The following is a 121,896-nucleotide window of genomic DNA, read 5'->3' on the forward strand; positions in this document are numbered from 1 at the left end:
AAATTGAAAATAAATAAAAAAACAAATAAGACAAAGAATGAAAATTAAGAAGTACTTAAATACTTTGTATGTCTGGGAACAGAAGAGACAAATGAGAACAAATGAAAGAAGATCATGGAGAACAAGACACAAACTTTTTAGATCAAATAAAGTCACACTGTAATTTCCCTCAGAATTCCACCGGAATGAGAGTTAAAAACGAAACCGTGAGTTTATAGTGAATGTGTTCGAAGATACCGCGAAAGATATATGACAGAATTAAGGAACCAAATTGTGGAAAAGGCGAACGACGGCACGGGTAAAGATGTGATAGATGCAACTAAGAAATGTAAGAGCTTCCGGATAACGACTTTATATGAAACATAGAAAATCCAAAGTGTCTATTTTGTCCCCAAAATGTTCTGAGAAAATGGAGTAGGCCGTCTTGATTTAATCAATAAAATACATTGACTTATTCATTAATTTTTTTGAACCACCTGTTTACGCAAATCATGAGTAAAAGTCATCATATTTTGCACATTTTGGATAGAATTTATTCGGCAAAATTTTGAGATGACGCAATCAATTTTTTGGGGTTGATAAACAGATATATTTTGAACTGAACGGAACTTTTCTATGTCGAAGTTTTCTTTCGCTTTTAAAGTTGCCTACGATATGGAATATTCTGGCCATAACGATGCCGGACACAATTTTTGGGACTGTAAAATACATTTTAAAAATGCTAAAAAATGTTAGATGATAAATGATAGATGAGCATAAAACCCAGCATAATACCTCTTTCTCACGTCCATTGTTTAAAAACCACGTACACCTTCTCATAAGGGTTTTTTGATTTTAGGGGCAATAATTTAATGCGCAGGCTTAAGAAACATTTTGCCTCACTAAAAATCTCCTGATAAAACATATTAATAACAGATGATTTCGGATAAAATAAGCTTCAGTGTTAGAAAAAATTTTGAAGATAACACGGTGTTTTATAGTTGGAAGGACTAGGCTCCATTAAAAACTTCGATCGCTCGGATTTGAACTGGGACTTCGTTTTTTAAAGTAGTTATAAAGCACTTAAAATAAAAATGAATCCCACTAATACTTCTAATTTCAAGTATTCTCCTTATTTAAGATCGTGTGTTGTTGGGAGATGCTTTTCTAGTTTTGCCCTAAGGCACAAAAGGAAACATTTTTCTGCCGAAAATTTAGAAAAATATTTCATTTGTCATGCAAATTTTAGCGAAGATTAGGATCACTGATTATATAAAATAATAAAATAAATGTAGATCTTAGAGAAAACCAGACGTTTCCTAAATTTTGTTTTCCCAAAACTTGCTTAAAGCGCCTATTTTGCCATATTCGTGTCTAAATCCCCCATCTTTATCGTTTATTTTAGGATCTATTTTGTAGTTTTTTTAGCCTAAAATCCGCTCTTTACACTTATGTGTTATTTCGCTGGGAAAGTATTAGCATGATAGATTGGACTCGCATATAGTTCAACTGGAAAATTTATAACATTGGTAGCAATAATAGAATCGATGTACATATCTTAATAGATGTATTTATTTTCTGCATGACATACGTGTCGTATTCACCTCGCGGGCAATTTTTCAGCAGTTCGTTAAATTTAAAATAATATAATATAAACTTAAATTTTGATTCCATTTAAGCAATGGCCACATTCGTTGCCATAATTACAGCTAGTGCATTCATGCATTGTAGTGTTAGTGGTGTGGTTGGTGTGTCAATTTAACAAAAATAAAAAATTGGTCTAAAGAGTTTAGACAGTACTTCCCTCGCTGTCGGAAACGTGACGACTGCATGCCTATTATGTTTTTTTTTCGCAATGGATTTCAAAGAATTCGGTTTTATAGTTCCTGAGTAAATCAATAAAATTAATTTACGCATTCATTAATTTTTTTGAGTCACCCTGTATATGCAAATCCTAAAAATATGAATGGAGTGATAAATTACAAGTACAGACTCATCATATTTTGTACAGTTTAGATAGGATTTATTCGGCAAACTTTTGAGCTGACGTCATCAATTTTTTGGAGGGGATAAGCAAATGTATTTTGACTAAACACTTATTATGCTCTTTATAACCTTAAAACATCTTCAAGATTTCAAAGCATTCGGTTTTGTAGTTCCTGAGTAAATCAGTAAAATAAATTTACGCTTTCATTAATTTTTTTGAATCACCCTGTATTTGCAAATCCAAACAATATGGATGGAGTGATAGATCACAAGTACAGACTGATCATATTTTGTACATTTTAGATTTGATTTATTCGGCAAACTTTCGAGCTGACGTCATCAAGTTTTAGGAGGGGATAAGCAAATTTATTTTGACTAAACATTTATTATGCTCTTTATGACCTTAAAACATCTGCAAGATTTCAGAGCATTCGGTTTTGTAGTTCCTGATTAAATCAATAAAATATATTTACGCATTCATTAATTTTTTTGAGTCACCCTGTATATGCAAATCCAAAAAATATGAATGGAGTGATAAATTACAAGTACAGACTCATCATATTTTTACAGTTTAGATAGGATTTATTCGGCAAACTTTCGAGCTGACGTCATCAATTTTTTGGAGGGGATAAGCAAATATATTTTGACTAAACATTTATTATGCTCTTTATAACCTTAAAACATCTGCAAGATTTCAAAGCATTCGGTTTTGTAGTTTCTGAGTAAATCAGTAAAATATATTTACGCATTCATTAATTTTTTTGAGTCACCCTGTATATGCAAATCCAAAAAATATTAATGGAGTGATAGATCACAAGTACAGACTCATCATATTTTGTACATTTTAGATATGATTTATTCCACAAACTTTTGAGCTGACGTCATCAAGTTTTTGGAGGGGATAAGCAAATATTTTTTGACTAAAGATTTATGATGCTCTTTATAGCCTTAAAACATCTGCAACATTTCAAAGCATTCTGGTTAGCAGATTAAAAATTAAATTTCAAAATGTTGTTTTATAATTTTGATTTTTTTTCCAAAAATCTGGACGTTTCGGGTGAAAAGTCGCTTCAGAGTTGTAAACTACATGTGTAGGACTATGTTATTTTATACAATTGAAAACCCATTTACTATGTACAATTTTGAAGTGACGTCATCGCATTAGTGGTGGGGATGATTAGACAAATTTTGGTTAGCGTTTTACCATCTACATGATATTCTTAATATAAGTACAAAATTTCACAACAATCGGTCGAGTACTTTCGGAGATTATCTGTCTAATAAAAATCCGGGACAACAGACGGACAGACGGACAGACGGACGGACAGACGGACAGACGGACGGACAGACGGACAGACGGACAGACGGACGGACAGACGGACAGACGGACAGACGGACAGACAGACGGAAATGGGAGACCTATTTCTTCGTCTTCTAGGGGTCATGAAAGATCGAGAAAACGTAAAAGTAGAGAGTCGGCCGACGGACTCGATTACAATACTTCCTTTGCTTACGCTCGGGAAGTAAAAATACATTTAGGGCCCCTGAGAAGGTTTTACATTTTTAAAAAAGACAATTAGGACCCCAGAAAAGGTTTCACATTCTTAAAAAATACATGTGGGGTCTCCGAGGTTTTATATTTTTAAAAATTGGTCTAAAGAGTTTAGACAGTACTTCCCTCGCTGTCGGAAACTTGACGACTGCATGCCTATTGTGTTTTTTTTCTCATTACATTTTTGTAGTGGGAATTTAAAAAAAAATTGCGATGACGTCATCAACAGTTTTGCAAGGACACGTATATCAGTTGGGATAGATGTAGTATAATACTAAGAATAAAATTATTATATTCTCAAATTTTCGGGAAAATGAATTGGGTGGTTTTGAATATTGATTTGTAATAATCAATAAAATAACGAAACAATTTACTCACGTATACGTATCAGAGGCAACTGAAAAACGTGTATGTATTAACATTCTTAATCTAAGATGACAGGCGTAACAGTATACGTGAGAGTCAAACAGAGAAACTATAAACAAAACGACCATCGGTTTTATTGCTTCGACTTCCGCTTATTACATAAAACATTGGGTTTTATTTTAATTCTTGACGGTGAAATTCACAATTGGTTGATTATAAACATGTCTATTTCACATTCGCGGACCCAAGTGAACGCATAAAACAAATGCAGGTCTGTAATGTTAAAGTCGATGTAAATAAGCGTGCTACCCTTATGTTTCAACCGTTTTTCCTTTAACAAATTTTGTGTCTATCAAATTGGGTTAGTTGGGGTGTAATACTAATAATAAGTGTTGCCTAATTTAATCAATAAAATAAATTGACTTCATTAATTTTTTTGAACCACCTCTTAAGAAAATCTAAAAAATATGAATGGAATGATAAATCACAAGTACAAACTCATCATATTTTTTGCATTTTAGATAGGATTTATTCAGCAAAATTTAAGGGTGAAGTCATCAATTTTTTTAGGAGGGATGAACAATACATTTTGAACAAAAGTTTACCATGCTTATAATAACTTTAAAATATTCCCAAGATTTCAAAGCATTCGGTTTTGTAATTCCTGATTAAATCGATAAAATAAATTCACGCCTTCATTAGTTTTTTTGAGTCACCCTGCATATGCAAATCCAAAAATATGAATGGAATGATAAATCACAAGTACAGACTCATCATATTTTGTACATTTTAGATACGATTTATTCGGCAAACTTTTGAGCTGACGTCATTAGTTTTTTGTAGAAGATAACCAAATATATTTTGACTAAAAATTTATTATGCTCTTTATAACCTTAAAACATCTGCAAGATTTCAAAGCATTCGGTTTTGTAGTTCCTGATTAAATCAATAAAATAAATTTACGCATTCATTAATTTTTTTGAGTCACCCTGTATATGCAAATCGAAAAAATTTGAATGGAATGATAAATCACAAGAAGAGACTCACCATATTTTGTACATTTTAGATAGGATTTATTCAGCAAAATTTTGTGGTGACGTCATAAATTTTTGAGGGGGGACGACCAAATCGTTTTGATCAAAAATTTACCATGCTTCTGATAATTTTAAAATATCTTCAAGATTTCGAAGCATTCGGTTTTGTAGTTCCTGAGTAAATCAGTAAAATAAATTTACGCTTTCATTTATTTTCTTGAATCACCCTGTATATGCAAATCCAAAAAATATGAATGGAGTGATAGATCACAAGTACAGACTGATCATATTTTGTACATTTTAGATGTGATTTATTCGGCTAATTTTCGAGCTGACGTCATCAAGTTTTTGGAGGGGATAAGCAAATATATTTTGACTAAACATTTATTATGCTCTTTATAACCTTAAAACATGTGCAAGATGTCAGAGCATTCCGTTTTGTAGTTCCTGATTAAATCAATAAAATATATTTACGCATTCATTAATTTTTTTGAGTCACTCTGTATATGCAAATCCAAAAAATATGAATGGAGTGATAAATGACAAGTACAGGCTCATCATATTTTGTACATTTTAGATATGATTTATTCGGCAAACTTTCGAGCTGACGTCATCACGTTTTTGGAGGGGATAAGCAAATATATTTTGACTAAACATTTATTATGCTCTTTATGACCTTAAAACATCTGCAAGATTTCAGAGCATTCGGTTTTGTAGTTCCTGGTTAAATCAATAAAATATATTTACGCATTCATTAATTTTTTTGAGTCACCCTGTATATGCAAATCCAAAAAATATGAATGGAGTAATAGATCACAAGTACAGACTCATCATATTTTGTACATTTTAGATATGATTTATTCCACAAACTTTTGAGCTGACGTCATCAAGTTTTTGGAGGGGATAAGCAAATATTTTTTGACTAAAGATTTATGATGCCCTTTATAGCCTTAAAACATCTGCAACATTTCAAAGCATTCTGGTTAGCAGATTAAAAATTAAATTTCAAAATGTTGTTTTATAATTTTGATTTTTTTTCCAAAAATCTGGACGTTTCGGGTGAAAAGTCGATTCAGAGTTGTAAACTACAACTGTAGGACTATGTTATTTTATACAATTGAAAACCCATTTACCATGTACAATTTTGAAGTGACGTCATCGCATTAGTGGTGGGGATGATTAGACAAATTTTGGTTAGCGTTTTACCATCTACATGATATTCTTAATATAAGTACAAAATTTCACAACAATCGGTCGAGTACTTTCGGAGATTATCTGTCTAATAAAAATCCGGGACAACAGACGGACAGACGGACAGACGGACAGACGGACGGACAGACGGACGGACAGACGGACAGACAGACGGAAATGGGAGACCTATTTCTTCGTCTTCTAGGGGTCATGAAAGATCGAGAAAACGTAAAAGTAGAGAGTCGGCCGACGGACTCGATTACAATACTTCCTTTGCTTACGCTCGGGAAGTAAAAATATTACAAAAATATTCCAGGACCACTACCGCTCCCGATTTTAGGTAATGCGTTAGAATTCGGTTCGACAACAAGTAAATGCGTATCTATCTGTCATGATACACAAGGTAAAACATTTTTATTTTAGAACTATTACACACCTTACACAAATATGAGAATAAGTATGGAGAAATATACAAAATACAAATTCGTCCAATACGTAATTTCATAATAGTAACTGAGTACAAATTTCTTGAATATATTTTGTGTAGCATGAAACTGTTAACTAAATCCCAGAGTTATGATTTCTTGAGGTCTTGGTTAGGAACCGGTTTGCTGACTAGTGATGGTATCATCCTCTAATTTTTTGATGTAAATACTTCAGTTATTGATATCATAGGGATAAAATGGAAAAAACATCGGAAAATTTTAACGTGGGCGTTTCATTTTCCAATTTTAAAGCAGTCTATCAAAGTATTTGAAATATGTAGTACAAAGTTAGTGGAAAAATTACAAACAGAAATTGGAAATACGGCTGTTGATGTTTATCCCTACGAAACGTTATGTACGTTGGACATAATTTGCAATAAATATTTTAGTGTAACTTAAGTATCAAAATAATTAAGATTTTTGAAATCACTTGTCAGAAAGTACAATGGTAGTGACCATAAACGCTCAAGATGATGACCAGTCTGAATATGTCCAAAGCGTTAAAGCTATGACACGCATTATTATCGAAAGAGCTCTCTCTCCATTGCAAATGTACGATTTCTTGTATCCTTTGATAAATCTTACAGTGTTATTAGGCAAAAATTACAAAAGTTGCAAAATATATATGAGTATGTCGCATTATTATTTTTTTAATCTTCACAGGAATGTCAGTCTATGAGGTAATAACTTTAATACTAAGAGTAATAAAAATGTATAACAAAAAACTGTTCAAAGCGTTCTTCGAAAGTTAAAATCATATCAACCTTAAATCTATAAAAAGAGATAAAATAAATATATATTTTATGCTGGACTGAAATTTGGTCAGGTTATTCTAATATACTTACTCTGCATAACCGATTTATCCTTTATTATCTTGAATGTTCTGTGAACATCAAAAGTACCTATAAAACATCACTTTTCTTTAAAGTACTGAAACGTTGATTAAAACGAACCTACGATTAGAAAGAAGACGACAACCGCCAACAGTTTACTCAGCAAAATTTTAAATAACGTCAAAAAAAATTTTTTTTTATTTAAGTATGATCAACCTCTTGATATCCACACTGCAGTTCTTTGTTGCGTAAATTTCACACAACCCGTTTGAATTATTATCGCGTAGAATTCACGCTTCGTCAACATTAACAATTTTAACAAAATAATTTATGGCACTTATGTTTACATTTGTTTTTTATCAAGTTTATTACTATAAACTACTTAGACTACCAAAACAGAACAGAACATTTAAGCCTAGTTGCTAAACAAGCCACAATGTTCTACTGGTACGACTATTTTTTGGTATTCTTTGTACTCGTTACAAGCGTGTTGATTGGTATTTATTTTGGTTGTTTTGGTACTAAACAGTCAACCGTTAAAGAGTACCTTTCCGGAGGAAAACAAATGAAAATTTTTCCAATAGCTCTATCGGTAACAGTCAGGTACGACACTTACTTTTTCAGCACACACCTACATTATATAATTTTAGTCACTTTTCTGGTATTACTCTAATTGCAGTCCCAGCAGATGTTTACAAGTATGGCGCATTCTATGTGTTCACATGCTTATCTGCTGTTCTTTTGGTTATTGCTGCAATGTATGTTTATTATCCTGTATTGTTTAAAGGCGACTACAGTAGTATTTATGAATACTTGGAAGTAAGGTTTAATCGTAAAATCAGATTGCTTAGTTCTTTTTTGTACATTTTGTACGAAAATCTTTTACTTCCTGTAGTCGTTTATACTCCAGCACTAGCACTGTCAGTTGGTAGGTGAAAAATTTCGTAATGAAGGTACAAAATTATAAGCAAAATATTTTAGTTACAGGAATTAATGTACATTTAATAGTCTTGTTATTATGTGGTACATGCGTGTTTTATACAGCTGTTGGAGGTTTACGAACAGTGATTTGGACAGACATTTTTCAATTTGTTGTAGTTATGGTCGCTTTTTTAACAGTTTGTGGCGAAGGAATTAACTCAGCAGGAGGTATATCATCAGTTTGGAATAAATCAGTATCCGGAAAACGATTTGATATTTTTGAGTACTATGCTCTCACAATGATTATTTTTTTTAACACAATTTATCTTGTAGTTTCGACCCAAACCCAACAAAAAAAGACTCATTCTGGATATGTACAGTGGGTCTCGCGGTTAGATTTTTGTTTTACATTTGTTTATCTCAATCGAGCGTCCAAAAATATATGAGTCTTTCAACACTCCGCCGTTGTAGATGGTATGACAATTTTTGTTTAGTTCATTTTGTATTTTGTGTAAATGTGTAGGTCCCTTTCACTGTCCGGCCTCTGTTGGTGTGTAGTTAACATATGTGCCGTTTCTGTTGGTTTAATAATATATGCTAATTACCACAACTGCGACCCTGTAATGGATAAAAAGATTACAAAGAATGACCAAATTGTAGCTTACTATGTACAGCAAGTTGCCAAAAAGATTCCAGGTATCTCTGGGTTATTTATGGCTGCACTATTAAGTTCTGCAATAAGGTTGTAGCAAGGGGTTAATTGACTTTAAAAATTACTTATGAGTTTTTAGCACTTTATCATCGAGTTTAAATTCGTTATCTGGTGTTATTTATCACGACTTCGTCAGAAAATTTTCAAAGAAATCATTTACTGAGAAGACCAGCGTGACAATTATGAAAGTTATTGTAGTTATTGAGGGAATTTGGTGCACTTCTATGATTTTCGTTATTCAATATTTGGGTGAAATTCTGCCGTTAGCCATTGCTATTACAGGATTAATAGATGGACCATCGTTGGGATTATATACCTTGGGAATATGCTTTCCACAAGTAGACTCCACGGTTACTGAATTCTGTACGTATTTATTATCGGGTTGAAAAACTTTTATTTTTAGAGCGCGTTCTACGGGACAATTGGAGGTGTGATTTTTGTATCAGCTATCTATTTTCCTTCTATATATTATAAACAAAAACAAGTGTTCGTATTTCCCGCCAAGGAACTCAGGGTCAGTGGCTGCAATGTTACCAATCACACATTTTACATGGCTTCAAAATACTCGAACTCTTTTCATGAAAATTTTACCAGCAACAGTTACAATGTCGAAGGGCTGGATGTTATTAAGTCAACAACCAAATTGTAAATAATATCACCGATGCTTATTTATTTGTGTTACCTCTTTATATTTTTAGGGATGACTTCAGTGCCAATCAAACATTTTTCTTTTTTCGAATTTCTTACGCCTACTACTGTTTGCTGGGAGCACTTGTAACTATAATTTTGGGATTAATTGTAACATACATTAGAAAGTGTAAAACAAAATCACGCGCTGATCACGCACGGCCAGCAAACCTACCATTGCTGGTAAAATAATTACCACACACAAAATTTTTCCTCATATGTTGATCTATAAACAAAGGATAAATGAAAACGTTTTAATAAAGTATCTCAAAACTTACTTAAATTTATATTACGGAACAATTATATAATTTTTATAAAAGTATACAGAGCGCACAAATGTTTTTACGAGGACTACATTTTACAGAATTCGAAGACAATAAATGGAACAAATAAATCCAGTCAACAAGACTCGTAAGTTGTTCAACCACCTATCGCGTCATAAGAACAATTATCATAAGCTCTACTTGATTGAATTTAGGAACATTAGCAGAACTACATTACAATTTATCACAGATATTGAAATTTTGTTCAAACATTGACCTTGATTTCGTCATCACAGTGTACTAACTAAAATTAATCATTCATCCTCCTGGAAAAGTTGAACACGTAATCTCAAATATCATTAAAAAAAATTACAGTCACATTATGTAGCTTGCCGTATTCCTCGACCGGCATTTTAATAATTTAACCTATTGTTAACTACACGGATACGTGTCCTAAAAAAGTTTCGATAAAAGAATTTTTATTTCGTAATCGATAGGCAACGAAGGTATTCCAATATACAAAAAAGGCGACTTTAAGGAAGGTTTAATTTTAAGTATTTTGTCGTTTGTCTTTTGAAAATCTCTGTGTATATGTTTGATATATAGGTGACCTTAAAAATAAACGATTTATTTTTGAAAAAGTTTTTAGTGTAGAAATCAACTTCGTATCTTTCCCTGCTTGTATGCCAGAAATTTTCATTCTTGTCTCTCATGGTCTCATGGATTATTTTTTTAAGATTTGCTTCGATTTATCCCGCTTTCAAAGCGACCAGATTATTTGAATTTTGCCTTTTTTACTTTAATCCTTGTCTTCTTCTACCTGGAGCAATGAAACAGGATTATGCTTCTCTCGACATTTCCTTCTATTCTTTCCTATTCTGTATTAGCCTCGAAGTGTCCATCTAACTGATTTTTCTTTGGCACTGTGTATACGTATTATATTTTAGGCAGAAGCCTACGTAGTATCTATAGTTTTGCTTTGTCATTAGTGTCCTTCATCCTTTCAGTCAGATGTCAGATTAAACGGAAATTATGTGTCAAATTTATTCTGTTCATAAAACTATATCATTTTTCATTTCTTAATTTGTTGTCCATTAGGCTTTTGATACAACAAAATCAATAGGAGTAGTTTATTTTATTGCTACGAGTTTTTGTTTAGTTTTGTTTTTCTAGAAGCCTGGTATATATTTCTCATGATATACCTGTTAAAGTCATGTTTCTATAGCTATTGCACTCTTTACTATCTCCTTTCTTAAAGATCGGCATAATTATTCGCCTTCTCCAATCTTTTGTAGCCTTTTTGTCTGTTTCTACTAGATTTTCCTCTAATAATTTCCATAGTCATATCCACTACTCCAAGTTTGTCTTGGTAGTTTCTTCTTTCTTTCATGTTATTTTTCTCCTTTTCTCTTTATTGACATTTTATTTACATTTTCTTTATTATCCCTACCATATTCTTGTAACTTTCTGAAATGATCTTGCCACCTTTTCGTAATGTCTTGTGCTCTTGTTAATATTGTTTTCTTTCTATCTTTCACATTTTTAGTTTTATTAGTTTTAGCCTTTCTCATTTGTTTAGTGCACCATAGAAGAATTTTTCATTTTAACGGAAGTGTCATTTGTTTATTAGTTTTAATTACAGTTTTTGACTTTATTCGTTCTTTTTTTTATCTGTCATAATCATTTTGTTTCTTCTTATATGTGTTTCTTTTCTCCCATTGCTACTTTTATTTCATATAACCACCATTCTGTTCATTTTATATTATGTTTTTCTATTTTCTGACCAAACTTTATTTATTCATCCTCTGTAAAGTATTAATGACGTATTCCAGAATGTTCACTAGTAAATCAATGCCACTTAAAATCGCCTACTACGAAATAAAAATTTTTAATTTTAGTGTGTGATTTATACATATGATGTTATACTTGTGTCATTTTTGCATAAAAATCACAGAAACTGTTTTATATTAAACTAATGTAGTGATAAAAATTTATTTATTCTGTTGTTTTACTGTCTTGACAGGTTACCGCGTTTATTGCCACGGAATATGTAACAATATGGAAATCTTGAATGCGCTTAAATGTATTTTAGTAGTTTTGTTACATAATTGTAAGATCTTTATAACAAGAAATGTATAACTATTGTATTTGATATTGTTATCGCGTATTACGGTAGTTCGGCGTCATAATCAAAATTATGAACCGGGCATAGCGTTCAAAGGTGATTGGTGAATGTGATTTGTTGTAAGAAACTTGCTAAAAAACGAATAAGCATTATACAATTTGCTACCTTTGTTTTGTACAACAAAATGACGAACACAAACAAATAAGACGAAGAATGAAATTTAAGCAGTACTTAAATACTTTGTATGTCGGGGCATAGAAAAGACAAGAGAGAACAAATGGCTAATAAAAGCCGAAAGAAGATCATGAAGAAAAAGACACAAACAAAGTCACACAGTAATTTCCCTCAGCATTCCACAGGAATGTGAGTTAAAAACGAAACCGTGAGTTTATAATGATAACGAATGTGTTGGAAGTTCTGATTTACTTAATCAATAAAATAAATAAATTAATTTTTTTGGGCCACTTGTTTACACAAATCAATAAAATATGAATGCAATGAGAAATTATAAGTAAAAACTCGTTATATTTTGCACATTTTGGGTATATTAGGCAAAAATTGAGATAACCTTATCAATTTTTTGGGGGGAATAAACAGAATTTTGATTAATAATTTACCATGGTTACAATGACTTTAAAACGTCTGCAAGATTTCAAAGCATTCAGTTTTGCAATTCTTTATTTATTCAATAAACTAAATTGACTGATTTATTAATTACAAGTACAGACTGATCATATTTTGCACATTTTAGATGGGATTTATTCGGCAAAACTTTGAGATGATGTAATAAATTTTTTCGGGTTGATAAACAGATATATTTTGATTAAAAAGTCACCAAGGAACTACTGAACGGAACTTTTCTATGTCGTTGTTTTCTTTCGCTTTTGAAGTTGCTTTCAACATGGAATATTCTGGCTATAACGATGCCGGACACAATTTTTGGGACTGTAAAATACATTTTAAAAATTGGTCTAAAGAGTTTAGACAGTACTTCCCTCGCTGTCGGAAACTTGACGACTGCATGCCTATTGTGTTTTTTTTTTCTCATTACATTTTTGTAGTGGGAATTTAAAAAAAAATTGCGATGACGTCATCAACATTTTTGCAAGGACACGTATATCAGTTGGGATAGATGTAGTGTAATACTAAGAATAAAATTATTATATTCTCAAATTTTCGGGAAAATGAATTGGGTCGTTTGAATATTGATTTGTAATAATCAATAAAATAACGAAACAATTTACTCACGTATACCTACGTATCAGAGGCAACTGAAAATCGTGTATGTATAAACATTCTTAATTTAAGATGACAGGCGTAACAGCATACGTGAGAGCCAAACACAGAAACTGTAAACAAAACGACCGTCGGTTTTATTGCTTCGACTTCCGCTTATTATATAAAACATTGGGTTTTATTTTAATTCTTGACGGTGAAATTCACAATTGGTTGATTATAAACATGTCTCTTTCACATTCGCGGAATCAAGTGAACGCATAAAACAAATGCAGGTCTGTAATGTTAAAGTCGATGTAAATAAGCGTGCTACCCTTATGTTTCAACCGAGTTTTTCCTTTAACAAATTTTGTGTCTACCAAATTGGGTTGGTTGGGGTGTAATACTAATAATAAGTGTTGCCTTTAATTTAATCAATAAAATAAATTGACTTCATTAATTTTTTTGAACCACCTCTTAAGAAAATCTAAAAAATATGAATGGAATGATAAATCACAAGTACAAACTCATCATATTTTTTGCATTTTAGATAGGATTTATTCAGCAAAATTTAAGGGTGACGTCATCAATTTTTTTAGGAGGGATGAACAAATACATTTTGAACAAAAGTTTACCATGCTTATAATAACTTTAAAATATTCCCAAGATTTCAAAGCATTCGGTTTTGTAATTCCTGATTAAATCGATAAAATAAATTCACGCCTTCATTAATTTTTTTGAGTCACCCTGCATATGCAAATCCAAAAATATGAATGGAATGATAAATCACAAGTACAGACTCATCATATTTTGTACATTTTAGATACGATTTATTCGGAAAACTTTTGAGCTGACGTCATCAGTTTTTTGTAGAAGATAACCAAATATATTTTGACTAAAAATTTATTATGCTCTTTATAACCTTAAAACATCTGCAAGATTTCAAAGCATTCGGTTTTGTAGTTCCTGATTAAATCAATAAAATAAATTTACGCATTCATTAATTTTTTTGAGTCACTCTGTATATGCAAATCCAAAAAATATGAATGGAGTGATAAATGACAAGTACAGGCTCATCATATTTTGTACATTTTAGATATGATTTATTCGGCAAACTTTCGAGCTGACGTCATCAAGTTTTTGGAGGGGATAAGCAAATATATTTTGACTAAACATTTATTATGCTCTTTATGACCTTAAAACATCTGCAAGATTTCAGAGCATTCGGTTTTGTAGTTCCTGATTAAATCAATAAAATATATTTACGCATTCATTAATTTTTTTGAGTCACCCTGTATATGCAAATCCAAAAAATATTAATGGAGTGATAGTTCACAAGTACAGACTCATCATATTTTGTACATTTTAGATATGATTTATTCCACAAACTTTTGAGCTGACGTCATCAAGTTTTTGGAGGGGATAAGCAAATATTTTTTGACTAAAGATTTATGATGCTCTTTATAGCCTTAAAACATCTGCAACATTTCAAAGCATTCTGGTTAGCAGATTAAAAATTAAATTTCAAAATGTTGTTTTATAATTTTGATTTTTTTTCCAAAAATCTGGACGTTTCGGGTGAAAAGTCGATTCAGAGTTGTAAACTACATGTGTAGGACTATGTTATTTTATACAATTGAAAACCCATTTACTATGTACAATTTTGAAGTGACGTCATCGCTTTAGTGGTGGGGATGATTCGACAAATTTTGGTTAGCGTTTTACCATCTACATGATATTCTTAATATAAGTACAAAATTTCACAACAATCGGTCGAGTACTTTCGGAGATTATCTGTCTAATAAAAATCCGTGACAACAGACGGACAGACGGACAGACGGACAGACGGACAGACGGACAGACGGACAGACGGACAGACGGACGGACAGACGGACAGACGGACGGACAGACGGACAGACGGACAGACAGACGGAAATGGGAGACCTATTTCTTCGTCTTCTAGGGGTCATGAAAGATCGAGAAAACGTAAAAGTAGAGAGTCGGCCGACGGACTCGATTACAATACTTCCTTTGCTTACGCTCGGGAAGTAAAAATATGAATGGAGTGATAAATGACAAGTACAGGCTCATCATATTTTGTACATTTTGGATATGATTTATTCGGCAAACTTTCGAGCTGACGTCATCAAGTTTTTGGAGGGGATAAGCAAATATATTTTGACTAAACATTTATTATGCTCTTTATGACCTTAAAACATCTGCAAGATTTCAGAGCATTCGGTTTTGTAGTTCCTGATTAAATCAATAAAATATATTTACGCATTCATTAATTTTTTTGAGTCACCCTGTATATGCAAATCCAAAAAATATTAATGGAGTGATAGTTCACAAGTACAGACTCATCATATTTTGTACATTTTAGATATGATTTATTCCACAAACTTTTGAGCTGACGTCATCAAGTTTTTGGAGGGGATAAGCAAATATTTTTTGACTAAAGATTTATGATGCTCTTTATAGCCTTAAAACATCTGCAACATTTCAAAGCATTCTGGTTAGCAGATTAAAAATTAAATTTCAAAATGTTGTTTTATAATTTTGATTTTTTTTCCAAAAATCTGGACGTTTCGGGTGAAAAGTCGATTCAGAGTTGTAAACTACATGTGTACGACTATGTTATTTTATACAATTGAAAACCCATTTACTATGTACAATTTTGAAGTGACGTCATCGCTTTAGTGGTGGGGATGATTCGACAAATTTTGGTTAGCGTTTTACCATCTACATGATATTCTTAATATAAGTACAAAATTTCACAACAATCGGTCGAGTACTTTCGGAGATTATCTGTCTAATAAAAATCCGTGACAACAGACGGACAGACGGACAGACGGACAGACGGACAGACGGACAGACGGACAGACGGACAGACGGACGGACAGACGGACAGACGGACGGACAGACGGACAGACGGACAGACAGACGGAAATGGGAGACCTATTTCTTCGTCTTCTAGGGGTCATGAAAGATCGAGAAAACGTAAAAGTAGAGAGTCGGCCGACGGACTCGATTACAATACTTCCTTTGCTTACGCTCGGGAAGTAAAAATGCTAAAAAATGTTAGATGATAAATGAGAGATGAGCATAAACCCAGCATAATACCTTTTTCTGACGTTTATTGTTACAAAGCAACGTACACCATCTCATAAAGGTTTTTGAAATGGGGGAAATAATTTAGTGCGCAGCCTTAAGAAACATTTTGCGTCACTAAAAATCTCCTGATAAAACATAGAAATAGACGATTTCGGATAAAATAAGCTTCAGTATTAGAAAAAATTTTTAAAATAACACGGTGTTTTATAGTTATTTATTATACAAGCGGTTAAAGTGAATGTTTAATGAGCGGTCAGTTTAAGGCGAGAGCGGCGTATGCCGCGAGCGCCTTAAGACCGCGAGTTACACATTCATTTTAACCGCGAGTGTAATACAAAATTTTATTCAATTTTGACAACCCCAAGTCCCAAATTGTGAAAAAATTGGTGACTCAAAGTTCAGACTCGAAAAACGTCAGAATTGACAGCGACCAAATAAAAGTTTTATATGCGTAGAATTTAGTGTACAATATCAGGTGTGTGTGTGTAGTATGTGACTCTGGCGACGGTTGTTTGTTTATTTTAAACAAACTAAAATTATCGAAAAATTGCAAAATCATGCAAGATTCTAACGACAAAACCCACTGATATTTCTAATTTCAAGTATTCTCTTTATTTAAGATCGTGTGGTGTTGGGAGATGCTTTTCTAGTTATAAAAATGTCCTAACAAAGAAAAGGAAACATTTTTCTGCTGAAAATTAAAAAAAATATTTCATTTGTCATGCAAATTTTAACGAAGATTAGCATCACTGATTATATAAAATAATAAAATAAATGTATATCTTGAAGAAAACCAGACGTTGTGTAAAATTATTTTTCCCAAAACTTCCCTAAAGCGTTTATTTTGCCATTTCTCGGGCCTAAATTCCCCGATTTTATCGTTTATTTTAGGACCAATTTTGGCGTCTTTTTAGCCTAAAATCCGCTCTTTACACTTATGTGTTATTTCGCAGGGAAAGTATTAGCATGGTAGATTGGACTCGCATATAGTTCAACTGGAAAATTTATAACATTTATAACAATACTAATGGTCTAGAGTCGAAGTACATATCTTCATAGATGTATTTATTTTCCGCATGTCATACGTGTCGTATTAACCTCGCGGGCAATTTTTCAGCAGTTCGTTGTATTTTTCTTAAATTTTGATTCCATTTAAGTAATGACCACATTCGTTGCCATAATTACAGCTATGTGCATTGTAGTGTTAGTGCTGTGGTTGGCTCGTCAACTTAACAAAAATAAAAAATATTACAAAAATATTCCAGGACCACTGCCGCTCCCGATTTTATTCTACATTAATGTAGTACTTATACTAACAACTAACGTTTGATATTTATGAGCTTATGTTTCACTCATATATACGAGATGTTCTATAAATAACTCCTATGAAAATTATTTAGATAATAAATGATAATTTGGATTAAATTTCCTAAATATAAAATACTTATCCCTGAGTTGGTGCTGAAGCAACCATTATTTTTCTTCATTTTTGAAGTAGTCTGTATTTTTTTTTTAATTTTCGCAGGAATGTTAATGTGGTAATATTTCATCTGTTGAAGCGTTTTCCAAAAATTAAGATCATAGCAACCACTTCATCGTTAGTGCTCACAATTGAGAATAAAATTACATATTGTAAAGGTTAAAATTAACCACTACGTAAATATAATAATATATTGTACATTTTATAAAAATAAATTTACAAAGTGTTGCATATGAGCTATATATGCAACACTTTGTAAATTTAAAATAAAATAATTGTAAACAAGTACTTTGCTGCTGGGACCAAAGTAATTGTTTTGCTTATAAACGTGCAATTAAAAAATTAAAATCTGATGTTTTTGGGTTATTGTAGCAATCAGTGTTTCTACCTACAAGTATGATTAAATCTTCTCTTATGATTTATTATCAAAATGTTAGAGGTCTAAATACTAAAACAAACATCTTGTATAATGCATCTCTTATAGATCATTTCAAGGTGATTGCATTTACGGAAACGTGGTTAAATTCTACTATTAATAGTTGTGAACTTTTTAATCTTTCCCTGTACAATGTTTTTCGAGGTGATCGCAAGTATCACTTGTTGAATAAACAAAGAGGTGGTGGTGTTATGTTGGCGGTTGATAAATCCTATAGAGCAGTCCAATTGGAGGTTCCCAATGTTCCAGACATAATTGATTTACTTTGTGTTAAAGTATTTTTATCATCTAGATTCATATACGTCATTGTGCTATATATTCCACCAGGTATAAATGTTGAAGAGTATGATGCTATTGTTGACTCTATTATGTCTCTTGAGTGTTTATACAATAACAGAATTGTAATTCTAGGTGATTTTAATATCCCTGAAATAGGAATATCAAAGGCATCACATGCGGTACGAATTCTAGAAAAACTCTTTACCTTAGAACAATCTAATCATATTGTTAATATAAATGGCAGGATTCTAGATCTTATTTTTCATAATTTTACGCGTTGTATTGTCACTCGTGCTAATGATCCTGTATTACAGGAAGATAATCATCACCCACCTCTGTTAATTGACTTAAGTATAAAACATAACACTCATACTCTAACCTATAGATCGAAAGGTGGCTTTAATTTTAAGAAGGCGAATTTTAGTCAACTCTATGATGAAATATTTAGGTATGATTGGTCAATGATTCATAATTCTAGTGATCCTTCTGATGCTTTGAATTTATTTTATGAACATCTTAATATGTTATTTGAGAAATCAGTGCCCAAGAAAAAATCCATAAAAACATCTTATCCTATCTGGTTTACATTGGAGATAATAAAAAATATAAAATTAAAACACAGAGAATTGAAAAAATATAAGCGTACTAAAAATATTGTCCATTATAATAATATGAGTTCTCTTAGAAAAACTATTAAACGAGATGCTGCTAAAGCATATAACGAATATGTTGAGTCTATGGAAGCAAGCATAAAAACAAATCCAAATAAATTCTGGGCTTTTGTTAACTCCAAAAGGAAATTCTCTGATCTACCGCATTGTTTCACCTATAATAATGAAGAACACACCGATCCGCAAAACATTGCAGATTTATTTGCATCATTCTTTGCATCAACGTATAAAGATCATAATGATATAACCGAGGATACAACTAACTGCAATAATCTCCAACATAAAGTTCTACATAACTCTTGTCTAAATATTAATAAAATAGAAGAAAATGATGTACTCAAGGCAATTAAGCGATTAAAAACATCCATGACAGCTGGACCAGACTTTATACCTGCATTTATGATTAAGGATTGTGCATATATTTTTGCCAAACCATTGTGTAAGATTTTCAATTTAATAATAAACACATGTAGCTATCCAGATATATTTAAATTGACACGTACATGCCCCGTTTTCAAAAAAGGTGACAAATGTTTGGTTGAGAACTATAGACCAATCTCTATAATGTGTAATTTTGCCAAAATATTTGAATTTATCATATCAGACTTAATAGCGTTCCATATTAACAAAATTATATCCGAACATCAGCATGGATTCATTTATAAAAGATCTAGAGTCACAAACCTTTTATCTAAAACTCAATATATATCCGAATGCCTTGATAGAGGTAATCAGGTGGACGTTATATATCTGGATTTCTCCAGGGCGTTTGATAGTATTAATCACACATTGCTCCTTGATAAACTTGAATGTTTTGGATTCTCAGACTCTTTTATTCTTTTACTAAATTCCTATTTATCTAATAGGTCTACATATGTGAATTATAGGGGTTTTACCTCTTACACATTTACCCAATCATCTGGTGTACCACAAGGGTCAGTTCTTGGACCTCTCCTCTTTGTTTTATATATAAATGACATCACGGAAACACTTTATACTAAACATCTGTTGTATGCTGATGACCTTAAGATTTACCATGAAATAAAAAATACATCTGATTGTTCAATGTTACAGCAGAACTTACAAAATATATTAAATTGGAGTACCCTAAACCATTTGAATATTAATAAAACTAAGTGTTATGTTATGTCATTTACTAGAAATGAATACAAAGTAAATTATCACTATAGCATAGATGATGTTATCTTGAATAGACCTAATGTCGTCAATGATCTTGGGGTAACATTTGACGCTAAATTATCGTTTTCATGTCATATAAGAAAAATTTCAGATGATGCGTATAAATATCTAGGTTTCGTTATTCGTAACTCCAAATCATTTAATGACACCTCCACAATCATGACACTCTATATCGCCTTTGTTCGCAGTAAAATTGAATATGCATCTACAATCTGGTCTCCATGCTATAAAATATATTGTTCAGATCTTGAAAAGATTCAAAGACGCTTTTTGAAGTTTTGTGCATTCTTCGTAGATGGTTTTTATCCTATTCGTAACTTTCCACAGGACCTGCTACTATCTCGTTTCGCTTTACAAAGTCTTTCTATCAGAAGATCCATGCAAGCATCGGTAATTTTATTTAAAATAATACAAAATATAGTTGAATGTAAATATATTTTGAATCAAATTTCTCTACATACACCTAGAATCAACTGCCGGTATCATCATATTTTTCAGCCACTTCGTGCTAGAACTAATATGCTTATGTTTTCGCCTCTAAATCAGATGATACTAAGCTACTGCAGCGTTGAGAAAGATGTTGATATTTTTAACTGCAAGCTGAATCAATTAAAAAGATGTTTTCATAAATGACAACACAAAGAGGTTAAACACCAACACTGGTACCTAATAGAAAATTATTCATGGTTTCATTACATTTTAAGAGTGTACATAATGGTACTTATTGTATTTTATAATTATTATCTGAGCTCACCTAACTGGGACTTGCAGTAGTATAGCTGCAATTGTGCTTAAACTGATGAAATCAATATACATGTTTTAACTTGGCTTGTAATTGGGTTTTAAAAAACCTGTTAGCCAATGTACAATAATAATAATATATTTTATCCTGTACTGAAATTTGCTTAGGGTTCCATTATTCCAATACTTACCGTGTATAACCTAGGTATATATCCGTCATTATATTGATTCATGTGTGAACAAAAAAAATATTACTTGTAAAACATCATTTTTCTCTAACTACTGAATAATTCTCTGAAATTTCGAATTAAACGAAACTACGATTACAAAGAAAACAAAAACCGACGACAGTTTTCTCAGCGAAATTGTAAATATATACGTACCATCATCAAATTTTGGAGTAGAGAAACAGAAAAATATGGTTTTTTAATCTAACTATGATTAACGTCTTGGTGTCCACACTCCAGTTCGTTGAGGCATAAACTTCACAGAACGCATTTGAATTATTGTCGCGTTGAGTTCATACTTTGTCAACGATAACATTTTTATTGTAATTTTTTATGACACTTGTACTTACACTTGTTGTTTATCAAATTTATTAAAATACACTATTCAAACTAGTAAAACAGAACAGAAAGTTTAAGTCTATTTGCCAAACAAGACACGATGTTCTACTGGTACGACTATTTTCTGGTATTCTTTGTACTTGTTACAAGCGTGTTGATTGGTATTTATTTTGGTTGTTTTGGAACTAAACAGTCAACTGTTAAAGAGTACCTTTCCGCAGGAAAACAAATGAAAGTTTTTCCCATAGCTCTGTCGGTAACAGTCAGGTACGACATTCACTTTTTCTGCTCACACTTACATTACATTGTTTTAGTCACTTTTCTGGAATTACTCTAATTGCAGTTCCAGCAGATGTTTACAAGTATGGAGCATTCTATGTGTTCACATGCTTATCTGCTGTTCTTTTGGTTATTGCTGCTATGTATGTTTATTACCCTGTATTGTTTAAAGGCGACTATAATAGTATTTATGAATACTTGGAAGTAAGGTTTAATCGTAAAATCAGATTGCTTAGTTCTTTTTTGTACATTTTGTACGAAAATCTTCTGCTTCCTGTAATCGTTTATACTCCAGCACTAGCACTGTCAGTTGGTAGGTGAAAAATTTCGTAATGAAGGTACAGAATTATAACCAAAATATTAGTTACAGGAATTAGTGTACAGTTGATAGTCTTGTTAATATGTGGTACATGCGTGTTTTATACAGCTGTTGGAGGTTTACGAACAGTAATTTGGACAGACATTTTTCAATTTGTCGTAGTTATGGTCGCTTTTTTAACAGTTTGTGGCGAAGGAATTATCTCAGCGGGAGGTATTTTATCAGTTTGGAATAAATCAGTATCCGGAAAACGACTTGATATTTTTGAGTACTGTTCTCCTACCATGATTGCTTTTTTTTAACAAATAATTTTGTAGTTTCGACCCAGACCCCACAAAAAAAGACTCGTTCTGGATATGTACAGTGGGTCTTGCAGTTCGATCTTTGTTTTACATATGTTTATCTCAATCGAGTGTCCAAAAATTTAAGAGTCTTTCAACCCTTCGTCGCTGTAGATGGTATGGCAATTTTTGTTTTGTCCATGTTGTATTTTTTGTAAATGTGTAGGTCCCTTTCACTGTCTGGCCTGTGTTGGTGTGTAGTTAACATATGTGCAATTTCTGTTGGTTTAATAATATATGCTAACTACTACAACTGCGATCCTGTAATGGACAAAAAGATTACAAAGAATGACCAAATTGTAGCTTACTATGTAGAACAAGTTGCAAACAAAATTTCAGGTATCTCTGGGTTATTTATGGCTGCACTACTGAGTTCCGCAATAAGGTTATAACAAGATGTTTATTGACTTAAAAAATTATTCCTGTATTTTTAGTACCTTATCGTCAAGTTTAAATTCGTTATCGGGTGTTATTTATAACGACTTTGTCAGAAACTTTTCAAAAAAATCATTTACTGAGAGAACAAATGTAACAATTATGAAAGTTATTATAATTATCGAGGGAATTTGGTGCACTTCTATGGTTTTTGTTATTCAGTACTTGGGTGAAATTCTGCCTTTAGCCGTTGCTATTACAGGATTAATAGATGGACCATCGTTGGGATTATATATTTTGGGAATATGCTTTCCACAAGTAGACTCCACGGTTACTGAATTCTGTACGTATTTATTATCGGGTTGAAAAACTTTTATTTTTAGAGCGCCTTCTACGGGACAATTGGAGGTGTGATTTTTGTATCTGCAATCTATTTTCCCTCTATATATTATAAACAAAAACAAGTGTTCGTATATCCCGCTAAGGAACTCAGAGTCAGTGGCTGCAATGTTACCGATGACACATTTTCCATGCCTTCCAAATATTCGAGTTCTTTTCATAAAAATTTTTCCAGCAACAGTTACAATGTCGATGGGCTGGATGTTGTTAATTCGACAACGAAATTGTAAATATAACATCACCATTACTTATTTATTTGTATTACCTGTTTATATTTTTAGGGATGAATTCAGTGCGAATCAACCATTTTTCTTTTTTCGAATTTCTTATGCCTACTACTGTTTGGTGGGAGCTCTCGTAACTATAATTTTGGGATTAATTATAACATATATTAGAAAGTGTAAAACAAAATCACGCGATGATCACGCACGACCAGCAAACCTACCGTTGCTGGTAAAATAATTAGTACACACAAAATTTTTCGTTATATTTTGATCAATAAACAAACGATAAATCAAAGCGTTTTAATAATATATCAAAACTTTATCCATCTCTCTAAAAATCTATTTTTGTGAAGTTGTCAATTTATAATATGGAACAATTATGTTTATATATTTCAAGTCACCCTGTATAAGCAAATTTAAAATTATGAATGCAATTTTAAGCTACAAGTATAGACTGATCTTATTGTGTACATTTTAGGTGGGATTTATTCGGCAAAATTTTGAGATGACGTAATCAATTTTTTTGGGGTTGATAAACAGATATATTTTGATTAAAAAGTTACCAAGAAACTACTAAACGGAACTTTTCTATGTCGATGCTAAATTTCGTTTTTAAAGTTGCCTTCAACATGGAATATTCTGGCCATAACGATGCTGGACACAATTTTTGGGACTGTAAAATACATTTTAAAAATGCTAAAAAATCTTAGATGATAAATGATAGATGAGCATAAACCCAGAATAATACCCTTTTCTCACGTCCATCGTTTAAAAGCCACGTACACCTTCTCATAAGGGTTTTTTGATTTGGGGGCCAAAAATTTTGTGCGCAGCCTTAAGAAACATTTTGCCTCACTAAATATCTCCTGATAAAATATGTTAATAATAGACGATTTCGGATAAAATAAGCTTCAGTGTTAGAAAACATTTTGAAGATAACACGGTGTTTTATAGTTGAAAGAACTAGGCCCCATCAAAACCTTCGGTCGCTCGGATTTAAACTAGGATCTACCCCTTTAAAGTACCTATAAAATACCTAGTTGTCTTAACAGCTGTACCTAAAAATTAAACCCACTGATATTTCTAATTTCAAGTATTCTCCTTATTTAAGATCGTGTGGTATTGGGAGATGTTTTTTTAGTTATAAAAAAGAAAACATTTTTCTGTCGAAAATTTAGAAAAACATCTCATTTGTCATATAAATTTTAACGAAGATTAGGATCACTGATTATATGTAACACTCGTCACTTACTATTAAGAATAAGATAGTTAATGTGCGCCGATTAATAAACCCAGCGCGTCGTATTATTATCTCCAATGTCTGCCCGTTCATTCCTCACCAAGTTCTTGAAAACTTCATCAAGTAGTTTGGACTTAAACAGTTTCACAAATTCGTTGATCAGGGCCAGTGTACAAAATGCGAAATATGCTCATGTTCTCAGTTTTCGTCGTGAGGTGTACATACAAACAGATGATGCTATTGAGCTTACCCTCGTCCAAAGTTTTAAAGTTTGATAACACCAATTATCGTATTTTTTTTACGTATGGTGACGTTTGTTTCAAATGTAAGACCGTCGGCCACTATGCGAGTGGTTGTCCAAAGGCTGTTCAGACTCCTGCGGTTGTACACCCATCTCTTACAGGGTAACGAGCCTCTGTTGAGGTTGAAGATGACTATTCTGAGTCCAACGAAATGGATCTCTCAACTTGTAGTAGTCTTTCTAACACTAACTTAAAGAAACGTAAGCAAGGTGAGTCTACTGACAGTTTAACTCCCACAAAATTTAATTAGTAACACTGACGGGTACCCTTTAGGCTTTGAACAGATTGTTGAATTTTTGGGGAAACCCAAGGGTACACCTGATATTCTAGACCTAATACGAACATATACTAACGATACGGAGGGTGTAATTAATTTATTATATGACATATACGGAGTTGTCGAACACAAAAGCATCAAAAATAAATGTCGAAAAATGCAGAGAAGGATCACGAAGACTCTTGTTAACACCCGGGATAATTTTCAAGATGATCGGCTCCCTGACCATTAATTGAACCATAAAATAAACCAATAGATCTCAGCTCAATTTAAACAATACATATAATGAATTTTGTGCCTTTCTCAAGGAAGGGTTAGTGGCTCTAAGAGGTTATACACTGTTTCGGAAAGATCGTGTACGAAAAAAAGGTGTTGGGGTACGTATTTATTTTTTCAATATGCCTAACATATCATGCCCTGTAGACCCTTCGCGACCTAATAATCCTTCCTCACAACTTTTAGTGGATTTACTTATTAACAGTCATTTCCACCAATATGTATCACAGCCTACTAGATATCGTGTCAACCAAACTCCTTCCACTCTTGATCTTGTCATTTCTTCCGATGATAATTCTCTCACTAACTTAGAATATGCTAGTCTAATTGGTATTTCAGATCATATAATGCTGAAGGTTAACCTGTAAATTTGCTTCATTCCTTATAAGAGGACTGTCTCAATTAAGAGGGCAAGTAGTGATTATAAAGCAATAGGTCAAGATCTGGCCAAAACAGATTGTCAGCTCTTATTAAGTAACATTCCAAAAACTGGAATGTCTTTAAAAATATTTTGTATGATACCATTGAACGTAATACCGTAACGATTAGTGTCAAAAATTTTCTGCCAGGAAACCTTAGATTAACGGTAGAACTTTACAATTAGTTAGAAAAAACGTACCCTATGACGAAAGTTCAAAAAGTCAGGTCCTGATCAAATTTCACCATTAGTTTTTAAGGAAAAATGTGCAGAAGTTCTCAGTAGCAATCATCGCTTTATTTGGCACTGGATTGGCGTACGCCCATCGTTCGACCCATTTTCAAGAATGGGGACAAACTTGATGCAAGCAATTACAGACCACTTCAATTGTTGTCAAAGTTATGAAGTCAGTAATTTACGATCAAATGATTAAATTTCTGTTGGATAATTGTTTAATCCCATCGGAGAAATATAGATTTCTGCCAGGGACATCTATACAGACAAATCTTCTTTGTTGCTTGTCCGAGTGAACTAAAGGACTGGATGTGGGAAACACAATCAATGTTTTATATCTTGACTTCTCTAAGGCCTTGGACAGAGTTTCACGATATCGTTTTCTGTTGAAACTGAGACACCTCGGCATAAGAGGTAATCTGTTAGCATGGATTGAGGGATTTCTTTTAAACCGCACATTCCAAGTTAAAGTGGGAAAGTCTCTGCGTCAGCGGGTGCAGGTATTACGTGGAGTTCCACAGGGTTCAGTTCTGGGTCCTCTGTTTTTCTTAGTTTATACTGATGATTTGAAAAATGTTATAAAGTCGTCGTTTGTTATGTATGCAAACGACATAAAGTTGTATACCTAACATAAGTAGTAATAGTATGAATCTCATGGAAGATCTTAGTGACATATTGAAATGGTCCCGGGACTGGTTGTTTCCTCTTAACAAGGACAAGTGTAACGCTCTTTATCTAGGTGGTAAAAACCCTAAACTGCCTATTATATTACTGGCAAAGTATTGGACAAATCGGATTGTTCCAGAAATCTAGGCATTTTAGTAACGTATAATCTATCTTGGTCGTGTCAGATGTTAAAAAAGTTAACACAATGTTATTCCTTCTCAGTAAAGGCTTCTCCAAAGCTAGTCCTATTCTGTATGGTAAGTTGTATAAAACGGTTGTGAACCCATATTGGAGTTCGCCAACACTATATGGGCGTCTGTTTTACCGAGGTATATTGCATTGTTGGAGTCAGTTCAGCGTAAAGCAACGAGAATCTCGTTCGGCAGAGTTCGTCGGCAATACCCTAACAGACTTGCACTGATGAGGTTAACGAGTTTGCCAGAAAGACGTATAAGAGGCGACTTAATAACAACCTCAACTACCAACGGGCATTGTCTGAAGTTGCCTAAAGATAACTTCCTTACAACTCCCAGACAGTACTTTTTAGTCAGTAGAGTTTTTGCACTTTGGAATTTGTTGCCTGAAAGCGTTATTGATTCGCAATCAACAAAAGAGTTTAAAATAAGGTATGACGCACATCGATCTTAAACCCACTGTAACTCCATAATTTAATTACGATCATTCCATTCAAAGCGCGGGTATAACAGGCTTCGGCCTCTGCCCGATCGCAAACACTAATAATAATAATATAAAATAATAAAATAAATGTGGATCTTCAAGAAAACCAGACGTTGCGTAAAATTTATTTTTCCCAAAACTTGCCTAAAGCGCATATTTTGCCATTTTTCGGGCCTAAATCCCCCGTCCTTATCGCTTATTTTAGGACTTATTTGGGCGTTTTTTAGCATAAAATCCGCTCTTTACACTTATGTGTTACTTCGCTGGGAAAGAATTAGCATGGTAGATTGGACTCGCATATACTTAGTTGAACTGGAAAATTTATAACATTGGTAGTCTAGAGTCGATGTCCATACCTACCTTAATAGAAGTTTTTATTCTCCGCATGACATACGTGTCGTATTCACATTGCGGGCAATTTTTCAGCAGTTCGTTGTATTTTTCTTAAATTTTGATTCCATTTAAGCAATGACCACATTCGTTGCCATAATTACAGCTATGTGCATTGTAGTGTTAGTGCTGTGGTTAGCTCGTCAGTTTAACAAAAATAAAAAATATTACAAAAATATTCCAGGACCACTACCGCTCCCGATTGTAGGTAATGCGTTAGAATTCGGTTCGACAACAAGTAAATGCGTATCTATCTGTTATGTTACACAAGGTAAAAGATTTTTATTTTAGAACTATTACACACCTTACACAAGTATGAGAAAAAGTATGGAGAAATATACAAAATACAAATCGGTCCAATACGTAATTTCGTAATAGTATCTGACTACAAATTTGTTGAATATATTTTGAGTAGTATGAAACTGTTAACTAAATCCCAGAGTTATGATTTCTTAAGACCTTGGTTAGGAACCGGTTTGCTGACTAGTGATGGTATCATCCTCTATTTTTTTTATGTAAATACTTCAGTTACTAATTTCATAGGGACAAAATGGAAAAAACATAGGAAACTTTTAACGTGGGCGTTTCATTTCCAAATTTTAAAGGAGTCTATTGGAGTATTTGAAACATGTAGTACAAAGTTAGTGGAAAAATTACAAACAGAAACTGGAAATACGGCTGTTGATGTTTATCACTACGTAACGTTATGTACTTTGGACATAATTTGCGATAAATATTTCAATGCAAGCTGAGTATCAAACTAATTGACATTTTTTAAATCACTTGTCAGAAAGTACAATGGGAGTGACCATAAACGCTCAAGATGATGACCAGTCTGAATATGTCCAAAGCGTTAAAGCTATGACACGCATTATTATCGAAAGAGCTTTCTCTCCATTGCAGATGTACGATTTCTTATATCCTTTGACCAGAAACTATTACACACAAAGAAAAGCTTTGAACATTTTACACGATAAATCTTACACTGTTATTAAACAAAAATTACAAAAGTTGCAAAATAAAGAAGCCAGTGCGACCCAGGATGATGACTGTGATATTAAGAACCGAAAATCTTTTTTGGATATACTTTTGAACGCACGAGTGGATGGAAGACCTCTAACTCAGGAAGAAATAAGAGAAGAAGTAGATACTTTTATGTTTGAAGCAAGTAATTAACGATACATATTTGGCAAATAAAAAAATATATAATTATAGGGACACGACACTACAGCATCAGCAATAAGCTTTACATTGTTTTGTTTAGCAAGTCATGAAAGCATCCAGGTAATAGTGAATAAAATAATTGCTTCATAAAACAAATTTTAACAATTGCTGGTTAATACATTTTTATTTCTATATTATTTAGTCTGTTCTGTTTTAGGAAAAGGTATTTAACGAACAACAGAAAATATTTAATTGTAAACACGACTCTACTACTACGTATGACGATTTACAAAACATGAAATATTTGGAGCTCGTCATTAAAGAAAGTTTGAGATTGTATCCATCGGTGCCTGTGTATTCCAGAAACCTATGTGACGAATTAAAATATGGTATGATGATTTTAGGCAGTTGTTATAAAGAATTGCGTAAATAGGTATCTTTTTCTTTTCCGCAGATGGTACTACCTTTCCTAGAGGAGTCACATTGTTAATATTTGCCTACGGCATTCACAGGAATTCCAAGTATTTTAAAAACCCTGAAATGTTTAATCCTGACAGATTTGCGGATATTGATGGAAAATTGCCTTATGCCTATATACCATTTAGTGCAGGACCTAGGAACTGTATTGGTAAGCAACAGATCTATAACATATGCAAGGTCTACATACTCTAGACATATATATTTTCATAACATAATAAAATGCAACAATGTTGACAAAAGAAAAATAAAAAACACACAATAAACATTCATGATGCCAGAAAGCAAAACAAATAAAAATGCAAATAAGTAAGTAACATTATTAAAACAAGTATACAGGGTGTTTTACAATTACACGCTCAAAGAAAAATCGGAAACTGGTTTCAAAAGGTAGATGGCGGTAACAAGAAAAAGTTTTAATAAAAGTCTTTTTGTTTTCGAGATGAAATTGATTGAAAATTCTATTAAAATGAATTGTGAGTTACTGATTGCAAAGGTATCTTGGTTGTTAAGTAACATTCGTCAGAGCTATGTACAGTTTAGGATGTTTTTAGACAAATGTAGGCCACGTAAATCTAGTAATTTGGTTGGCTACCAAACTTGTATATGCAAAGATCCGTAATCAAAAATGAAATACATCAGGTTAGGTTAAGTTGTTTTCAATGTAAGGTTAATCTGTCAAAAACATTGTTGCCAGTAAGTTCACACTTTGTATTTTCCATATAATTAAAGTTGAAATTCACATTTATATACTTCAAAATATATCAAAAATTGTATCACTCGTATTTTTGTAGGTCAAAAGTTCGCGATGTTGGAAATGAAATGCACCATTTCGAAAATCCTTCGGAAATTTAAGTTAAAGCCTGCCACTCCACGACACACTTTGGTGTTGGCCGCAGAGTCAGTGTTGAAGTCAGCAAATGGTGTAAAAATAAGTTTAGATTTAAGGCAGTGAATATTTTTAATATTAAAGTACCGAGTGTTTATTAATGATTGAAGTAAATTTTTGGGTTGGTAATTTTGAATTCTTGGCAACAGTGGTGACATGTTAGTTTACAGTTGTCCAATGATAAGATAGTAGCTACTGAACTGGTGTCTAAAATTAGGATTTGACGTCATCAAATTTTAGATTTGTTACCAACCTGACAAAAAAATCACAAACATTAGTAGTCATTCGGTATTTGTAATGAGGGTGGTATTTTGTCTACACACTGGGTAATTGTTGTTGAGGGGAATTTTATAGCGTATGTAAGTAATTCTGCATATATTAAATTTATAATAAAATAAATGTGTCAGTTATTTATTGTTGTTTACCTTTTCAGAAATTTCACTGCCATTTATTACCGAAAAAAATATTTACAAAGTGATTTTTATGTACATTAATGTATCTATACTAAGAACTAACGTTTGATATTTATGAGCTTACGTTTTACTGATATACCTAAATGTTCAATAAATAACTGCTATGGTAATTAATTAGATAATGAATGATAACTTGGATGAAATTTGAGTTGTTGTTGAAGCAACCATATTATTTTTCTTCCTTTTTGAAGTGGTCCCTAATTTTTTTAATCTTCACAGGAATGTTAGTTAACTATGTGGTGATATTTCATCTCTTGAAAGCGTTCTCCAAAAATTAAGAACATATCAAATATTTCACCGTTAGTGCTCACAGTTGACAATAAAATTACATATTGTAAAGATGAAAATTAACTACTAGGTAATTATGTCTGTACATTTTAGAAGAATAAATCTATAAAAACAGTTACATATGAGCTATATATTTTATGCCGCACTGAAGTTTGGTTAGAGAACCGCTATTCTAATACTTACCCTGTATTACCTATATGTCTGTCATTATTTTGATTCCTGTGTGAACAATAAAAAAATGCTACTTGTAAAACCTCACTTTTCTATAAACTACATAATTCTCTGGAATGTTGATTAAAAAGAACCTACGATTACAAAAAAAAACAAGAACAGAAGACTGCAAAATTTTAAATACCATCATCAAATTTTGGAGTACAGAAACAGAAAAAATATGTTTTTTTTTAGTTTAACTATGATTAACGTTTTGGTATTCACACGACAGTTCTTTGATACGTACATTTCGCCGAACACATTTGAATTATTGTTGCGTTGATTTCACACTTTATCAACGTTAACATTTTTAATGTAAGTTTTTATGACACTTGTACTTACACTTGTTTTTTATAAAATTGATTAAAATAAACTATTAAAACTAGTAAAACAGAACAGAAAGTTTAAACCTATTTGCCCAACAAGACACGATGTTCTACTGGTACGACTAGTTTTTGGTATTCTTTGTCCTTGTTACAAGCGTGTTGATTGGTATTTATTTTGGTTGTTTTGGTACTAAACAGTCAAGTGTTAAAGAATACCTTTCCGGAGGAAAACAAATGAAAATTTTTCCCATAGCTCTATCGGTAACAGTCAGGTACGACATTTACTTTTTCTGCACACACCTCCGTCAGATTATTTTAGTCACTTTTCTGGTATTACCCTAATTGCAGTTCCAGCAGATGTTTATAAGTATGGAGCTTTCTATGTGTTCACATGCTTAGCTGCTGTCTTTTTCGTTATTGCTGCAATGTATGTTTATTATCCTGTATTGTTTAAAGGCAACTATAGCAGGGGCGGCTCATGACTTGAAAAATTGATGAGGCACAGCACAAAACGCTCTAAAATATAAATAAATCAAGTTTACTTAAATATTTTCTATTTAGTCAAATAAACAAATTTGTAAACTCATTTAACTGTCCACAAAGAACCAACGTGAAGGTGTAAGGAGGTCTTGCAAGGAAAGGATGAGAATGACAGGACAAAAGGAAAGGGAAGCGTGGTCAGAAAAAACTAAGATAACTTCTAACAAAAAACAAAATTAAAATAAACTTTAAAGGAAACATATCGAAAAAGATCAAATACAACATAAAATAAAGCTAATTTGATTTATAACAAAAAACAAAATGAAAAAAATATAAAATATAAATACGGATTTATTTTAAATTTTTTTTTATGGATCAATTAACGATTTACTCAAATCAGGAACCGGCGGTTTTAATTCCTTAACTACATACAATTTATCATCATACGTGAAAGTAGAAAAAACAGAACTGCCATTGTCATTTAACGTTAGTAGAGAAAAATTCCGATTTACTCGTAATCTTAAATAACGATTACCGAAATCAAATTATGACAAGCACAAAGCACTAACGCGACCCACGCAAACGTAGGCACTTTTAAGACAAAATTCTGTTACCGAAACTTTGAATCAATTTATACACACACAGATTTGTGGCAAAATAATCAACGGCCTAATTTTGAATACTCCTGCGAATGCAGACTGCATTGCAATCGCACGTTCCCCGCGCGCAAATAATATAGTTGTCCATCTCTTTTGCAAGCACGGAAATGAGGCTAGCCTCAATTTTGTCTTTTTTCAACTCATACCGCTTATAAGTGTATTGCAGGTTGCTTGCCTATTAACGACATGATTTCTATATATGCTGTAGAGGCAAGCTTCGAGTCGGCCTCATTCGCGTCACAAAATACATGTTGTGCCGAGTGTTTAAGCGCGCTGTTTAATTAAGGGAGCAACGAGTACCTACCGAGATAAAAATAAGAATATAATTTTCTATATTTATTTTTAAAATTTTAGAAAAAAGACACAAATTATTGGCCGAAATGTGTCCGTATAAAATAATAAAAATCCTAATAAGGCGTAAAATTCATTGGTGGGGCACTGCCTCACCTGCCTCATAGGACAAGCCGCCCCTGAACTATAGTAGTATTTATGAATACTTGGAAGTAAGGTTTAATCGTAAAATCAGATTGTTGAGTTCTTTTATGTACATTTTGTTCGAAAATCTGTTACTTCCTGTATTCGTTTATACCCCAGCATTAGCACTGTCAGTTGGTAGGTGAAAATTTTCGTAATGAAGGTACAGAATTATAACCAAAATATTAGTTACAGGAAATAGTGTACATTTGATAGTCTTGTTAATATGTGGTACATGCGTATTTTATACAGCTGTTGGAGGTTTACGAACAGTGATCTGGACAGACATTTTTCAATTTGTCGTAGTTATGATCGGTTTTTTAACAGTCTGTAGCGAAGGAATTAACTCAGCTGGAGGTATTTCATCCGTTTGGAACAAATCAGTATCCGGAAAACGGCTTGATATTTTTGAGTACTATCCTCTTTCAATGATTGTTGTTTTTAACACAATTAATTTTGTAGTTTCGACCCAGACCCAACAAAAAAAGACTCGTTCTGGATATGTACGGTGGGTCTTGGAGTTCGATCTTTGTTTTACATTTGTTTATCTCAATCGAGCGTCCAAAAATATATGAGTCTTTCAACCCTTCGTCGCTGTAGATGGTATGACAATTTTTGTTTTGTTCATCTTGTATTTTGTGTAAATATGTAGGTCCCTTTCACTGTCTGGCGTGTGTTGGTGTATAGTTAACATATGTGCTATTTCTGTTGGTTTAATAATATATGCTAACTACTACAACTGCGAACCTGTAATGGACAAAAAGATTGGAAAGAATGACCAAATTGTAGCTTACTATGTAGAACAAGTTGCAAAAAAAAGATCAGGTATCTCTGGGTTATTTATGGCCGCACTATTAAGTTCTGCAATAAGGTTACAGCAAGATGTTTACTAACTTAAAAAATTGCTTGTGTATTTTTAGTACCTTATCGTCAAGTTTAAATTCGTTATCTGGTGTTATTTATAACGACTTTCTCAGAAATTTTTCAAAGAAATCATTTACTGACAAAACCAATGTAACAATTATGAAAGTTATTATAATTATTGAGGGAATTTGGTGCACTTCTATGGTTTTTGTTATTCAGTATTTGGGTGAAATTCTGCCTTTAGCCGTTGCTATTACAGGATTAATAGATGGACCGTCGTTGGGACTATATACCTTGGGAATATGCTTCCCACAAGTAGACTCTACGGTTACTGAAGCCAATACCCATATCTTTTATCCATATAAAAAGTTTTATTTTTAGAGCGCCTTCTACGGAACAATTGGAGGTGTGATTTTCGTATCTGCTATCTATTTTCCTTCAATGTATTATAAACAAAAACAAGTGATCGTGTATCCCGCTAAGGAACTCATTGTCACTGGCTGCAATGTTACCCATGAGACATTTTCCATAACTTCAAAATACTCGAATCCTTTTCATGAAAATTTTACCAGCAACAGCTACAACGTCGATGGGCTAAATGTTGTTAATTCGACAAGGAAATTGTAAGTAATATCACCATTGCTTATTTGCTTGTGATATATATTGTATATATTTTTTTAGAGATGATTTCAATGCGAATCAACCATTTTTCTTTTTTCGAATCTCTTATGCCTACTACTGCTTGCTGGGAGCTCTTGCAACTATAATTTTGGGATTAATTATAACATATATTAGAAAGTGTAAAACGAAATCTCCCGTTGATCAAGCACGACCAGCAAGCCTACCTTTGCTGGAAAAATAATTGCCGCACGCAAAATTTTTCGTCACATTTTAATATAAAAGCGAAGGATAAATCAAAACGTTTTAATAATTTGTTAACACCATCGATCGAAAACACCATAAAAAATGTCTTGTGTAAATCCCTTTTTATATATTTGCCAATTTATATTAATGCATTTGTATTACTTATTATTATTTACCTTGACAATGAAGCTCCACTTGATTCAGTTTGGGAATATTAACAGGACTAGTTACATTAATTTCAAAAAACTCGAAAGTGTAATTGGTTTTTTGCACTGACGTTTAAGTTCATTCAGAAACTCATATAGTTCTAACAAATTTCTGACTATTTGTCTAGTGTTTGTATGTTATTCCTTCTAAATATCAGTGGCGGCTCGTGACCTTTTGAAATGGGGGGACACAATTTAATTGACGAGTTAAATATGAAGATATAAAACAGATTGTTATTACCAATTAGTAGACGAAATTATGTGACGGAAATAAATATAAAAATACATTCAATAAAAGTAAAAAATGATTTCTCCATGTACCTTTTTGCCTTCGGTTAAAATTTTACGTTCATGGCATCTAAAAGTTCATTTTGAACAGTTTTAGGCGTTTCTTTAAAAACCATTGCTTTTTTCAAATGATTGATAAAGCAGAGGCCAATTCAGCCGTAAAATCAATCAGACCTCAAAATATACCTGAATTTTGTTGATTCTCTACTTTCGTCATGTCCACTTAAAGCAAGTTCAAACACTCTTTGTCGACCCTTGCGTTATGTGCCCGAATATTATTAATATAGGCGGTGTGTAATTGTTTCCCAATGTCTGTATTACCGAGAAGATTATACAAGAATATTTATCATACGTGTTCGCGCAGAATGAAAATTAAAACCCGCGATAGTAACTCAATCCTGCAGAGCACAATTGGAATGGGTCCGCAGTTCAGTTGTTTTTTGTTTCCATGGCAGCGGTGTAAACAAAACATCTAAATCAGCCATGATTCTCGGTCTCTGTGCCCGGCTTTTATCAGCATTTTATCAGAAATAACATATCATATATCCAAGACACGTCTTTAGATGTATGTGGTTGTAAGTTTTGATACATTTTATACAAGTGGAGAGAGATAAAAAAAAGAGTTTTGAAAATTACTATTTTACTATGTCCAGTGTGGTTGTTGACGTTGCAATTTTCGGGGGGGCACGTGCCCTTGTGCGCCCCGGCACCAGGCGCCCCTGTTAAATATTCTATTTAGTGATTGGGCTGTATTTCATACCTACCTTAGTCTTATTTTTTTCCTTTTGCATATGTGGTCTGTCTTAAATAGTTGATTTGAAGTATTAGATGATTATTGTAGATATTGAAAATTTTTTCAAATATAAACCTTGATCATTCATCCTCCCGGAAAAATTGATGACGTTTTCTCAAATATCGTTAACCAAATTATACTCAGAATATGCAGCTAGTGGTGTTCCTCGATCTGCATTTTAATAATCTAACCTATTTTTAACTATACGTATACGTGTTCCAAAAAAGTCTATACCTATGTATAATTGATCCTAAAAATAAACGATTTATTCTTGAAAAAGTTTATGGTACAGAAATCAACTTCGTATTTTTCGCTGCTTGTATGCTACAAATTTTCATTCTTGTCTCTTGTAGATTTATTTTTTTTTTAGGATTGGCTTCGGTTTATCCTGTTTTCAAGCTGCCTAGAGAGAACCATGCTCGAAACTATAGAAGCCGATTATTTGCATTTTCCCCTTTTTTAATTTAATCCTCGTCTTCTTCTACCTAGAGCAATGAAACTGAAATATGTTTCTCTCCATAATTTCTTGTATTCTTTCCTATTCTGTGTTAGCCTTGAGGCCCATGCCACTGATTGTTCTTATTTTGGCAACTTTTCTCAATTATTCTTTCCAAGTTTATCACAACCTCCGAACCTCCCTCTTCTTCTTTTCGAAAGTTCTTTTACTTTATATACCTGTTATATTTTTGGAATTCAGTACCGAATCATATGGATGACATAATTTTTTTCTGTTCTAAAATCCCACATAGTATATTTTGGTTTGCCTTTAGTTGCCCTTATCGCTTTCTAGTGTCTGATGAAACAAAAGAGGTTTCGGAATGTCCATTTCCTAAACGTACAAAATTTGTGGTACAGGTTTTGATACAACAGATTAATTCTTGTCCAGTATTCATGACCTCCTCTATAAATAAATAAAGTAAAAATAAAATTTACAAGAATTTTTCTGCCTGTTGAATTCATTGGTTCTTCCGAAGTCACTCTGAGTTTCTTCCAATGCTATTTCTGTTTTTTTTTCAGTTTTGTTTTTCTAGTAGCCTGGTATATATTTGTCATGATATACCTGTTAAATTTATGCTTCTATAATTATTGACCTCTTTGCTATCTCCTTTTGTAAATATCGGCATAATGATTCGCCTCCAGTCCTTTGTAGCCTTTTGGTATGTTCTTTTTGGTTTGCATAGAATCATTTCCACAGTAATTTCAAGTCTGTCTTTGTAGTTTCTCCTTCATACTATCGTGATTTTCTCTTTTCTCTGTTTATTCAACTTTTATTTCCATATTCTTTATCATCCCTATCATATTCTTTTAATTTTCTAAAATGGTCTTTCCATTTTTTCGTAATGTTTTGTTTTTTTGTAATGTTGTCCCCCTTTTATATTTGACATTTTTCTATTTTATTAGTTTTAGGCTTTCTCATTCGTTTTAATACGCCATAGAAGAACTTTTCATTTTAACGAACGTTTAATTACAGTTTTTGACTTTTACTTCTTGTTTACATCCGTCATAATTATTTTAGTTTATTCTTATGTGTAAATCTTTTTTTTTCTCACCGCTACTTATATTTCATATGACTACCATTCTGTTCATTTTATATTATTATTTGCTATTTTCTTTATTCTACTGCTTTATCGAGGTGCCTTCTTTATTTTGTTTTTTAAACTGTTCCATCTTTCTTCTGTTTATTAATTTAGTTCGTTTAGGAGTATATGAAATTATCTAGAGTTTGTTTTTATTTTCAGTTCTTTATGCACGTGCACTCCTTAATTTCTTTTTTAAGTCTACCACTCTATTAATTGACGCTCGGGTAATATGCAAAATGCATATTTTTGCATATTCTGCATATTTAACTAATTTTTGCATTTATTGCATATTTTAAAATTTTTGCTGCATTTTTGGTGGTAATTGGTGGAAATTTTAATTTTAATACAATTTTAATACAGTTGGTTATTGACACTATGCAGTTAAATAAATATCGACCTTTCTAGTAATGCAGACGGGTTTTTTCAAGACTTCATTTATGGGCACCCCCAATTAGGTGTGTTCTTTACTTAACGGCCTCTAAGCCGGATGTTGTAAATATAGATAGTTTTGCAGATGTATTTAACGAGGGGTTAGAAGAGCCATGGAATGGATCTGTAGATATTTCATTCTTCGATTTTCAAATTCATTCATAATTCGTCCACGAACTTGACGACAGGGTAGTGATATTGCGGATAATTAAAAAATACATGGATATTAAGCACCTCATAATTAAATTCACTGATGTGCTTTAAACGCTATGCCCGGTTCATTATTTTGATTATGAAGGCTTAATACTTAGTGCATAACAATACAGATGCAATGGTTAAGCATTTGTTGCTATTATGACCTTACTTACAATTATGTAATAAAACTACTAAGACACACTTAAACCTCTTCAAGGTTCCCATATAGTTACATATTCCGTGGGGATAAACGCGATGACCCGTTAAGACAGTAAAGTAACAGAATAAATAAAATTATCGCATGCATGTATTAAACTATTATTTATGGTTCCTTTTAAAAGTTTCTACAATCGATTTGTTATTGTATTTACTGTCATTATTGACACAATTTGTAAATCGAATATACAACAATAGGGATCGCTTCCGTAGAAATAAAAAATAACTGCGCTGTTATGTTACTTTCAGCACGAATTCAATAAGTAATCAGTGGTAACTTTTTCTAAAGAATTTAATTATAAACATTTGTCATCTGTTTTTAAGGCAATAGAATTTGAGTTGGAAGAAATTACAGTAGACCTGTCTTCTCGTATTTCTGTTTCTTCAACCACAAACGAGTTAGAAGGAACATAACTGGCACTGCTGCTGTTAGTATGTAAACTATTCTCAGCAAACTCTATCTTAGTTGATAAAGAATCTGCTACATATCCTTCAGCGACTCCAGACGACCCGCAAATAGACTTTTTGTTGCCGAATATATATGTATTGTTGTATCAGAATGTTTAATTTTGTTGATGTTTTGTACATTTTAAATAAATGAATCATATTATAGTATTTTATTATACTATAACTTCCAGCCACCGTGACGTGTAATAAGTGTTATAACATTAACTCCAGTATTTGCCAATAAAGTCGCCGACGTCCTTCTGCAAGCATGTCCTGTGTAAGATTTACGAGAGTTTGTCTCCTTAGGTCTTAACTTATCTAAAATGTAGAAAATATGATGAGTCTTATACAGGGTGACTCAAAAAATTAATAAATCAGTTAGTTTATTTTACTGAATAAATCATTAATTACAAAACCGAATGCTTTGAAATCTTGCAGACATTTTAAAGTCATTATAAGCATGGTAAATGGTTAATCAAAATAAATCTATTTATTTCCCCAAAAAAATTGATGACGTCATCTTAAAATTTTGCCGAATAAACTCTACCCAAAATGTGAAAAATATGATGAGTTTTTACTTGTGATTCATCATTGCATTAATATTTTTTTCTAAAACTGACATTTTAAATCGCTTCTAAGATTCATTTAAGCTCGACCAATAAGGTATCTATAAATCCACTGTTCTTTATAAAGTACGTCGTCAATGGTAACGTCCTTTATACTATTTAAAGTACGCTGCTTCATTTTTCGTAACATTTATTTATTGAATACAAAACTACAATTATTAAAATATAAATTTCCATTACTCTTGAAGGGTGAATTCTTGTTGTTGATGTTGGTTGTCTCTGCTACTTTCGAAGGCGGAATCCAGCTTTGTACATCTAATCTGGTTGCTGACCTCTACATTGGAATCGTCGCTACTACTGTTTAAAAAATTTAAAAATGCTAAATGTATAGGTGATATATGATAGATGAGCATAAACCCAGCCTAAAACTGGTACTTACGCTTGCATCAAGGAAAGTCCGAATAACGTCTTCCGTCACTTCTTTTACACCTTTTTCTGACGTCCACTGATTAAAAGCCACGTACACCTTCTCATAAGCGTTTTTTGATTTTGCGGGTAATAATTTGGTGTGTAATTCATTGGCTTTTTCTGATAAGTATTCCGATTGAAAGGCGTTCACACATTTTGACGAACAAAATTTTTTTTCAAAATTTGTTGATACTATTACCATGACTACTACCCACGGCAGCCTCAAGAAACATTTTGCCTCACTAAAAATCTCCCGATAAAATATTAATAACAGACGATTTCGGATCAAAAAAGCTTCAGTGTTAGAAAAAATATTGAAGATAACACGGTGTTTTATAGTTGAAAGGACTCGGTCCCATTAAAACCTCGCTCCCTTCGGTCGCTCGGATTTAAACTGGGACCGCGTCCTTTAAAGCACCTATAAAACACCTAGTTATTTTAATAGCTATTTATTGATTAAATTAAGAACGAGTTAGAAAATGTGAAAGTACAAACGTCTTTATTTAGTAAGATTTATAATATGTAATGATATTCAGAACATAGTTTTGATTCTCTATTTTGAGGGGACGAACTCATTCAAATCAAACTAATTTGTACGTGACATTCTTCCGATGTATAAACATAAACACTTTCAAGTTTTTTTTTCTTATCGAGGATAACCTAAGGACGTACAGTAATGAAGTCCATCGGGTAATTTGGTACTTTCATATTTTCTGGACATTTCGTAACCTCTAGACAAGACCGTAGCTAGAGGGAGGCTAGGGAATACTGAGCCTCCCCTAGATCTAAACAAGTTATACTTAACCAAATGTGAATTACAACATCGAAAATCCGTCGGCAGTTCGTAGAAAACATCTTTTAGTTTAGTTTCTGTTTCACTTTCACTACAAGTTGATCGCTATTTACCTTAAATTACAAGTACCATAAATGATTTTCAATTCAATCTTCAGTCGCACCTCTATTATTACATACGGCAGACGTGATTAAATTGTTTCGTTATTTTATTGACTATAAATCAGTATTCAAGAATAACAATAATACAATACTTTTATTACTTATTAGTATTACAATCCATCTATTCAAACTCATACATGCGTTCTTGCAAAAATGTGGATGACTTCAAGACAAAATTTTGTAATAAAAAAACTCACTTGTAACAAGCGGTTAGCACGTTTCTTTACCTTTACTCAAACATTAGATACATATTTTTATTTTAGCTTATAATGGTTGCCATAAAAAACAATAAAATTCGCATAATCAAATCTTTTAATTTTTCGAAAGAGTTGGATTTGATAAGCTGTACTTTAGGGGCGAGGGAAGTTCTGTCGAAGTAATCTTGGATATATGATTAATGCGTGGTCTTAAGAAATAGTAAAAATTTATTAAAAATTTACTGAAATTAAATTGAAGTAGGGGCAATGTAATTCACTTTTTCATACCTTTTTCTGCTCTCAATCATAGGCTGTGGTAATTTTAGAAGTATCTCTCCAAATCTGACGGACAACGTCGGTTGTGACAGTCGTTTTTACAAAGTAGTTAAATTAATTAATATTAGGGATAATAGACGTCCCAAGTGAGCCCCCTGAATGTAATCAATTTAATTTTAATTTTTAACAATGTAGGTATACTTCAGTGGCGGCTCCTCAGTGGAGGCAGGGGAGGCTGACCCTCCTTTGTTTTTTGGAGCTGAGCTTCCTCTAATTTTTTCGATGAAAGAATTTGTATTGTTGTAGACATTTGTTACTTTTCAGAATATTTTGTTTGATTTAATTTACTTTCATCATATATCAGGTTAAAATGTCAAAAAAAAAAATATATTTGCGCCCTTACAATCATAATTCAGACCACTCCGCGTTTGGCTTCAGCGGTAGAAGCTAGCCTCCGCCGAGAATGCATCTTGCTATTGAGACCGTAGACCTTGACGCATCGTCATTCTGTACTGGATTGGCTAAAATGTTGATCGGGGTGCCGCTTCAGACCGCTAGCCTCCGGCTAGTTCATCTCTTTTCAGATTAAGTCGCACAGATAATTTTATCTCTTTCTTATTAATTGGCGCCATCGGGTGTAAATAGGAAAAACATTCAGGTGGTTTCGCCTGCTCCTTATTCAGTGGTGAGTGGTGTAGTACCTACGTAAAGCCTAAGGTGTTTTTTTGTATCATTTATTTGCATTTTATTTCTGATTGTTAAAAACAGTTGGTATTATCGGCATATTAATATTACTCATACTTAATGAGAATGAGCAACGAAAATAATTCAGTCTCATGTGCAGATACGTAAATTATCTATTAAAAAATTAATTTAGTAGCTTTGATTGTGATAAAAATATAACTATAAAACAAAAGGGGAGACCAACACCACCACTCCCATTAATGGTAATGACAGGTAGAAAGCAAAACAGAGCATTTCATGAAAATAATTATAATAAAACCAAATAGTTAACGTTTTCGGTTTTAAGAAACAAATTATACTGTTGGAATTGTGTATTATTCACAAGTGATAAATCTTCCGTTTGGGATAAAACAGGCTATAATAATATACAAAATTTGTTAAGAGCTATAGAAAGGCATGAAAAATCACATCTACTACTTTAGATTCCGCTCATAAGAGGGATATTGAGAACTATAACGAGAAAGTTGGTGAAAATAGGGCAATTTTGAAAAGACTAATCGATGCAATAGTTTATTTATCTATCAACGCAGGAGTGTTCTTTTCGTGGGCATGAAAAAAAATTAATCAGATAATGAAAGATATAAAAAGCAGTGCTTTTCAAATTTGAGCCTCCTTTCAAGAAAACTTCACGAGCCGCCACTCGTATACTTACTACATAAGCGATAAAACAAATGTGTCAGTTATTTATCATTGTTTACGTTTTCCGAATTTTCAGGTCATTTACTACCGAAAAAAAATATTCACAAGGCCATTTTAATGTACATTAATGTATTTTAAGGCTAACAAATAACGTTTGGTTTTTAATAAGTGTACGTTTTAGTGATACAAATGGTCTATAAATAACTGCTACGGTAATTACTTAGTTAATGAAAAATATGTAATTTATATTAAATTTTAAAAATATAAATATACCTGAGTTATTACTGAAGCAGCTATATTATTATAATTAATTTGTAAAGTAGCCTGTATAAATCTTAACAGTGTTGTGAAATATCCTGTTTGATTGGGGTTGCTGCGGCAGCATGTCGATATGCAATTGGGTAAGAAGCGGGTCCGAAGTTTCAGCTGAGTTGCATTTGGATTTTCGCGAATGCTAAGTATCGATGTAATCAAAATTAGGGAGTTCATGCCATTGCTCCACAACTATGCCTTTGTGGAGCTCGAAGAGGGCTATCAGCCAGTATTTTTTTCAAATGGTTGCATCGCGCTCATTTACTGTAAAAAGGTTTTAAAAATCGTATTTTGAAATTCGCGCCCTATGCGATTTGTCGCGAAATGTTCCGTCGCACTGTCGAAGTTCGGCGATGGCGTCTTTGGATTGAGCATGCAAAATTCAAATGTCAACATGAAATTAGAGATTATTCTCAGAAATCAACGAACAACTCAAACTGAATTATTTTATCCAGTGTGATGATTATTGTAGGACAAATTAAACTGAATAAATGCACAAATTGATCTATTCATTCGTCATATTCCCCCCATCGGCAGCATTGTGACGTGTCCTGGGAGCCCGTCAAGCTAGGAATGTACTAATAAAACAGTAATACAAAAGTTTCTGAATCCCAAAACATATTCGTAATAGAGAAAAATATTTTAAAATGTTGATGAGGGAATGTTTTACATTTCTCTCTCACAAATTTCTTGCAACGAACATGCTTGCAGGCGACAAAAATTCCATCCCTGCTTAACGAATGTAAAATCAATTGACTTCCAATCTTTAGTGATTCGAAAAAAAAAGTGTGAAATTTACCCAAATGACCTACTAATTAAATTAACTGTCGAAGAACAAGTAGGCCCTCGCTTTTTCATCTAATCGCAGTAGAACATAGCATAACCTAATAAAATATTTTGTGCAGTTTGTGCATTTATAACGTCTATACTAACCTACAATAATCGTCATATTGGATAAAATAATTCAATTTGAGTCGTTCAGTGATTACTGAGTGAGGCAGCGCGAGTATATTCCTAGCTTGACGGGCTCCCAGGACATGTCACAATGCTGCCGATGGGGTTTTAAGGAAGACCAGCTGCTCGAAGTCTTCATCTCGGGCTTTTTGGATACGGCCTGAGTGTAGTTCGAGATGGCTCGTTTGAGGGGGTCGCGCACTATGACAAATGAATGGATCAATTTGTACATTTATTCCGTTTAATTTGTCCCACAATAATCATCACACTGGATAAAATAATTCAGTTCGAGTTGTTCGTTGATTTCTGAGAATAATTTCTAATTTCACTTTGACATTTGGATTTTGCATGCTTAATCCAAAGACGCGATCGCCGAACTTCGACAGTTCTTCGGAACATTTCGCGACAAATCGGAGCGGGCGCGAATTTCAAAATACTATTTTTAAAACATTTTTACAGTAAATGAGCGCGATGCAACGATTTGAAAAAAATACTGGCCGATAGCCCTCTCCGACCTCCAAAAAGGCATCACTCAACAATAGCTTTAAAGTAGAGATGTGCCGACTATAGTCCGCCGACTGTTCCGCTTTGCTAAAACCGGTTTATAAATGCAACAGACAGTGTGTTTTTTTTTCTATTTCTCTGACTACCTTAAAAACTTGTTTTATTTTAATAAAAGGAATAACTAAAGTTTCTATGTTTTCCAAAAAATGTGTTAAATTTGTTTGAATAATTTTAACATTTAATTTTTTGTAGTAACTCAGTACAAAAATAAAGAATAACACAATTTAGGGCAGTTTATACAATACTTAACCAATTTTAACCACTTTTTTGGAAAATTTTTGGAAATTTTGAATTCGCTTTGCGTGTTTATTGGACCAGATATCGTGACGGCGATTTCAGAATCGTAACTAGCGGAAGATTATCTACACTTTGACACCAATTTTCGGTCGATTAAACCAATTTTAACCGGTTTTGACAAAGCCGACTAGTCGGCCGACTATAGTCGGTACATCTCTACTTTAAAGTGATCTGGGGAGATATTATAAAATAAAAATCAATTTCCCACGTTGATTCCCTATGTCCAGACTTGGATGCGACACCCTGTATAACTTTTTGCTAACACCTGAAGGGGGGATTTAGTAGACGACTTGTAGATGATTAGTAGATTAGTAACCGAATAGTGTAGCCGAAACGTACCAATGACGTAAACGCCTGTAAAACCTTAGTTTTTTATAAACTATTGAATAATCCTCTGAAACCTTGTCATACAGATGAAAGATTAACAGGAAAAGAAGAATCGTCGATATTTTGAAGACAGCTTGCTCAACAAAATTTTAGACAACGTCATGAAATTTTCAAGTAGAAAAACAAAAAAAAAACGTGTTCTGCAATCCTAAGTTTTACGTACATGTTCAAAGAAAAATTAACAATTTTAATGAAATTTTTATGATTCTTGTACGTACAATATTTATTATCAACTGTATTAACATAAATTATTCAAACTACAAAAAACATTGTAGAATAGAAAGTTTCATTTGTCAAACAAGACACAATGTTCTACTGGTACGACTATCTTTTGGTATTTTTTGTACTCGTTACAAGCGTGTTGATCGGTATCTATTTTGGTTGTTTTGGTACTAAACAGTCAACCGTTAAAGAATACCTTTCAGGAGGAAAACAAATGAAAATTTTTCCAATAGCTGTATCGGTAATAGTCAGGTACGACAATTACTTTTTCTCTACGCACACCTACATTACATTATTTTAGTCACTTTTCTGGTATTACTTTAATCGCAGTTCCAGCAGATGTTTACAAGTATGGAGCATTCTACGGGTTAACATGCTTGTCTGCTGTTCTTTTGGTTATTGCTTCAATGTATGTTTATTATCCTGTATTGTTTAAAGGCGACTATAGTAGTATTTATGAATACTTGGAAGTAAGGTTTAATCGTAAAATCAGATTGTTTAGTTCTTTTTTGTACATTTTGTACGAAAATTTTTTACTTCCTGTAGTCGTTTATACTCCAGCACTAGCACTGTCAGTTGGTAGGTGAAAAATTTCGAAATAAAGGTACGGAATTATAATCAAAATTTTAGTTACAGGATTTAGTGTACAGTTGATAGTCTTGTTAATATGTGGTACATGCGTGTTTTATACAGCTATTGGAGGTTTACGAACAGTGATTTGGACAGACATTTTTCAATTTGTCATTGTTATGATAGCTTTCTTAACAGTTTGTAGCGAAGGAATTAAATCAGCGGGAGGTATTCCATCAGTTTGGAATAAAGCAGTATCCGGAAAACGACTTGACATTTTTGAGTACTATTCTCTCACACTGATTGTTTATTTTTAACACAATTAATCTCGTAGTTTCGACCCAGACCCAACAAAAAAGGACTCATTCTGGATATGTACGTTCGGTCTTGCGGCTCGATTTTTGTTTTACGTTTGTTTATCTCAAACGAGCGTCCAAAAATATATGAGTCTTTCAACACTCCGTCGCTGTAGATGGTATGACAATTTTTTTTTTGTATTTTGTATTTTGTGTAAATCTGTAGGTCTCTTTTACTGTCTGGTCTATGTTGGTGTTTAGTAAATATATGCGCCGTTTCTGTTGGTATAATAATATATGCTAACTACCACAACTGCGACCCTGTAATGGACAAAAAGATTACAAAGAACGACCAAATTGTGTCTTACTATGTAGAACAAGTTGCACAAAAAATTTCAGGTATCTCTGGATTATTTATGGCTGCACTGTTAAGTTCTGCAATAAGGTTATAACAAGGTGTTTATTGCCGTAAACAATTACTTTATATTTTTAGTACCTTATCGTCAAGTTTAAATTCTTTATCTGGTGTAATTTATAACGACTTCGTAAGAAAATTTTCAAAAAAATCGTTTACTGAGAAAACCAGTGTGAGAATTATGAAAATTATTGTAGTTATTGAGGGAATTTGGTGCACTTCTATGATATTTGTTATTCAGTACTTGGGTGAAATTCTGCCTTTAGCCACTGCTATCACAGGATTAATAGATGGACCATCGTTGGGCTTATATACCTTAGGAATATGCTTCCCACAAGTAGACTCTACGGTTACTGAAGTGCGTACATATTTATTATCGGGTTGAAAAACTTTTATTTTTAGAGCGCTTTCTACGGGACAATTGGAGGTGTGATTTTTGTATCTGCTATCTATTTTCCTTCTATATATTATAAACAAAAACAAGTGTTCGTATATCCCGCCAAGGAACTTAGTGTCAAAGGCTGCAATGTTACCCATGAAACGTTTTCCATGGCTTCAAAATACTCGAATCCTTTTCATGAAAATTTTACCAGCAACAGTTACAATGTTGATGGGCTGGATGTTGTTAATTCAACAATGAAAGTGTAAATAACATCACCATGGCTTTTCTGTTTTACTTCTGTATGTTTTTAGGGATGACTTCAGTGCGAATCAACCATTTTTCTTTTTTCGAATTTCTTACGCCTACTACTGTTTGCTGGGAGCTCTTGTAACCATAATTTTGGGATTAATTATAACTTATGTTAAAAAGTGTAAATCAAAATCACCTGCTAATCCAACACGACCAGCAAGCCTACCTTTGCTGGTAGAGTAAGTGCCACACGCAAAATTTTTCGGCATATTTTGGTCTATGAACAAAGGATATCATAAAAACAGTCTAATAATTTGTCAAAACATTATCATAAAAAATGTCTTCTCCTTCATAGTTTGTTAAACCAAACTGAGATGATTGTTTACATCTGTTTAAATCTACTTGTAAATGTATACAATGGAAAAAAATATGTAAGTAATTTAATAAAAGTATGTACAATTCCAAGACTCTTGTAACTTGTAACCACCCATCTCGTCAAAAGAAAAAAATAATTACTATAAGTAACTTAGTATATGTATGAAATGATTTAAATGCATCACATTGAACATGAAGCTCTATTTGCTTCAATTTAGGAACATTAGTAGAATTAGTTTTTTAACATTCTTATTTTTTAGCTTTCTCATTCGTTGTCATATCCCATAGAAGGTTTTTTCATTTTAATGGAAAATGGGAATTGTATCATTTTCCATTTTCTTTGTTCAACAGCCCTTTCTTGCCACCTCCTTAATGTTATTTGTTAAACAGACTATGTTATTTTTTCCCTACGTCTCGCGATCTAGAAATATTATATGTACTTACTTGAAAATTATATAAGTACGTAATTATATTGCGAAAAGCGCTAATCAAAATTTATTTATTCATACCTTCTAAAGCATGAATGACGTCATCTCACTAGTATACCAATATGATTCAAAATTTCCAACGCAATAATGCAGCCTTGTTATCAGTTTTGCGCATACAGGTTATCTTAATGAGTTGTATTTGAAGTAGAACATTTTCATAATTTATCAAACATTACATAATGGACTATTTGAAGGTTTTGATAAAACGTTAACAATAATATTGATATTACAAAATGTTCTATTCAATTTGACATTTCAAACTATTACTGAGAAATATAAATTCAAACTTTTTAATATTGTTACATAAAATCACAGAAACTGTTGTATGTTTATTAGGGTGTTCCTAATTTGGTTTTCTTTAACTCTCACCCCCTTAAAAGTTTACATTCGATATAAGAAAAATATATGTAAAATATTATACCCCTAAGTTATCTCCTTCCAGTGCCGCCACCACGATAAATGTTTGATAAACAACACAAAGTAACTCTTTTTTTGTGTCATGAAATATTTTTATTTTGGGTCAGTCAAATGATATTAATAATTTTGACATTTTTAAAATAAAGGTTATATGTTAAACATATTACTATTATTATTACCAAATCAATATCTACGCAAAAAATATTAAAAATTAAAATGCAATCAATAAGATTTATTTAGAGTAGTTTTTTACTTCCCGAGCGTAAGCAAAGGAAGTATTGTAATCGAGTCCGTCGGCCGACTCTCTACTTTTACGTTTTCTCGATCTTTCATGACCCCTAGAAGACGAAGAAATAGGTCTCCCATTTCCGTCTGTCTGTCCGTCTGTCCTGTTATTAGACAGATAATCTCCGAAAGTACTCGACCGATTGTTGTGAAATTTTGTACTTATATTAAGAATATCATGTAGATGGTAAAACGCTAACCAAAATTTGTCTAATCATCCCCACCACTAATGCGATGACGTCACTTCAAAATTGTACATAGTAAATGGGTTTTCAATTGTATAAAATAACATAGTCCTACACATGTAGTTTACAACTCTGAATTGACTTTTCACCCGAAACGTCCAGATTTTTGGAAAAAAAATCAAAATTATAAAACAACATTTTGAAATTTAATTTTTAATCTGCTAACCAGAATGCTTTGAAATGTTGCAGATGTTTTAAGGCTATAAAGAGCATCATAAATCTTTAGTCAAAAAATATTTGCTTATCCCCTCCAAAAACTTGATGACGTCAGCTCAAAAGTTTGTGGAGTAAATCATATCTAAAATGTACAAAATATGATGAGTCTGTACTTGTGAACTATCACTCCATTAATATTTTTTGGATTTGCATATACAGGGTGACTCAAAAAAATTAATGAATGCGTAAATATATTTTATTGATTTAATCAGGAACTACAAAACCGAATGCTCTGAAATCTTGCAGATGTTTTAAGGTCATAAAGAGCATAATAAATGTTTAGTCAACATATATTTGCTTATCCCCTCCAAAAACTTGATGACGTCAGCTCGAAAGTTTGCCGAATAAATCATATCTAAAATGTACAAAATATGATGAGCCTGTACTTGTCATTTATCACTCCATTCATATTTTTTGGATTTGCATATACAGAGTGACTCAAAAAAATTAATGAATGCGTAAATATATTTTATTGATTTAATCAGGAACTACAAAACCGAATGCTCTGAAATCTTGCAGATGTTTTAAGGTCATAAAGAGCATAATAAATGTTTAGTCAACATATATTTGCTTATCCCCTCCAAAAACTTGATGACGTCAGCTCGAAAGTTTGCCGAATAAATCATATCTAAAATGTACAAAATATGATGAGCCTGTACTTGTCATTTATCACTCCATTCATATTTTTTGGATTTGCATATACAGAGTGACTCAAAAAAATTAATGAATGCGTAAATTTATTTTATTGATTTAATCAGGAACTACAAAACCGAATGCTTTGAAATCTTGCAGATGTTGTAAGGTTATAAAGAGCATAATAAATTTTTAGTCAAAATATATTTGGTTATCTTCTACAAAAAACTGATGACGTCAGCTCAAAAGTTTTCCGAATAAATCGTATCTAAAATGTACAAAATATGATGAGTCTGTACTTGTGATTTATCATTCCATTCATATTTTTGGATTTGCATATGCAGGGTGACTCAAAAAAATTAATGAAGGCGTGAATTTATTTTATCGATTTAATCAGGAATTACAAAACCGAATGCTTTGAAATCTTGGGAATATTTTAAAGTTATTATAAGCATGGTAAACTTTTGTTCAAAATGTATTTGTTCATCCCTCCTAAAAAAATTGATGACGTCACCCTTAAATTTTGCTGAATAAATCCTATCTAAAATGCAAAAAATATGATGAGTTTGTACTTGTGATTTATCATTCCATTCATATTTTTTAGATTTTCTTAAGAGGTGGTTCAAAAAAATTAATGAAGTCAATTTATTTTATTGATTAAATTAAAGGCAACACTTATTATTAGTATTACACCCCAACCAACCCAATTTGGTAGACACAAAATTTGTTAAAGGAAAAACTCGGTTGAAACATAAGGGTAGCACGCTTATTTACATCGACTTTAACATTACAGACCTGCATTTGTTTTATGCGCTCACTTGGTTCCGCGAATGTGAAATAGACATGTTTATAATCAACCAATTGTGAATTTCACCGTCAAGAATTAAAATAAAACCCAATGTTTTATATAATAAGCGGAAGTCGAAGCAATAAAACCGACGGTCGTTTTGTTTACAGTTTCTGTGTTTGGCTCTCACGTATGCTGTTACGCCTGTCATCTTAAATTAACAATGTTTATACATACACGATTTTCAGTTGCCTCTGATACGTAGGTATACGTGAGTAAATTGTTTCGTTATTTTATTGATTATTACAAATCAATATTCAAACGACCCAATTCATTTTCCCGAAAATTTGAGAATATAATAATTTTATTCTTAGTATTACACTACATCTATCCCAACTGATATACGTGTCCTTGCAAAAATGTTGATGACGTCATCGCAATTTTTTTTTAAATTCCCACTACAAAAATGTAATGAGAAAAAAAACACAATAGGCATGCAGTCGTCAAGTTTCCGACAGCGAGGGAAGTACTGTCTAAACTCTTTAGACCAATTTTTTTACAATTGGGATACATTGCTCTGTGTTCCTGAACCGTTCTCAAGATATATTGTCTTTGATCTTCATTTTTGGTCAACAAACCATGAAAATCTTGTGTTAATTTTACAGATCTCTCTGCGATGTCAGTGACAATTTTAAGGGAACTTATAATGGATTTCCCTTAACAAATGATGTGTGGGATTCGCATGTTGTTGGATCAAACTCCAAAAACTGACTCTCCCTCTTGTATTTAACTTAACTTCTCTCAAATTATAAAAAAAAAACTGATAACACTTGTTTATTCGTAGGAAGTTTTGATCCAAGTATTTGAGTCTCTACTATCCCTACCAAATATACATTGTCTAAGCCTCGGGATGATATTAGAATTTTTTGTAATCGCTAACATGCTACACATAACACAAAAAGTACAATTATTTGACGTTTGTACTCAACACCTACTGCATATTATGCAGGTTTTAATTTTTGAAAATTCAATTCGTGGCGGCACGGGAAAGGATAAAGCGAATAGATTAAAATTTTTTATGTGTACTGTCTATTTCAAATGTAAACTTTTTGGAGGGTGAGACCAACTTAATTCGAAAAAATACAAAATCACCTCTAAATAAGGAACACCCTAATGTTTATACATCGGAAGAATGTCACGTAGAAATTAGTTTGATTTAAATGAGTTCGTCCTCTAAACTAGTAATTAACTAATCGACAAAATGTTCTGAATATCATTCTTATAATTTTTATTAAACAAAGACGTTTGTATTTTCACATTTTCGGAAAAATGGGGTGACTCGTTCTTAATTTGATAAAAAAAAAATTGGTCTAAAGAGTTTGAACAGTACTTCCCTCGCTGTCGGAAACGTGACGACTGCATGTCTATTATGTTTTTTTTCGCAGTAGATTTCATTATTTTTTTTGAGTCACCCGGTATATGCAAATTCAAAAAATATGAATGGAATGATAAATTACAAGTACAGACTCATCATATTTTGTATATTCTAGATAGGATTTATTCGGCAAACTTTTGAGCTGACGTCATCAGTTTTTTGTAGAAGATAACCAAATATATTTTGACTAAAAATTTATTATGCTCTTTATAACCTTAAAACATTTGCAAGATTTCAAAACATTCGGTTCTGGAGTTCCTGATTAAATCAATAAAATACATTTACCCATTTATTAATTTTTTTGGGTCACCCTGTATATGTAAATCCAAAAACTATGAATGGAATGATAAATCACAAGAAGAGACTCACCATATTCTGTATATTTTAGATAGGATTTATTCGGCAAAATTTTGTGGTGACGTCATAAATTTTTTAGGGGGGATGAGCAAATACATTTTGATCAAAAACTTACCATGCCTATGATAACTTTAAAACACCTTCAAGTTTTCAAAGCATTCGGTTTTGTAGTTCCTGAGTAAACCAGTAAAATAAATTTACGCATTCATTAATTTTTTTGAGTCACCCTGTATATGCAAATTCCAAAAATAAGAATGGAGAGATATATCACAAGCACAGACTCATCATATTTTGTACATTTTACATAGGATTTATTTGGCAAACTTTTGAGCTGACGTCATCAAGTTTTTGGAGGGGATAACCAAATATATTTTGAGTAAACATTTATGATGCTCTCTATAGCCTTAAAACATCTGCAACATTTCAAAACATTCGGATTAGCAGATTCAAAATTAAATTGCAAAATGTTGTTTTATAATTTTGATTTTTTTCCAAAACCCATTTACTATGTACAATTTTGAAGTGACGTCATCACATTAGTGGTGGGGATGATTAGACAAATTTTGGTTAGCGTTTTATCATCTACATGATATTCCTAATATAACTACAAAATTTCACAACAATCGGTCCAGTACTTTCGGAGATTATCTGCCTAATAAAAATCCGGGACGGCAGACAGACGGACAGACGGACGGACGGACGGACAGACGGACAGACGGACAGACAGACGGAAATGGGAGACCTATTTCTTCGTCTTCTAGGGGTCATGAAAGATCGAGTTAACGTAAAAGTAGAGAGTCCGCCGACGGACTCGATTACAATACTCCCTTGGCTTACGCTCGGGAAGTAAAAATATGAATGATATGATGAATCACGAGTAAAAACTCATCATATTTTGCCCAATTTAAGTAAAATTTATTAACGTCATCAATTTTTTGGGAGAAATAAACAGGTTTAATTTAATTAACAATTTAACATGCTTACAATGACTTTAAAACGTCTGCAAGATTTCAAAGTATTCAGTTTTGCAATTCTTGATTTAATCAATAAAATAAATCATATTTTGTACATTTTAGATAGGATTTATTCGGGAAACCTTTGAGCTGATAACTTTTGAGGAGATAAGTAAATATATTGTGATTAAAATTTTATCAAGCTTATCATAACTGTAAACCATCTGCAAGATTTCAGAGCATTCGGTTTTGTAGATTCCAAATTAAATGTCAAAATGTTGTTACCTAATTTTGATTTTTTTTCCAAAAATTTGGATGTTTCGGGTAAAATCTCAATTCGGAGTCATAAACTACATGTGCAAGATTATGTTATTTAATACAATTTAAAACCCAATTACTATGTACAATTTTGAAGTGACGTCAGCACATTAGTGGTGGGGATGATTAGACAAATTTTGGTTAGCGTTCTACCATCTACATGATATACCTAATATAAATACAAAATTTGGCCCAGTACTTTCGGAGATTATCTGTATAATAAAAATCCGGGACGACAAGCAGACAGACAGACAGACACACAAACAGACAGACGGACAGACGGACAGACGGACAGACGGACAGACGGACAGACGGACAGATGGACAGACAGACGGAAACGGGAGACCTATTTCTTCGTCCTCTAGGGGTCATGATAGGTACAGAAAATGCAAAAATGGCAATTCGTCCGATGGACTCGATTACACTACTTCCTTTGCTTACGCTCAGGTAGTAAAAATTGTGATAACAAGTTGTTAGATCTAGTTTTATCAACATGAATCTTAATTTTGCAATATCTCAGTCTGAGTTGCCACTCCAGTACTCTCACGATTCTTTCTAATAATAAAAAAACCTACAATTTTCGTAAAGCAAATTTTATTGCATTATATCAGGCATTCTATAACACTGATTGAGAATTTTTAGATAATTATGACAACATTGACGATGCCGTAGATTCTTTGTATTCTTTATTGTATCATCTCTTTGATGAATTTGTACCAAAAAAAGTAATTTTACGTCGAAATATCCTGCATGGTTTACTCCAGAAATTAGTTCTCTCTTAATGTCAAAGAAATATTTCTAGAGAAAATGGTTAAAAATTGGTTTGCAACAGTATTATATTGACTTAAACACTTAAGAGGTGTAATTACAACCAAAAGCTTGCAGCGTTGTAAACCTTACATACATAGGATGGAAAACAATATTAAGAATAATCCTGCCATTACATGTACAAATTTAGTAACAATCGCACAATACCTACCTGACAAGATTCAGCACAGCATTCTACTGAAAAAGCTTAACAACTTTGGTTTACATCATAATGCTTTGAACCTAAAACAGTTTTATTTACAAAAGAGAGTATATTATGTATATTATAACGGATTTACATCAAAAGAATTTTTACCTACTTCGGGTGTACCACAAGCTTCCCACTTGGGTCCTTTGTTATTTATACTTTTTATTAATGAACTTGTCTCTTCACTATCCTGTCCTATTCTCGCGTATGCTGATGACATGAAATTGTATTTGTCAATCAGATCCACTGATGATATGTTACTATTACAAAAAAAAAAAAAATAGATTTACTTGTAAGGTGGTGTGCCAGTACAAATTAATTCTTAATTATGAAAAATGTTGTTTTGTTACTTTCACTAGAACTTTTGATTTTATGGACACTTATTATTCAATTGACGACTATTTAATTAATAAGAAGGATGTAATGAAGGATCTTGGAGTTATTTTTGATTCAAGCTTGATTTTTGTGGAGCACCTTAATAGTGCAACCAAATCCTTAGGTTTTTTTTTGTAATGTAAACTTTTACTGATGTTAACATGATGAAACAACTTTTCCTTGCCTATGTGTTAAGTATACTAGAATACGTTATACATGATCGTTTTCCGACTTGGAACCGTGTAAATTGAGATTTTGGGCTCAACGTTTCACACACTTTCGTAAGTGGAATCTTCAGGAGCAGGGTTAAGAATAAGGCAAAAGAGCACGATAACTCACTATGTCAACCACACCAGAGACGAAACTTGAAATCTAGAAATCTACAATCTCGGAAATCGGAATTTAGATTCCTGGGATCTAGAATTTTTAATGTAGAATCTTGGAAGCCTGAATCTTGGAAGCCTGAATCTTGGACTCCAAAATCTCAAAATCTATAATCTTGGAATGTAGAATGCTGAAATCTAGAAACATGGAATTCAGAATCTTAGTATTTAGAATCATATAATTGCAAAACTAAACTGAAATCCAGAATCTTAGTATCTATCTTCAATCTTAGAATTTCAAAACTAAAACTTGGAGCTTAAAATGTAGTACATATTAAGAATTTTGGCTCATGGAATTCAAAAATTTAAGACCTTGTGTTTAAGATGTATTTTCTTTGAGTTAACAACTTCTTCCGAAAATTTAATATTTTTAAAAGCTTAAAATTCTTGTTCTAAGAACTTAGAATCTTGGAATCTAGAATTCTGGAATCTAAATTATTGGTATCTAGAATTTTGTAATCTAGAATCTTTTAATCTGGAAATATAAGATCTCTGAACTTAGAATCTCGGAATCTAGAATCCTGTGATCAAGAATCTTGGAATTTAGGATATTGAGATGCTAGAATCTTGGTATTTAGAATCTTAGAATTTCAAAACTAAAAGATTTAAATGTATTACACACTGATAATTTTGGATGATAGAATTCAAGAATTTGAGACTTTGAGTTTAATATATTTTTTGAGATAACTCATTTTTCTGAAAATTATATATTTTTAATAGCTTAAAATTCTGACGGTAGAAATTAAGTCTAACAATTTAGAATCTTGGTATCTACAATCTTGGATTCTAGAATCTTGGGATGAGAATCTAGAATATTGGAGTCTAGAATCTTGGAATCTAGAACCTTGGAATCTAGAACCTTAGAATACTGGAATCTAGAATTTGGAATCTAGAATCTTGGAGTCTGGAATCTTGGCAAAAGATTTTCGCCTCTGGTATGGTTGACATACTGAGTTACCCTGCTCTTTTGTCTTATTCTTAACCCTGCTCCTGAAGATGCCACTTACGAAAATCTGCGAAACGTTGAGCTCAAAAACTCAATTTACACGGTTCCAACCCGGGAAACGATCATGTATTGATTCCGACCGTGGAAACCTCCGAAATTATAGAATACGCTATGTTAATTTGGTTTCCATTATATCAATTGCACGTATTAAAACTGGGCAAAATTCAAAGACGTTTTATGAAATATCTATTCTATAAACTTGATGGTATTTATCCGGAAGTAGGTATCAGACAGGATTTGTTCCTTGAACGACATCAAATGGTTTCTATGATAGATCGCGGGTACAAAAATTGTTGATATTTTTTATTTAAGCTGAACATTTCACGAAAATTATTGTCGACAAAGGACACAAATTAATAGAGAGATGTTGACTGTAGAATATGATACTTATGTAAATGAGGCCGTCAGAAGCTCAGACCACCAGAGAGATGTGTGACACAAAACAGTAATTGGCATTCACCTACCTATAACATTATCTTTCTTGTTCTCTCTCTAATATGTTATTAAAATAAATCACAAATTTTAGGGCCTTGCAAAAATAGAAATACTTCATTTGTATTCACCTAAAAATGTCCTTACTTTTATCAAGTCGGCAAGATCAACAAACCCATTTAAGGTTTGTGTTATGTGACAACAGCAGAATGAAATTATTGAACATTATCTAAGTACAACTAGGAGTGTAACTGGTAGATATACAAGTTTGACAATACTTTTACATTGAAATCTGTATCTATACACAGAAAAAATTATCGATACTGGAGTAGAGCAAATCTCCAACCGCAGTCAGTGAGTAGATAAATCTGACCGGAAATAGTTATGCATAATGTTAAAGAAAATTAATTAGTTTATGTTTTGGCCGTCATTGTTCTGAGTACTAAAGAGCCAAAAGTATTTGATACTCAGATTTGGTTTCCACAAGATGGTGCTTATCCTCATTTTATTGCTAACAATAGTTTTATTAAACATTTTTCTATACACACAATAATTACAGTTTGTATTAAAAGCAAATATCCATAACGTCATAGGCTTAGCTCACCGCCAACAAAATTTGTTTGTTGCATTTAAAATGTAGCATAAAAACTAAATTGATTGATCGAACAACACAGGAAATTAGAAGTTGAAAACCTGCTTTTGTTTTAACAAATGTTTTACATATTATTTGTATTGCTAATTACGAACATGCACGCATTTTGTTTGGAAAAAAATACGAAAAACTAAAATTTAAAAGCACACAATTTAAAAAAAAATAGATACTTATTTTGTGCATATTGCAAACCGCAAAAAACCTACTACAAATGGAATTTTTGGTTTTGGGTTATTTTTGGAAAAACTGTACGTGATGGAATTTTTAACCAGTTTTACGGTAATTAGCACCGGAAAATCTATCAATTTCATTTGTTTATTTTAAGACAGGTTTTTCATCGCAGACCGATGTAATTTATGTTAAACATCATTCCAGATTTTATCACTGCATTTATTCCGGACTTGATTGAAGCACTGTGTAATTCCCTTCCAATGGAATGCGTATAAAATTAAGTTAGTTTTTGCTTGAATTATTCTATGTTTGTCTTCACTTTCTATTATAGTTTTGGAATAAAAACCGTTTATAATGAGCGAAAACGGTTGTTAGTTTAAAGGTCAGATATAAGTAAACGGAAACATAAATGTGGATAAAGTGACAGAAGTGATTCCATATTTCATACATTATTAAAACCCGGCTTTAATTTGATTTACAATGGAAACGTCACTATTAATTAAATTAAATTAACTTAAAACTTAAATGTAATTACATATTTTGAAAACTGACTGATTAAAAATAAAATAAAATAATTGTGAAACAATTATTATTGTAGTTTATAATTATAAAGTAAAGTTAAACAAACAGCATTGATTATAATTAAAAACACTCCTGTATTTTAGGAATGACGTGTAGATGGTAAAACGAATTTGTCTAACATTCTCACAAATAATGTCGCCCCAAAATTTTGAATAGTAAATATTACTTGAATTTTATGAAATAACGTACCCTAAATATCCAGATCGAACGTTCGAAATCTTAAAAGTTTTAAGGTTATCGTAATCACGGTAAATCGACTCCGTCAGGCGACTCGCTACTTTTATGTTTTCTGGACCTTTCATAATCCCTCGAATACGAATCTTGTTTCTGTCTGCCTGTCTGCCGTCTACCGTAACAGATAGTTTTCTAAACTACTGGACCTACTATTGTCAAATATTGTATGTATCTTAAGAACATTTTACAATTTAACTTAGAAATTACAAAACCTAATTCTTTGAAACATTCCGAAGGTTATCGGAAACGTGATAATTTGTTAATCAAAATTTATTCGTTTACGACACCGTTATATACTGATGACGTCATCTCAAATTTTGCCAAATAAATCCTAGATATAAGTGCAAAACATAATGAGTTTATACTTGTGGTCTATCATTCCATACATTTTTTAGAATTGATTATACAGGGTGACTTATTTTGTTGATCATATCAGAAACTACAACACCGATTGCTAAATCTGTCATCACAGTATATCTTTTTATCTCCTCCAAAAAATTGATGACGTATAAAATATTTTTATTATTAGTATTACACAGCCCTATCCAAATTGATATAAAGTAGGTGTCCTCCCTCTTTAAACTTACGCTAACATGGGATACATATCTTTATTCTATTATTTTTTTTATTATTGCTTATAAAAGTTCTCATAAAAAATTAAGTTCATGAAATCAAATTTTATCATTTTTCGTAAAAATTGAATAAATAACCTTCAACCAATTTTTACATATCTTCATTGTCCTCTTCTTAGGCTTTATAACTACAGTTTATTTTTGAAATCCTGAGTTCTTGAATTTTTTTAGCAATAGAAGAGTTCACAACAAAAATGCAATAGGTTTATTTTTAAAGTTCGTCTTTCAATACTTTGTGGAAGGATAAATGTAGTATCAATTAAATAAAATTTTAATATACAGAGTGTTTATAAAAAATTCTAAAACTTTACAATTTTCTAATATCGACCATTCAGTTTTTTCAGATAGAACAGCCTATATTTTATTATTGCAACTTACTCTAACTCTTACTCCACAAAATATTATAACACAAATTTTAAAATAACCATACTACCATTTTTTATGAACCGTTCCATTGCTAAAAATTTTCAAGAAAGTTTGAATAACGTGGCAACGTCGCATCGAAATTTCAAAAGTCAAAATATCTAAAAATACATAACACGTTTTATTTAAAAAAACGTTGTGTGTTACGCCTTATAAACAAAACACACGATGTATAGTTAAAAATAATTTTCATGTATAATCCTCAAAGATCGGTACAATTTTGCCCCTTGACTTTTTTTCTATTTATAATAAAGTAATAATTTGCCAAAATCAGTTTTATCGTAAGAGGTACTGAAATATCAAAATTTTGAGAAATTTCAAAAAAATCGAATTTCACGCCGAATATTTCCAAATTTCGAAATTACAAGATTCGAAGATTTCTCAAGTTTTCTCGGAATTTTTTCAAGATTTCAGAGTATATCTCTGAGATTTCTCAAGATTTGTCAGGATTTCTCAACATTTCTAGACGTTTCCAGGTTTCGAGATTACGACAATTTTGAAGTTTCTCGACATTTCCCAGGATTTCTCAGGATTTTTCGAGACTTCTTAAAAATTGTTCGAGACATTTTAGAGGTTTCTCGAGACTTCTCAAAAATTTTTCACGATTTCTCAGGATTCCTTAAACTTACAGGTTACGAGATTGCTCAAGATTTCTCTGAGATTTCTCCGAAAATTCTTCGAGATCTCCTGAAGATTTCTCAGGATTTCTCGAATTTTCTCATGGTGTCTCAAGTATGCTCAAGACTTCTCTAGATTTCCTAGAATTTCTCGACGTTTCTCGGGATTTTTTCAAGATTTCCCAGAACATTTTTCAAGATTTCTCAACATTTCTAGACGTTTCCAGATTTCGAGATTTCTCAATAATTCTTAGAAACATTCTTGAGGTGAGTTTACAGGTTACAAGATTTTACAAGATTTCTCTGAGATTTCTCTAAAAATTCCTAGAGATTTCCTGAAGATTTCTCAGGATTTTTTCAAATTTCTTAGTGTCTCAAGATTTCTTAAGACTTCTCTAAATTTTTTGAAAATTTCCTCAAGGTTTCGTGGTTCGAGATTTCTCGCCGTTTCTCGAGGTTTTTTAAGATTTCTCGAGTTTCTCAAAGTTTCGAAATTTTGACATTTCCAGATTTTGAGATATGCAGATTTCTAAATTTCAAGATCCAAGAATTCTCAACATTTCTTAGGATTTCTCAACAATTCTAGACGTTCCCAGGTTTCGAGATTTCGAGATTTCTCAAGATTTCTTCAAGGCATTTTAGAGGTTTCTCGACTTCTAAAAATTTCCCAACAGTTCTCAGGATTTCTTAAAGTTTATCCATTACCAGATTTCTCAAGATTTCTCTTAGATTTCTCCAAAAATTCCTCGAGATTTCCTAAAGATTTCTCAGGATTTTCCAAATTATTTTCTCATGGTATTCTCAAGACTTCTCTAGATTTTGTTAGAAGTTTTCCAGGTTTCTTGGGATTTTTTTCAAGATTTCCCAGAATTTCTCAACATTCTTCAGGATTTCTCAACGTTTTCAGGTTTCGACATTTCTCACTACTTCTTCGAAACATTGTTGAGGTTTCTCGACCATTTTCAAGATTTATGAAAATTTCCAAGGGTTTCTCAAGATTTTTCAAAGTTTTAAATTTTCAGGATTTCGAGATTTCTCAACATTTTTCAAGATTTCTCAAAATTTCTAAAAATTTCTCAAGATTTATCAAGATTACTCAAGATTTCTCTAGATTTCACAAAATTTCTCAAAGTTTCCCCAAAATTTCTCCACGTTTTTCGAGCTTTCTCAAAATTTTTCAAGGTTTCTCAAAAGTTTTCAAAATTTCTCAAAATTTCTCAAGATTTCTCATTGTTTCTCAACATTTCTCGGGATTTCTCAAGATTTCTCAAAATTTACCAAGATTTATTAAAATTTCTCAGGGTTTCTCAAGATTTTTCAAGGTTTCAAAGTTTCTGGATTTCGAGATTTCTCAACATTTTTCAAGATTTCTCAAAATTTCTCAAAATTTCTAAAAATTTCTCAAGATGTATGATGTATGTATGATGTATCGAACACCGTGACTCACCCTGTCAGTTCCTATGGCATGAATTAACTATGAGTTAAAATTTACATGTAAAACTGTATTATCTGAATAGTAACTTCTGTTATATTTTTAAAATACTCTACTTTCCATTCAATATCACGGAAATATTGCTTAAAGCGAATTCGGTCAGGTTTATGAATGTGAAGGGCATATGCGAACAAGTTTAAAAGTGTTAATAGACTTGAGAAAGAGGTATGTGAAGAATGTCTTTCTCGGTCATTTATTTCATTTGTCTTTCAATTGAAAAGGTAATTAGAAGTAATTCCCCATAAGTATTCATTATAATTTGAAAAGCTGTAAGTAGAGCACACATATGTAAGTTTAAAAGTAAATGCGGTTTTTGAAGAACAAATAAAAGCGGAATATTCCAGAAAAGAATTATTACAGTTGACGACAAGAAAATGAATTCAAATTAGTTTCTGTTTCATACAGTTATGTCTTATAAGAACATGACTTTTAAGTGCATATGTAATCCCAGAATTTTAAAATTGATTAGTCATTTTTTAAACATCTGTATAATCACAGGTTTTAAAAAATATTAAACTTAGTATCTTGCCAGAGTTTTAAAAATTCCTTCCGTGGATTTCAAGAGAGATTTACGAAAAACAAATTTTGAGATGACGTCATCAATTTTTCGGATAGAATGAACAGTGATGTACCATTACGCAATGACTCAATAACATTAAATCATGTGCAAAAATTCAGTTTTTGCAATTCATAGATTGAATTGTACAATTTTGAATTTTGTCCATAAATCTACACGCACACTAAAATTAAACACAGAATGGATAATAAATCACAGATACCAAAGTATGTTGTTTCGCACATATTAATAATTTTGCCTTCTACACTATGATTCTAAAATAATGCAAAGTTTCACAACGATCAATCTATCGCCGGAAACGGGAGACCTACTTTTCCACATTCTAGGAATTATGGTGAAAACATGAAAATGGCGTTCCATAGCTTACTAGTATCTAGTAACGACAAGTAAAAATCTTTCGTTTATCCGGTTTGAAGTTATAACTGATATTGGTTACAAAAAACAGCATGTCGTGTTTCATGTTCATGCGGAACACTACAACCAAGAATTAAATAGGAACACTCAATGTTAATAGCTAAAACAATTAACAATAATGATTATCTTTGTTTTTATTACTTGTAGAATATTAGTTCACGGTCCATTACTTCATTATTATTCCTGCTGCAATTTGCGGATCTTCGCACAGCATGTTCTGAATTAATGTTTCCACTCAACCTTTGACCCTGATTTTACCGGTATGTCTTTCCTAAATGCAAAACCTGACAGTGCCATGACATCACCACAATATTTCTGTCACTTATTATTGCTCACCAATTTAAGTATTATTTTATGTTTACTTCACTTTCCTAACGCCGACTCAGCAAAAAAGTAAAACCATCAATTATTTCATCGAACGAAATCGAAAGCACGTCACAAGTTTGGCTAGCAAGTTCAAAGAAAGTAGCCTACACGTGCAACAATTTCCAGCACGTCCCATCAAATCGATACGCAAATATTTGTAAAAGGCATATTTTTCGCTTTACTTTAAGGGAGAAAGTGTCCCAGAATCGTTCCAAGGTTCGTCCACAAGGGACACTTGTCGCCAACAAACTCATTCAAAACAAATTTTTTCGATAAGATCTCAGCTTTCACTCGCTCATAACTTGCATTCTCGCACCAAGAAATTCAGAGGTCAAGGCGAAGAAGACGCTACCTGTAATCGGTATGTTTCTCTTTCGCTACGAATGACCCCACCTTCTTATATATAGGGGTCTTGTGGCTTTTAGGCTTCATTTCAAGTTTGTCACTTACGGTAAGTCGTTTGGAGGATTGTTGATAATTTATTAATTTTTGTGTTTGTAGTCGAAAATGAAAAGTGTCGTTTTGATTGCGGGCCTTTTCGGGCTGGTTCTAGCCCAGTTCCCTAATGGAAGAATTCTGGAACCACCTGTACCGGCGCTGTGTTCCCAGAGGATTATCCATGAAAGGACCCCTGACGGTGCGTTTTTACTTATTTTTGTTTAATTATTTTTGCTTTCTGATGAAGCTGGTAGAACGTATTATAAGATTCGTTAATTTACTGTCATGTTTTCATTTTATGAAAATTAGAAACGAGAAAAATCAAGTTCATTTTAAAGTGATAAATTTTATTTTGTTAATTTCCTATCATTGTTTCAAATATTTAAATAAACTATCTACAAGTGTGCATATCTAATGAACTATTAAATATTAGCTTATCAAACTATGGTGTTAAATATAGTCGCAAATTCTTGTCGTTTGCTGTCATATACACTTCACATTGTAGAATTTTTTTTTTATTTAATTATCAATTTTTGAAGCCATAATTCTGGTAATAATTTATTTGAATCGATACTTTCTGCATGTACAATCGTTTTTTTTTTTTTTTCATATAAAGACTTTGCAAACTATTTTGTACAATTTTGACTTGTTAATGGCAACTTAACTTTTGGCTGAATCACAAATCTTTTTAAAATAACTATTAAACAAATAAGGGTGTCACTTCTATAAAATGGTGACATCAACAAATATTTTTGAAATTTAACCAGCCAAACTTTTATGCGATACAGAATTTCTCGAACTTGAATTGTAGAGTGAATTCAAAAACTCGCGAATCAAAATATTTTATTTTATATTTGACATCTTTCTGGAAAGTAGTCAGTTTTTTCAGTGGAATAAGACCTCTAGAATATAACCCCATTGATTTAGATGAGTCAAATTTGAAAATGTGTTGCTAGTACTCAATTTTCCAAATTTTCTTAGTTGAATTTTGAAATTTGCAATAAAGAAATTTCCGGTAATAAAAATTGCTGTCAGTAAAGAGTGACGGATTAAATTGTTGGATGTTAGATGTTCTTAAAATTAAAAGAAATGTTATTGCATAAATGACTTAGCCAAAAAAAGTGCGACGTTCTACTTTGGGTACATTATTTATGTTTCATAATATGGGAATTAAGTACAACAACACCTATTCTTTTTTTTTATTTCTACTTCCCGTGTTCGATGTTAATAATAAAAATAATTGCACAATGGAACTGCCAAAAAGTGAAGTGTAGTAAGTAAAAACGAACAAACACTACCTATGTGATCAAATATTACAGCATATAATTTAAAATATATTTTTTCGAAGAGAAGGTACACGATCCTTTCTTCAGTTTTTTCTCGCTTCGCTATATAGCAAACTATACGATTTTTTCTGTTAATGACCTAAATAGATAACTTACAATGAGCGCAAGACATGCATGAAACACACAATAACTACATTGTTTTAATGATTAATGTGTACGTTACATGTTCCACTAATTCCATTGTTGTAAAACTTATGTGTGTAGGAGTCTACCACAATTCAGACCATTTGTGCTTCGAATGTTTAAAATATTAAAGTTATACACGTTCAAAAAAATTCAAATTTTAGAAATCCTTTATCCTCAGTGATTTTTGAATTTTGGCTAGATCTATCAGACTCCTACGTGCCAATTATCTTATTTATCAAACTAGTATAATAAGCTCTATAATAATTCCATCATTTAATTAATTACTAATTAGGTTTAGGTTTTTATAAGTTCTACGAATGAATGGTAATTTGTAAGAGTAGGTACGTAAAATTTTTTGGCATTTTTTTTAATCCATTGACGTCTAATCTAAGGTCATGAAACAGGATGAGATTTTCTCTAAGAGGCAATTAAATGAGTCGCCATCATTTAATTGTTGTATAATAGATAATATAAAACCTTGTTTGTCTATCCATTATATTATACAAGAGTTTTTTTTATTGCATGGTCCAACGCTAGAAAGCGAATTACAGCAATTATAATGTCAATTTAAAGAGCTACCGAATCACTATTTCTTTAACTTACCTACATATATTACCAAATTAATATGTTCAAAACGGTACTATTATATATATTTTAATTATTTTTCTGTAGTAGTTCAGTTACAAATAATCTACTAGTTCACGTGCAAATATTTAGAGCCATGTGTATCATCATGTCGTGACAAAACCAAATTTTCCAGTCGTTTGTTCCTTTCAAAAAATGCAACACGAAACGATACTACTATTATTTGCTATTAGAAGGTAAAAAATCTCAGCATTCAGGTGTGGTCTAAGATTTAAGAATCCTAATGTGTGCACGATACCACACAGAAAAATATTTTCAAGTTTAAGCAAATATTTCCCATGGGTCATGGACAAAAACAGTTAAAAGATAGTATTCAACAGAGCATAGTAGTTGACAGAAACGTAAAGGTGGTACTTAGTCATATATCATATTATTATATCGCGCGAATAACATAATTTGTGATCGAGTCATCCTTGGAAAGGACTTAGTGCCGCTGTGTTAAACCACACTGATAAACATAAAATGTATATAAGTGTAAAATTCTCATTAACTGTTTACTAACCCTAACATCATCTTAAAACGTTTGCAAAATTTTAGAGCATTCAGTTTTGCAATTTCAAGTTTAAATTGTAAAATATTGTTATTCATTTTTATTTTTTATTTTTTAATCTGTATGTTTAGGGTACAAACTCAATAGAAATTCATGAACCATGAGTGCAGAAGTATCTTATTTTATAAAATTTAAATAATATTTACTATCCTGAATTTTGGAAATGACGTCATCCCATTGTTGGTGGGGATGATTAGACAATTTTTAGTTAGCGTTGTACCATCTACATGATATTTCAAACGTACATAAAAAATTTGACAGCAATCGGTACAGTAGGTCCGCAAATTATCTGCATAATAAAAAGTGACACAACGGCAGATCTACTTTTTCGTACTCTAGGAATCATGAAACGTTGGGAAAACCTGAAAGCTGCAATTCGTCTTTACAACTTTTCTGTGACGCAGTGTTAAAGATTTTCCGAGAAAACACACGGTTTCAGTTCCAAAGATGACTCAATTACAAATTATGTTGCTTGTCCGATATTATCACCGAATTATGTACGATAAATCAAAAACTTTCAAGGTTTGGAAAAAATTCGTTATGTCCTGATGTTTTTGTCAGATTTATTTAGTTATCGAAATTCAAAATGTGTGTGGGTCGCTTTCTACATGTAATCATTCGGTATTATAAATTACTGTGTCTAATGTTTTATCCTACTTTAAAATATACGCATCGACATGAATTTCTTCTAATAAATTATGTCACTTTGAAAATCTCAACTCAAAGTGCTAATAAAAAAGCAGTGTATTACTTATCGAATGAACACAAAAACTGGTAATTTGTCTTCGTATCTATCTTCAAGTCTAAGAATTTATGAATTCTGATGACGTCTTCAACTTTTAGTACAATATAATTGCATACCCAAAACATTGGGAAAATTAGGTAAACCGTTTTCAATTTAATCAATAAAATTAACTGAACATTCACTATTGTTACCCCTCGAGCGTAAGTTAAGGAAGTATTTTAATTGACTGCTTCGGACCACTGACTACCCGACCGATTGTTGTCAAATTTTGTATCTATGTTAACCAAAATTTGTTTGATTATCTCCACCAACAATTTATAAACTTTACAGTGGTAAATGCTATTTAGATTTTCTTAAATGACATATAACATATGACATTTAGATTTTTGAAACAAAAAAAAAGCAAAATTGTATGACAATATTTGGTAATTTAGCATAATAAATTGTTAACCAAACTCTATCCGTTTACACTCTCCCAAAAAATTGATAACGTCATCTCAAAATTTTGTCGAATAAATTATAATTAAAATTTGCAAAATTTTATGACTCTATACTTGTGGTTTATTAATCCATTCATATTTTTATAATTACTTATACAGGATGACTTAAAAAAAATGCAGTCTCTTTTAAAACTGATCAAATTAAGATCAAATCTGAACATGATCACTGTGCTCCCATTCTAAATCTTATCTTTTAAATTTAGTTTCAGAATTATTAAAGAAAGAAACTTAGCAAAGTTGTTTGGGTTCGGTTCTAATAATAAATCTGTAGATTAAAAAAAACACATGCCCATATAGTACGAGTATAGCAGGCACATTCAGGTTGTCAAAGTTTCCTCAACTATAGCAATCACAATTGCTTTTAACATTCACTCTTTTGTAGATGATAAATAATTCTTTGTTAATAATTACTTAGTTTAACTTATCAGGAACAGCAGTGCACTATTTTTAATAACACTTGCACACGCTCGCTGCGCTCGCATTCTATTTAGTATTGTTTTTTTGCAGTTTAATCTCATTGAAGTAATAAAGGAAGAATCTCAGCGAAGCTGTCTAGGTTTCGTGTAACAGTAAATCTCTAAACTTATTATTTTAAAAAACAAATCTTTAGTTCGAATATCTTAGACTTTACAGTTTCAAGATTCACTTTTTACTTCCAGAGAGTAAGCTCAGAGTATTGTAATTGAGTCTGCTGCTTTCAAATTTTCTCGAAGGGTCATGACCTTTAGAATATGAAAAAAAAAATGGATCTCCAGTTTCCGTCTGTGCCTGTCTGTCGATTTTTGTTAGATAGATAATCTCCGAAACTACTAGACCGATTGTTGTCTATTTCAAATGTATATTATGAATCATGTAGATGATAAAACGCTAAGCAAACTTTGTCTAATCATCCCCACCAACAATGTGATGGCAGTCAGCACAAAAATTGTACATAGTAAATGGGTTTTAAGTAGTATAAAATAACATGGTCCTACACGTGTAGTTTATAAATCCGTGTTGAGTTTTTACCCAAAACGTTCAGATTCTTGGAAAAAAAAATCAAAACTATAAAACAGCATTTTGCAATTTAATTTTAAATCTCCAAAACCGAATGCTTTGAAATATTGCAAACGTTTAAAGGTTATAATAGGCATGATAAATTTTTAATCAAAATATGTTTACTTAGACTCTTCAAAAAATTGATGACGTCAGATCAAAATTTTGCTGACTAAAACCTATCTAAAATGTACAAAATATGATGCTTGTGATTTATCACTGCGTTAATATTTTTTAGATTTGTTTATACAGAGTGGCTTAATAAAATTAATGAATGAGTCAATTTATTTTATTGATTAAGTCAGGGACTATTTTCCCAAAAATTTGGAAATACAATATTACAATTATTAGTACTACACTGCACTAACCTTCGACCAATTTTTTAGAGAGAAAAAAAATCTCTCTTTATAATTTAGCTTCCCAGGGACTCCAACGAATAATTTTGAATTACACCTAAATGTGCTCGCTGCACTCGCATTCTGAATGTTGTTGTTTTTTTTAATTAATTTAATCTCATAAAAACATTTACGGACGAACAGCAAGGCTGTAAAAAATTTGATGTTACATGTTCCACAACTTCGCAGGAACACCAATGAATTATTATTTAAATTACACCTAAACATGCTCTCTGCGCTCGTATTTTAATTGTTTTTGAGCTTATTCTCATGGAAGAGTGCAGGAAAGTATCTCAGCAAAGTTGTTTTATAGTAAGAATAAATCTTTATACATAAAAAAACACACCCTTAGAATACGAGCGCAGTAAGTACGTTTAGATTGTTACTCCCTCCAACTTTAGCAAATAATCACAAACATTTTTAGCATTCACCCTTTTTAGATAATACAAAATTCTATTATTAATAATTTAGCTTCTCCGGGACATTGACGAGTGATTTTTAAAACGTCTAAACGTGCTCGCTACGCTCGCTTTCTTAATATTCCCTTCTAAAATAATCCGGTCTCATAAAAACATTTACGAATGAATCGTCAATAAGACTTAACTTAGGTTTATTTTATTTTAATTTATAACAATCCTACAGAAGTCCTTATATTCCGGAAAAATCAACTTCGAGGGTTTTAGCGCAGTGAGCACACGTAAGCTGGTCGAGTCTCACCATTTTTTAATTATTTTATACATAATTTATACCAGATTTACTTACTTAACAAAATTTTGAGACGATGTCATCAAGTTTATGGTGGGCATGAATAGGTGAAGAGTAATTAGCGATTTTTGAATAATCTCCAATAGTAAACTTTTGTAGTAAATTTTGAATATAATCGTTAAATAAGGATTTGTTCAGCCACGAAAAATTGAAGAGGATCTGTGATTTTTTACCAACACAAGTCCTACGGGTTTAAACAAAGATACTAGAACTAAACTATTGTAGGTTGCAATTAATATTAATTTGACTGGATTACTGTTGTGAGTAAGGACACTGTAACAACTGTATTATAGTCACGTTAACTAATGCAACACTTAAATCCGCTTTATACTTGTAGGTACATGTAATGAATTATGTATTGAATTGAACAATTTTAGTACTATTTTTAGATATTACGTAAAATCATGCAGAAAAATGACGATGTCAATAAAATATCACTTTACAGAAACAATACAATATAATCTTAAATTATAATCATTATCTAAATTCATACATTGCGTAATTGGAATTTACGTAAATATGTTTTTAAAGGAGAATCACCTAGAGTAAAACTATAAATAAATTTCAGGCAAAGGCTACTTCTTCAGCTGGCGTGACCCCGCCCTTAAAGACGTCCAAGAAGACTGGCTCGGTGGCAGAAACTACTGCAGACAACGTTGCATGGACCTCGTCTCTTTAGAAACCAGTGCTGAAAACGAATGGATCAAAAAACGTATCGTCGACGAAAAAGTAAGATTTTATTCACTTATTAACATCCACTTGGAAGCGTGCCGTTTTCACTTTCAACTTTCTACTTTAAAGTATTTGAACCCGTCCTTATTAGAGTCTAATTACAAATAAAGTGCCACCTTCCTCGTCTACTACACTGTGTGTAATCACATTCCACTCAACAGGTTAAATACATTTGGACTTCCGGCCGCCTGTGCGACTTCAAGGGCTGCGACAGGGCTGATCTCCAACCTCTGCCCATTAATGGCTGGTTTTGGACCGCTATTTTGCAAAAGTTGGCCCCCACGACCCAGAGAGATCAGAACGATTGGTCCGAAAACGGCGGAATAGGGAAGCCGCAACCTGATAACAGGGAAGCCCAACAAGGAGGTGCCAGCGAAAACTGCATTGCTATTCTTAATCAGTTTTATAATGATGGAGTCAACTGGCATGATGTGGCTTGTCATCATCGCAAGCCTTTCGTGTGCGAGGAAAATGAAGATTTATTGAAGTATGTTCGGTACACCAATCCAAATTTGAGGGTTTGAATAGGGTAGATTTAAAGCTGTAGACTGATAAATTATGCAGCGCTAAGATATAATGGTAATTGTGTAATTTATTTTGTAATTTAGAAAGAGAGAGTTAATAAATACTTAGTTAAGATTGGAGTTTACTTTTAAAATAATGGATGATTCGTCCCTGTACGAATTCAGTAATCTATAAAGTTCAAATGCAAGCTGCTACACATTTTAAGCTTATTAATTACACTACATACGGGAGTGCTAAAAAGTATGAAAGCAGTTGAATATCTCGGAAACGATTAGTTGGATCTCCTTGAAATTTGGGCTATACTTAAAAGTTCTATTTTGTATATTTTTTTTAACTTTAAACTTCATTTGTTGTCATGATGAAAAGCTAATTTGATTTTTTTTAACACAACACATGCATACACTTTTTTAACTAAAACAACAAATAAAATAAAAAATAATTTATTATGAATAAATTCTAAAATAGAAAACCCCAGTTAGCTTTGAAAATACTGTCATCGATTTCTCAGTGTGTACTGAAAAGCAAACTTGTACAGGTTTTTCTGAATTCAGGAAAAAATGCACGGACCATTTGACTAATAGTGGTTTAAAAAAAAATCAAGTTAGCCCTACATCTCAAAAACTAATGAAGTATTAAATTTGAAAAAAATTCAGAAAATAGAGTATTCCTAGGAACAGCCCAAATTTCAACAAGATTCAACAAACCGTTCTCGCGATATTCAACTGCTTCCATACTTTTTTACTAAGTCTGATTAAAACCGATGTTTTTTTATTAACAGGGAGCATAATTTTTAAACTTTTAATAATAGTGTTTCAGGAGCCGTAAAAAGTGAAAAAAGGTCTCTTTCGTCTGTTGTTTGCCGTCTGTATATACTTTTAATAGTCATAACCTGCTGGACTGGTTGTCAAAATTTTATGAGAATTTTAGGAATATGATCTAGATGGTAAAACGCTAATTAAAATTTGTTCGAGTATCCCTACTACAAGGGGATATTTCTTGGGTGGCAAATCGTCCGATTGACTGGGTTATAATATTTCTTTTGCTTACGCTCAGGAATAAAAAACAAGACTATTAAGTTACATTACATGTAAAAATTCTTAATCTAAAAAAATTGTTGAAAGAAACAACCACTAGCCAGGATACATGCATTCAATCATTGACCACGGGTTTTTTTTAAATACTAGGTTTGTTTCGTATCAATCGTTCTTATTAATCAATTATTTTTAAAACTTTCAAATAGAGAAAATCACAAATGTAACAATCGAAACTTATTTATTTTTTATTATTATAGCAACATTTTATAACAATATAATAGAAACGTTAAGCAACTGATCATTATTATATCAACTGGTTGGAGTGAGGGTCGCAGGTACGATTCCTTCTTAGATCACTTTTTTTCCTACACTGTGACTGGTATTGTCTATATATTTTTTACTAAAATAATGGATTTGTCTGATTGTACTTTAAAGACGGGAAAAGTTCTGTCTAATAACATCAGAGTCACAAAGCGCGCGTTCTTCGACATGTCATTAATTATTATAATATATAATATAATAATAACTTTAACCATACAGAATCATATGTTATTTTTTAAATTCCGACGTGACCTTACCACGTTATTCCAATTTTCTTGAATTTTTTTAGCAATGGAAAGTTTCTCAAAAAAAAACGCAATACGGTTATTTTTAAAGTCAATAATTTGTGGATAGACAAATAAAGGTATCAATATTTCAGTTTTTTTTTTCTTTAACAGAACACCCTATGATTGCATCTTATTATATCTTTTGTTCTCTTTTTTTTTGTTTAGAATTTTCTATATTTAAAGTTGATTGTTACTGCTAGTTTTTCTCTGTGTGTGTATATCAAAATTTGATTAAATTAATACCACAAGAAAACACGTACCTTTATCTATACTTCCACAAAATATTGTATGACAGATTTTAAAAATAAACTTATTACATTTTTTTTTGAAAACCCTTGAAATAACGAGACAACGTTTTATCTGAATTTCAAAGAGACTGATGACAATACGTAAAACTATACAGGATGTTTCACTTAAAAATACTGAAGGTGTGTTTCGCCTTAAAAACAAAACACTCTATAATTAAAAACAATTTTAGAGTATGGTCCTCAAAGAACCGTACAATTTTGGTCTTTTGCTTTTTGTTCTATCTCTGATGATTATTGAGATATCGAAGAACACCCGCTTAGTGACGCACCCTGTATATCAAAATGAAAAAGAGTGCTGTGTGTTAAAAATTTTGTTAAAATTACAAAAACTATTTTTGTTTTAATTAAAAACTTAAATTGCGTCATTCATATATATAAAATAAAAGTGTATTTCTTAAACGTAACAATATTTTATGTAGCGAAGTAAGTAAAGTAGCTTTTTACGAATCGAACTCATGTTTGAAACGCGAGCGATGAGGGGTTTAATTTGAACCAGCGGAATAAAACCTTTTACTTCAGAGCTACGTGCAGTCGCAGTAAAAAAACTGGACCACTAAGTTTGACACATTCCCATATTTAAAAAAAAATAAGGTTTAATTGTTAATATTTTGTTCGACAAATCAAATAATCTTTAAAAAATCACTGTTCCGTTTTTCAAATCAGGAGCATACATTCAAATTGCTATTGTAATATTAAAAAAAAATAGTAATAGCTAAAATTTTTTTATACCAAAGTGGTCGAATTTTCTACGACTGCACATTGTTTTATTGTTCAATACAATTAATTAAAAAAGCGAAAAATGAAATTCATGTAAAAAAGACAAAATTTGAAATATATTGAGACTTCTATGACTACGTTTCAAACCATAGCAACAATAGATATTTACATAAAAGTCAGGAAAATCTCTCATTACTGAAGAGGAGCTATGTTGAAATACGAGGCACTTTGTGCCGAGTATTTTAAAGCTCCGAGTCAAATAAGACATTTTACTGACGAGTTTTGTATTAAATTTTTCCGGAAATCGCAATAAATCGCTAAAAATCGAGATTTTCCAACAAGTTTTTTAATTAATTGCGCAAAAATCTAGTTTGTCAATTTCTTGAAAACGATGGTTACAAATAAAACAATTATAAAATTTTGTGCGTACGTCAGAGCTGTGTGTTTATTTCATTAATTAATTATGAATACAAGCGAAAACACTGGTGAGGATGTTCCTTTTGACCTAAGCAAAGCAGCCGCTGCTGCTACAGAAGAATTGTTACCGTCGAAATCTAAGGAGCGGTATGAAAAGCAGTTCCAAATCTTTGAAGATTGGCGCAGGCTTAAAAATGTTACTTCGCTAACGGAAGACGTATTTCTGGCTTATTTTGCGGAAAAATCAAGTTCTTATAAGGCTTCAAGCCTCTGGAGCACTTACTCTATGTTGAAAGCCGTGCTTTTGTTGAAGAAAAATTTGGATATCAGCAAGTTTTGTAAGGTAACTGCTTACCTAAAACGAAAATCGACTGGTTACCAACCAAAAAAATCGAAATGTTTGTCTCGGGACCAGATAGATAAATTTCTGCTTGAAGCTCCCGACAAGGAATTTTTATTAATGAAAGTAAGTTATTACAATGATTACATATTTAAGTTTTATTAAATTTGGTAATTTCAGGTGGCGCTTATTTTTGGGGTGTCTGGAGCCTGTCGATGCGACGAATTATCAAGGATGTTAGTTGACGACATTGAAGATCAAAATAACGTGCTAATAGTACACATTCCTGATTCTAAAACAAAAAAACCTCGACGCTTTGTAGTTGTTGATGAAAGAAATCTTGCTACATACAGACGTTATTTGGAATTACGTCCGCCTAGTACTCCACACAAGCGCTTATTTTTAAATTACAAGAAAGGGAAATCTACGGTCCAACCAGTGGGCTTGCATTCATTTGGTAAATTTCCTTCTCAAATTGCTACCTACCTTGGTCTACCAACACCTCTGGAATACACAGGACATTGTATGCGGCGCAGTTCCGCGACTTTACTAGTAGACGCAGGAGGAGATATTACCAACTTAAAAAGGCATGGAGGATGGCAAAGCAGTTCAGTAGCAGAAGCATACATAGAAGAGTCCATCGAAAATAAATTAGATATAGCTAATAAAATACAAGCTGGTCCGAAAAAAAGACCCTTCACTAATATCGAGACGTGTCCCTCTACAAGTAGTGATTCATCTGAAATCTGTTGCACCGAAATCTCGACTGAAATTTTTGATAAAAAGGTTAAACTTGATCATAAATCTCTGTCTGGAATTAACATTGCAAATATATCGAATTCTACAATTAATGTTAATATCTGTAAATAGTGTAATTTACGAAATTTAGAATAAATTTTTCTTGTTTAAATAACTAATTATTTTGCGTCATTTTTGTAGTTTTTACAGTACTAGTCAGGGAAATCCAATTTTCCTGCGCCTAATGTCGCAAGGAAATGCTGTTTCAATGACGATTTCCGGAAAAAGTTTTGTTTATCCAAAAAGCGTACTTGTACAATAAAAATCGACGTGTAAAGTGATTTCAACCTGGAAAACTTGATTTTTCCGTGTGTCATCCAAATTGTACGATTTTACAGTGTGCTGAACAATATACAACATTACATGTCAGAGCACATTTTTTAGTGTTTTTACACGTCCTTACCGACAGGTGGAAGATAAAGGATTAGATATGATGATTTATTATTAATACATTTCTGCAATAACTTTGTTAACTTATTTCTAGGGGGGCGAATGTATATAAAATTTAGTAATCACTCAATTAATATGAACATTTGCCAAAATTTAAAATAATTATATCTCACTAAAAAACTGTAAAAAATTGTAAAAACAAAAATTCGTAGTAACAAATTTCATTGTTCCACGATAAACGCCAAAGTAGACACCTGTGTTCGACCATTGGATCCCGCATAGGGTCAGAGCGGTCACCAGTCTGCTTTATACTTCCTCCTCCTGGACCACGCAGATAATATAGGGGATGTGTGCCTGCCTTGGCATGGGCAAATTTGGTCCTACAGTTGGTTCGTTGGTTGCATATCTCTTTTTTTGTCTGAGTTTGTTGATATGTAAAGGGGCCGCGAAGGACACCATTATTGCAAGTAGTGTTCGCCGTAAACAAACTGCCCGCTATTTTGACCGCTGTGGCCTGTTCACAATGTAGAATTGTGTCTGCTGTATTAGACCGCTGTGGCCCAGTTATATAAAAACTGCATATATAATGTAGGAGCAAAGCAGACACCGGTGTCTTTTGAAAAATATGTATCAAAATTTTCGAATTTCAACAAATAATTTATTTAACTATATATACAAATTTTATGTAGAATACGTACGTGCCAATGGCCCTATGACTGTACTTACATGATTTTGGCTTGGCGCTTAACGTGTTTTAAGAAAGATCTACTTAAGAAAATGTTGAGGTAACGTCATGAAGTTTTCAGAAAACATAAACAGATAATTCCGAGTAGTAATTTACCAACGAAAACCTTAAATCGTGTGCAAAATTTTTGAACTAATTATTATGTCCTCTAAACTCACAAAATGTATACTCTGCTGAGGGGAATGGGTGTTAGCTCAGCAATTTGAAAGCGAATTATTTATTAGTGATCCAATTTCTGTGTATATATATTGTACAAGCAAGTTAACTTAAAATTGTACAGAAAGGACTGTTTATAATTAATTAAATTAATGGTTTCCTCTAACATGTAAAAACAGAAACAATAGCAGTTATCAGAAAGGGTATAAATATTCAGCGATTGCTTTGTTTAAAACTAATGTATTTAACGAATAGTGGAAAAGTTGACGGAATAAAACTGTTCGAAAAATGAGGTGATGGTCCAAAGATCATTTTAAACTTTTAAAATAAATAAACTGAAATGATAATAATTCCATAAAATGATTACAGGTAGTAATCTATCTTCAAACATCTCATCTGTACTTTGTACTCTCACGCTACACATCCAATTCTACCATGTCGAAAAATGCACTCATGATCATCATATATATTGCATCAGCCAAATTTTATAATTAAATGCATGTGAAAAATGACAACTCACTAAATATATTTTTTAATTTTTTACAATTCTAGTTCTTCAAACCACAAACCACTGGTTTGCATCTCGAAAACTGCTTCGGACACAGTTTATATGATACAAAACGGGTTTTTATAAAGCAACTTTAGCAATTTAAATCTGCTTCAATTGATTTTCGTTACGATTACTGCAAGTAAAATCTATGTAAAATACGACTCCATTTCACACGTATGGAAGAAAAGTCGTCGGAGTAGGTTAACTAAACTTCAGCAGAAATAGATGTTGGAAGAAAGACAGATTTAAAATCAACCAACACTGTTCCCATAAAGGTATCTCTGTTATAAATAGATCTGTACTACTGACTAGTAAAGTACCAAAATTTATTTGTTCCGACTATCAAGTAAACTAAAAAAATGAAGAGAAATTTTAGATTGTTGCTTGCTAATTAACTGGTTGTACAACATCATGAAAGGTGGATTGAGAGCTTGGAAACTGAGCAATTTCCAAGATATTACTAACTGACTTTTGCAGGGAAACAGAAATAGTTGTATAAAACACTATTACAGTCTAGTAGTTGTACATAAAGTATAAAATATACTCCTATTTTTTTTAACTATAAATCAAAAATTAATCAGTGACGACTAATTGGGTACCAAATTTATATTAATTTGTTATGTAGGCGCTTATATAACAAAAATAATAAACCAAAACAGATAAGATGGTAATAACAATTTTATCCTCAATGTGTAAACAATTCATATAAGCACGCTTATTGTCGGAAGAATTTATATCGATGTTAAGCATCGAACATCGAAAGCAAAAAATCGATGTTTATGAAATATCGAAGTACCGTGCGCTTTTGGGATGATCTTCGGGAGTAAAACATGTTGAGGCAAAAGCAATATAAAACATTAGTTTAATTAGTTTCTAGTTCTTTTATTATATTTTATATTTATAATTCTGTTACTTCCTACGAGTTTTTGCATAGCTATGTATAATAGAATATTGACTGACGTCAATGCACTTATTTCCTTTTAATCTTTTTGATTGTGTCTCTATTATTTGTTTTTAGTGGAAAGTTTTCAGTTGTATGCATGTAGTTTTTAAACAGTTTTGGGTTTTTTTCCTTCAGCATCATTTATTAGTTTGAGTTTTTTCTCTAATTTTACTTCCCGTTTCTGGCGTTTCCGTCTGTCTGTCGTGTGTGTTAATGTTAAGGTAATCTCCGATGCTACTGGACCGATTGTTGTCAAATTTTATGTATACATTAGAAATATCGTAGAGATAGTAAAAGCTTAATCAAAATTTGTCTGATAATCCCCAGCACCAATAGTAAATATTATTTACATTTTATAAAATAACATACTCCTGCACTTGTAGTTTATGAATCCGTGTTCAATATTTACCCTAGAAATTCATATTAAAAAAAAAAATCAAAATTGAATAACATTTTGTAATTTAACTTTGAAAGTGTAATCGAACGCTCTGAAATCTTACAAAAGTTTTAAGGTTGTAGGCAGTGCAAATTTTGATCAAGATTTATCCGTTTATCCCCTCCAAAAAAAATTATGACGTCATTTCAAAATTTTACTTTAAAAGTGCACAATATTTTCAGTCTAGACTTGTAGTGTATTAATGCTTTCATATTTTTTTAAATTACTTATAAATAATTTAAGTATGTGCTATTATTGGTAGTATTCCATTGCATCTATTCAAATCAAACTACTTGTTCTTGCTAAAATGTTGATGATGCCAATACAAAATTTTGTTGTGGAAAAACTCACTGGAAACATGCATTTCTTTACATGTTCTTTAACAGTCTACAATTTTCTTTTTATTAACTTATAGGAGTTGTCAAAAAATTTGGCAAATTAAATGAAAAGTAAAAATAAAAATTTCTGTATATGTCTTAGAATAACTTTATTTTAATTAATCAAAGGATTGCAAGATGGAAAGAAACATCCAATAGTTTTTAGATTAATATGAAGTTACGTAAAAAACGAAAACGCTGATACATAAATTAGCGGGGACATCCTAATCTGGAATGGATGCCAAAAATGATTTGATAGGCCATATCTTCTCAAAGTAGTATTACAAATCACACCAGTATAAATAAGTATTATTCTTACACTTGCAATCTAACATTTAGCACCCCAGAAGACAGCTTTTATCTTAATTTTAGTCCAATTCGAACCCCATTCAACGACTTCAAAACAGTTTCTGGTGTCAGGTCAAGATCATGCCGAGGAAAAGCTGGACTTAATTCAAAATTTCTCAGCACTTTTGATACAATGCTTTTAATTTCTACCATAGCGTATTTTTGTCCTAAAATGCATACTTAGAATAAATGTTAAAGCACCTTACACAGCTTACCAATACAATTTCGTGGTCCTGCACTGAATGGTATAAAAGCGAAGGGTAATTTATTACCTACCACCTCAAATCTACTGGGATCAAATTTTTCAGGATTGGGATAATATTCCGGGTTCATGTGGATTCCATGGAAAAAAATGCCCACGTTCATTCCTTTGGGAATAATTTGACCATCTAAATTATTAAAATGGTTTAGTTTTCGATTAATGAAAACAGTTTTACTTACTATATTCTACATCTTGCTCTATAAGTCTACCAGAAATTGGCACAGGAGTGTACAATCGCAAACCTTCCTTAACAACATTTTCCAAATACTTCATTTCTTGCAAGTTTGCATAAGTTACTTTTGGATTTTTCTCTTCACCAAAAATGTCTCGTTGTTCTTCAAGAATTTTCTCCTAAAAATAGTTACTTCACAAACTCAAACACCAATTTAAGGATTAGTTTACCTGAACTTCTTTGTTGTTGGCTATGCAATACAATATGAAACTTGACGAGGTAGCCGTTGTGTCGTGTCCCTACGATTTAAAATTAACCCTATAAAGACTTTTGGTATTAAAAAACTTACCGCAAACATAAAAGTGTCAACTTCTTCTCTTATTTCTTCATCTGTGAGAGTTTGATTATCAACTTTAGCTTCCAAAATCAAGTCTAAAAATGCCTTCTTCCTTTTTCTACCCAACTCGTCAGTGTTGTCCACAGTATTATCGCTGTGTTTGTTAGTAAGTTCTCTTCTTTTGTTCTGAATTACCTCTTTAGTATAATCATGCAAAATCTTCACCGACTTTTCTTGAACTTTGTAGTCGTTAGTAAATCGGAAGAAAAAGTCGTAACGTCCCAGTATAGAAGTTGAACGAGTTACAAACAGCCGACACATATGTCTGGCACTTTCAAAATAAGAGGAGGTTTGATTTGTTTGTACATTAATTTTTGTTCCCATAGCAGTTTCTAAAAGTTCAATTAGAGCAAAAACCAAAAATTAAAGAAAAAATTACCGCAAATCGCGTCAAGGGCACATCTGGTAACGTAAGGGTAAATGTCCACTGACTTATTTCCACTTTCCTTGGATAACTTTTCGATTAAAATATCTCCATCAGCTTCAAACACATCAACGAATTGTTCTAAAATTTTGAAATGGAAGGCAGGAGTTATTAGCTTTCGGTGCATTCTCCACCTGGGTCCACCTGCATATTTATAAAAAATATATACACATTTTGAAAAACTGTTATAAACATTTACCATCAGCAGTAATGAGTCCATCTCCGATCCAGGGTTTCAAAAATTTTATGTTCGCATTCTTTCTTAACAAACTGTTGTGGCTTAACAAAAATTCAAGAAATTTGTAGTCTGAGATGACGAGGCTGTGTCTCAGGCCAAACTGCAAATGAAAAACAGGTCCATACGTCTTCGTATACTCGTGCAGTTTCTTTAGAAATTCTAAAAAATAAAAAAAAAATTCATTAATCGTCAGTTTAATTATAAACTTCGCATTTACCGCCAGGAGTTTTGAAATCGAGAGCGTTTCCGAGTAACGGAATCACCGGAGGATTGGGAAATTGCCGAACAAATTTCAGTAGTTTGGAATATTTCGTATAATAAATGTAAATGGGAACGATAACAATGGCCACAAAGGCTAATAAATATTGAGTTAACGGACTCATCTTTAAATTGATGTATGTATTCACCGAATGATGCAGTTTAGCGGCGAGCGAAAAATATATGGAGCGCGACTGCTCGAAAAATGATTGTCATGGTGTGAAGATTACGTAAAAAGTTTTGACTGTATAAATCGAATTGATAATACTTGTATTAAACGATTGTAAACCTGTTTTTAAAGATCTTACCTGTACTTTGTACCCTCACGTTACGCGCCTAAAGTAGGCAACCTACGATGTTTTTTCTTTTTTAATTTTCACGTTACAATGTTTAAATATAACTACAGTTTAGCCCTGAATAGCAACCTATAGATGTGCTTCATTTAAATATTGCAACCACCAATAATGTAGGTAACATTTTTTTAATTCAATTATTTTTCTAACGTTGTTTGAAACTCTTATCTTATCATACAGACATAATTCTTTAATACGATTTATTTATGGGGGTTCGTGGGGTCAATGCAGCATTTACCTGAATGAACATTTTTTTTACAGGATCGGAAGAGCTTAAATTGTGTATAAGTATTTTTTAAATGAGTGGACAAGTTAGCATCGCTTATGTGTATTGTGAGTTGCCTAATTTTGTCCGCGCCTTCATGAAACACAGCATAAATCATGTAAATAAAGTAAATAAACATCAACTAGTTGTTAATTTGGATGCACCTAGACTAGACATTAATAATTTATTGGAAAAAATGTTCTGCAAAAAAAATGTATGTAAGATGTAAAGGTCATTAGGACTTCAGTGTGGTTGTTTTTTCAACTACAACATATATTTTTTTAATTACAACACCGGTACTATGAAGTTCAGTTAGATATGGATCTCTAAAATAAAAATTTATCACAATAACTGTTTCCATCCATATTATTTTCCGTCATTATTTCTGAGGACAAAGTTCGATAATGACCTCTTTTGAAATGCAAGTCATAATTTATTGTTCCCAACAAATAAAATTGTACTTTGAACAGGACAAATTCATGACCTCCATTAAAAATATACCCATCTTTACACACATTAATGGTAGGCTGAGGTGATCCCGAAATTTTTATTACAATTATCGTGACATCTTCATGCGACACAGGCGTGATTAACATAAACATATTCAAAATCTCACTCATTTTAACCGACGTGATCTGCATTTACTCGAAAACCTTGTTGTGTAATCTAACTAAAACTTTGTTTTTGTGGCTTCATTTTTAAATACTTGCTTCCAATAGCCTAAATCGTCCAGAAACAAACTGTTTCTGGCCTAGACCATAGAAAGTGACAATAAAACGTTCAATATCAGTAATATCACTTTGGATTTTTACCTACAAAACTTGAAAAAAGGAATGGAAAAAAGTAACCAAAAAAACTGTTTCCGGAATAATTTTAACTAATATAAAACTTTATACACCATACGTAGACAAATAAAGGGTTCTAAGACTTGGTATTTTGAAAAATGTTTAACGTTTCAGCAACAAATTTACAGACGGTACGATCTTAGTAGATATTATGTCTATGAAGGCAGGTCAACCTAATAAAATTCTAAAACGCTGCAGATGCAATAAATGATTTAGTATTAAAGTGTAGCACCTTATTTAAAACATGCAAAACATAGATGACTCCATAAACTGTGCATTTTATAACACGAATTTTTTTATCAAAGTAAACAGGTAAACAGTATTTATTTTCAAACGTCATATAACTGACACTTATATGACGCTCTTACCGGGGTTTAAGTGTCATTTCTATGACAGCGTTTTTGAGCGGCGTATAAGTACTACTTATACTCCGCCGGCGTATAAATACAACATTTATACTCCGCCGGAGTATAAATATGTGAAAATCATAGTGGTTGTCAACCATAGTAACCATGGTAAGTGAAATCAAAGCAATTCCAATGAAGCAAGAAGATAGGAAATAATCACTTCAAAAGAAGATTAATCGTTTGAAAATAAAATATTGTATTTCATTCGGAGTTTAAGTGACTTCATGTGACTCGTATGGACTTAATTCGCCTCGCTATCGCTCGGCGTTTAATCGTCCATACTCGACACATAAAGTATCACCTAAACTCCTAATAAAATAAATATCTATTATCTTGCGTCATCATACATTTACTTAGACAGATTTTTGACAGAAACCATTTTTTGCTGATACAAGTATACAGAGTTGATAAAAAGTATGGAAGCAGATGAATATCTCGGCAACGGTTAGTGGGATCTTCTTGAAATTTGGGCTATACTTACTTAAAAATACTCAAGCTCTATTTTCTGTAATTTTTCTAAACTTTAAACTTCAATTGTTTTCAAGATGCAAGGCTAACTTAATTTTTTTTAAATAGCACTACTAGTCAAATCGTCAATTTTAGAATGGAAGAATTTTTTCTGAACTCAGAACGGTAACACATGCATATGTACACTTTATTAACTAACACGGCAGATAAAATGATAAATTATTTATTATGAATAAATTCTAAAAAAGAAAATTGTAGTTAGCTTTGAAAATACTGTCATCGATTTGTTGGTGTGTACTGAAAAGCAAACTTCTGCATCCAGGTTTAAAAATATTTCAATAAAATACTAAAATGGCACCATTAACAGAAACTGAACCAATAGAAATAGAAAGTAATACTTGAGTAATCCCAAGGACAGCCCAAATTTCAAAAAGATTCAACAAACCGTTCTCGCGATATTCAACTGCTTCCATACTTTTCAGCAACCCAGTATACTAATAACCCAAAATGTAACCAGTAACAGATTAGAAGCTATAAAAGTAGTTTAGAATCTTCCTAAATTTAATTAACATAAAACAGCCGTTTTTTAAATTTTGACATAACAGTCAATTTTTAGCTTATATGATATTAGAAAGTATGAATTGTTTATTTAATGTAACACATAGTGGTGACCGCATTTGAATTAACATTTCGCGCTGAAAAAAATTAACAGCCCCGCGAAATCACATTTGAATACTTTGAATTTGAAAAAAAATTCAGTCAAAAAAATTGTCAAACATAGGCAATCATGTGCACGTTAGCGCTTTTGGGTAATGTGTAGTTCTGCTTGAAATTTTAGTTAGAGGGTTGTTAGAAGAGGGCGGCATGGTAGACGATGGCGGCTTGGTAGAGAGGACAGAGGGTCACTGTGTATTGTGTGGTGTGAGTGAAAATCACGTGGTGAGTTAGAGTTAGCTAGGTTAAGTTTAGTTGGTTTGGTAGTTAATAAAATGAAGAAAGCCTTTGTTTAACGAAAATTAATCGTAACGACGACGACGCCACAGTGTTCCCAACGCGCGGCGCTAATTCTTGCGGCTTTCTAATTGGAAACATGCGAATTTTCGACCGACGCTAACACGTGATTCATTGTTTGTAAATTCACAGTTCATGTTAGGATGTTAATCATTAACTGGTTGCAATACAAGCTTAACCGTCAGAGATTGTTCCGATAAAGTACTTGTAACCAATCACTTGGATCATCGCATAATTTAACATTGTAATAACCCAAACCTCCCGCCTTTTTTTTTGACATTGAACAAAATTTGAAAAAGCCCGCTAAAATTTGAAATTTGGCCTTGGCTGTGATCGTCTACAAAAGTGGGACCCTACATTGTGTTTTGAAAACTGGCGGGAGGCGTTCGTTCATACAAATTGGCGCACTGCGGAGCGGGAAGAGTGACGGATTTAAAAAACTTATATTTGGGAAAAAAAAACTATGAAAAATAAATCCAATAAGAGCTCAAGAGACCTTGGCCAAGGGCCCCAGAAGAGCTTAAAGAATTTATTTCTCAAAGAAAAAAAAACCTTTATTTTCACTCGAACCTGAAAACATAGAATAAAGATTAACAACCTTACAAGTATAACAAGAAACAAAATAAAAAGGCCGCGGAAATCTCAGAAAGTAAATGGATGGCAACGTTCCAGATATTATGGCAGTGTGGCCTCTACAAACAAAATGGGGGCGCACAGCGGGGGCAGGGCGACGGCCACACTCCCCGTGAAGGTCCACATAGTCCTACCTCACCACTTCACGCGCGTGGTCTTACGCACCCACCTGACATAGGTTGACCTTCCTGTATCCCGCAAACAAGGTAGCTGTGTAAACTCCGAGTCCGCTAGGGCCGGAAGTCTAGCAAGACCCGCAGACACTCGCACGGAGACGCCGACGCCACCGCGTCCACGCCACACGACCCCCGAGTTAACTAGCGTTATCAAAATGAGTATTTGGATTTCAGACAAGCAATAAGCAAAATTTAATTGGCCACACTCCATCAACACTTGTTTTAAATAACAAAGAAATTTAAATGAGATTAAATTATGCACGTGTGATCAACAATTTTATACAATAAGGAAAATGAAATGAGGAATTATTCATGTTTTATCAATGACAAAGAACAAGAATTTTGAAAGAGATTAAATTATTCACATTTTGGCAATGATTTTATTAAATTAAGCTACATTTACGTCGCTGATTCTTACCAAAGAAAATAAAGAAGCTATGGATTTTATTGAAATATTTATCTGACATTAAACAAAGAAGTTACGACTGCATTAAAATGATCTGGGCAAAGTTACGTTGTTGACCAAATTAAACACGTCATTGACCGAATTAAACAACCCCCCCCCCCCTCCAACACATCCCCAAACAAAATACACATAAATAAAAACACATACAAAAAATATACCACACATAAAACATGCAAAATAAATAAAATATAGGCAATCGTGGGTGCAACATTCGCTTTGAATTGTGCCTTTCTTTCAATAACATTCATTTTCAAATTCATCAACAGTTTTCGGTCAACAACAAATCTCCAATGACTAATACAAAAATTCACAAAGGTTGCCCTTGAAATTCCCCGGTCAACACCCCGTACTTGCACCTTACCACTTTCTCTTTCTATTTTGAACGGCTGAATATTTGAAAACTACATGAAATTTTCAGGCATTAGAGTTTACAACAAACGAATAATAAATCGAGGAAAAGCCATTCAAATATCTTAGATCTTATAATGTCAGTCTAATTGATGTGCCTAATTAATTGATGTTACTAACACAAAGAAAATCCCCCGTCCCCCAGACTATGATATTATTAATTTTCTGATGCCGTTCTCAACGTTATTTTTGTTAAAGATTCACTTGTTCAGATTACGTTTGAATTTACTTTACTCACACGTGCTCAAATTATGCAACGCAAAATAATAACTCGAAAATTGCCATCCAACTTTCCGCATAACATTCGCTAAATAAAACTGCCCTAGCTAACGTAATTCCCTGAAAAGCCCTACTAAAACGGATTGAAATTATGTTGAAAAGGTTAGTACGAAAATTAACGGCCATGGCGTCATCCGGAAGTGCCGCCATTTTTGTCGCGTCACATATGTGTGTGGTTCCCGCGTCTCGCATACTCCGTAACCATCGAGAAGCAACGCCGCTTCTTCCACCAGCACACACGGAATCATGTAGAAAACATACCTCTTGGATCTTCAAACCAAATACGTGCTCACCACCGAAATAACCTCTCTGTGTTCGAACGTAGCAGGGAATTCTTACGTTCGCTGATTCTTCGGGGGAGGGTGGAACTCCGTTAGAAGAAATCAGCACTAGAACAGGAAACAAACAGCGCACAGACATTTGAAAAAAAAACACAGAGAGCACCAACCTGACGTCTTACTCGAAAGAAAGGCCAAGTTGAACTGCCCGCGACTCACCCTGCTCAAACACACCCTTCTGCGCATCTCTCTCTTAGTGGTTTTCGTTTCTTTCCATTTCCATCCCTTCTCTTACCAAAAGTTTGGCGCGCGGAAATTTGGTTCGAAACGGCTTACTACAACATAATGTAAATTCTTTGTTTGAATCGTTGATAAAGTGTGGCATAATTTAAAACATTAGGTAAATTCTTTGTTCTGGAAGCGGCCATGTTGGAAGAGTATTTTCAATCCGAGCACATGTTTGAACTGAAAAATCTTATTGAACAAATTAACAACATTGTGGCTCATCTGGCTTTGATTTAGACCATTATTTGCACAGCGCCACAGGATTGATCAATTGATCACATTTCTGGGAAACATATTTTTGACGCATTTTTTTGAACGACGCATTCGCCATTTCACTTTTGAAAATTTAACCAATAACTTGAATGAACGTAAAATACTAAACTCACGTAATTTTGTTAGTTTTGCAATTTTTCACCTCCTGCAATTTTTCTTTATCTTTTACAATTTTAACTTCAGTAATTTTGTTTATTGTATATTTTAAATTGAACGTAATTTTTCATGCTCTGCAGCTTCCTACCTAACGTAATTTTTGTCTGCACAAGTTATACTTCACATTAGATCTTTTGTTTGATAAATATTTGCTAGTTTTTCTTTCATGTAAATATTTTGTTGATGAATGTTTCCATCATATAAATTATCTGATGTCCAATTTTAATCTCACATAAGAATTATTTGTTGTTCTAAATTTCACGAGAGTGTATGGTGAATCCAAATGTTGTTTATTGCTCTTTTTGAAACTTTGACACTTGTTTAGTTGTCGGTAATATCAAAGTCATAGAAATTGAAAATTTAAATGGAATTGAGGTTAAATAATGCAATAATACGTACCGGAAGCGGAGTGCACGGTTTCTAGTCGAGCTGGCAGGATTTATCGCGCCATCTGCACAAAGGATGCAGCCTAGCATAGAAGTCAGGGGCGGTCGAGATGACGTAACGCTGTCCACCTCATAGCCGGGACCCAATTGCAAGTTTGCGACCGTAACGGCCTGCTCGTACGGCATGTCCGTAGTAGAGAAGTGCTTTGCAGCAGTGTTTACGATAGATAGAATCACCGTCGTGGGTAGGAGAACAGCCACGACCGGGAGTCCTAAATTCCGCTCGCGCTAGAACCCCCCCTATGGGTATTTTTGTTGTGCACCAGAATGAAATTGTCATAGTTCAATCGCCACACTCTTATAGCGCTCTGGTGCCGCTGCCGCTGCATAGTTTTTTTATTAAAATTTTGTGGTCTTGTTGAATGCCAAATTTAAATTTGCTGATTGTGATATTCAAATATTTGCATTGATTCAGAACGTTTAATTTGATTTCATTCCAAGTCATTCAAAGTTTTTTTTTATAGCTGAGCAATAAGCAGGTATTCAACCTGCGCAACTTAGTCGCAGCTTTTTTTCTTTTTTTTTGTTAGTGGAGCAATAAATAATTTTGGGGACCCCCACTTGCAACTGAACGCATCCCGCCATTTTTAAAAACACAATGTAGGGTTACATTTTGTCAGACGATCACAGCTAAGGCTAAATTTTTGAATTTTTGAATGTTTCGGGGGCTTTCAATTTTTTTCACATGCCAATTTAAAGCGGGATATTTGGGTTATCACAACATTTTCAAAATGTTGACCCCCTTGTAAGTCAGAAGCAAAAATGACCTCATTGACGCTGACTAATGTCTCTGAGACTAATGCTTTTTGACTGTGCCCGATAGAAAAAAATCCAGGGGCGTAAGGACCGAACTTCGTGGTGGCCAAAGATTGACGAGGCAGTCCCCTATCCACCTGTTGGCTGTCAAGGTAATCCCGAACGATTCTATGATAATGATACAAGCCACCGTCCTGTTGAAACTATACATTTGTTGTAGTTTTTGAATTTATCACAAAAACTATTGTTCCGTTGAACGGGTATATAAAAATCGGCTTGGGTAAAACTCAACAATTTTATTTTTGTAACTCAAATTTCACAGCCAATTCCAATGCGATTATGTACGCAATAATTCCAAGTGGAATAGATTTGACTAGACTCTTTCTCCGATTGTCTGGACTTCACTCGTTGATTAAATTATTTAAACCCATATTCCCATCCTTCTAGATGTTTCGCAATCGAGGTCTTTCTGGAATACCCATCGCGACATCCGTTTCCAAGCTTTTCTTTAGCGAACTCCGCCCGGCCGCCGTCACCGACGATCGCCATATATACTAGAACCCATACCGGGACGGCGTATAGGTTTCTTTCGTAACACTGCCCCCTCCTTAGTTCTGATCGTCCTGATCAGAAACGTCAACGGTGTCACTGTTGTACTTCATGAGGCGGTCTAAATGGACAATCTTTATTTTCGTAAAACAACATATGCATTTCTTTACATGTTCTTTAACAGTTTACAATTTTCTTTTTATTAACTTATAGGAGTTGTCAAAAAAATTATAAAATTAGGCAATTAAATGAAAAGTAAAAATAAAAATTTGTATAAAGTATATGTCTTAGAATAACTTTATTTTAATTAATCAAAAAATTGCAAGACGGAAAGAAACATCCAATAATTTTTAGATTAATATGAAGTTTCACGCCGTAAAAAACGAAAACGCTGATACATAAATTAGCGGGGACATCCTAATCTGGAATGGATGCCAAAAATGATTTGATAGGCCATATCTTCTCAAAGTAGTATTACAGATCACACCAGTATAAATAACTATTATTCTTACACTTGCAATCTAACATTTAGCACCCCAGGAGACAGCTTTTATCTTAATTTTAGTCCAATTCGAACCCCATTCAACGACTTCAAAACAGTTTCTGGTGTCAGGTCAAGATCATGCCGAGGAAAAGCTGGACTTAATTCAAAATTTCTCAGCACTTTTGATACAATGCTTTTAATTTCTACCATAGCGTATTTTTGTCCTAAAATCCAAACTTAGAATAAATGTTAAAGCACCTTACACAGCGTACCAATACAATTTCGTGGTCCTGCACTGAATGGTATAAAAGCGAAGGGTAATTTATTACCTACCACCTCAAATCTACTGGGATCAAATTTTTCAGGATTGGGATAATATTCCGGGTTCATGTGGATTCCATGGAAAAAAATGCCCACGTTCATTCCTTTGGGAATAATTTGACCATCTAAATTATTAAAATGGTTTAGTTTTCGATTAATGAAAACAGTTTTACTTACTATATTCTACGTCTTGCTCTATAAGTCTACCAGAAATTGGCACAGGAGTGTACAATCGCAAACCTTCCTTAACAACATTTTCTAAATACTTCATCTCTTGCAAGTTTGCATAAGTTACTTTTGGATTTTTCTCTTCGCCAAAAATGTCTCGTTGTTCTTCAAGAATTTTCTCCTAAAAATTGTCACTTCACATACTCAAACACCAATTTAAAGATTAGTTTACCTGAACTTCTTTGTTGTTGGCTATACAATACAATATGAAACTTGACGAGGTAGCCGTTGTGTCGTGTCCCTACGATTTAAAATTAACCCTATAAAGACTTTTGGTATTAAAAAACTTACCGCAAACATAAAAGTGTCAACTTCTTCTCTTATTTCTTCATCTGTGAGAGTTTGATTATCAACTTTAGCTTCCAAAATCAAGTCTAAAAATGCCTTCTTCCTTTTTCTACCCAACTCGTCAGTGTTGTCCACAGTATTATTATCGCTGTGTTTGTTAGTAAGTTCTCTTCTTTTGTTCTGAATTACCTCTTTAGTATAATCATGCAAAATCTTCACCGACTTTTCTTGAACTTTGTAGTCGTTAGTAAATCGGAAGAAAAAGTCGTAACGTCCCAGTATAGAAGTTGAACGAGTTACAAACAGCCGACACATATGTCTGGCACTTTCAAAATAAGAGGAGGTTTGATTTGTTTGTACATTAATTTTTGTTCCCATAGCAGTTTCTAAAAGTTCAATTAGAGCAAAAACCAAAAATTAAAGAAAAAATTACCGCAAATCGCGTCAAGGGCACATCTGGTAACGTAAGGGTAAATATCCACTGACTTATTTCCACTTTCCTTGGATAACTTTTCGATTAAAATATCTCCATCAGCTTCAAACACATCAACGAATTGTTCTAAAATTTTGAAATGGAAGGCAGGAGTTATTAGCTTTCGGTGCATTCTCCACCTGGGTCCACCTGCATATTTATAAAAAATATATACACATTTTGAAAAACTGTTATAAACATTTACCATCAGCAGTAATGAGTCCATCTCCGATCCAGGGTTTCAAAAATTTTATGTTCGCATTCTTTCTTAACAAACTGTTGTGGCTTAACAAAAATTCAAGAAATTTGTAGTCTGAGATGACGAGGCTGTGTCTCAGGCCAAATTGCAAATGAAAAACAGGTCCATACGTCTTCGTATACACGTGCAGTTTCTTCAGAAATTCTAAAAAAGAAAAAAATGATTCATTAATCGTCAGTTTAATTATATACTTCTGATTTACCGCCAGGAGTTTTGAAATCCAGAGCGTTCCCGAGTAACGGAATCACCGGAGGATTGGGAAATTGTCGAACAAATTTCAGTAGTTTGGAATATCTCGTATAATAAATGTAAATGGGAACGATAACAATGGCCAAAAAAGCTAATAAATATTGAGTTAACGGACTCATCTTTAAATTGATTTATGTATTCACCGAATGATGCAGTTTAGCGACGAGCGAAAAATATGTGGAGCGCGACTGCTCGAAAAATGATTGTCATGGTCACGGTGGTTTAAGTAAGGTGTTTCAACTCCATTCATAAATTTTCATAAAACGGGCGCTTAAAAACTGGTATCGTAGTAGGTTGTGGGAGCTTAAGATGACCGCCACCATGTGGTAGTTAATTGTACTATTTGCACTATCGACTGACGTTTGACATGATATTTGACGTATATTTCCCCTCATCTTTCAAAAAGATGTCACAAAACCTAACCTATTTAGCTGACATTTGTGACAACTTGCATTCAAGGACATATTTACGCAAATTTCATTCATTATTGTGGACAGTTTCATCATAGTATCCAGTAGACGGCGCTAGGAACTTTAAGCTCCCGTGGCCTTCTGGGATCTCTTCGAAAAAAGACCATTTTAAACTCGGAGTTCGCAGACCTGTTATATATGGCCGTGGTCATGGTTAAGGCAGAGAACCATGCAACCATAGAACATAGAGAAGCGACATAGAGGCTGATTTTGCACAACCACCCTTATTGACATAGGAGTCCTCAACCGCCAAAGGCAAGCGACAAATTTAAATAGTCGATGCCAATAAAAACCTTTCCTCACTATAATTGCAATTCGTGTGACCTGAATGATAGTGAAGGAAACAGTAAGCAGTTTGTAATATTCTGGTAAATCTAGTGTCAATTTGTCGAAAATAAAACGCGTCGTTAAAAATATTATGACATTTCTTCTAGTTACTTTTATTCCTAGTTAGAAACAAACACTGCTACCAACATAAATTGAGAAGTCCTCAACCGTCATTTGATTTAAACTATGGCGCTTCTCTATGTTCTATGGTCATGGTGTAAAGATGACATAAAAAGTTTTGACTATATAAATCGAATTGATAATACTTGTATTTAACGATTGTAAACCTGTTTTTAAAGATCTTACCTGTACTTTGAACCCTCACCACAGCATAGATATCAATCAGTAGAGACGGCTCGCCGTTTTTCGTGACCCGTTTTCGTGGGTGGTCGTTCGCATTATGACCGAATGAGGGTGCCCAACTGACGTCTAAAATATTTGAAATTTGGCAGTTTTGTTACAATATTTTTGCCAGTTTTGCTTGTTTAAGACTGCTTTTCCCGTAGAATTGTACAAATAGTATAAAAATGTAATTTTCACAATAAAAGGTAAAATCTTTGTCCGATGAATTTTCATACAGGATCCCTGTTGTGCGCCTTATTCTCTCCCTCGTGTTTGGAATTCTTGGAAAAGATAGTAAACATAACACACTTTTTGTTTAAAAAGTCGTCGCAAACGAACAACAACGGTGGTTATGAAATAAATAATAAAAATTTATTATATATGATTCCGTTGTTGTGGTAAAATTAAATATAAAAATAATAAGAAACAAACTACACGTAACAAAAAATTATATAAGCAGACCTTCACTCAATAAACAATTTTTTTATTCATCATGTATATATATATATTTTTTGACCTACACAATCTTGAGTTTTATTTTGAGACGTTGCTTAACCCATAAGCAGTCGCTTAATCCCTATGGACTTCCGGTTTCATGAATTCCTTAATTATTCTTACCTGCGTCGACCCATACCAATTACCTGCACTTTATGCGAGTCGACAAATATGTATTTTTTTTTGTAATAATTTTTTTTAAATAAAAATTTTACTTTATATGATATTACGCTTACGGGTTAAGTTGTTAGGTAAAATGCGTTTTTTTCGTAAAATTTTTGAAATTATTAAACAATTTAACAGGTACTGTTCTTATTTTTATATTTCTTCTTGTATAAAGTAATTACACAAGCATATATTCACATTTCAGGGTCTACCAAACGAAGAATTGCGAGTTATTTGGTAAATTATATATGCCAAACGATAATTTCTTTTTTTACATTTGTGAATTAGAGCAAAATTTTAGTGAAAATTTTGAAAATATAATTTTACAAACAACTACTTTGTTAAAATTTTTAAATTTATATAAGCAAGCTACATTTGTTCATCCATGCCAAAACTTTCCATACGATTATTTGCTTGCTTTGTATGCTAGGATGAGATTATTTTATGCACTAAAATTTGTAAATGCTAGCTTTAAATTTACAAATGCCAAAGGTGAAAAAATTAATAGAAAAAAAATAATTTGGCAGCATTAACTTTTTTCCTTTTTGTAATTTAATTTTTATTTTATTTATTTTTTCTTAAATAAACCTCTTTCTTTTTAGATGGATTTATTACATTATTTTTACAATGATAATTAAACCTCAAGTATTCGGGGAAAGAATGTGCGAATTGTCAAATTGTATAAGTAATAAAATAAAAGCTGTAACAAATGATCGTGTTTATAAATTAAATATCGACTTTTCTTTTTTCTTATTGCGATTCACGATTATACGATTTGAGCAAACTAGACAGTTTGCAATAAATTGCGTACACGAATCAATTTTTGAAATTGTAAATGAAGTGATACTTTTTAAATTGGGTGGCGACATCTAGGAATAGTTTAGCCAACGACCACCCATGACGGCTTAAAATTCGGGTCAGAAAGAACAAAGGCGCCGACACGAGCTGTCTCTACTGATTGTTATCTATGCTGTGCCCTCACGTTACGCGCCTAAAGTAGGCAACCTACGATGTTTTTCTTATTTAATTTTCACGTTACAATGTTTAAATATAACTATAGTCTAGCCCTGAATAGCAACCTATAGATGTGCTTCATTTAAATATTGTCACCACCAATAATGTAGGTAACATTTTTTTATTTCAATTATTTTTCTAACGTGATTTGAAACTCTTATCTTATCATACAGACATAATTCTTTAATACGATTTATTTATGGGGGTTCGTGGGGTCAATGCAGCATTTACCTGAATGAACATTTTTTTTACAGGATCGGAAGAACTAAAATTGGGTATAAATATTTTTTAAATGAATGGACAAGTTAGGATCGCTTATGTGTATTGTGAGTTGCCTAATTTTGTCCGCGCCTTTATGAAACACAGCATAAATCATGTAAATAAAGTAAATAAACATCAACTAGTTGTTAATTTGGATGCACCTAGCCTAGACTAGACATTAATAATTTATTGCAAAAAATGTTCTGCAAAAAAGTAGTGGTAAAGGTCATTACTACTTCAGTGTGGTTGTTTTTTCAACTACAACTTATATCTTTTTAATTACAACACCGGTACTATGATGTTCAGTTAGATATGGATCTCTAAAATAAAAATTTATCACAATAACTGTTTCCATCCATATTATTTTCTTTCATTGTTTCCGAGGACAAAGTTCGATAATGACCTCTTCTGAAATGCAAGTCATAATTTATTGTTCCCAACAAATAAAATTGTACTTTGAACAGGACAAATTCATGACCTCCATTAAAAATTGATGGTAGCCTGAGGTGATACCGAAACTTAAGAAATTTTTATTAAAATTATCGTGAGATCGTCATGCGACATAGGCGTGATTATAATACATATATTCAAAATCTCACTGATTTTAACTGACGTGATCTGCATTTACTCGAAAACCTTGTTGTGTAATCTAACTAAAACTTTGTTTTTGTGGCTTCATTTTTAAGTACTTGTTTCCAATAGCCTAACTCGTCCAGAAACTAATTGTTTCCGGCCTAAATCATAAGAAAATAAAATATATAAATAAATAAAAAGTTCTCCGGGGCACCAGGAAATTTCCCGAAACAGTCTACTTCTTTTTTTCATACAATTATTTACATTTTTCACATGTACAGGATGTTACAATTACAAATGCAATAAATATTCCTAAAAATATAGCAGACGCATAAAAAACTACATATGTAAATATTAAACAAGAGCATCTTTTTAAAGTGTAAACTCAGTACGAAATAATAGGTCTGCCGTTTCGGTCTGTCTGCCTGATTGTCTGTCTGTCTGTCTGCCGTCCGTCCGGATCTTTATTAGGCAGATAATCTCCGAAACTACTGAACCAGTTGTCAAATTTTATATCTGGATTACGAATATCGTGTAGATGGTAAAACGCTAATCAAAATTTAGCTAATCATCCCTACCAATAATTTGTTGAAGTCATTTCCAAAATTTACAATAGTACGTATTATTTAATTTTTATAAAATAAGATACTCCTGCACATGTGGTTTACGAACTCCTAGTAAGTTTTTATCCTAGACATTCAGATTTTTGGAGGAAAATCAAAGCTGCAAAACTGAATGCTCTGAAATTTTGCAAACGTTTTAAGGTTATCGTAACCTTGGTAAATTGTTGATCAAATTTTTTTCGTGTAAGGCCCTTTAAAACATTTTAGAATATTGTTCTTTAATTTATATTATTTTATCAAATACTAGCTTTTCGCCCGCGGCTTCGCTCGCGTAAACGATTCGTTGTGTTGAAGAGCATTATTATCAACCTTCAAGTAAAACATGTGTTTGAAGGACATTAATACAATTTCCAGTAAAAATCGACATAAAAAATATTTGCTCATAAAAACTTTGTCACCTCCTTTCATCTTCTTAGGGGTGAAATCTCGAAACAATCTGAAATACGTGTTCCATTATTTGTGTTGAAGAGTATTAATACCAAGTTCCCCGTAAAAATTTAAATTTACAGTAGAAATACTTTTCCTATACAAACTTAACCATTACTATTCACCCCCTTAGGGGTTGAATCTCGGCAAATGCTTAATTACGTGTTCCACTATGCATTAATACTAAATTCCATGTCAAAAATTTACAATAGAAATCATTTTCCGATATAAAGTTAGCCATCACTTTTCACCCCCTTAGAGGTTGAATCTCGGAAAATGCTTAAATACGTGTTTCATTATTTGTGTTGGAGACAATTAGTGCCAAGTTTCACGTAAAAATTTAAATTTACAATAGAAATATTCCCACACAAATCTAGCCACCATATTTCACCCTCTTAGGGGTTGAATTTCGCAAAATGCTTAAATACGTGTTTCATTATTTGTGTTGGATACAATTAATACCAAGTTTCACGTAAAAATTTAAATTTACAATAGAAATATTCCCGCACAAACCTAGCCACCATATTTCACCCCCTTAGGGGTTGAATTTTAGAAAATGTTTAAAGACGGGTTTCATTATTTGTGTTGAAGAACATTAATACCAAGTTTGACGTAAAAATTTCAATTTATAGTAGAAATATTGTTCGTATACAAACTTAGCCGCCCAAACTTAGACACCACTTTTCACCCCCTTAGGGTGATCTCCGAAAACGCTTAAAATAATACGTATTTCCTTATTTGTATTGAAGAGAATTAAAATATACCAGGTTTCACGCAACGATCTAAATTTAGAGTAGATATATTGGTCCTATACAAATTTTATCACCCCTTTTTAACGCCCTTAGGGGATGAATTTCGAGAAATCCCTTCTTAAACGATGCCTCCAGTATAAAATGAACATTCTCTTCAAATTTCAACTTTCTATCATTAGCGGTTTGGGCTGGGCGTTGATATGTCAGTCGGGACATTGCCTTTTATATATAAAGATAAATTTTGGAGATTCCAAATTTCAAATCCAATTCTTATCTGAATGACTCCAATCCTTAAAGTACGTATCGGACGTTATTGATGAAATTTCTAAATTGAAATCAGTAGAAAGTAAAATGGTACGTTTCATCCGACATTTTTTTTTTTATCTATTTAAGCTATTTTTTGCCTGTTTTTCATCTATTTTAAGGTAGTGCATCATTTTTTTAAGAAAGCTTTTTTATAAAATAAAAAAAGTCCATTTTTGTCGTGAAGTTTTTTTAAAACATTTTTTAATATTTCACCCCATTTTGAAGAGGTGATTTTTGAGATTTTTACAAAAAATAAAAAAAATCCTCTTCAACGTCTAAATTGGCCTCTTCTTTTAAAAAAAGATAAAGCACCTTGTAATAAATTAAAAAACAAAATGTGGGGTGAAACGTACCATTTTACTTACTACTAATTTGCTGCTTTTGTAGGTATTATATATACATTTAATTTTATACTCCTGCTTGTGTGATTCATGAATCTATGTCGAGTTTTCACCCTAGACATGTAGATTTTTGAGAAAAAAATCAAAATTGTATAGCAACATTTTACAATTTAACTTTGAAAACTTGCAAGCTTTTTAAGATTATCGTAAGCATGGTAAACTGTTAATCAAAATTTGTTCGTTTATGGTACTCCTAAAAAATTATGACGTCATCAGTTATCTGCTTTAAATATATTTCACATTTCTTGGTAGTGAACAAAATTCCAAAAACAACATAATTTCTTCAAAACGCCAATATCGCTATTAGCTTCCTTTAGTTATTGAAGATTTTAAAATCGATCAGCAGAGGAGTTGTAGATCGCATTTTAAAATTTAGTAAAAAATTTGTATTTGAGGTTAACATTTTAAATTCGAGGTTACCTGCTCTACGAATCTAATTACCTTAAAATTAGTAGAAGAGTGTAACGTTATGATACCGTTCCATTACATGTATTTGAATTAAAATGATTAGCCTTACTAAAAATTACAGAGTAAATGTTCTATCATTAGTTGTATTGCAGGAATACAAAAAAATCTGCCTAAATATATCCCATGCCATTTCTTTTTAAATCAGAAGTCAATAATAATTTGTTATGATGGTCTCCAACGTTTTTAAGAATAAGTGTTAAAAAAGTTGAAGTTATTTTTAATGTCGTTTGTTACAGTGGGTTCATATACGAAGAAGAGGGGACTCGCTAGCAGTAGCAGAAGAAGAAGCCATAAAAGTTAGGATTTTGTATTTGTTTTTATATGTTGACAAATATTTTAAAGTTATCATTAGCCTTTTTAAAGTTATTTTGAAACAATTACACGATATTTCTTTCCAATTTATTGTGCTGCGTAATTCTGCTTGTTTTGCATTCTTAAGGAAATTTCTTCTGGGTATTTGTTGATTTGTTGTTGTTTCAAGAATTGCAAGAAGGAAATAAAAATTCAGTAGTGTTGAATATAATATTTAATAACAAATGTTGGAAAAATTTACCCACACAACAAAGTAGGTATAATTTAACAAATTTTGTTGTAAATGGGAAATAATAAGTCTTGTAAACACTGATCACATTGATTCCACTTTTAGGTTAGGATCGCTCTAAACCTCTCATACATCAATTGACATGAACTCACGTAAATCGTATAGAACATTTCCAGAACAGATGCCAAAAATTATCTGGTGCGCCCTATATTATCAAAGTCTTATAATAACAAATTATAAATATGAATATTACAGACTACATATTGTAAGTATTATGCTACTTAATTCTGGTGTTTTAGCAACTCCTGTTACGGTTTTATCTCAATTTTAGTCCAATTCGAACCCCGTTCAACGATTTCAACACAGTTTCTGGTGTCAGGTCAAGATCATGCCGAGGAAAAGCTGCACTTAATTCATAATGTCTCACCACTTTCGATACAATGCTTTTAATTTCTATCATAGCGTATTTTTGTCCTAAAATCCCCGCTTAGACCAAATGTTAAAGCACCTTATCAAACTTACCTATACAATTTCTTGGTCCTGCACTGAATGGTACGAAAGCAAAAGGTAGTTTATTACCTATAACTTCAAATCTACTGGGATCAAATTTTTCTGGATTGGGATAGTATTCAGGGTTCATGTGCATTCCGTGCAAAAAAATGGCCACATTAAGTCCCTTGGGCATAATTTGTCCATCTAAAATGCAAAGAGTTTAGTTTTCAATTAAAGAAAATTGTTGTACTCACTATACTCTACGTCTTTATCTATCACTCTTCCAATAAACGGCACAGGAGAGTACAGTCGTAAACCTTCCTTAACAACATTTTCTAAATACTTCATTTCTTGTAAGTTCGCATAAGTTACTTTCGGATTTTTTTCGTCGCCAAAAATTTCTCGTTGTTCTTCAAGAATTTTCTCCTGAAATTGTCATTTTTCAAACTCAAACTGTAATTTAAAGATTTTATTTACCTGAACTTCTTTATTGTTGGCTATACAGTATAATATAAAAGTGGACGAGGTAGCCGTTGTGTCGTGTCCCTGCGATTCAAAATTAATTCCAAAGACTTTGGGTATTGAAAAACTTACCGCAAACATAAAAGTGTCAACCTCTTCTCTTATTTCTTCATCGGTGAGAGATTGATTATCAATCTTGGCTTCCAGAATCAAGTCTAAAAATGCCTTCTTCCTTTTTCTACCCAACTCATCAGTGTTGTTCATCGCATTGTTCTCTTTTTGTTTGTTAGTAAGTTCTTTCTTTTTGTTCTGAATTACTTCCTTGGTGTAACCATGCAAGATCTTAAGCGACTCTTTCTGGATTTTGTGGTCTTTCGTGAATCGAAAGAAAAGGTCATAACGTCCCAAAACAGATGTTGAACGAGTTACAAATAGTCTACACATTTGTCTTACACTCTCAAAATAAGAAGATATTTCATTCGTTTGTACATTTACTTTTGTTCCCATGGCAGTTTCTGAAAATCCGAAGATAGCAGAATTTAAAACATTAACAAAAGAGATTTACCGCAAATCGCGTCAAAGGCACATCTGGTGATGTAAGGGTAAATGTCCACTGACTTCTTTCCACTTTCTTTAGACAACTTTTCGACTAAAATATCCCCGTCTGCTTCAAACACGTCAACAAATTGTTCCAAAATTTTGAAATGGAAAGCAGGAGTTATTAATTTTCGGTGAATTTTCCAGTTGGGTCCTCCTACATGTGTATAAAAACATCTAAATAAATATTTTCAAGAACTTAGTATAAAATATACCGTCAGCAGTAATTAATCCTTCTCCAACCCAGGGTTTCAAAAATTTAAAATTTGTAGTCTTCTTCAACAAACTGTTGTGGCTCAATAAAAATTCAATAAATTTGTAGTCTGTGCTGACGAGGGTGTGTCTCAGTCCAATTTGTAAGTGAATTAGTGAACCATACTTCCTTGCATACTCATGCAATTTCTTTAAAAATTCTAAAAAAATATTTTTAATAAATTGTCAATAGATCGACTTTTATATTTACCGCTCGGAGTTTTAAAATCACGAGCACTTCCGATTAAGGGAATCACCGGAGGGCTGGGAAATTGTTGAAGAAACTTCAGTTGTCTATGATGTTTGGCATAATATATGTAAACAGGAACGACAACAATGGCCAAAAAGGATAATAAATACTCAGTTAAAAGACTCATCTTTAAAGTGATGTTTTTACTGAATGATTGAATTTAGCGGCGCGCAAAAATATATAGCGCGCGACTGCTCGAAAAAGTGACTGTCACGGTGTAAAGATTACATTGAAATTTTGACTGAATAAACCCAAGTGATAATAAACGATTATACGAACCTGTGTTTAAACATCTTACCTGTACTTTGTACCCTTAGCCTACACGCCCATAATCCGGTACAATTTTAATTATCACGTTTCGGTATACATCGAATCCATGTACATATTTTATTTGCTGTTGTACGTTTAGTGGCTACGAATCGGCAGTTTTCGCCGTTTTAGATTCGTACCTAACTGAAAAATCCGAATTTCAAAAAAAAAAAAAAATCGGGATCCACATATCTTGCATTTATCCGGGTTTTATCCCTGGTTATCCAAAAATTTGGAATCCAGATGTGGTGCAGAAATTTTATTCTGTTTGAATTCTATAATTTTCTTTAAAACCACTTAATGATCCATTATTTCATGACACAGGTGCTACAATATGTTTTTGTATGAGAATGATTTGACAGTAGGTAATAAAGAATTTTAGTTTTAGTATCTTTCAGAACATCCATTATTTGTTAAGTTTAACCCTGAAGAAGGACTTACACATTTTTAATTTCGTGGTTAGAATAGAATATGAAAAAATACGTCTGTTGTCTAGGTCTGTGTATCTATCGTCTGTTGTGGACTTTATTAGACAAATAATATGCAAAATTATTGGATTCATTTTAGTTACTTTGATTTGCTCCTTTATTCGTGGTTTAATCATGTGTCCTTATTTTTAACAGTGCGTACAGGTTACCGTTACAGTTGGTCCTAGTATACACTTTTTGAAAAATTGGGAAGCTATTATTTATTATACACTGACCTTATGGTCAAAAAACAACGAAGTATTTAATCAATTGTCTGTTTTAGAAACTGAATATATTATCGCATTTTTTTTCCAAAATAGGTTAATGTTCGTTAAAAATTATGCTCCCTAATGTAATGTTAAATCATAAAAGGTTTACTTAATTTTACCAAAATTCATAATATTCAGTGTATAAATGGCATCGTAAGAATTAATTGAATTTGTTGATAGAGTTTCATGGACGAGGGAAGTTATGACTAAATAACTACAGACCATTTTTTTTTAAATGTATAGATACACTTTATTATTAAATACTTTATTGCAATTTATTTTAGGATAACAGTGTGCCTCCCACTGACTTTAATGTGTATGCAAATTTAGAAAAATGCACCACACACTTCGTTAGATAGGCATCTCAAAAATAAAAATTTATCAGGCCATTTGAATTGTTTTGTCTTAAATTTTAAGGGCAAAGTTCCATACTGAAATCTTTTTAAATGCAAGTCATAATTGTTCTTAATAAATAAAACTCGAATTAGTTGAACTTTGTACAGGAGAAATATATGATCGTATTAAAAATATATCCATCTGCAGTTATAGATTTACGGTTGTCTGAGATGATATCGAAATTATTTTTTTTTATAAAAATTGTGATGAGATTGTCACGCAACGTAGGCGTGATAAATGTAAATATAGGGTTGCTGCAAAGTATGGACGCAGTTGAATATCTCGGGAACGGTTAGTTGGATCTTCTTGAAATTTGGGTTATACTTAAAAATACTCCGGCCCTATTTTCTGTAATTATTTTAAACTTTAAACTTCATTTGTTCAGATTTTTTTTTAAATTAGAACTGCAACACACGCATACACTTTTTTAACTAAAACAAAAAATAAAATGATTAATTATTATTTAATAAGAATAATCATCAATTTTGGTTAGCGTTTTACGATCCACGCGATTATTTCTGATATACATAAAATGTAACAACAATCGGTTTGGTAGTTCCGGAGATTATTTGTAAGTATAATAAAAATCGATCGACACAGACAGGACAGACGACAGACAAATGGAAACGGGAAACCAGTGGCGTAACTACCGGTGTTCCATGTGTTCGCCGGAACACGGGCCCGCTGCTTCAAGGGGCCCGGTCCGGTCCCACGAACAATTCTTTTTTATTAGATTTTTTATATTATTGTCCGAATTACATCCTGAAATAAAAAATTCGAAAATGTGGGGTAATCCCAGGATCATTGCTATTTACGATTTTTTTGCTGCAAAGGGCTGGACTTTTGGCGGCATCTTAATATTATAGACTCAATAAACTCGGATTTAGCGATCGGCACCGGCGGTCGAAAATGCATCATCATCTGTTTCTAATAAACCTGCCGCAGTGTCGCAATCCCATTGTGGCAAATCTAACACCCCATGTAGTAAATTACCAATCTTTATCAGACAAAAGTATGACTAATTTATGATGCAAGACAACAAAATACTTAAATTTTGTCCTCAGATCTACAGTGACACTTCATGCTGTAATAAGACATGAAAAAAAATTCAGTTTCAGTTGTGTTTTATGAACACTTTCGTATTTTCAAAACTATTTTAATTTTGTACTTGTGGTGCTCTTTTGGAATAATAAAATATATCTGATGTATGTTACAACTAATTTTTTAAGTAGAAAAAAAACTGGACTGGGAAATTATTACAGAATTACCTACTTGCACTAGTTTCACTGAAATTATCACAGCATGTTTCACTTTTCTTACAATACCTCTTTCGGTGGCTTCAGCGGAAAGATCTTTTTGGAAATTAAAAATGACTAAAAATTTTTTAAGAAACACAATGGGCCTATGCAGATTATCTTCACTAAATCTCTCAATTGGAAATCAAATTGGTAGAAGCTTAGATGTGTCAAATTTTGTATCAACTTGTGCCCATTGGAAAGCAAGAAGAAAACAATTTTGAGATTAAAAAAAAATGGGCATTTTTATCTATACTTCTATACTTACTTATATTATAAAGTTGAACAGTTTGTTTGGTTGAACGCGCTAATCTCAGAAACTACTGGTTCGAATTAAAAAAATAGTTTTGTGTTGGATAGTCCATTTATCGAGGAAGGTTATAGGCTATATAACATTAATAGAAGCGGAGCAGCAATGAAAAATATCGGAAAAACGGGAAAATTATTCCTCCTTTGACAGCTTCCGTTGCTTACGCTGCTTAAACGGTTAAAGTTACATAAAAATCCTGTATGATGGAATTGTTCCCTGCCAAAAGTTCTAAAAAAAAGTCCGCGACAGCACATGTCTATCTTTTAAGGTCGACTCAGTATAACCTTTTTTATGGTAATGAAATTTGTTCTAAAATAATCTAATATAAGATTCTGGTGTCACAGTGTTTGTAACCAAACTCCTCCGAAACGCTTTGACCGATTTTTATGAAATTTTTTGTGTATATTCGGTAGGTCTAGTAAACTATTTTTTATACCCCTAAGTGATAAAGATGGCCCACCAAATTTTTTTTTATTTTTTAGACAACATTTTTTATTTTAATTTTTTTAAGATTTGGCATTAAAAATACATATAACTCTAAATTTTGACCCTTCTACCACCAACCCCCATTTTTTAATAACGATATGAGTATCTTTCCTTTCATCCACAGATGCGCAATAGGGTTGCAAGATGGCTATTGAATATAATCATTGTCGTACGATACATTTTTATAATTTAATTTAATTATATTTATTTTAATTTAATTTTTTATTTAACTACCAAAATATTCACTAGAAATGCCAAAACAACGTTTGCCGGGTCGGCTAGTTTCTAATGTATAATTGTATATATTTTAATTATATATATATTCAGGTAATTATTGTATTTTATTTTTTTTAATTCAGTGTTTCAGGTAGAATGATTTTAATAAAACGTAATCCCTAATTGCAATCTACTCATACTTTACTCATTATACTCGTATTTTTAAATATTTTTATTTCGCTGTTCATTAGGGGCCCCACAGTGTTGTAGAACACAGGCCCGCACTTTGATTGTTACCCCACTGCGGGAAACCTATTTTTTCGTTCTCTAGGGGGACATGAAACGTCGAAAATACATAATAGTAGCCAAGCAAATTATAATACTTCCTTAGCTTATGCTTAGGAAGTAACTAAAAGATCATAAAAAACAATTAAATAACTGGGAAGATACTTCGTCAATTCGTCATTTAAACAGACACAAACGTTGTTAATTTTTGGTCATTTTATTCCGGGGTTTCGTCTGTGTCAGTTTTAAATTGTCAGTATTCGTGAGTTTATTCGAGTACCTATGGGATCAGGTTGATCGACAAAAAGACTACTTCTCATCTAAAATTTGCCCGTATTGTGTATTGTATATCGAGAAGTAAACACGTGTCTCGAACTCAATCGTGAATTTCACAGTTGTTATAAAGAAATGAACGACCATTTCTAGTGATATAGAAAGCAGAACGTGCAGATCAACACCACCATTGAAGACACTTGGTGAGAATACAATTAGTTCTTTATTTGGAGCATTCTTATTGTTTTCGTACATGGATATTCGATAACGATAGTTGACTATGTAATAAGCGTAGGAAGCATGAGAGGACCCCGAAATATTCTTTCAGCATCCAAAATTTCTAACAATCGACTATGTTCCTACTTATAGCAACCAAACAACTCGCAGAAGACCTTGCAAATAACTATCGGGAAATCATAATTGCAGAAAAAGTAACGAAATTACGTTAACTAATATCACCAGCTAAAAGAATAATAATATCAAACGTCTGTAGCTCCATCCCTCGTTATGCTTTGGAAAACACGCTTAAGCAAGCAAACAGGTCTCAAATTACTCTCACCCATAACTACACTTAAGGTAGGTATTTACGGTGATGAATATAGTCACATCGAGAGTTTTAGAAGACAAGTCTTTGTGAACCCACAACCAGACGATAACACAGTCTCCAAAGAAGTCTCTTAATAACTCACGAAGAAACGATGTACCGAATCTTCCTTACTTATGACGAAATGATTTGTTTTATCTGTAGAAAAAACAGGACACATCGCAGTAAAGTGCCAGAACATGTCAGACAAAGATGACATTCCGGACTCAGTCGTATCACTACCTGGCTATTCCATCTACAGATGCGATCGGGTGAATATAATCGGAGGTGGTGTCTGTATTTATATCAAAAACTCCAAATTTATAAAGTTCTCAATAATATCGCAACCTTGCCACATTGGTGACATTGACTTGTTACACCTCAATTTTTCGTCCAGTCACATCCAGTTTTCTCTGGTCTGTTTATATAGACCTCACTACATCCCGGAAGAGAACGACAATTTATTATTTGACAAACTTTTTCAAATGAGTCATAATAATTCCAACCTAATCATATGTGGCGACTTTAATTATTCAGATATCGATTCAAAATCCAGAAACTTTATTCAGTGTTTAAACAATTCCAATTTAGAGCAATTGATAACGGAGCACACTAGGTTCAGGCTTAATCAGACTCCTTCCACTTTGGACCTACTTCTTACTAACTCTTCCCAGCTGTTAACTGAACACGAAATCCTACCTCCAATTGGCAATTCCGATCATGCTTTGATTGGAACTTCCATACGAACTATCCATAAAAGTAACAACACAATTCTCAAGCTTAAAAGAGTTATCATTGTTATCAATTATTCCAACCTAGATCAAGAACTGGCGTCTGTTGACTGGGAATAAGCCTTAACTAACCGTTCGATTGATTCTCAGTGGACCATTTTTTCCAGTATCATTCAGAATTATATTTCCAAAAATTCATATTTGACATATCATCGCTGGAATCCGAAGAAACCCTGGATCAAAACTCCACGTTACTAATGCTGAGGCAAAAAAATAGCTTGTGGAAAAAATTTAAAAGAACCCGACTTCAAACCGATTACATCTGTTTTCGAACTTATTCAAATAGCATGTCAAGGTTAATAAGACAAGATAAGGCAACTTATGAACAAAATATTGCCCTGAACGCCAACAAAAAGCAGTTTTACAGATATGTAAGAAACTTTTCTATAACGCACGTTCCTGTTCCAGTTCTAAAGTCAAGTAATGGTAACTTGTGTGACGACTTGACTGAAATCTCGGAAACACTGTCAAACATCATCTCCTCACTCTAAATTCATCATCGGCCTCCGGAATCAATAGTCTATCTTCTTTTCTATTGAAACGTTGCGATCATTCACTCGCTTTTCCCCTAACCATGTTGATGCAAAACTCATTTCAGACTCATGCTTGCCCTGAAATCTGGTTGAAAGCACTAGTGGTCCCCATCTTTAAGAAGGGAAATAATTTGGACCCCATTAACTACCGTCCAATCAGTCTATTAAGCGTGGTATCGAATATTATGGAGCACATTATAGCTAAGCAATTCACACCTTTCTTACTTCGAAATAATATTATTCCCCCTAACCAACATGGTTTTACCCTTGGAAGATCGATTACCACCAATCTACTACCATGTATATATTAATGACGACTTTAAAACTTGAAAATCACAATCCTGTAGACGTCATATATGTAGACTTCGCCAAAGCTTTCGACAAGGTCCCACATGAAAGACTTCTTATCAAACTTAAGCACTTTGGGATCAATGGCGATCTTCACCTCTGGCTCTCTAGCTATCTAAAGAACAGATTTTTCCAAGTGAAAGTAGGAAATACGTTGTCTTCTACTAAATCAGCTGTAAGTGGGGTTCCACAGAGATCAGTACTGGGTCCCATCCTATTCCTGATATTTTTCTCTGATCTCTCATCACTTCTCACGACTAAATCCTCATTATATGCTAACGATTTGAAATTCTATGGCAATCCGACTCATACCCATCAGACCCTTCAAACCAACATCAATCGTCTGTCTTATTGAAGTGCAGTATGGCAAATGCCTATTAACGCTGACAAATGTGTGGCACTTCACTTGGGATCAAACAATCCAATGTGTGCATACGATCAAAACCAGTTTCTTCCTACGTAGACCTTGGCATCAAGATAACATCCGACTTATCATGGTCCTCCCATATTGTCTCTATATGCAAAAAAGCAAAATCCACTTTATGCCTTCTCTCGAAGATTTTCACGCATCCTTCTCCTGCTACCTTTACTAAGCCTTACCCCTTTACGTGCGCCCAGTTCTGGAATATGGTGGTCCTGTAACATGTTGGAGTCTGTGCAGCGATATGCTACTCGCATCCCCTACGGTAGAACACGCCCACCGTGTTCCTCACAATATCAAAATGAACAACCTTTGAAGACAGGACACATAGGGGTGATCTAATCTTTTGCTTTCGGGTTCTACACAATGAGTTTATGAATAAAACTAATTGGGCACAATATCAAGAAAACATATACCGTGAGGTTTTTTTTTCTCTGAACATAGGACATACATGAGATCAATGTTAAGTTGGTTGCCTATCTGCTTGTAATAGATTGACTTGGACTTTTAAAAACTGAACATAAAAACATATACATTGTGAAGATGTCATGGAGCAACATGACCTCGTAGCCCAAATTTAGGAGTTCACAAACTTGATGATTACATCAGCAGAAAACAATATTGGATACAATTTGTAAACATAATCCCGTACCATGGGGGAACGATGAATGCGCTAAAGCCATACAGACCAGCAAAACAACATTCAACAAATACAAAAAACACCGAACTCAAGAAAATCTGGAAAAATTCACACGAGCCTAAGCACAATATACCATCAAAACGAATAAGCAGACTCTTGCGAATAATACGTTTCAACTCTTTGAATACAGACTCCTCTCTCCCAAGTTTGGAGCAAGATCCATAAGATCCAAGGTAAACAAAAGTATCACCGAATTTGCTTGTAATCGAGGAGGAGGAAATCGCAAATATTCTAGCAGAACAATTTCATAAAGTATTCAGCGATATACAATACAATGAAGTGTTTCTCGAGCATAAACGACAAACAGAAAAGTCCCACCCTATATTTTTTCAACTCCGACAACCAAAATCCTATCCTTTCAGCCCTCACAAACAGCACTGGCTAAGTTGCGAATCTCAGCTGCAGGTCCAAATAATATTCCGTCCATCTTTTTTAAACATTCATCGACAAAAGCTCAGAGGACCCTGGTCACAATCTTCAGTCATGTCATGAATGAACATAAGTTTCCCCACATATGGCGCAGATGTATCATATTATCCATACTCAAACCAAGCAAAACACCAGGGGTGGGATTTTGCTTGTACCGATACGATACGAAGCGATAAATGACAAGGACGAAAATATAAATTTCAGATGCGAAAGAAAAAGACGACCACATTTTATCGGTACCGATATTTTATTGTTGTTGAAACAAAATCCCACCCCAGCTAATGGTTCGAGTTATCGCCCTATCTCCCTAACATGTACGCTCTGTAAACGTTCGACTCTTATGGTATCTAGAAGACAAATCCTATCTACACAGCGCCTAGAGTGGTTTCGGACCTAGCAGATCAACTCTCGACTCTTTATTAGTATTACATATAGAAGTCTGCCATGCCTTCGCCAACCATTAACATTTAGTACCGGTTTTCATCGATCACGAAATGAATCGAAAATTGGTGGAAATATGCAAAACTTTCTTCACAACTTTTTGCAACATAATTACAACTTTCCAAGTTAAAGTTCATAATACATGTTTTAGACCATTTCCACAAATAAACGGAATCTTATTGAGGCATTGCAATATAGTTCTTCGTTTCCAAATCGGTACATCCTCCTTTGCAGTGATTATCTGTTCCTTTCAAGCCATCCAACACCCTACCTCAAAAAATCACCTGCTTTATCAACTCCAAATAATGATAAAATCAACATTCCAAGGATTCAAGCAAATCATTAACAAATAAAATGAAAAGGAGAGGGCCACAATTTGCCCGTTGAAGGATACTTGAGGTTGAAAAAATGCTAGAAGGTAAATCCATCATAAAATACATAATTCTTGTTGTTGGTCAAGTGTGATTAAATCAATTTAAGAAGCGAAGAAGAAATACGAAAATTGTTAAGTGTCTGAAGTAGAATGTCAGGAGACATGAGGTCGAAAGCGTGAGAAAAATCAAAATCAGTATAAATCACGTCAACTTGTTCACGTTTATCAAGTGCGATCTGGAAACGCACTGATTTTAAAAGCCAGATTTATTATGATGAATGGTAACTACATATAAGAGGAACATTAGGCAGCCGCTGATTGGCGAAGGTTCGATCCTCATATACATCACTTTTTTCTGACACAAATTAAATAAAATTTTATCATTTGTCTCAAAAACTGGGTTTGGATAAAAGAAAGTTCTATCTAAATTACTTTAGACCATTTATTTTAAGCGTCCACTCAGCATATACAACACTGAGAGTGAGTCTCCTTCATTTATCATTTTTATTATTATTGATGTCTACTTACAACTGTAACAATTCGCTTTTTAATTTCGGATGCCGCAAAAAATACAACAAATATCACAACAAAAACTATAAAATAAACAAAAAACTGCCCTTCCGTTTTAAATTTATAAGGAGCAATACTGTCATTGACCACACATACCATGACCGTATTTAAAATACCTGCAGTCATATAAAGAAAACCGAAAACTAACCCAAAACAATATTTTAGTTGAGTTTTGGCAATTTCCGCGCTAATTGCCGTAACAACAAAGAAATGAATCACTGCAAACATAATATAACTTATGTAGTTGAATAAAATAAATCCATTACTGAACGCCATTCCACTCAGTAAGATAATGTACTGAAACCCCGTAAGTAGTGGCATTATGATGACGGTCCTCTTCTTCCAGTTGATATTCCTAAATGCGACTAGCAACACTGCGAAGAACGACAAAATGGCCACACAAGCTTCGACGTGTCCATTGTATGCGCTACGATGTAATTTTTCCCACGATGGTTGAATGAAAGTCGATATTAGATTGTAGCTCCAGATTGACCATACGAACCAGAAAGACCATCGTGCTATGTAGTTTTGATTAAAAGACAGGAAGAAGTTTGCCATAAAGTTAGAAATTGTTTCTTTTATTTTGTATGAGCAGTTTTTATTAGCACTTAACGACGGAGAGAGTTCATACACGTTTTCTTTGGCAGCTGGCAATAAAAAGCTGGAAATAGTGGCTAAAGCCACCGCTAGAAAGTTCAAAATTAGTGAATCCCACAGACGGAAATTGTCTTCTATGTACCTGCTAGATGCACATATTCTAGTTGTTCGTATCGTAACCACTTTTGACTGAGAGAATGTTGTGCCAACATTGCTGACAGCGCCTTTCCTAATAAAGCAAAAATTCTTACAAATGCTGTTTCGCGCTGGTAATGTTCGACATCGTAATAACTATAAACGTAAATGTAGTAGGCAATTTCTGTTGCTGATGACGTTCCTCGAAATACCTAAAAAAAATTTTTTAATGGGGTAATTAAGAAAAAAACACTCACTGACTTCTGACAGTACAACTTCCTCGTATGAGTAACTCCAGGCCCTAATACACGTAGACAAAATGGCAGATACAGATGAAATTGCTAAAAGCACCTTAAAGCAACAAAGGCCAGACAAAAAAAACATCAATACAAAATTCACTGTGCTACTGTAAGTTACAATTGGCAGGATTTTGTAACCTACTTCATAATTTGTAAGATTGTTGTGTACAAGAAAATATTTGTACAGAATTGGATCTATAGGTCGGAAATTTAGAAGAAAGCCAAAGAAGTACAGCAAGTATATTCTTTTAAACCACTGCATTTTAAACTAACAGTCTCACTTTATAACTGAATAAGTATGTGTAAGAGGAACGGTTGGCTTTACGTTATATGTTAATTTTGTAAATAAAGTTATCTTCTTTAAATTAATAAATTTGCATCGTCTGCTAATAAACTGATTACCTATAGAAAATCCAAGGATGTTCTAGGTTGTTTGCTAAGTAAAGCGGTGTTAAATATTGTGAGTAATTAATTAATAAGTAAAAAGTTTCTGCCCTATCTTTATTCGTTCTTTTCAGTGTGTGAAGAAACAACTGTCGTTGTTACAATTAATTATTAAGGTGACTTTATCTTTTATTAGCAACACTAAACTCTCGAAATATAACATATTTATTCTAATTTATAATTATATAATTAATATACATGTTCAATACACATAACTGTATGTCACAGACTACGGCCAACTTCATTTATATATCACATCACGATGATTGCAAAATCATTTTATATTTATGCGTATTTGGTGGAAGCGCATTAAGTGGTCAACATAATATTGTATTATCAATGTCAGTTAAATAATAAATAAATAAATAAATAAATAAATAAATAAATAAATAAATAAGCAATTAACTTTATTGTCCAACAGAAAATATGTCCTAGGTCGACTTCTATCTCAATTTTAAGCCGACTCGAACACCATTTAGAGACTTAAGTACAGTAACTGGTGACAAATCCATATCATGTCGTGGCTCAGCTGGCGAGAGTTCAAAATTCCTCACAATCTTAGAAGCCATACTTTTTATTTCCAACATGGCATATTTTTGACCTACAAACATAAAAAATTTAAGCTACTCTAAGATTAGAATTCCATTATATATTATTATTATTTATTATTAATATAACTTAGAACTGAGGTATACATTTCCTGGTGGATCGAGACAATGCTGTCGGTTGAGTGATCTTTTAATTTTTGAACGGGTAATATACAGGATCGCTAAAAAGTAAGGAAGCGTTTGAATATCGCGAGTATTGTTTATTGAATCTTTTTGCAATTTGGGCTGTTAAGTTATTTATTATTGTATAATGAGTAATGAGTGTCTTAGAAGGCTAATAAAACACAGACGACATTATTTAAACACCGAAGCCCAGTTTGAGTGTTTAATTTTTCATAAGTGTTTTCTGGCTACTAAGACACGAATGCAATGCAACGTTTTATCCATACCCACAACCAAACAGTAAAACTCATGGATTTTGTTCTTTGATATTGTTAGATTTGAGACGACGCGACGTCAAAAATTGAAATTTACTTAAAAACAGTTTGCGTGCTCTGAAATAGTTGCTCTGTTTTTTAATTTGACCACTGGAGGGGAAAAGAGGATTAAAAAGTAATAAATGAATCGATAAATACCAAGAGAGGTCAATTATACCTAAATTTGAGACAGGATTTACTGTAACTAAAGGTACCCCACCCTTTTAATGGAATAATCAAATATTGGGGTGATACATGTAAAAAAAAAACATTTATTCAAGTTTAAACGCATTAACCATTTTTTCAAAATTACTTTCTTAATATCACTCCATGGTTATTACCATAACTTTTAATATCATCGGCGTAAAACGAGATCGGGGACGATTTTTTAAATCTGCAGAATATGTCAAATAAAACAGGACCCAGAACGAACCCGAGGAACCCCACTTAATATAATGAATCAATACACTAAAGCAGTCGATCTGATACCGTAACGCGATAACTTGAGTGTCAAGCGTTTTTAGGCCCCCAATCGAAGGCCTTCGCAAAATCAAAATAGATGACATCAACGAATCATTAATACAACATAACAAATTGGTGGACACAGATTTACCCCTCACGAAGCCATGTTGCTAAATTGGAAATATATTATGCGTTTAAAGAAACTGACGAAGGTTATCGCATATAATTGCTTCCATTATTTTTACTACTAATGACGTCAAACTGATGGGACGATAGTTTGACGTAAATAGGCTTAACAATTCCCAATTTCCAATCATATTTCCAATACTCCAGAGGTAAAGCAATCAGTCATTATTATGCTTAGAGGTCTGGCTAAGAAATCACAATGTTCTTTCAGAACAGTAGTGGAAATACCATCAGGTCAAGGAGAAGTGGTCCTTTTCATTGTTGCAATTATTTCCCTAACACGCTGTTCTGACGATTTGAGGATTTTGGTGTTCTGAAGATTTGAGGATTAAGGTGTTCTGAGGATTTGAGGATTATGGAGTTCTGAGGATTTGGTGATTATGAAGTTCTGAGGATTTGAGTATTTCGCTGTTTTGAAGATTTGAGGATTTTGGTGTCCTGAGGATTTGAGTATTATGGTGTTCTGAGGATTTGAGGATTATGGAATTCTGAGGATTTGGGAATTATGGAGTTCTAAGGAATTGAGGATTTCTATATTCTGACGATTTGAGGATATTGGCGTTCTGAGGATTTGAGGATTATGAAGTCCTGACAATTATAGGATTACGGTGTGCTCAGGATTTGAGTATTATGGAGTTCCGAGGATCTGAGAATTATGATGTTCTGAGGATTTGAGGATTATGAAGTCCTGACAATTATAGGATTATGGTGTGCTGAGGATATGAGTATTATGGACTTCCGAGGATCTGAGGATTATGGTGTTCTGAGGATTTGAGAATATCGCTGTTTTGAAGATTTGAGGATTTTGGTGTCTTGAGGATTTGAGGATTATGGAGTTCTGAGGATTTGGGGGTTATGGAGTTCTGAGGAATTGAGGATTTCGTTATTCTGACGATTTGAGGATATTGGCGTTCTGAGGATTTGAGGATTATGAAGTCCTGACAATTATAGGGTTATAGTGTGCTGAGGATCTGAGGATCATGGTGTTCTGAGTATTTGAGGATTTTTGAGGTTAGAAGAGATTTCAAGGATTCTGATGTTCTGAAGAATTGAAAATTATGGTGTTTTGAAGATTTGAAGATTACGTTGTTCTGAGGATTTCAGGATTCTGGTGTTTTCACGATTTGAGAATTATGGTGTTCTGAGGATTTGAGGATTATGGTGTTATGGGGATTTGAGAATTCTGGTATTCCGGGTATTTAAGGGTTATGGTGTTTTGAGCATTTGACGATTCTGGTGTTCTGAGTATTCGAGGATTGTAGTGTTCTGAGGATTTGAGGATTGTGGAGTTCTGAGGATCTGAGGATCATGGTGTTCTGAGTATTTGGGGATTTTTGAGGTTTGAAGAGATTTCAAGAATTCTGAAGTTCTGAAGAATTGAAAACTATGGAGTTTTGAAGATTTGAAGATTACGTTGTTGTGAGGTTTTCAGGATTCTGGTGTTTTGACGATTTGAGAATTATGGTGTTCTGAGGATTTAAGGATTATGGTGTTCTTGGTATTTGAGGATTCTGGTGTTCTGGGGATTTCAGGATTTTGGTGTCCTGAGGATTTGAGTATTATGGAGTTCTGAGGATTTGAGGATTATGGAGTTCTGAGGATTTGAGGATTATGGAGTTCTGAGGAATTGAGGATTTCGCTATTCTGACGATTCGAGAATATTGGCGTTCTGAGAATTTGAGGATTATGAAATCCTGACAATTATAGGATTATGGTGTTTTGAGGATTTGCGTATTATGGAGTTCCGAGGATCTGACCATTATGGTATTTTGAGAATTTGGGGATTATGGTGTTCTAAGGATTTGAGAATTATTCAGTTCTGAGAATTTGAGGATTTTGGTGTTCTGAAAATTTTGAAGATTACGTTGTTCTTAGAATTTCAGGATTCTGGTGTTTTGACGATTTGAGAATTATGGTGTTCTGATGATTTGAGGATTAAGGTGTTCTGGGGATTTTAGGATTCTGGTGTTCTGGGTATTTGAGGGTTATGGTGTTTTGAGCATTTGATGATTCTGGTGTTCTGAGGATTTGAGGATTATAGTATTCTGAGGATTTGAAAATTCTGATTTTCTGTGTATTTGATGATTCTGGTGTTCTGATGATTTGAGGATTTTGATGTTCTGAGGATCTGAGGATTATGGAGTTCTGAGAATTTGAGGATTTCGCTGTTCTGAGGATTTGAGGATTATGGAGTTCTCAGAATTTGAGGACTATGGGGTTCTGAATATTTGAGGATTTTTGAGGTTTGAAGAGATTTCAAGGATTCTGGTCTTCTGATGATTTGAGGATTAAGGTGTTTTGATGATTTGAAGATTATGGTGTTCTGAGGATTTGAGCATTATGGTGTTCTGAGGATTTGAAGATTGTGGCGTTCTGAGGATTTGAGCGTTTTGATGTTCTGCTTTAGAAAATTGAATATTATTTAATTGATCCCTATAAGACTGCCTAGTAAGAGTTGGGAAATTAGTAAATATTTTCTTTGTGTATTTATTACAAAAGGTAGCTTCAAACATATCTGCAATAACAGCATGGCCTGTTATTAAGTCCCCATTCGCAGTTTATTATTATTATTAATAGTTCAATGCCCAACAGGTGAAACGTAAATTGAGGACAAGGAAAATAAGAAAAGAAGAACAGAAAGAAATAAACAAAAGAAGTAAACAAAAAATACCAAGTTACAAAGAAGTAAAATTTTGGTTAACAACTCGAGGTGTGTAATTAAATATATTATTATATTAATATCAGCCTCAATCTCAATGTGGTTACGCAACATCTGTGATAATGGTGAACCAATAGGAAGAACGATAAAATTAAATACGTTTTTAGTACGAGCGCTTATTCTACTTGCCTTCAGACCGAAGTTGCGCAAAAGATCAGGGCACTCCTGAAGACCATGCAAGATTTTGTATAAAAACAATACTGAGTGACGTTTACGAAGGCACATTAACAGGTATATTTTGAATGTATTTAGCAACAGATTTTGTGGGAAGAAGATAAAGGTTATCACTGAAGAATACTAATGATTTTAGAAATCGACGTTGGACTTTTTCAAGAGCGGCTATACAAATATTATACGGTGATGACCACACAACAGAAGCGTATTTTCGACTTAATCTAACAAAAGTTATGTGCAACAATTTGAGACGTTCAACATCATTGAATTCACGTCCATTACGAATAACAAAACCCAGACGACAAGCTGATGTGGCAGTAGATTCAATGTGCAAGCCGAATGAAAATTTAAGATCAAATATAACTTCAAGATCACGTACAATGTCAGGTCTTTTACGGATTCTGTTATCAACATTATAATTAAATTCTATGTCCCTAATTATAATTACTCGACTGAGTGTCATATAAGATAACATTTATCATTGTTATCTACACACCATTGAAAGGTTTGGATTCTGGATTCTGGATTCTCAATTTTATGGGTGTTAACTCTTCCCCAAATCCATATCAGGGTGTTTTCCTGCTCCACTACTCGTCTTTATCAATGCTTTGTTGCAAACGTAGACAGTAGAGATGTGCCGACTGCAGTCGGCCGACTAGTCGGCTTTGTCAAAACCGGTTAAAATTAGTTTAATCGACCGAAAATTGGTGTCAAAGTGTAGATAATCTTCCGCTAGTTACGATTCTGAAATCGCCGTCACGATATATGGTCCAATAAACACGCAAAGCGAATTCAAAATTTCCAAAAATTTTCCAAAAAAGTGGTTAAAATTGGTTAAGTATTGTATAAACTGCCCTAAATTGTGTTATTCTTTATTTTTGTACTGAGTTACTACAAAAAATTAAATGTTAAAATTATCCAAAAAAATTTAACACATTTTTTGGAAAAAAAAGAAACTTCAGTTAATCTTTTTATTAAAATAAAACAAGTAGTCAGAGAAATAGAAAAAAAAAACCACTGTCTGTTGCATTTATAAACAGTCGGCCGACTGTAGTCGGTACATCTCTAGTAGACAGTCATCATAGCATTCAATAACACAATAGATCTTAAGGTGATCGGCAAATTAAAGAGAATAAACATCAATCACCTCAGCAAAGCCTTGGGGTACTCCAGACTGCTGAATAAAGGACTTTGATTTGGAACTATTAACAGTAGCAAAGAGAGCTCGCTTATTTAAATATGATTTCATTAATAACATTAAGGAATCCGAGAAACGAAAAAGCTCTAATTTCTTTAACAATAGACGATAGTCAATTTTATCAAAAGGTTTAGAGAAATCTTCGTACATAACATCCGCCTGACTATTATTATCTAAAGTCTCAGATAAAAACTGTAACCTTCCTTTAACACAACCGTGTACAAACATTTGCACAGTCCTTCATAATCAATGCTGGAATTTGGTCTAGACCACTTACTAACGAGGGTTTCAGCTTTTTTATAGAATTAAAAATGTCTTTTTCGCTAACAGATTTAATAATAAGGATGTTTTTACCAGTGCCGAAACTAGCTATAGGCCGAGTAGACCCTTGCCTAGGGGCGCCAACGACAAGGGGCGCCAAATTCGTCCAAAAATTATGTTGTATAATTTTGAAAATTTCATTGTACCCTATAAACTTTTATTGGAAATAACGAGATGGACAGTAGTACAATAGCAAGAGATATTTACAACTTAAGTTGTCGCGAGCCGATAATCCCCAGATGTTAGAAACCAGAATAATCCAAGTCCGGGCAGGGACCATCGTTATTCGTTACTCATGAACAGAAATGACCATTATTTTATGAGTACAACTACCTGGCAAATGTTCTCAGACAAATTCGAGTGAACTGGTGTGAGCCATAAATATTCCTTACCATTGTACTACTGTCCGTCTCGTTATCGTCAATAAAATTTTATAGGGTGGAATGAAATTTCCAAAACTATACCAAGAGTTATGTTATATTATTCTTTTTCTATTTTGAACGGAAACTTAGAAACGTGTAACCGGTGCGACAGGTTTTTTAATGTTAATTGTATTTTGAACTTATATAGAATTTATACATATTATATACCTATATATATAATCTCGATTTTTTTTCTTTTTTATATTTTATCATAGTATCTGTTTTGCGTAGTTATTAAAAAATATAAATAAAACTGTTCGGTAAAATTGCATTTTTATGTGTAGAGGAGGGGCGCCTAACGCAAGTTTCGCCTATACCTAAATATTCTTTGGTTTCGGCACTGGTTTTTACTTACGCTGGAATAATCATAATCTGGCGAAAGACTATTTTTGTAAAGGCCTTTAATATCAAATTTAGAATACGAAAGATCCTCTCTGACTATTGTCATGAAATTATCTAAATGAATTTTACTCGAGTTATTCATTTCCAGCCAGATAAAAGAAGTTTGGGCGAGAATTTATTGTTTAATAGTACCTATATAATAACGAACTTACCAATGCAGTTTCTAGGGCCTGCGCTGAATGGTATAAACGCAAACGGGAGTTTATTATCATAATTTTCAAATCTGCTGGGATCAAATTTTTCCGGATTAGGATAATACTTTGGATTCATGTGCAAACCATGTGAAAAAATCAGTACGCCCAAATTTTTAGGAAACACCATTCCATCTAAAACGTTGTCAAAAACACCATTCACTAATTAGACTAAATATGAACTTACTGTATTCTACTTCTTGATCAATTAATCTTCCGTAGAGGGGTACCGGAGAATACAATCGTAAACCTTCTTTAACAACATTTTCTAAATACTTCATGTCCTGCAAATTTGCATAAGTTACTGTCGGATTTTTATCTTGGCCAAATAATTGTTCTTGTTCTGCTAATATCTTATCCTACGATTTTAAAACATTTCTTTATACAGTGACTACAAAAAAAATCACACTCTTTTTACTTGAACTTCCTTGGAATTTGCTATACAGAAAAGAATGAATGATAACGCTGTAGCAGTGGTATCATGACCCTAAAAATTCAAAAAAGCCTTAAGATTTTTTTATTATAACTATATTACCGCAAACATGAATGTATCCACTTCCTCTCTTATTTCTTCATCGGTAAGAGACTGATTGTCTAATTTAGCTTCTAAAATTAAATCTAGAAAAGCTTTCTTCTTCCTCCTACCTAATTCATCAACTTCGCCAGATTCATGTTTTCCTTTTTCGTGTTCAGCGCGCTTTATTTTAATCACATTGTTAGTATAACCGTGTAATATTTTCACTGCTTCTTGCTGTATTTTATAGTCTTTAGTAAATTTGAAGAAAAAGTCATTACCTAGAAAAACGGAAGTTGTTCGTACTGCAAATATTCTACACATTTCTTTGACACCCTCGAAGTATGACGATGTTTCGTTGTTTTGAACATCTACTTTGGTACCCATTGCAGTTTCTAAATTTTTAAAAATAATTTACAATTAAGTGTCTTGGAGGTCAATATTTTACCACAGATTGCTTCAAGCGTACATTTGGTTATGTAGGGGTAAATATCCACTGACTTATTTCCACTTTCTGTGGACAGCTTTTCTACCATAACATCACCTTCGGATTCAAATACAGAAATAAACTGTTCCAGTATTTTGAAATGAAATGCGGGAGTTATAAGTTTTCGGTGTGTTTTCCATCTAGAACCTTGTAGAGAACAAAAAGTTGAAATAAGGGATTTATAAATTACAATTGATATTATTTGACATAAAATTTACCTTCCGCTAGCACTAATCCATTTCCAATCCAAGGTTCCAAAAATTTTAAATTGCGAGTTTTTCTTAACAGCTTGTTACTGCTTAGCAAAAATTCAAGAAAATTATAATCGGAGCTAACTAAAACCTGTCCGATAGGACCAATTTGTAAATTAATCATGGAACCACATGTCTTGGTATACTCGTGCAATTTTTGCAAAAATTCTAAAAGAAAATAAATTAATACATCATATTTTCCAAACTTACCTTTGTATACCGCCTGGTGTTCGAAAATCGAGAGCAACACCCAATATTGGCCGAGTTGTCGGCGGAGAAGGAAAATTTTTTAGAAATTTTCTTATTCTGTATATTTTGACGTAATAGAAATATAAAGGAACAGCGATAATTGCTATTAGAGTAATTACGCTTTCCGCGGAGCAAAACATTTTTAGTTTAATAGAGAAACTGTTGTACTTGCACCAACGATCACGCGTAAATACTCCAAAACAGTGTAGTCATGGCCATGGTAAGATAGCAAACTCTCAGCAGCAAAGATTAGTGTAATGTTTACTAACTTGTTTACGTGTTATAAATTGACTGGACTTTGACCACGATTTAGTGTTTGTAAATTTTCTTAAATAATTTGCTAGTTATTTGAATCGCGTATTCGCGATATTTAAATTTCAACGACTAGGTGTGTGTGGTAAAGTTTTAGTGGAGTAATTTTTATTTTGATTAAAGTTATTATTACGTAACATTTACTGTCACTTCCAAAATCTAATCTTAAATATTGTACACACAAAGCTCGTTAACCCAAATTATATACAGAGTGTTGATAAAGTTCTGCACAAAAAATCCTCGGGCAGATCAATTTTATTTTTTCAAAACACACTCCTTGACGCAATTAATTTTTTGTAACCAGTCGCTTTTGCATAGTGACTCCATCAATTTTTTTTTAATGGTAACTTATTTTTTTTTACTTTCGGATTCTGATACATCCTTTTATTAGTTAAATGGTCGTAGAAAAAAGTTGGAGCCTTAAATAAGCATTTTTGAGGAAAAATTCTATTTAATCCGAAAGTCTACAGTAAAACAAGAAATTAACTAAAAACTAAATTTAATGTTCAATTTACCATCCAGCAACTATTTGGTACATGCACGTGTTAAACACTTTATATTGCTTGTTCAGTGGTATCTGGGGTGATATTGTCCATTTCTCTTTGAATTGAGTTCTTGAGATCAACCAGACTGTTCGATCTGTTAAGGTAGACCTTAAATTTTATATAATCCCACAAAAATCAAAAGGCGTTAAGTCTGGCCAACAAACTGATCATTCAAACAGTCTACGTCACCCTATCCATCTTCCCTCGAAAATGGAAAAAAGAGGGTTCT

The 121,896-nt window shown here is 32.8% G+C and overlaps 13 protein-coding genes across 13 annotated transcripts; 8 read left to right on the forward strand and 5 right to left on the reverse strand.

The window, feature by feature from the left end:
• The first annotated feature begins 7,856 nt into the window (after positions 1-7,856).
• LOC135130541 (sodium-coupled monocarboxylate transporter 2-like) lies at positions 7,857-9,992 on the forward strand. The gene is made up of 8 exons (XM_064057944.1): positions 7,857-8,029; positions 8,077-8,354; positions 8,408-8,630; positions 8,681-8,821; positions 8,871-9,089; positions 9,139-9,409; positions 9,463-9,704; positions 9,758-9,992. Exons 1-8 carry the CDS (start codon positions 7,863-7,865, stop codon positions 9,936-9,938), a joined length of 1,722 nt encoding a protein of 573 aa, XP_063914014.1. The 5' UTR covers positions 7,857-7,862; the 3' UTR covers positions 9,939-9,992.
• An 11,944-nt stretch (positions 9,993-21,936) lies between these two features.
• Positions 21,937-25,421, forward strand: LOC135129903 (sodium-coupled monocarboxylate transporter 1-like). The gene is made up of 8 exons (XM_064057170.1): positions 21,937-22,103; positions 22,151-22,428; positions 22,486-22,562; positions 22,618-22,702; positions 22,752-22,892; positions 22,977-23,095; positions 23,373-23,493; positions 25,177-25,421. The coding sequence occupies exons 1-8, from the start codon at positions 21,937-21,939 to the stop codon at positions 25,419-25,421; spliced, it is 1,233 nt and encodes a 410-aa protein (XP_063913240.1).
• A 1,744-nt stretch (positions 25,422-27,165) lies between these two features.
• Positions 27,166-30,896, forward strand: LOC135129904 (cytochrome P450 4C1-like). Its single transcript, XM_064057171.1, has 12 exons — positions 27,166-27,262; positions 27,372-27,515; positions 27,629-27,812; positions 28,201-28,292; positions 28,361-28,492; positions 28,546-28,746; positions 28,798-28,982; positions 29,044-29,418; positions 29,470-29,538; positions 29,636-29,807; positions 29,873-30,046; positions 30,690-30,896. The coding sequence occupies exons 1-12, from the start codon at positions 27,166-27,168 to the stop codon at positions 30,848-30,850; spliced, it is 1,986 nt and encodes a 661-aa protein (XP_063913241.1). The 3' UTR covers positions 30,851-30,896.
• A 3,106-nt stretch (positions 30,897-34,002) lies between these two features.
• LOC135129905 (sodium-coupled monocarboxylate transporter 2-like) lies at positions 34,003-35,511 on the forward strand. The gene is made up of 7 exons (XM_064057172.1): positions 34,003-34,106; positions 34,157-34,297; positions 34,347-34,565; positions 34,615-34,708; positions 34,778-34,885; positions 34,940-35,181; positions 35,240-35,511. Exons 1-7 carry the CDS (start codon positions 34,003-34,005, stop codon positions 35,418-35,420), a joined length of 1,089 nt encoding a protein of 362 aa, XP_063913242.1. The 3' UTR covers positions 35,421-35,511.
• Positions 35,512-46,241: 10,730 nt separating this feature from the next.
• Positions 46,242-48,389, forward strand: LOC135129907 (sodium-coupled monocarboxylate transporter 2-like). Its single transcript, XM_064057173.1, has 9 exons — positions 46,242-46,302; positions 46,360-46,408; positions 46,458-46,735; positions 46,787-47,009; positions 47,061-47,201; positions 47,249-47,467; positions 47,516-47,786; positions 47,840-48,081; positions 48,131-48,389. The coding sequence occupies exons 1-9, from the start codon at positions 46,242-46,244 to the stop codon at positions 48,309-48,311; spliced, it is 1,665 nt and encodes a 554-aa protein (XP_063913243.1). The 3' UTR covers positions 48,312-48,389.
• A 15,911-nt stretch (positions 48,390-64,300) lies between these two features.
• LOC135130085 (uncharacterized) lies at positions 64,301-71,864 on the forward strand. The gene is made up of 4 exons (XM_064057403.1): positions 64,301-64,399; positions 64,450-64,585; positions 71,062-71,222; positions 71,387-71,864. The coding sequence occupies exons 2-4, from the start codon at positions 64,456-64,458 to the stop codon at positions 71,747-71,749; spliced, it is 654 nt and encodes a 217-aa protein (XP_063913473.1). The 5' UTR covers positions 64,301-64,399; positions 64,450-64,455; the 3' UTR covers positions 71,750-71,864.
• A 2,971-nt stretch (positions 71,865-74,835) lies between these two features.
• LOC135130318 (uncharacterized) lies at positions 74,836-76,044 on the forward strand. The gene is made up of 2 exons (XM_064057682.1): positions 74,836-75,300; positions 75,355-76,044. Exons 1-2 carry the CDS (start codon positions 74,881-74,883, stop codon positions 76,042-76,044), a joined length of 1,110 nt encoding a protein of 369 aa, XP_063913752.1. The 5' UTR covers positions 74,836-74,880.
• Positions 76,045-79,654: 3,610 nt separating this feature from the next.
• Positions 79,655-81,889, reverse strand: LOC135129853 (cytochrome P450 4d2-like). Its single transcript, XM_064057121.1, has 8 exons — positions 81,628-81,889; positions 81,372-81,569; positions 81,128-81,316; positions 80,701-81,080; positions 80,582-80,650; positions 80,359-80,530; positions 80,133-80,306; positions 79,655-80,084 (listed from the first exon to the last, which is right to left on the reverse strand). Exons 1-8 carry the CDS (start codon positions 81,791-81,793, stop codon positions 79,927-79,929), a joined length of 1,506 nt encoding a protein of 501 aa, XP_063913191.1. The 5' UTR covers positions 81,794-81,889; the 3' UTR covers positions 79,655-79,926.
• An 8,112-nt stretch (positions 81,890-90,001) lies between these two features.
• Positions 90,002-92,378, reverse strand: LOC135130125 (cytochrome P450 4d2-like). The gene is made up of 8 exons (XM_064057458.1): positions 91,977-92,378; positions 91,721-91,918; positions 91,477-91,665; positions 91,047-91,429; positions 90,928-90,996; positions 90,705-90,876; positions 90,479-90,652; positions 90,002-90,430 (listed from the first exon to the last, which is right to left on the reverse strand). The coding sequence occupies exons 1-8, from the start codon at positions 92,140-92,142 to the stop codon at positions 90,273-90,275; spliced, it is 1,509 nt and encodes a 502-aa protein (XP_063913528.1). The 5' UTR covers positions 92,143-92,378; the 3' UTR covers positions 90,002-90,272.
• A 6,779-nt stretch (positions 92,379-99,157) lies between these two features.
• Positions 99,158-101,373, reverse strand: LOC135130126 (cytochrome P450 4d2-like). Its single transcript, XM_064057459.1, has 8 exons — positions 101,202-101,373; positions 100,954-101,151; positions 100,707-100,895; positions 100,274-100,656; positions 100,157-100,225; positions 99,934-100,105; positions 99,710-99,883; positions 99,158-99,661 (listed from the first exon to the last, which is right to left on the reverse strand). Exons 1-8 carry the CDS (start codon positions 101,365-101,367, stop codon positions 99,504-99,506), a joined length of 1,509 nt encoding a protein of 502 aa, XP_063913529.1. The 5' UTR covers positions 101,368-101,373; the 3' UTR covers positions 99,158-99,503.
• A 4,956-nt stretch (positions 101,374-106,329) lies between these two features.
• Positions 106,330-107,411, forward strand: LOC135129908 (uncharacterized). The gene is made up of 2 exons (XM_064057174.1): positions 106,330-106,965; positions 107,028-107,411. Exons 1-2 carry the CDS (start codon positions 106,330-106,332, stop codon positions 107,409-107,411), a joined length of 1,020 nt encoding a protein of 339 aa, XP_063913244.1.
• A 3,182-nt stretch (positions 107,412-110,593) lies between these two features.
• Positions 110,594-112,505, reverse strand: LOC135130054 (folate-like transporter 2). The gene is made up of 3 exons (XM_064057368.1): positions 111,729-112,505; positions 111,475-111,679; positions 110,594-111,421 (listed from the first exon to the last, which is right to left on the reverse strand). The coding sequence occupies exons 1-3, from the start codon at positions 112,026-112,028 to the stop codon at positions 110,676-110,678; spliced, it is 1,251 nt and encodes a 416-aa protein (XP_063913438.1). The 5' UTR covers positions 112,029-112,505; the 3' UTR covers positions 110,594-110,675.
• Positions 112,506-112,600: 95 nt separating this feature from the next.
• Positions 112,601-121,236, reverse strand: LOC135130053 (cytochrome P450 4c3-like). The gene is made up of 8 exons (XM_064057367.1): positions 120,782-121,236; positions 120,529-120,729; positions 120,272-120,457; positions 119,845-120,218; positions 119,728-119,796; positions 119,497-119,668; positions 119,271-119,444; positions 112,601-112,811 (listed from the first exon to the last, which is right to left on the reverse strand). The coding sequence occupies exons 1-8, from the start codon at positions 120,948-120,950 to the stop codon at positions 112,654-112,656; spliced, it is 1,503 nt and encodes a 500-aa protein (XP_063913437.1). The 5' UTR covers positions 120,951-121,236; the 3' UTR covers positions 112,601-112,653.
• Positions 121,237-121,896: the final 660 nt, after the last annotated feature.

This window comes from Zophobas morio, unplaced genomic scaffold (assembly GCF_036711695.1).
Source record: "Zophobas morio isolate AGI-343-1 ecotype UQ-CSIRO unplaced genomic scaffold, CSIRO_AGI_Zmor_V1 ptg000017l, whole genome shotgun sequence".
Classification (NCBI taxonomy): Eukaryota; Metazoa; Arthropoda; class Insecta; order Coleoptera; family Tenebrionidae; genus Zophobas; species Zophobas morio.

Bases quoted from the DNA above. Each gene is read 5' to 3' on its own strand.
- LOC135129905 (XM_064057172.1), top strand. From the start codon at position 34,003: ATGATCGGTTTTTTAACAGTCTGTAGCGAAGGAATTAACTCAGCTGGA. The intron at 34,298-34,346 runs GTATGACAATTT...GTAAATATGTAG, and splicing joins ACCCTTCGTCGCTGTAGATG to GTCCCTTTCACTGTCTGGCG. The intron at 35,182-35,239 runs GTAAGTAATATC...ATATTTTTTTAG, and splicing joins GTTAATTCGACAAGGAAATT to AGATGATTTCAATGCGAATC.
- LOC135129904 (XM_064057171.1), top strand. From the start codon at position 27,166: ATGAATCTCATGGAAGATCTTAGTGACATATTGAAATGGTCCCGGGAC. The intron at 28,493-28,545 runs GTAAATGCGTAT...TTTTTATTTTAG, and splicing joins AGAATTCGGTTCGACAACAA to AACTATTACACACCTTACAC. The intron at 28,983-29,043 runs GATAAATATTTC...AATCACTTGTCA, and splicing joins GTACTTTGGACATAATTTGC to GAAAGTACAATGGGAGTGAC.
- LOC135130054 (XM_064057368.1), bottom strand. From the start codon at position 112,028: ATGCAGTGGTTTAAAAGAATATACTTGCTGTACTTCTTTGGCTTTCTT. The intron at 111,680-111,728 runs GTCAGTGAGTGT...AATTTTTTTTAG, and splicing joins AGGAAGTTGTACTGTCAGAA to GTATTTCGAGGAACGTCATC. The intron at 111,422-111,474 runs GTACATAGAAGA...TGAACTTTCTAG, and splicing joins AGAATATGTGCATCTAGCAG to CGGTGGCTTTAGCCACTATT.
- LOC135129853 (XM_064057121.1), bottom strand. From the start codon at position 81,793: ATGAGTCCGTTAACTCAATATTTATTAGCCTTTGTGGCCATTGTTATC. The intron at 81,081-81,127 runs GTAATTTTTTCT...TTGAACTTTTAG, and splicing joins TGCCCTTGACGCGATTTGCG to AAACTGCTATGGGAACAAAA. The intron at 80,651-80,700 runs GTAAGTTTTTTA...TTTAAATCGTAG, and splicing joins TTGACACTTTTATGTTTGCG to GGACACGACACAACGGCTAC.
- LOC135129907 (XM_064057173.1), top strand. From the start codon at position 46,242: ATGTTCTACTGGTACGACTATCTTTTGGTATTTTTTGTACTCGTTACA. The intron at 47,468-47,515 runs GTTATAACAAGG...TTATATTTTTAG, and splicing joins CTGTTAAGTTCTGCAATAAG to TACCTTATCGTCAAGTTTAA. The intron at 48,082-48,130 runs GTAAATAACATC...GTATGTTTTTAG, and splicing joins GTTAATTCAACAATGAAAGT to GGATGACTTCAGTGCGAATC.
- LOC135130125 (XM_064057458.1), bottom strand. From the start codon at position 92,142: ATGAGTCCGTTAACTCAATATTTATTAGCTTTTTTGGCCATTGTTATC. The intron at 91,666-91,720 runs GTAAATGTTTAT...ATAAATATGCAG, and splicing joins TGGACTCATTACTGCTGATG to GTGGACCCAGGTGGAGAATG. The intron at 91,430-91,476 runs GTAATTTTTTCT...TTGAACTTTTAG, and splicing joins TGCCCTTGACGCGATTTGCG to AAACTGCTATGGGAACAAAA.
- LOC135129908 (XM_064057174.1), top strand. From the start codon at position 106,330: ATGTCAGACAAAGATGACATTCCGGACTCAGTCGTATCACTACCTGGC. The intron at 106,966-107,027 runs GTTGACTGGGAA...CATTTTTTCCAG, and splicing joins TAGATCAAGAACTGGCGTCT to TATCATTCAGAATTATATTT.
- LOC135130318 (XM_064057682.1), top strand. From the start codon at position 74,881: ATGAATACAAGCGAAAACACTGGTGAGGATGTTCCTTTTGACCTAAGC. The intron at 75,301-75,354 runs GTAAGTTATTAC...TGGTAATTTCAG, and splicing joins AGGAATTTTTATTAATGAAA to GTGGCGCTTATTTTTGGGGT.
- LOC135130085 (XM_064057403.1), top strand. From the start codon at position 64,456: ATGAAAAGTGTCGTTTTGATTGCGGGCCTTTTCGGGCTGGTTCTAGCC. The intron at 64,586-71,061 runs GTGCGTTTTTAC...AATAAATTTCAG, and splicing joins CCATGAAAGGACCCCTGACG to GCAAAGGCTACTTCTTCAGC. The intron at 71,223-71,386 runs GTAAGATTTTAT...TCCACTCAACAG, and splicing joins AACGTATCGTCGACGAAAAA to GTTAAATACATTTGGACTTC.
- LOC135130541 (XM_064057944.1), top strand. From the start codon at position 7,863: ATGTTCTACTGGTACGACTATTTTTTGGTATTCTTTGTACTCGTTACA. The intron at 8,355-8,407 runs GTAGGTGAAAAA...AAAATATTTTAG, and splicing joins AGCACTAGCACTGTCAGTTG to TTACAGGAATTAATGTACAT. The intron at 9,705-9,757 runs GTAAATAATATC...TTATATTTTTAG, and splicing joins ATTAAGTCAACAACCAAATT to GGATGACTTCAGTGCCAATC.
- LOC135129903 (XM_064057170.1), top strand. From the start codon at position 21,937: ATGTTCTACTGGTACGACTATTTTCTGGTATTCTTTGTACTTGTTACA. The intron at 22,104-22,150 runs GTACGACATTCA...ACATTGTTTTAG, and splicing joins GCTCTGTCGGTAACAGTCAG to TCACTTTTCTGGAATTACTC. The intron at 23,096-23,372 runs GTTGCAAACAAA...TTTGTTATTCAG, and splicing joins TAGCTTACTATGTAGAACAA to TACTTGGGTGAAATTCTGCC.
- LOC135130126 (XM_064057459.1), bottom strand. From the start codon at position 101,367: ATGAGTCTTTTAACTGAGTATTTATTATCCTTTTTGGCCATTGTTGTC. The intron at 100,657-100,706 runs GTAAATCTCTTT...TCGGATTTTCAG, and splicing joins TGCCTTTGACGCGATTTGCG to AAACTGCCATGGGAACAAAA. The intron at 99,662-99,709 runs GTAAGTTTGATA...CGGGGATTTTAG, and splicing joins AGGACCAAGAAATTGTATAG to GACAAAAATACGCTATGATA.
- LOC135130053 (XM_064057367.1), bottom strand. From the start codon at position 120,950: ATGTTTTGCTCCGCGGAAAGCGTAATTACTCTAATAGCAATTATCGCT. The intron at 120,730-120,781 runs GTATACAAAGGT...ATTTTCTTTTAG, and splicing joins CGATTTTCGAACACCAGGCG to AATTTTTGCAAAAATTGCAC. The intron at 120,219-120,271 runs GTAAAATATTGA...TTAAAAATTTAG, and splicing joins TACGCTTGAAGCAATCTGTG to AAACTGCAATGGGTACCAAA.